General features: G+C 39.0%; 2 protein-coding genes across 2 annotated transcripts; both read left to right on the top strand.

Annotated features, from left to right (window-relative positions):
• The first annotated feature begins 16,325 nt into the window (after positions 1 to 16,325).
• LOC136875537 (26S proteasome non-ATPase regulatory subunit 10) lies at positions 16,326 to 76,877 on the top strand. The gene is made up of 5 exons (XM_067149085.2): positions 16,326 to 16,526; positions 16,609 to 16,707; positions 36,102 to 36,248; positions 58,784 to 58,956; positions 76,580 to 76,877. Exons 1-5 carry the CDS (start codon positions 16,329 to 16,331, stop codon positions 76,731 to 76,733), a joined length of 771 nt encoding a protein of 256 aa, XP_067005186.1. The 5' UTR covers positions 16,326 to 16,328; the 3' UTR covers positions 76,734 to 76,877.
• A 9,243-nt stretch (positions 76,878 to 86,120) lies between these two features.
• On the top strand, positions 86,121 to 120,283 carry ECSIT (evolutionarily conserved signaling intermediate in Toll pathway, mitochondrial). The gene is made up of 4 exons (XM_067149086.2): positions 86,121 to 86,863; positions 106,816 to 107,042; positions 117,214 to 117,424; positions 119,728 to 120,283. Exons 1-4 carry the CDS (start codon positions 86,368 to 86,370, stop codon positions 120,015 to 120,017), a joined length of 1,224 nt encoding a protein of 407 aa, XP_067005187.2. The 5' UTR covers positions 86,121 to 86,367; the 3' UTR covers positions 120,018 to 120,283.
• The last annotated feature ends 12,097 nt before the right edge of the window (positions 120,284 to 132,380 follow it).

Raw genomic sequence — 132,380 nt, forward strand, 5'->3', positions numbered from 1 at the left:
TCACTTTAAGAGGCTACTCCTCTTGATGAGTTATACAGCGTTCATATTTTAATTCAGAAGCTGCTTACTTAAGCGTAATGTTTGTGTGAGCCCATCCTGCTGAAATGTCGGGCGTGTACGTTCTGCGAGAGCTACTGCGTGACAGTGAAACTTTGTAGGAAGGTCCGAGTCGTTTCCTAGCTGTCCCGTTTGTACGACAATTAATAATGGATGTTTTCCACCGAGCGGAGTGCCCGCGCGTATTAAACTGCTACGGCTATGGAGCCAAGCTCCGCTTTGGGGAGACGAGTGGGTTCGAACTCCAACCTCGGCTGCCGGCTGTGGTAAGAATGGTTTTCTGTGGTTTCCCATTTTCACCTCCGGGCACATTCCGAGATAGTTCCTATCCATAGGATTCCTTCCACAACCTTACCCACCGGGTGAGTTGGCCGTGCGGTCAGAGCCACGCGGCTGTGGGCTTGCATCCGGGAGATAGTGGGTTCGAATCCCACCGTCGGCAGCTCTGAAGATGGTTTCCTGTGGTTTCCCATTTTCACACCAGGCAAATGTTAGGGCTGTACCTTAATGAAGGCCACGGCTGCTTTCTTCCAACTCCTAGTTCTTTCCTATCCCTTCGTCGCCATAAGACCTATCTGTGTCGGTGCGACGTAAACCAACTAGCAAAAAAAAAAAAAAAAAAAAAAAAAAAAGTACATTCACCATCATTTAATTCATCTTCATTACCTCCTCATCTCAGGTTGGTAAGAGGAAGGGCATCCGGCCGTAAAAACGTGTCATATCTCATCTCGTCCCCGAGCCCGCATCATGAAAGGGGACTAAGGAGTAGACATACAGTAATGGACGACTTCCAATGTACTGTACAGTACTGACATAGTAGGCAATATGCTCTCCAATATTTCGAAATGACCAACTAGTTTCTCATCTTTCCACAAGACAACTCAGTTCGATTCCATGAAAGATGTTAGGATAAATTTAATAAATAATAATAATAATAATAATAATAATAATAATAATAATAATAATAATAATGTGGGCTATTGTGCTTTACATCCCTTCAATTTTATAGACTTTTAAGAGATAACAGAGTGTCGGAATATTGCAGTGTTGTGGTGGTGGTGATTATTGTTTTAAGAGGAAATACAACTAGGCAACCATCCTCTACATAACACTAATCAGAGAGAAAACTGGAAGGGATCCGACACTTCGAAAAACGAAGATATCGGCCAAAGGAAGATAAGGGCCACGAAAGGCGTGAAAATGAAGGGCTCCCTAGCCCTCGAATGCTCTAATAGTGTCGGAAAAGAACAAGAGTTGACCAAGGGAGGTCGGATAGGATAGATGAAAGTGAGGAGCGTGGCACAAGTAAGTGGAAGCAACGACACTCAGCTCAGGGCCCGCGGTCGCCAACCCACGCAACCCACGCTCCCAAGTTGACAGACCACGGGGCCCCTTTTTTCGCCTCTTACGACAGGCAAGGGATACCGTGGGTGTAATTCTACAGCCCCTACCCACAGGGTTTGGAATATTACACTGATAAAGGAGATCTTTGACGTAATTTACCAGTAAATCTACTCTTACGATTTGTTCACATTTAAGCACTCTTAACCACCGATCGACTACAACGGATTCGACCCACAATCTTGAGCATAGAAGGCGAGCTATGCTACACAGTCATTCTCTCAGTATTGCAGTATTAGAATTAACAAACAATTGGTACAGACCCAGTTATGATTTGGAATCCTACGGTACTATAACAGTTTTTTATTTTTATTTTTATGTTTAATATAAGCAAAATGAACCTGTGCTTCGCTACGGTATTCTACAATGTATACGGATATCGAAGTAAATTACTGTACATGCGGAGAATAGGATGTTTTAAATTGCATGTACACTGACTGACAGAGCAAATGCAACACCAAGAAGGAGTGATTCGAAAGGGATGAAAGTTGGGGAAAAAACAGAGACGGCACGGACGAATAATTGATGTTTATTTCAAACCGATATGCAGGTTACACAATGCGCACGGCATCGACTCAGTAGGATGTAGGACCACCGCGAGCGGCGATGCACGCAGAAACACGTCGAGGTACAGAGTCAATAAGAGTGCGGATGGTGTTCTGAGGGATGGTTCTCCATTCTCTGTCAACCATTTGCCACAGTTGGTCGTCCGTACGAGGCTGGGGCAGAGTTTGCAAACGGCGTCCAATGAGATCCCACACGTGTTCGATTGGTGAGAGACCCGGAGAGTACGCTGGCCACGGAAGCATCTGTACACCTCGTAGAGCCTGTTGGGAGATGCGAGCAGTGTGTGGGCGGGCATTATCCTGCTGAAACAGAGCATTGGGCAGCCCCTGAAGGTACGGGAGTGCCACCGGCCGCAGCACATGCTGCACGTAGCGTTGGGCATTTAACGTGCCTTGAATACGCACTAGAGGTGACGTGGAATCATACGCAATAGCGCCCAAAACCATGATGCCGCGTTGTCTAGCGGTAGGGCGCTCCACAGTTACTGCCGGATTTGACCTTTCTCCACGCCGACGCCACACTCGTCTGCGGTGACTATCACTGACAGAACAGAAGCGTGACTCATCGGAGAACACGACGTTCCGCCATTCCCTCATCCAAGTCGCTCTAGCTCGGCACCATGCCAGGCGTGCACGTCTATGCTGTGGAGTCAATGGTAGTCTTCTGAGCGGACGCCGGGAGTGCAGGCCTCCTTCAACCAATCGACGGGAAATTGTTCTGGTCGATATTGGAACAGCCAGGGTGTCTTGCACATGCTGAAGAATGGCGGTTGACGTGGCGTGCGGGGCTGCCACCGCTTGGCGGCGGATGCGCCGATCCTCGCGTGCTGACGTCACTCGGGCTGCGCCTGGACCCCTCGCACGTGCCACATGTCCCTGCGCCAACCATCTTCGCCACAGGCGCTGCACCGTGGACACATCCCTATGGGTATCGGCTGCGATTTGACGAAGCGACCAACCTGCCCTTCTCAGCCCGATCACCATACCCCTCGTAAAGTCGTCTGTCTGCTGGAAATGCCTCCGTTGACGGCGGCCTGGCATTCTTAGCTATACACGTGTCCTGTGGCACACGACAACACGTTCTACAATGACTGTCGGCTGAGAAATCACTGTACGAAGTGGGCCATTCGCTAACGCCGTGTCCCATTTATCGTTCGCTACGTGCGCAGCACGGCGGCGCATTTCACATCATGAGCATACCTCAGTGACGTCAGTCTACCCTGCAATTGGCATAAAGTTCTGACCACTCCTTCTTGGTGTTGCATTTGCTCTGTCAGTCAGTGTATTTTAGCGTTATCCAGAAACAGCAGGGTGAGGTTCCCATACGTTGTTTCGAATGTAAAGTGCGAGTTGCGGAGTTGTGATTATAACGGCATGCTCACTTGCCTACTGCCATTTACAATCGATTAGGGAAGTTTTCATTATAATGGGAGGCCCCATTACCTACTGCGCGGTCACAATCGATATGGGGAGTTTTCGCTACAATGGTAGGCACCCTTTCCTTCTTCCAGACAGATTACAGTTAAGGAGTTTTTATTATAATAGCAGGCACCTTCCCCACTGGCAGTCAAAATTGAGTTGTGCCATTATCATTATAATGATAGGCCCCTTTTCATAATGACAGTCAAACCGAGTTGGTGAGTTTCCATTATAATAGCATGGCCACTATGCCTAATACCAGTCACATTTTAGATGGGTAAGTTTGTTTATAATGACGGACACACTTGCCTACTCCCAAACACAATCGGTTAGGGGAGTTTTGAACAAAATTTACTTCTGCCATTCAAATCGAGAAGGAAATTATGAATTACAATGGTAGTCCCTCCTTACTAATGCTAGTTACAAAGGAGTTGGTGAAGGATCCCATTATTACTGCCAGTCAAAGTCGATGTGGAGAATAATGATTACGATAGGAGACGCCCTCCTGAAAACACACCCTTTCTATATCGCTACAAATCGACTTCAGTGAATATATATATATCGACATACGAAATATATGCATGTTTACAATATTGCAAACCTTCATTTACATATTAACTGCTGCTAAACGATACATAATATCGACAAACGGATTTTACCATAAGACGCCTCACTTAGCGGTCAAAATGGCTGATCTTAAGATATTTTCTCCTGTCTCATCTATTTATGGGTAAAATTGAGATAGAAACGTTGAATAGGGCGAAATTTGGGTAGGTTTTCTCACAGTGCATTATTTTTGGGTACTAATGTGACAGCTACAAACATAGAATTTGACACACGTCTGGATACTGGGTGGGCCAATGTTCATGTAGAATTAGATTATTCTGTCTTTCGTATAAGCGATTCGAACTACGAATTATACGTGTACAAAGAGCAAAATGTAGGTATAATCGAGAAATAGAGACAAATCTAACACGTAGGTCCGAAGTTGTAGATCACTCCAAATTGAACTGAGATTGTGTCATCTGTTTTGTGATACGACTTACCGTTTAGCCGCGAACTACCTCGAAACGAAGATCTGCACCGTCATTAAAATTGCCTCCATACAGTATTTCGATATTTTTCGGAGATAAAGAGTGAAAAATTTAAAGATCTTGGAAGTTTTCCATCGGTTAGTGGTTAAAACGTATAATTTTGCCGAATTTCAATGTTCTAGTTCGTCAAGGCAAATGGTGCCGCATTCTTGAATTGGGGCGAAGGGCGAAAGGTGTAAAATTTAGGACTTTCAGGAAACTATAGGTAAAAAATATGCAGACAGTCATTATTACCCCTTAAAGGGATAGCTGTACGAAAATGTCACCAAAATAGTAAAAAATGTTTCAGAAATGGATTTCGATCAAGGTTGGTCGATTTCCAGTCAGGTTGGTCTTGTGTATATCGTGGGTGAGTAAAATCACTGTTTCTGTTCCCTATAAACCCCCAGCCCAAACCGGAAATTTCGAATGGTGAAAATGAAAATGAAAACCTACAACCTGCCTTCCAGTCATTGACCGGGTCAGGGATGCAATGAATGAAACATATATAGGCTGTTATTACAATGGGGTCGCCACTCCCAAGGTGATTTATTAATGAGTGATAAATGCTATGAAATGATAATGGAGAGTGTTGCTGGAATGAAAGATGACAGGGAAAACCGGAGTACCCGGAGAAAAACCTGTCCCGCCTCCGCTTTGTCCAGCACAAATCTCACATGGAGTCACCGGGATTTGAACCACGGTATCCAGCGGTGAGAGGCCGACGCGCTGCCGTCTGAGCCACGGAGGCTTTGAGTATTTTCGAATGGTATGGACCTTAAAACCTACCTTTGGACAGTCGGATGCTAAATATAAAGTTTGGTTGAAATATCTTCCGTAGTTTTCAAGTTATAATAAATACGCTTTACACGCACCCGCTCTTGAGTTTAAGTCCGGTACAAGTCCCGAAAAACGATCCGTTAATGATATCTCCCTTATAAATCCTCGTATCGAAATGATGCACATGAGCAAAAAGGTTTAGAAATTGATTTCCATTAGGGCAGGTAGATTTTCATTTTGATTCTATATATTCTGTGGGAGTGCAAAATCACGGTTTCGGTTTCGTATAAACCCCTGTCAGTTCTGGGATTTAGAAACAATATTGGCCCTAAAACCTACCCAAGGACAGATGGATTCTAAATATGAAATTTGGTGGAAATATATCCAGTAGTTTTCAAGTTGTCCGCCTCTGTGGTGTAGTGGTTAGTGTGATTAACTGCCACACCCGCAGGTCCGGGTTCGATTCCCGGCTCTGCCACGAAATTTGAAAAGTGGTACGAGGGCTGGAACGGGATCCACTCAGCCTCGGGAGGTCAACTGAGTAGAGGTGGGTTCGATTCCAACCTCAGCCATCCCGGACGTGGTTTTCCGTGGTTTCCCACTTCTCCTTCAGGCAAATGCCGGGATGGAATCTAACTTAAGGCCACGGCCGCTTCCTTCCCTCTTCCTTGTCTATCCTTTCCAATCTTCCCATGCCCCCGCAAGGCCCCTGTTCAGCATAGCAGGTGAGGCCACCTGGCGAGGTACTGGTCATTCTCCCCAGTTGTATCCCCCGACCCAGAGTCTGAAGCTCCAGGATACTGCCCTTGAGGCGGTAGAGGTGGGATCCCTCGATGAGTCCGAGGGAAAAGCCAACCCTGGAGGGTAAGCTGATTAAGAAAGAAAGAAAGTTTCCAAGTTATAGACAAACAAACAGACAAGCAAACAAACAGACAGACAGACAAACAGACACCAAAGCTAAAAAATATGCAGATGGTTATTATTACACCTGAAACGTATAACTGTAGAGAAATTTTGACAAAATAGTCAATCTACAGAAACACGGTCGTTACGATTTTATTTATATAGATTAGATGCTGGGTAAATAGGCACACAGCCAGCTAATTAATCGTTGCCGATTTCCATTTATTATTTTTACTGAAATAAGTAGCTATGTATGCATAATTTGAGTACCATTTCTATTATGCAGGAGTTTCAACATTACTACAGGCGTGTGGTGGTGGTGCTGGTGGTGGTGGTTGCTGTTTAAAGAGGAAATACAATTTGGTCTCTCGCAAGTCCAACCCCTCGCGCATGTCGTGGAAGATGGGCAACGTTTAGAAGTAGGTTTATGTCTGTACGGTGAAGTGCATCGGGAACTCGTGTGTCCCGAGACTTCTCCGGTAGCTGTAAAGTGTTTATAGTGACCCTAAAAAAGTGGCTAACGAGAATATTGTGAAGCTGTTGCCTTGTGGTGTACGGAGATGGTTTTCCAAAGGCTAAAGGAAGAAAACCTGGCAGAAAATCAGCACGCCTGGATGCTATAGGAGGCAGCCCTTCAATTGAGCTTTAGGTGATGTGGACTAATAACTTGCATTCTCGAATATAAAATATTACAGAAACACATACAAAAGTAAACCGGGCGTATATCTTGAAGAAAACTTTTGGAATGAAAGTACAGAATTCATTTTTAATGAATGGACAATGTGGGAAGAAAGAAAGTTGGAAATGATTTCGCAAAAAATAGAGTCCCCTTTAAGATGATGGTTCTCGGACTGAGTGAAACAGGACTGAGTGGATTTGGAGAGCACCAGCTGAAAGATGGTAAACAATATCATATTCAGGAAAGGAATATGGTGACGACTATCAAAGTAGAGTGGGAATGTTACTGACAAGAGAAGCGCGAAAATGCTTTCTAGACTGGAACCCCTTGTCAGACCGCATAATTACACCACGGTTCAAGACTAGCAGTAACGGCGATTAGGAATTAAAAGTGCGGGGGGGAAATATACAGATGGCAAACAGTACCCGGGTTTGTGGGATATAGCCACCGGGGTTGGGAGGGGGTATGTACATCAAAACTGAAAGGAAATAGGCGCTACAAAATGGTAAGTTTTGGATGCTCTCTGAGCGAATTTGCACAGAGATGTAAAGGTTGACAGTTTACCAACTTAAGTGCGGCAATAACGGTTGATTTTTGATGTTTTGATTCAATGCTATACAATAAAACGTTCACCAAAGGAACTATATTACACAATATGTATTACGATTAAATAGAAGTACGGCATAAATATACAATTAAAATCATTTAGTATTTGACTACACACTAAGAAACTAACAGACACCAAAGAGACTAACAGACTGACGACTGCGTGTGGCAAGCGGGTGAAACACATGTGTCCATGACCTTGGCAAAAAATATACCCCTGCTACCCTTCCTCACAGCACATGAAAAGTCTCCACTACTTGCTGTGGCGCTATACAAATCGGTTAGCTACGACGAAGGACATGTTGTGCGTATTTCCGCTAATAATTTCGGTAATAATTAAAGAAAATAAAGGAAAGCATTGGCTGATAAGACAACAGGGCTTGTACAAATTGCTTAAGTGTTATAGTGCTTCATGAACTGCAACTGGTGAAAAATGTATAAGTTTACATCACTTATTGTTTTCCTGTGCATTGCTCTTAAAGTGATCGGCTGATGATGACCTGGAACAGTGGTCGAAACCGGTATCGCTTGTAATCAACTAGGAATGTAACATTACATTTCTAATTCTACTTGTATTGAAAAGATTGAACCATTATACATCTTTTTCAAATAAATTTTATACAAAGTAAAGGTTTCCTCCTTTTTTTCAGAATCATATTGAATCGACTGAAAGAGCCATTGGAGGCAAAGATCCGGAAAGAGCAAGCAGGTTTCAAAGGACGGTGATCCAGTACAGACCAAATCAATGGCCTAGGATCATAGTAGAGCAGTCCATGGAATATCAGTCTTCACTGTACCTGACATTTGTTGACTTTGAAAGGGCCTTTTGTTAGTGTGTGGCATCAAGCAATCTGGAGAGCGATGCAGGATTATAGGGTTCCGGTGAAAATAATTAACATAGTAAAAATGTTATACAGAGTTTATACTTGTCAAGTGGAACACCGTAGAGACTTTCAGAGCCCTTTGAAATAGAATAAGGTGTGAGACAATGATGCCTGCTTTCACCTATTCTATTCCTGTTTACATTCATTCAAGCGTATGTCCGAAAAGATGAAAGAACTTGAAATGGAAACACGTAGGTAAGGATTCAAAATAGATATTGCCAAGACAAAGAAGCTAAGGATAAATGCAAGAAACATGAACGCACTGGTACTAGAAAAAGATATAGAGCGAGCTGACTTCTTCTGTTACCTAGGGGGCATTATTTCTAGGAGCGGAGGAGCAAATTAAGACGTCCCAAACAAGGTCAGCAAGGTCAAAGGGGCCTTCCCATGTCCGACCAGTGTGAAAGTCTCGAAAACTTAGGACAAAGACAAAATTGAAGATCTTTGAGTCGAACATGAAATCGGTACCCTTCTACGGCTGTAAGACTGGAAGTTACTGAATGTTTGACACGTAAAGTCCAGAATTTCATCAACAAACGTTGGAGAACCATCCTTGCGGGCACTATATCGAATCGAGAATTGTGGGAGCGCACACAACACCATTTTATGATCATTATCTGTTTGTTCTTTTATGAGTTCTTTTATTTTTATTTGAAGTCCATATAAAAGAACGTAAATGGAAATGGATAGCTCACAACCTGCGCCAAGGTTCTGACAGCATACCAAAACAAACTCTTGAATGGAATCCCGAGGGAGCAAGAAGGAGGTGTAGACCGAGGGTAACGTAGCGTCGAACAGTGGAAGCAGAAGCGGCGACAGTTAAGAAGCCCTGGAAGAACATCAAGACAATTGCAGCAGTTCGATTCAAATGGCGAACTCTGTCATGTAGCCTATGCTACACCCACGAATGGCAGGAATTGTGTCAACTTGGCAACGATCCTCAATGCAGGAGTGTATTCAGGGTAATGAAAGAAGGAGGAAATTGCCAATAAAAATAGGTTCATAAACCAACTTTGTTCATGCTTTACGATATATTCTAACCTTCAGGATTCAAACTGGATATTAGGTATTGGACATCGCACAAGTTGTAGTGACATTTAAAACAGTTGCCATGCCAGCTCATACGCTGGCACGCCCTTTCATGGAATGGTTGTCGGCCATCTCTTCGTTAGAAAACGTGAATCCAGTCCCTCAAGTTCCTCAGCCGCGAGTATCTTCATAGACCTCGACTTCGTCGTCCATCATTTTTTCCTTACAAGATCATCTTTAGGAAATAGTATTCTTCGTTTCTGAATATAGGTCCTAATTAAACCGTTTTTATTTTCTTCATTGTACTGATTGGCTCTCGATCCTTCTTCATGAGCTTCATTACCTCTGCACTGGAAACAAGTTCGATCCACGAAATCCGCAGCATCTTTCGAAAAATCAACATTTCGAAGGCTTTCAGTCCCTTTATGGTGTTGTTTTTGAGTGCCCATATCTCACCGTCGTACATGAGCAGCCAAAAACGTCATATATTTTATGGCCACCAGTATTTCCCGTTTCGCCCAAGTTTTTTTGTGTGTACTTAACCCGTAACATCTGACAAAAGTTGTATCCTACATCCGGACTGATGTTTATATCGCACAGTATTTTCCTCATTCTCTCAAACCTGCGCGAGCCGCTTCTATTCGCACTCGGATCTCTATGTCTAGATATGGATCTTCAGTGACCCAGCTTCCTAGGTACCGAAAATTGCATACCTCTTCAACTTATCTGTCATAGGCGTTCAAATAGATCTGTGTGCCTCGAGTTAAACTGATGGCGACTACTTTTGTCTTTTCGGTGTTATATTGGACATCAGACATTGTAGACCCTCAGGACTGTCAGCAAAGATGGCAGTGTCATCTGCGTATCTTAAATTATTAATGAGCCGAACGTCAACCTTCTGCCTCCTTCACTGCAATTTAGAAGATCTACGGTAGCCTAGTCAAAATATAAGTCAATAGCGGGAACAACACACAACCCTGTCTCACTCCCTGTTTTATTCGATTTACCCGTATCTCACAGTGCTCATTCCTTACTGAAGCCTTTTGCTGTTGTTAAAGATTGCCGATCAAAGTCAGGTCTTCATTGCCTATTTCTTTGGTGTATAAAATGTGCATCTGATCAGAATGTTTGACACAATCGAAAAAACACGAGCATACTTTATAAAGCAAATTAATGTTAACATGTTTCGTCTGGTCTCCGTAATTTTGAAAAAGCGCCAATAAACTGAATAAGGCCTCTCGTGTACCAAAACCCTTACGGCACATCGTCTAGGTCAAAATGCAAATAAAAAAGGAAACTGTGAAGGGCTACAGAGAGCAAGAAATCGAGTACGTCACGACAAGCCGCTGACAGGGAAACAGAGGCATGCTTCTCTCTGATTAGTGTTAATAGAGGATGGTTGCCTAGTTGTACTTCCTCTTAAAACAGTAATCACCACCACCACATGTCCACTTATATGCTTCAGAATCTGGGGAACAATATGAGGGGTGGATAAAAATGTTATCATGCACGTGCTACATGATTGTCCAGTCAATGACGGGTAGGCTACTACAGATAGTCATATCATTTAGAGTTACTCACAATGTTAATAACAGTATTATGACCGTCAGATGTTTTAATATTGGTAAAATATGAATGCGAAATGTACAGGCAATAGCCCATGTTGGGTACTTCGTGTACATAAAACAGTTTTGTCCTGCAAACGTCAAGTAATATAACTGAAACAATAACGTCACGTCACAAAAGTATTCGTACATAGCTCTGAAACATCGGTTTGGTTTTGTCCTGAATGGAAATGAAGCCGAGGATGCACTCAAGATAGCAGTTGTGATACAGACAAAGACCTCAACAGTCTACTGCGCCTACAAACAGTACAATGACGCGTAAAAGTAAAAACACAACCGTTGAATTAAGTCAGCTGTTAGTTGATCATTTCAAGAAAGTTAAAACATACCGACATATTAAAGAAATCACGGGAAAGTCTGTTTCGACAATCCAGTCAATCGTCAAGAAATTCAAGAAAGGAAACGGGCTTCAAGATAAACCAAAATCAGGACGTCCTAGACTGCTGATTCCAAGTGGTGACCGATTTATTGTAAATAAAATAAAATCCAAAAATGAGTGCTCCCATGGTTGCTTCTAGCTGTGAAAACTATATTGGTGTAAAAGTAAGTTTCAGAAACTGTAAGGAGAGTGTTAAGGAGGAACAATTATAATGGGAGAGTAGCTAGAAAAAAAAACTTATATCAGTCAAATAAATCGCAAAAATACAGTAGATTGGCGTGTGCTGTGGAACATGCAATGAAAACAGAGGACTTTTGGAAGCACGTCATAGTTAGGCCCTCTACACACGGAGCTACTCATTATAAACGTGACTGGTTTGTAACCGGGGTCACAAACTGGTTAGTAACTGAATAATGACTCGGCTCCACACACGAAGCTACTATACGGTGACGGATTCTTCCTGATTAGCCATTTGTCAAGTTTGGTGTGGACTCGCTAGATCGCTTCTTAACTTTGCTAGAATGTCAACCACTGAATCAAGTGACGAAGAAGACATGATTGTATTTCATTATTTCAAGAGAAAAAATAGAAGAAGGTATTGGGTTCACCCATATTTTGAAAAGAACATCCACTGCAGATTATTTATAGCAGTAAAGGTGTTCGAAAAAAGGGATGCTAAATTTATTTATCTTTATCGTATGACCAAACACAGTCATATGGACTTGGTGCAGCTTATTGCGCCTGCAATTCGACAGCGAAATACAATTATGAGGGAATGTCTGAGTGCCGAGGAAAGAGTGCTAATAACTGTCAGGTAAGAAAAGTGAACATTATTTTTATAAAAAAATTTAAAAGCTTAGGAAATCATTCCATGCTTTCTTCGTAATGTCCTTTCTTGCTAATCCTTCAGCGTACAATTGTACAGTACGGGGTGTTTTTCAATTTCTCCCACTAACTTTATGTTCAAAACTTGTTCGTTCACCATCGTAAAAAGGCACTTGATCACTGGGAACTGAGAAACTAAACTCGCTGGTGACTGGCTCCCCGAGTCACCTGAAACTGATTACAAACTAGTTAATAACAGATTACTAACTGGTAGTGCCGTATGTGGCTTTCCATTGAAATACACAGGAAGTGACACTCAAGTAATCGGCCGGAAACTTCAGTTACTAATCAATTACTAATGAGTAGCTCCGTATGTAGATGGCCTTACTGATGAAAGTAAATTTAACATTTTTGGGTCAGATGGTAGGCAAATAGCATGGAGAAAGGCAAATGAACTAAATATCAAAAATCTTAGTTCCACTATTAAGTACGAGGGCGGTTCAGTACTATTTCGGAGCTGTATATCTTCCAATGGTGTCGGAAATCTAGCCTTCATTGAAGGCACGATGGACCAACACATGTACGTAGACATACTGAAGAATAATTTAAAAGAGGGTGCTATAAAAATGGGTATAGAGAATAGTTTCAAATTCCACCAAGCCAATGACCCGAAGCACAAGTCATTACTTGTACGTAGTTGGTTGTTATATGATTGCCCTAAAGTACTGGAAACACCTCCCCAATCGCCGGATATCAGTCCGATAGAAAATTTGTGGTCTCTTCTTGGAAAACGACTTAAAAAACATGACATTCGAAATGCTACAGGTCTTAAAGAATATCTTCAAGAAGAATAGCAGGCTATTTCACCATCAATAACAAGCAATTTGGTAAAATCAATGCCTAAACGGCTACGAAGTGTAATACAACAGAAAAGTTATCCTACCAAGTACTAATTTTTAGAACATTCGTGTTTTAAGCTACTTTTGTACTGCGCAAGAATACGTTTGTGGCACTCTATAGTTGTGATTTTGTGATATTACTTACCATTGTCCTATGTAAAAGTCAGAAATGATTTTAGTTCATATGTACAGTCGGTATTAACTTTCATTTTCATAAATAATATCACAATTCAAACATTAAATCTCTTTCATTTATAACTTAAATACCTCTAGTGTACGAATACTTTTGTGAGTAACTGTATGGGCTCTCTCTCTCTCTCTCTCTCTCTATATATATATATATAAGAAAACATCAAGGTCAAATAATTTTTCCCTGAGGGACCGCCCTCTTAATCGTTACAGGATCAGACTGAGAAGGTAAATACCGGCATACGGTATCTACTACGTTTCCTTTTCTAGAATAGAATAGAATACTCCCATCCCCTAGTTCCGGATCGTCAGGAACTGGGGAGAGAATAACCATTTATTGCAATCCAAATTATTTTGATACATGCATGGTTTTGTTACAATTAATTTATCTATTACTAGCTAAAAATTACAATTACGCCTGCTCACTTATACCCGATCTCTAAATTATAGTTTCTAAGACTTTTTTTATTTTTGGAAACAAGGGTCTCTCTCTCTCCCAGTCACGGATGTTTACTTTTCTACATGTTTGTACTATTTTGTAACAGCACCTTGAAAGTGAGACCTACGACCTTAGATTCAACTGGAAATTAAATAAGTGACTTATAGAAGTACCTACTTACCTACCGTAATATACCGTAATGCATTTCGTGATCGTACCGTACTGAGTTAGAAATACTTTTAATATTTAGCACAAATTATGAAACATTGGTAAATACGGTACTATTCAGAGATTTTAGTAGTGGTGATTATGTTGACTTAAATGGCAAATCAGTGAGGTTATCATATTCTTGTAATATTAACTAAACAAGCCTGCGAATGAACTTGATTCATAGATAAGAAAATTGGGAAAATGAAATAATCCCTAAGCCCTGCAATCAAGTTAGAGAATACAATGGGAGTATTAATGGACCTTTATGTTTTCATATATATATATATATCAATGATATGTGTAAAGAAGTGGAATCAGAGATAAGGCTTTTCGCAGATGATGTTATTCTGTACAGAGTAATAAATAAGTTACAAGATTATGAGCAACTGCAAAATGACCTCGATAATGTGAGATGGACAGTAGGCAATGGTATGATGATAAACGGGGATAAAAGTCAGGTTGTGAGTTTCACAAATAGGAGAAATCTTCTCAGTTTTAATTACTACGTGATGGGGTGAAAGTTCCCTTTGGGGATCATTGCTTGCTTGCTTGTTGTTTTAAACGGCCTAACATCGAAGGTCATCGGCCCTTGGGGATCATTGTAAATACCTAGGTATTAATATAAGGAAAGATCTTCATTGGGGTAATCACATAAATATGATTGTAAATTAAAGGTACAGATCTCTGCACATGGTTATGAGAGTATGTAGGGCTTGTAGTAAGGATGTAAAGGAGAGAGCATATTTGTCTCTGGTGAGACCCCAACTAAAGTATGGTTCCAGTGTATGGAACCTTGTTGTTTGTTGCTTGTTGTTTAAAGGGGCCTAACATCGATGTATGGAACCCTTACCAGTATTACTTGATTCAGGAACTGGAAAAAAAAATCCAAAAGCAGCTCGATTTGTTCTAGGCGATTTCCGACAAAAGAGTAGCGTTACAAAAATGTTGCTAAGTTTTGGGCTGGGAAGAATTGGGAGAAAGGAGACGAGCTGCTCGACTAAGTGGTATGTTCCGAGCTGTCAGTGGAGAGATGGCGTGGGAGGACATCAGTAGACGAATAAGTTTGGATGGTGTCTTTAAAAGTAGGAAAGATCACAATATGAAGATAAAGTTGGAATTCAAGAGGACAAATTGGAGCAAATATTCGTTTATAGGAAGGGGAGTTAGGGATTGGAATAACTTACCAAGGGAGATGTTCAATAAATTCCCAATTTCTTTGCAATCATTTAAGAAAAGGCTAGGAAAACAACAGATAGGGAATCTGCCACCTGGGCGACTGCCCTAAATGCAGATCAGTAGTGATTGATTGATTAACTGATTGATTGATTGATTGATTGATTGATTGATTGATTGATTGATTGATTGATTGATTGATTGATTGATAGGCATAAAATAAGATATTTTAAAAAAGTGCTATGTACTTTCAACTAAAACCGGTCGTAACAAGATCCAGAGTATTGGCTATTTTGAAAGGGAGTTCTGTTGAGTTGCCAATAAACCAATTGATACGGTTCTCCCAATTTGAGCACCCTTAATTGCCAACCGACTGTACCGTGAAACGATTTCACAATTCTGAGCGAGTGCATAACCAATTACGGGGTACCGGTACGCTTCAAAGCCGAGGGAAAAAAATGGCGTATGGCGTTTAGTACCGGGAGTGTCCGACAAGTTCGGCTCGCCAGGTGCAGGTCGTGATGAGGATGAAATAATGATGATGAAGACAATACATACACCCAGCCCCAGTACCAACGGAATTAACCGATGATGGTTAAAATTCCCGACCCTGACGGAAATCGAACGCAGAACCCCTGTAACCAAAGGCCAGCACGATAACCATTTAGCCATGGAGCCGGACAAAGCTGAAGAGATAATGAACGGGATGAGCCTAATTCAAGTAAGTTGAAGCTATGCCAGAACTTAACAGGGCCTCAAGGTTGTAACTCACGTACCGGTATCACAAATTGTTGGGGACATCGTGATATTAATATCACAGCAAATATTTAAAAATAGCAAAATCTTATGAAGCGAGAAACTTGCGAATTTATATTTACAACCCCATCATAGTTTCTTTATTCCGGACACTGCTTACATCGGAGAGTGAAACTGGGAATAACTCCTGTTATTGGGAATAATGGAGTAATGTTGGACCCAGTTATTGATCAACGAAGAATGACGAAGGTTACCTGATCGAACTGGAGTATTTTACAAAATCGTTTACAAAATCATTGATCAAATTCCCAGACGCTGTAAATTAAAATACCACAGATGCCAATACCATGACCTTCGAAGAAGGTCCTGACGTGCTAGACTTGATTATTATTGCCACAGGAGCAGCACATTCGCCGATCAGCTCAGTAGCGTTTCAATGGCTACGAGAGCACTATCTTTGCAATATTTCATTGACCACCTCTATAGTGACGGGCTAGTTTTAAATGTCTCCGGCGTCTGCGGTAGTTCAAAAATGGCTGAGAATACTGTTTTTGAATTAGCGTACAAGGGCAACTTTGAAGGATTAAAATTGAAAATCGCAGATGATGATAAAATACTGACTCTATTGGACGATGTAAGTTCGCTACCTTGTTTACGGTTTATGATTGGAGACAAGTTGTATGAAATATTCTATTCTGCGAATTTTAATGTTGCAGAATGGACGAATGTTGATACATTGGGCTGCTCTTGGTGGACATAAAGATATAGTGAAATATTTACTTGATCGTTCCGGACCTGTAGATCCTAGAGATGACGTAAGTTGTTTATATTTTACTGTCTGTTTGAAACCATTCTGACAGTTTGCCTATAACTGGACTTGTTATGTATCGGTGAACTTTGTATAATTTGAGTTTGTTACACGGCAATTCATTTTTAAAGACCACACAATAGGATTTTAGCCTCATATGGAGGATTATATCGCAAGAGGTAACAAATACTACTCCTCTCAAGAAATGAATAGGACTATTAAACTTCAATCAGTCATTATTGATCAGCATTTAGGACTGTCGCCTATGAGTCAGATTCCCTTTCAGTTGTTTATATAGTCTTTATTAAAATGATTCTAACGAAGTTTGAAGTGTATCGAGCGTTTCCTTTATAAATAGGTAATTCCAATCCCTAGTCCTTTCTAACATTTCCCACTTTATCTTCATATTATGATCTTTACTACCATTGAAAGCTCCGCTCTAGCTTATTTGTCTACTGATGTCATTCCCCACCATCGTTCCTCTGACAGCTTGGATGGTTTGTAACATACCGCGTAGTCGAGCAGCTCGTCTGTTAGAATTCTAGGAGAGGTACTCCAGAATATAATAGGGGCCTACATAAACTTCTCAAGTTATTACTCCAGCCTGGCTGACAGCATATCTCTAGGGTTATAAGTAAGTGGAAATTAATCTCTCAGAGGAGAGATGTGTTCATTGCTATGTCCAGGAACCCACCATCCTGCCTCAAGAAGTACATTTACTTTTATAACCTAATAAAGAGTATTACACACCATTTTCATTTTTGAAGTAGCTACTTGCATTCCTATTGGCCAATGTAAAGTGGCACATGATCTCGTTCCCATCAATAATGCTAATTATAATCCATTACCGACCCCAGCACACTGTCGTCTTTATATCGCAGGTCTTGTCCAGATCCTATCCTAATGTCCGCACAGCAAGAACCATTCCAGACCAGTGATCTTGTCCAGGGGCCTGTTCCACAAAAGTATGGTCTTGTACATTACAAGTAAATTCTCTAGTAACTTGTACAAATACCAGAGTTTCTGTTCCACAAAAGAATTTTCTACAGTTGTACTTTACTACTCCATACTTACAAATTACTAGTGAATTTTTATAGGCGTGTTCCACAAAAGTACTAGTACTTGTAACTTACTAGCGAATTGAGAAGAATTCTCTACCAGTGAAAGGACAATAATATATAAATGTACTAGTGCTATTTAAATACGCTTATTTTGGATACATTTTGATAAATATGTGGTCTAGCAGTAGTGATAGTGATGGTGATGAAAATGAAAACTGTCGTCTGTACAGGGAAAGAATAAACTTCCAGTTTATGTATTTGAATAAAATGAACGTTTTAGGTTAAGCACAGTACAAGTGGAAGAACTTTTGATAGATATTGGCTATAGCTTAAAATATCCTACAAACAGAAATAAATCTCTCTCTGCTAAACAACATTTACTAACAACATTACATTGGCTTGAGATGGCAAAATCTTCGGTCTGTGGTAGCTGCAATAAATGATATAAAATTTCCTCAAATTGTTTGTTGGCCTGAAAATACTGAAAAAAACATATTCCAAGAAGGACATTCCTGGAATCATTAATGAGCAGAATATCTCTTACATACGTCCAACTTTTCCCCTCAAAAGCTCAATGAGCTTTTCCCAAGTCAAATATTTCCATTCCATCCAACCATTTATTTTGTCTTGTTTTTTCAGACTCTCGCTGAATCCACCGAAACAAATATCTTTCCTACCTTCTATTTCCTTCAAAATGAATAACTTTGTGTCTCTTGACATCATTTTAACAATTCATGCAGAGTTTGCAATTTCGTAACAATTAAGTTTGGCGGCCGAATATCGGTATTAGCGGCATCTGATTCCTAATGACAGACCAAGGTAGGTATGTTATAAATAGACTCTCGTAGAACATACGCGAGGATCGCGGAAGAACAGAATGGGTGATAATAACGGAGTAATTTCCTATCATCAAAGAAATAAACTGATAAATAACATCGTAGCATTAAAAAATTCACAGGAATATTAGTTCTTTCAATCTTTGCTGCATAAGTTACAGTAAAATACGATATTACGATAAATGAGGCAAGCATAACCTAATTCAACGAATGGAATACGAAGATAAACAGCTGATTCATGCTATGACGTAGTATGTTTATTGATATGTCGTCACTTGTAAAACTTGTAACAATTCACTGGTAATATACAAGAGACTATCAATCTTTTGTGGAACAGAAATGTACAACTCCATACATTACAAGAACCCACACTAGTAACTTGTAATGTACAAGACCATACTTTTGTGGAATAGGCCCCAGGTCCTATCCTAACATCCGCATGGCAAGAACCACTCCAGACCAATGGTCTTGTCCAGGTCCTATACTAACATTCGCACGGCAAGAACCAATCCAGACCAATTGTGTTTCTACAGGAAACTAGAGGCCTAAGGCCACTTCGCAGCTTGTAACCTGGGGGCGTAAGACTGTCATCAGGTTCAGGAGTACAGTAATTGTCTAGCAAAATAACGAGAATTCCAACATGATGTATAAGGGAAAGGAACTTACCACAACTTCCGGGTGAATGAAACAAATGCGAACATGAAGGGCTTAAAGTTTTAGCGGGATAATAACCACAATGTTTGATGTAATTGTTACTATAGTACCGGTATTCTTAAGACCAATGGTCTTGTCCAGGTCCTATACTGAAACGGAAATTGGCCTGGATGTGCAAAGACAAATCATTGGCCTTGTCCAGGTCCTATCCTAACGTCCGCACGGCAAGAACAACTCATCAATCGTGTAACAATAATCACCACCACCAGCTATCGAAGCACCACTCGCTCATTATTTCCCAAGTACAGAGGTTGGCAGCACTAAGCACCACTTAACAACATCCTTCCCGAGAAGGCCGCAAGCGTGTAAACAAACGACAGTCGTTCCGCGGGTGTGAAAATCTTGTCAGCCGGGCTGGAATAATGATAAGTTCATATATAAACGTTACCTTAAAATGCTTGTAGAGAAGAGCTGTGTTCATTATGAATGCCAGGGTTCCACCAACCCATCCCAAAAGGTATGTTCACTTTTATAAGCTAATATTTCACATGCCATTGCCCATTAGTCGAGCAGCTGATATGACGTCATTCCCAGAAATCGAAACTTACAGCTTTCGTTACCAACCTGTGCAGAATAGAAACATAAGTAAAGGCTCTATTATATAGCTGTAGTGCATATTGTCTTTAGAGCAAACAAAAGGGTTTTTAGTAGCTTTTACTTATCTTTGCACATCCAGGCCAATTTCTGTCACAAAAACGGTGGTCCCTTTGGGGCCACACTCCCATCAAGAGGCTCTTTTCTACGGCCTCAGCACTTACTGTCCACACGGCTGCTTGGATCTTTCCACTGAAGTACTTACAGTGTCCCACACAAGGTATTATTTATATATTCTGGTTCCACCTTATTGACCAATTATTTATATATGACAGAAATAATCACCTTTTGTCTTTTAATATTTACTTCATCGCATGAGTGGGTCATTCAGTTTGGGTTGTATAGATGTGAGCTTACACTTGCATTCAATAGATGGTAGGTTCGAAACTCTCTGTCAGCAGCCCTGAAGACAGTTTTCCATGGTTTCTCATTTTCACACAAGGCAAATGCTTGGGTTGTGCCTTAATTAAGGCCATGGCCGCTACCTTCCTAATCCTAGCCCTTTCCCATCGATATGCCACCAGAAACCTTCTGTGTGTTATTGCGACATTAAATGCTTGAGAAAAAAATTACTTTACGGACTATGAATCTCATGTTACCGGGCGAGTTGGCTATGCGGTTAGGAGCGCGCAGCTGTGAGCTTGCATCCGGCAGATAGTGTGCTCAAATCCCACTGTAGGCAGCCCTAAAACGTGGTTTCCCATTTTCACACCAGGCAAATGCCCCACTCCTAGCCATTTCCTATCCCATTGTCACCATAAGACCTATCTGTGTCGGTGGAATGTAAGGCAACTAGCAAAAAAAAAAAAAAAGAAAGAAAGAAACAAATTTCATGTTAAATCCATATTGACGGTTGACCCAATGGCGGATTGAAAATGTCTATTTATGTGTGAAGTTTAGTCTTAATGGGACATAAAATATATAGTGTTGACTAGGAGGATTAAAATAGTTTTGTACAATTGTAAGAAGAAAAAAATTACTTCCGAAACATGAACTCAGGCTGCATTTAGGTACCCTGGGATGAAAAATTTGAGCTGTCCCAGAAGATGACTTTGTTTCAAAAGCCTCTTGTTTGAAATAGGATGAACATATTGTGCAGGTAGTAGGATTCCAAGTATCATCTCTTCGGTACCAGCTATACACAGTTTATGAATATCCTCTTATTTAAAAAAAAAAAAATATTAAATTAAATTATTTCTTTGCTGGACAATTTTTGCAGTTTTTATAAATCTCATATTTGCTGTTCCATATTGACACCGGTATCATATGATGACTTCAAAATAAAATGATTCTCGTTCCACCTTATTGGCCAATGTTTGTGCAGTTGAGTACACATATCACTGCTCTTCAGGGCAGTTCTACAGGAAATCGCTGTCCTGCCTCCATGCTTTCCATCCAACCTGTTGAAACGGTTAGGTCATGTTGATTTTGACAACGGAGGATGGAATGTTAGTACTTAACCAGGATTCAGTAATGGCAAGGATATGTCATGTATTTTTGTTTAGTAGTGCCAGAAGAGAAATGCATTTACATGACAGCTGTGAGGAGAGGACGACAATGTTTGTTGGGGAGGGAGAGCCATGACGGGAGGGATTATTGATACTGAAATCAGGTTGAGGAGTACAGTAATTGTCTAGCAAAATAACGAGAATTCCAACATGATGATATAAGGGAAGGGAACTTGCCACACCTTTCTGGTGAATGAAAGAGCTGACTTGCTCGTTGGCACTTGCACATATATTCTTAAGAATACTGGTACTATAGTAACAATTACAACAAACATTGTGGTTATTGTTTATCTCGCTAAAACTTTAAGCCCTTCATGTTTGCATTTGTTGTAATAATCTTTTTAGTGCCATCTGAAAGCAGAACCACGGTATGTCCGTCTTGTGCCCGTGCATTTTCCATGCCAAATCGGTCCGATGCACAGTTTAGAATGTCTTTACTTGTTCTTGTCAGTGATTCGGTGATCAGCATTTTTATGCCTTTCAGCTTGCGTTTAGCACTCCATACGCATGACGTTCCCAGTAGCGAGCAATCTTTACAATAATCGTCTGTTTTTCCATTGTTAACTCCCTCTGAGGTTTTCCAACAGGGTAGATTCTGTCAAGCGCTTCCAGGGGCATTTCTACCTCTAGATGTTACGAAAACACATCCTTCACTTTTCCATAAATGTCATCATTTGGCTCCTCAATTATACTGCGAATCAGCAAGCTATTTCATGTACTGTACTACTCGGGTTCATCCAGTAGTTTATCATGTTTCTCCAGTTTATGTTCAAGACTATTTATCTCATCTTTAAGCAACTTGAGCTCACTGCAGACCTGAACCATGAACTCCTGCCCCAAAGAAGGTAGAGACTTATCTGCAGGGTTGGTTGTGCTGGAGGCTTGGGAGCCACCAACAAGCTGGGGGTGGTTTTGTTTTTTGCTTTACGTCGCACCGACACAGATATGTCTTACGGCGACGATGGGATAGGAAAGGCCTAGGAATTGGAAGGAAGCAGCCGTGGCCTTAATTAAAGTACAGCCCGGCATTTGCCTGGTGTGAAAATGGGAAACAGGGCTGTCGACAGTGGGGCTCGAACCCACTATTTCCCGATTACTGGATACTGGCCGCACTTAAGCGACTGCAGCTATCGAGCTCGGTCCAACAAGCTGTAAGTGTGCCTCGAACCTGTTCATAACCACTTGAGTTTTGTCCAACCCTTTCATGTGCATCACTGACTGAAGGCATTTTCCAGTGTACACTTGTTATAGGATACTTAACACAGCTTTACATACAACTTACAGTGTGTACGGTATATGCTGTTATTAATGCAGGTAGCACTGAATAAACCCAGAGCACTCTCATATTGTCACCTTGATATCTGCAATACCTATTTGTAGAAGAATCCAGTAGTTTTGTTACCTCTGTGAGGAGTCATATACATCGATCAAGGAGGAGTAAGCAGTGTGCGGCATCTTGGGTGTATGTCTAGTAACACAACATGTAATTTTTCGCCACACATGCAATTTATATGCAGCGTTAATTCCCCTGCGTCATAGCTTCTCTCTAGAATTTCAGCTCTTGTGTGTCAAAGCAAAGCCAGCACTTGAGATTTCCATCAGTTTCTTTTATAAAACATTGCAGATAAGAGGACGAAAGAAGGACAAACAACTGTCCTAATTTTGTTGCATTGCTCATCCACACAGTGCACTGTTGCAGTTATACTGCAATAGTTACACATGTCACCTAGTGGAGTTATGTCAATTAATATCCATCAATGAGGCTACCATTGTCTGTCTATAGGAATCTCGTCTGAGACCTGGGCATGACACAACTATGTGAGAATTTCATGTGTTTCCCAAAGACCAAGTACCTGTGGATGGCTTGGCGACTGGGAGCGTCTGTACCCTAGTCCGTTCTGACATCTGCCACTGTTAACTCAGTTGGATGCTGTTCCAATTTGCGCTCTGTTACCTGTAATGACAACGGTGTGCAACATGTACTTTCCACCGGACTACAATCCTAACATGCATGAATTCCAAGACTTCATCGTTGTGATTTTTTAAAATGAGTGTATCTATATCTCAAAACTGTTAAAGTTTATAGATGTAATAATTGGTATTTAGAATCTCCTTTAAAAGTAAAGAAACACGTATTCTTTTGTTTTTGGAAAATCCCAATAGGAAGGGTGAATAATGGGTTGAATGCTTTTAATGAGGCTACTTATATTTCAGAACCTGAAGATATTACAGACCTGAAAATTTATATTTGGGATCTACTTTAAATGTAAAGAAACACGTATTTTTTCGTTTTTGGAAAATCCAAATATTGGGGGGTGAAAAGGGGGGTGAAATTTTTAAAAAGAATGTGTCTACATCTTAAAACTTTAAAATTTACGGATGTAAAAATTGGTAGTTAGAATTGCTACGTCTGTTGTGCTTCGCTACAGCAACAGTGTGTCCACACTCTTCTCTCTCATACCCACCATCCTCCCTCTGTCACTCCTAGTGACGAAACTAGCGCTTACAACGCTCACATTCCAGGGTCTTACTTCAACTTGTCGTGCTATACCCGCAATTAACACATATTTTCAGTCTTCGTATTAACTAACTTCAGTCTTGTTCAGTTTGTTGGCGAGTGCATATTCCTATAAGATGCCTCCAAAACCTTCGTTCACTGAATTTGAGCTTCATATACTAGTGAGTGCTGTGTGGTTTTTTTACTCTAGATTGGCAAGAAGCTAGGAGAAAAGCGGTTTCCTCTTCATCAAAATGAACAGCTGACTGCCTCAGAATACACTTTGGTCCGTCAAATATGCACCAAGGAAGAATAAAGAAAATGACGGCAAGGTAAACCGCATAGGGTGTTACGGGTGTTCACGTCTCCAAGCAAGAGGAAGGGAGGAGGTAATTGAACGATGGTACATTGAAGGTACTCCCAAGCCCATTAAGAAGAAATGACTGTTAGCAGGACGACCGCGCATTGTAATAGATCAGTTCACAATTGGAATTATCAGGCGGTTCTCCGTCTTCGTGCGCTAGGGGGAGGCCTGTTGAGGAAATGATCAACTACTTTGTTGTTTGTGTGCTCAACAAGAGGAACCTACTCACTTCAGTAGCGTATATATCACATTCTGATCAGACTGGAGAGCGCCATCAGGATGCCTTTCTCCGGAAGGATCTCTTAGTAAAAACGCCATGTTTTTTGAGATGGAAAAAGCTTACGACAATACCTGGCGTTATGGGATAATCTCCACACTATACCAGTGGGGATTTCAGGGCAATGCACTTACATTTATTGAGAACTTTGTTTCTCTGGCTCTTTCGAGTCCAAGTAGTGAATGCTTTTTCTCAATATTACGTTAAAGAAAATGGCGTACCACAGGGACCTGTACTGAGTGTCATTCTGTTCAAAATCGCTATCAACGGCATTCGCATAGTTTGCATACAAATTTATTTATTTTTCTTTTCTATTCCACCTATTCAATACAATTGATTTTGTATTAGAAATTCATTTTACTACAACACTACATTAAAAGGGGCATGTTTCGCTCGGTTTACGAGCATCCTCAGTCTTTGTAACTAATCACTTTAAGAATTAGAACTTTCAAGACTGACTACAAGTGGCTGTATTTGAATCTCGTCAGGAAGGTGGTCTTTTTCCCAATAATATTTTTCTATTTGTATGGCATGTTGTATACATTTTTTCCAGAGCTTAGGCGTTGTGGAACGTAAGGATTTTTGGCATAGGTTTCTTGTCACATTTATGCTTCATCCCTTCTCTTCAGCATTCGCAACATTTATTTTTGCAATTTTGTTCTTCACAAAGGCTCAAATCAATTCTATAGCGTTCATTTCACAGTGAGCTACTGGCAGCCAGATAAGTTCAACATCTTTTCTTAATTCTTTAATGATCTGTTCAATTTTCTTTTGAGGCGTTCTGAAGTAGGGTTGGGCATGATGGAGTAGTACTGCTTTTGTTAAGTAATTGAAATCAGTTGCGTCAGGTGGGAGTGGGATCTTTCTTTTCTCAATCCACGCAATAGTGTCGGCTTTTAACCATGACTTGTTAGGGTTCTTAGTTTCTGGGTGCAGCATTGTGTGGTAAGGTGCGTGGTCTATCACTGCAGCAGATTTTGGAGGGAGTAGGCTTAGAACCTTCCTGAACCATTCTTCAAAGTGGAGTGAATTCATTTCCTGGTGATAATCACCTGTTCCTTTCTTTCCCACGAAGCAGACCTCGGTTACTTGAAGAAATCCCTCTTCACTGCCAATGTGTAGTACAGTATTATGACACGCTGTCCAGCTCCTGACAGAGTTTTAAAACCTCCCCTCCATCCGCATACTTCTTGCAGGTGACGTCGGTATTGGTAATCATTAGCCTGTCCATTCGGAGCTTCAGTAACTTTTTCTTGCCACGTGTACGTCATCGTGTGGTTTTGGGCACACCATGTTTCATCTGTAGAAAATCTTGTAGCCTTCTTCCTGAAGTTGGCAAATTATTCTTAAAACACGTGTTTGGAGGCTGCGACTGATAACGATTCCATAAGAACAGGCTTTTTGTTCAGTTTTTTAAAGCTAAATCCAATACTGTGAACAATTTGCCTAAGTTTTTCTAGGGAAATTTCTGGAAAGTCTGTCACTGAATGTTGAAGCCTCTCTTTTAATTTTAAAGTTGTCGAGAAAGTCTTCTAAAAAAAAAAAGCTGTGAATAGAATCTCCTCTAACAATAAAGGAACACGTATTTTTTTGTTTCCTGTAAATCCCAATAGGAGGGGTGTAAAAGGGTGAAAAATGGGTTGAATGCCTTTAATGAGGATACATATATCTCAGAAACGGAAGATATTACAGAACTAAAAATTTGTATATGGGATCTCCTTTAAAAATAAAGAAACACGTATTTTTTTAGGTTTTGGAAAATCCTATTAATGGCGGTAAAACAGAAGTGACAAATTGGGGTGAAATTTTTGAAAGAATATCTTGGAAACGTAAAATATTACAGACGTAAAAAGTGGGTGTTTTGAATCTCCTGTAAATGTAAAGAAACATAGGTGATTTGTTTTTGGAAACTCCACTTAAGGGGAACCCAAAAGGGTTGAAATTTTAAAATGAGAATTTTTACAGTATAACTAAAAAAACTTAACACATTACAGAAGTGAAAAATGGTATTTTTATCTCTATTAAACATAAAGAAACGTGTATTTTTAATTTTCGGAAATACCACTTGGGTGGAGGGTGGGGTGAAAGTTACTGAAAATGTTGAATTATTTTAATTAGGCTACTGATATCTTAAAAATGAAGATGTTACAGACATGAAATTTGATATTTGCAATCTGCTTTAAAAGTAAAGAAATACGTATTCTCGGAAAATCCAATGAAGGGGGGAAGGGAGGGGGTGAAAGAATTGAAAAAATAATTGACTTTAATTGTATGAGAATATATACATCTAATAAAAACTAAAGTTGTTACAGACGTGAAAATTCATATTTGGATCTCCTTTAAAAACAAAGAAAAACGTGTTTTTGGGGGGAAACCATCTTGGGGGGGGGGGGGAGTGTAAAGGAGTTGAATTCCTTTCATGAGGACACATAAATCAAAAAGTGAAGAAGTTAGAGTCGTGATAATTGGTATTTAGAAGATTCTTTACTATTAAAGAAACAAGTATTTTAGCGGGAAATTTCACTTGGGGGGGAGTAGTTTGAAATGAAGTGACAAAAGTAAATTATATTTATGGGGATACTTATATCTCAAAACTGAAGGTAATAGACGTGAACATTGGTGTTTGGAATCTCCCTTAAACATAAAGAAACACGCCTTCTTTTAATTTGCGGGGGGGGGGGGGGGGTTGGCAGTAAAAACTAACGGCGGTGGGGTGTAAAAGGAGGTGAGACCAATTGATTTTAGTGTTCTTAATGTACTTATAAGGATCCTCCGTTGCTCAGGCGGCAGCGCGCCGGCCTCTCACAGCTGGGTTCCGTGGTTCAAATCCCGGTCACTCCATGTGACATTCGTGCTGGACAAAACGGAGGCGGGACAGGTTTTTCTCCGGATACTCCGGTTTTCCCTGTCATCATTCATCCCAGCAACACATAATGATAATAATAATAATCATAATAATCATAATGTTCCGGACCGTCGTCAAATGTGCGGACCGCGCTGGAAACGGCTCCTGGACGGATAATGACTAAGAATGTAGTCCGGCCGCGGGTTCAGTGCCGCCAAGGCACCCAATATGACACCACGCCGGATCTCCTGAAGGATTTTATCCAGATTAAAAATGATTATAGGAAAATACGGTATGGCAAAGATTTACGGACCCAACTGACCGGGAAGAATATCTGAGCCTAGCCCGGGAAGTACGAAATCGATTGCTGGAAAGGAAGATTGAAAAATGGGAGAAAACGTGCCGTAATCTAATAGAAAACGAGTCAGATCGGGAATTTTGGTGGATTCTCGCTGAAAACGAGTCAGATCGCGAATTTCGGCGGATTATATATCTAAAACAATAAGCATTCAATTATAAATTTCAGTATAATACCGTAGCGAAGCACGGGTACCTTGCTAGTATGAAAATAAAATAAAAACGGTTATTTTATCTTACCATATTAATTAAGGAATATCCATTTCAGTGTTGAGGTGCCTGCAGAGTAGCATGTAGGTTTATATTCTTAAGTTAATCCCTCTATTCCTGATATTCCACTGTGAACTGAACCGTCACTTTCAGGGTTGGAATTGATGTCACTGTCATTGCCACTTTCACTGCCGCTATCACCTCCCTTCTGATTTTCTTAATAAATGTCTCGGATTTTCCTGTTGCCGCTGAAGCTCGTTTAGTTGCTTGACATAAAGGCAAACTAAAGCATTGTGTAGACTTTTCTAAATCACAGAAAACAATTACTTTGCGTACTATCTCTCTTCCTTCGCTATGAACAACTTTGTTTTTAGTACTTGCCATAATTTAACACACGGATATAATAACTTATTTATACTTCCGATAAGGCAAATATCACATTCCATGAAAGACATCAGGGAAAATCTCTCACTCAGTATAGTGCAACACTCAGCATACGAAACCCGGCAGCACTGCCTGTTTAGGCCTAGTTCACGCTCGGTGTTGCCAAGCCGTGGGCAGTGATAGACAAAGCACAGAGCTAGAGCACTTCAATGCTGACTTAGCGGAAATGTCTCCCTTGAGAGCTAGGCAAGCACTGAATTGCAGTCGCTAATTGGCAACATTGGGCGATGTTCACTTCTATTGGCTCGTGAGGAGACACGCCCTTGTACACTATTGGTCATGCATGACTAGGGACAGAAGGGTAGGAGGGAGTTATTCCAAGCTCGCATTCCTTGCGGGGTCTCAGTTGGAGTTGCCGAGCTCTAGAAAACCTCAGCACAGGAATTCCATAGGAGGAAAGGCCAGGTAGCAGCGGAGAAGACAGGCTGGTGCGTAAATACCAAATACTTTAAAAATTAATAAATGTAAAAAGCAAAACCAGCATAAAAACAAAAATAATATATGTTTAAAGTTGCCATTGGAGGTCCAATGTCCTTACGAGAAAAGCTGTCCGCCAAACGAGTTGGCTGTGCGACTAGGGTCGTGCAGCTGTGAGCTTGCATTTGAAAGATAGTGGGTTCGAACACCACTGTCGGCAGCCCTGAAGATGGTTTTCCATGGTTTCGCATTTTCACACCTGGCAGATGGCGGGGTACCTTAATTAAGGCCACGGTCGCTCCTACCTCTTTCCTATCCTCTCATCGCCATAAGACCTATCTGTGTCGGTGCGACATAAAGCAAATTGTAAAACTGTAAACATAAAAGCTGTCCGCTTCCGTAGCATAACGGTGTTACTTGCTGCCGTCCTTCGGGTACCTGAACTCGATTACCGGTAATACCAGAGATTTAAGAATGGTAGGAAGGGTGTTATAGAATGGTACATGCAGCTCACCTCCTTTGGGGGTGTGCCTGAAAAGAGCTGCACCACCTCGGGACGAGGACGTGAGCTTACTATTCCTTATGAGAAAAGTTGATGGAAAATGTTTTTCATTACCTCATAATGCCATTTGCTTCAGTGCTGATTCCAGGTATTTATTAAATACCGGAGGAACGTTTTAAGTATTCGGCGAAGCAGTTGCCACTGTACATGCAACTGTAATCAGTAGACTTAACTTCCAGTGTGGCGTGGCATGGTGCGGTGTCTGGCGCTATATAACGGTAACGTCGCACGGTCTTCCCAGCCCAAACCAGCTACGCATCCATGTCGTCCTACCCACTACAAATACAAACAGATACAAAAAATTGAAATCATTTACGTATTGTACAGTCATACAGCATATCTATTGGATACGTAAAGATTACAACGCGACCAAGAACACAATTTTTCAACCAGCCCAAGCTGAGAACAAGTTACTTTACGAAATTGATAAATGTTTTTCTTGGAAACAAAATTCTGAAATTTCTGAACTATATTTAAAACATTCCAGTGTATATTGGGTTAAAGTTTTGATTTGATCAGATGACTGGTTTTGAGAAACTATGTTAAAGTTGACGCATGGTTGAAACACGCTTAAAAACGGGCACTTCTTGCACTCCACTTGCGATAAAAAAAAATATTACAGTATAAATTAAAAATTCAAAGCCTACATGACCTAACGTGAAATGAAACAAGGAAAATGATGGTTTTATTGGATTTTCAGCGGGCCTATTGATTATTTCATAAACAACCTCCAAACTTGAGTGCACATAATATTTTGATCGACAGTAGTTTTTCTTTCATCTTTTACTGGAAGTGGACAGCATACTACCCTCGCCACTTTCAGCTAATTCCCTCATTTTCTTCCGTAAAATTTTTAATAAAAGATTCGGACACTCCAGCATAGGGAGCAGCTTTTTGTGTTGCCTGGTTTACTGTGAAAGAAAGACATTTGTTTTTCAGCCTCTACATCGTATTTTACAGTAATGTTATTTATGATACCACGACCCTCGGAATGCACAACTGCATTTCTCTTTCGCACCAATGTAACAGTAAGAGAACCATGCACTCAAGATCTATGTCTCCATTGAGGTAGTATAAGCATAAACACGATCCAGAATTCCCTTGCTTACTCATCGTTTCCACTCCCCTTACCTCGTACCCCATGTCCTCAGAGCTGGCACAAGGGCAGTGGTTGTAATTCCTCTTAAAACAACAATCACTACCACCACCACTACTTTCTCACGTTCCTTTATCACGATATTGGATGTTTAAATCTTTTTCATCTGCTTTGAGAAATTGGATTCACAAATTCCTGTATCTTCATTGTGATTTTTACCATTTGCTGGATCTGTTCAAGGCTCACTCTCATCACTTTTGTTAGCTACCGCTGCTACTACAGCCAGCTGAAGAAAGCTATGTAGTATGCACAATAGGTATCGTCTGCACTCCCCACCAGTAGAATGTCAAGCACTTTGAAGCAAGAGAGGTGCAGATCCTGGAGGTGTATCCTTCTTGCACCAAAGACACAAATTTTTCCCTAAATACTATATACGATACAGTAGAACCTCCTTCATCTGTCGCCTTCGGGACTGAAGGCATTGTCAGAACACAAGAAAGGTCTGATAACCAGAAGAGCAATATTATTTACTCTAATACTGTGTACACATTAATAAAAGTACAATAAGTACATACCTTAAGCACTTAAGAATGAAAAAAGTCTGTAATGCTTGTTTATCTGGCAGTTGACATTTGAGATTTTGCAAATCTTGTATGGTTTCCTCTGTATCTTCATCATTTTGATAGCCATTTTGCTAAATGTCAACTGCCATTGTCGGCCGAAGTATACACCAGGGTTTTTTGAGTATTGATGCTTTCGTTTCTTTCCAAGTCTCAGCAGTTGTGAAGATAGTGTTCTTTATATTAAAGGATTTGTTGCTTCAAACAGCTGCCTCCTTCTGTCTTCTCTAAAATGGATGCAACATATTTCTGGAGATGTCTCCTCTTTAGCCATTTAATTAGCCCTTGATCCATGGGGAGTTGTACTTTTAAAACAGTAATCACCACCACCACCACCCGATCGATTGGATGGATGAGAAAAGTGACGTTGGTAAAGAATACAGCTTGTATTTTCTCTTTATAGTGTCTGTTCACGACACCTGGGAAACTGGAACTGGAAAATGATGATGATGATGATGAGTGCCTGTTTGGAAGGATGCGATGGCATGTTAACCAACACCAAAAGGACACGTACAGAGAGTTGTTTTGCCTTCAAATGTTGTTCAGTTGCAGGCACAAACTGTTCAAGAAACCATGCTTCAAATGGCCACTGTTCATTTAGGCTGATTTTGGATGGCTCATAGGGATGACAAATTAATATTCTTGAAAGCTCCTTGGTGTTTTCGATTTACCAATTGTGAAGAGCGGTCATTTATGACTACTGTCAGCATTGTTGCAAGCAGTAAAATTTGCTGTCTCCTTTGCAAGTTTTGTCCCTTTCACTGTATTGTTTTGTGTGGCAGGAGTTCTTTGCGGAAATATCTTACAGGCACGACCATGCTTATGCTTATACTACCTCAGTAGAGACATAGATCTTGAGTGTGTGGTTCTCATACTGTTATGTCGGTGCACAATTCATCAGGCACGTCCATGCTTATGCTTATACTGCCTCAGTAGAGACATAGATTTTGAGTTTGTGGTTCTCATACTATTATGTCAGCGCATGATTCATCAATGTTATAACACTTGATCTGGTGATATATCGTATTTGTCACCAACTATTTCAAATTGTGAACTGTATGTAACCAGCCTTCACTCAAAATAATACGAGGGGCGTTCAATATATAATGCAACACATTTTATTTCTCGGCCAGTTTCTGTTTTAAATTGAATTTTGTTTGGGACATCTTCGAATATTCATGCTTTGTCTCATAGAGTTCCATTAATTTCCAATAGGTGGCAGCGCTATAACTAGCCTTCAAAATGGCATCTGTAATGGAGGTGCTTATCAAACAGAGAGCAGTTATTGAGTTTCTTTCGGCAGAAAACTGTGTTATTTGAGAGCGGCATCGACTTAGGACACTCGCCAAACTTTTCTCCTTGCATGATCGTGCAGATCTTCACAGCTGCAGGAAGTAGTGATTTCTCACCAGTGATATGTGGTGATTTGGATTTTGCAATTAAATAAGACTAGGGGATCCGTGTGAGAAATCTCTCATGTTCATGGAGTAGCCCCCTGGTGAACTAAGGAATGCACAAATCAGTACAATATTAGACAGTCTTACTTACCATATAATGTAATCTTTTATTTTTTAACATTTATGGTATCCACTTTAATGGAAGCAAATGCAAGTGCATTATTATACTAACGAATGTTCCAGAAGTAGGTAATTTTTGGTTTTACTATAATTCTTTTCTTAACTGATAATTGCAGCATGTTATAATGACATAAAACAGGCATCCCAGCAGCCAAAATGTGAAGTGGACAGCAATGATGACGCGTTTTTTTCTACAGCAACAGTATTTACAAATCGCACACTTCATACAACTTTTTAAAACTCATTTTTTAAAGAAATTATCGTTATTTATGAAATGAGAGTGCAATTCGTCAGTTCTAATATCTATCTCTTTCTTTTGAATGCTCATTTGTCACGACTGGTTACTTGTGAGCATCGCAAAAGGGATCTATACTACTGAAATAATATATATGATACCTCGAAGGATGCTCTTAGTGCTTTTTTAGGAACTTTTACATGCTTTTCAAGGTATCTGACGTTTCCTTTTAGATGTTGCTCATGACACTTAAAAAATCTCTATAGGTTTACTTACTCATTCTGGATGTTTTGTCTGCATATGTCTCTTAAGTTTCACAGGCTTCAAACTGTCGTTAGCTAAAATCTCCAAAGAACGTATTGAGGTCGTTTGTGATTATTCAGAATAATACTGGTAAAGCCTAATGTCAGATAATTGTCTTGATATTTACACACTTTGCATTTGGGTGTAGAATTAATTATGCTGTTGGGAGCAGAAGTAGAAGCAGAAGCGAAAGAACAATGTACTTCGATTATATTCAAATCTTGTTCTTTATTAGGACTGAATATTTTCGAAGGAGGGCAAGCACTCTATAAATCACTTCCATGGGGTCTCCTTTTACCACTGCTAATAAGCCACTTATCCATGGGCATGGCGATACTTGTAACAAGCTAATCACTTGCACTAAACACGCACTATAATTTACCTGTTCACTCACTGTCTTTGAACTGACTGCAAAGGCCTGGCTGAAATAGAGTCAACAATGGCAGAAATAGAAGAATCTATTTTTGTAAGGAAGTGGCAGTCACATTGTCAAGCAGCTTATTGTCATTAACCCTTTGACCGCCAACGTCCGATTGATCGGACGTTCGAGGTTCAGTCTAAAAGCGCCAAAAAGTACTTTCTAAGTTATTTATTCGTTTTAATAATGTATAATACATGTTTTGGACTAGTTTTGGATTAAATAAGACTATATACAACAAGTTTAGTTGAGGAACTTGCTGCCGAGTAGCTTGGTGGCCAAGCGGCAATTCAGCTCCCGCGGGCGGGTAACAACCCCCTTACTATTTTACCGGAAAAAAAAAAAGGAACGTAACTGTTCCGTATTCAGAAAGAGTAGTACTAGTCAAGGTGGTAAATGGAATAAAGACCAGATACATTAGTAGACAGTGTAAGAAGAGTTTACACCCTTTGAGCCTCCCTAAGCACATTTGGTAGAGCATGTCATAAACATGTGTAAATATTAGTAAATAATTTCTTATAATATATATTTTTAAGGGAAAAAGTGAATTTTTGAGCGTTACGTATGTGTGAAATATACATTAGTAGTAATTTTTTACTTAAAACGAACCAGGAACTGCAGCATTTGCATGTAATGTAAGATTAGAAAATTTCACGTTTATGTAATAATAATAATATTGTAACTGTAATATTGTACATAAGGATCTGTCATTTTATATATAGCATAGGAAACACCACCTCTCTAAAATAATGCAGCTTTTGATAGTGAAAATATTTTTTCTTACCGGTTTTTGATCATGAAATAATTTTTTTTGCAAAGAAAGGAAATATTTATTTGAATTATCACTTCATAAAATAAAAGTTTTAAAAATAAAGGTGCATTAATTTACATCAATAAAATGTCCGAAGCATTACCTTCGAAACAAAAAAATGCCCATCCAATTTACATGAATTGAACAGAAGTTATTACGAATAATTTACTGCAAGGTAAAAAGTGCTCATTAGGCCTTGGCGGTATAGGACATGGACACCACGTATGAGGCTGGGGGTCAAAGGGTTAATGGTGGTTAAGTATTTGGTAAGGTGATACCACTGTGGGTGGCGGGTGAAAGGGTGTTGTGTGGGACGTGTTACTCGCACCTTTTCTAAGAATACATGCTGGCAGAATCTACTGGTCAGTTCTTGTGAAATAAGACAGCAAAAGTACAAGTTTATTAGTCTTGAATGGTGATGGAAGAGCTTCCTGCCTAGATTAATGGATGTGAGAATCTGAGGATACCAATATTAGTTAAAGAATATTAAATATTTCAGTCAAAGCCGGTGCCCCCACTTATCACTCTCTGCTTCTTCCTAAGGGAGCACACTCCCCACTTTGAGGACCACTGCTTTAAATGACGTAAACATTAGGCCGGAAAAGTAAGAAATTGAAGCATAAAAAGAACGAAAAGTGAAGGTAGCACGGAATAAACAAAACCTTCAACAATGAGATTCTATAAACCAAGAGCGCTAGCTAGTCTCAGAAGTTCCATCTGATGTCACCGAATGTACAAGTCTCGTGAACACGAGTTAACTGGGGACCCGTCAGCAACGTTCGGGCAGCCAAACGTGAGTAGACTGGTCCCGTCCACAATATGTTAACAATGAATACTCATTAAGCAAAGCATCAGAATACGCTGGCTGGTCAAGTGCCGACATGCCTACAATGTATAGAATAGAATATATTTTTTTATCACCTACAGGATGTCCCAATTACAGATGATGTAATAGAAAATTAAATAAAAATTTAAATTAAATAAAAAATAAATTAAATAATATACATACAAATATACATATATACAAATAGATATAAATCTTCACATGTTTTCTACAGATTATTTACATACATAGTTATGCACGTACGTACATTTATGTCTGGCCTTGCTTCATGATCGAATTATGTGGAGAGTTGAACCATCAGAGGTCAGGTTAACAGTATTGTAAATGGGATTTTTTTTAAATTTGTACCAAACCTTTCAATTATGAATTTGTCAGATTTCAGCAACTAGGAAAGAATTACAAAATGTATAGCGGCTAATGTTATTTTCTTTTTACTGGGTATGATCAAAACCACTACCCATTTGGAAGCTACCGTAGTGTTGTTCTCATCTACGTAATACTGTTTGTCCCAGTGTTGATAAATATTGTAAATGGAAAGTTTTGGAAAGGAACATACAAGCGTAAAATAAAGTTATATAGAGGAAGAGATGGGAATATGAAAAGGAATACATGATAGGAAGAACACACTGACAGGTCAGTGTGTCCTTATCTCTTTCTATTGCTCTTACTTGACACACTGATCTGTCATTGTGTTCATCATATTGTGTGTTCCTTTTCATGGTCCTATCACTCCATGCACATATGATCAGAAAAAAAGAAATCGTGCAATCTTACAAGTTTACTAAGCTTGATTTTGTTTTCTTGCTTTCAGACTGACATGACTCCTCTAATTTTGGCATCATCTGCTGGAAGGGAGAAGGTAGTGCATTTACTCATAGGACGTGGTGCTAATGTAAATGCAAAGAATGAGGGAGGACATTCAGCTCTGCAATATGCTGCTTCTAAAGGATGGAAAAGTGTAAGTTATCTTCTAAAAGCATTTATCTGTTTGTTTTTTTTTTAATTTTATAATGGGCTAAAGTGTGGTTTGTTGTGTGGATTACTGGAGTCATGTACTAGTCCGTGAACCATGGGAAATGGTTGAGTGGCCTAGGAAGTGGTCCTTAGAGTTGGTGTACCAGTTGCTTTGGAATGGGAGTGGGCAGCATCTCGGACACATTCTTAATCATGACCCTCCTTTTGTTCAGGCAGCTAGGACTAAACAGTCCACCTTTGGTCCCTAATCCCTAGAGGAGAGGAGGAGAGAGCCTCACTAGGACTGTGTTTAAGTAGGGTAACATCTTTCTTAAACAGAATTTACCGAGCTCAGAACATTTCAAAGAATTTTTTTTTTAACTTGTTTAATGTCACACTAACACATCAAAGGTTTTCGGCGACGGAAGGATAGGAAAGACCTAGGATTGGGAAGGTAGTGGTCATGGCGTTAACCTCTTCAGCGCTGACCTGTATATGTGGTATAGACCCTCTTTTCTTCCGTGACCGCTGACCTCTATACGTGGTATAGACCCATACATAACTTGACTTACGTTTGTAGTGTAAAGAATTTTGGAGTCATTAAAATGCAAATGATTTTAATTCCAAGAAGAAATTTTGGGATTTATCACTGTTGAAAAATAAGAATTGTACTTCGTTAATACACTAGAGTCCCGTTAATCCGAAAGTCCGGTTAATCCGAACTGAAATATTACATTTTTTAAAAGAATCTCCTTATTGAAATGAAAGAACATATTATAGAATGAATATTTACTTGCATTTTATTAGTCATATTTTACTAGAATAACTTGATGCTTGTTGTTTTAAGGGGCCTAACATCGAAGGTCATCGGCCCCTAGAATAACTTAATGTAAACATAATTACACATCATAAACGATTAATCACTGGTCGTTTATCTTTACGAAGTCTGCTAGTTTATTTTGCCGTTGTGATTGGAACCTACTTGAAGATGCAGTGTTAAACCAGCGTCTCATAAACATCACAATCAGTAGGCGTAGCGGAGTGTTGCTCGACATAGCGTACGGCAAGTTCTAAGGCGGCCGCGGCATCTGAATGTGACACTAGTTGTTCATTGTGGTCCTCTTCGTCGACACTCTGTTCCACATCAACTCCAGATTCTTTCTCCACCATACCTACAATTTCTTGGTCTGTTTGTAATTGATGACAGTCAGCTTCCATCCACTAGCTAAAGTAATTTTATTTGTTGTTTTCTCCTCTACGGGTTCTTAACTACCCTACTGTAATTTTATACAGTATTTTATTAATGTAACTGCTAAAGAATGGACATTTAAGATTACAGTATGTACTGTACTGTATAGTAGAAACTATTTTCCTCAGTCCGGTGGTATTTGAAGGTGCTCAAATACGTTAGCCTCGTGGAAGTAGATTTACTCGCACGTAAAATAAATCCTGCAGGAGAAAATCCTGGCCCCTAGGCGTCTCCGGAAACCGTAAAAAGTACTTAGCGGGACGTAAAAATAATAACATTATCATTAGAAAATATTTTCCGGTTAATCCGAACATTTAATAATCCGAACAGACTCCGGTCCCAATTAGTTCAGATCAACGAGACTCTACTGTATATAGTTGTTTGTGCAAGGAAAATTTTTTGTCAAGCTAGTCTCAGGAATAATCTCTTTTTTTTTAAGTCTCTTTGCTTCATTCTTTCCCACTGAATGAAATAAAGAAATCAAGACCTGAGAAGTTTGTCTTTTCGCATGATTATCTTTGCTCTATTTGTGTGGTTTATTTATAGTATTGTATTTACACGAATAATACCTGCATATTTTTTAAAAAGAATTGAGGCACGAAATTGGGCTGCGGGTTTTATTTGAGTCAACGTCTTTTTTTTCTTGGCGTGAAATATTTTCGTAACTCTTCCACCAGCATTCTCTGTAGGTATCAGTTGGTGCTGCTTTCTGTCGTTTAATATAAGAACCAGTTGTGCATGGTATTTTTATATATATATATCGTTTGAAAGACGTTGTGTCTACCTTGTATCTGAAATATGTATCGTGTTGGTTTGTTTCGTTATAAATGTTATTCCCCTCAATCAGGTTCATCCTGTTGCTTTGGGTCTCACTGCAGTTGCATCAGTCCGCTTGACGCACCGCACACAAGGACAAGCTCCAGCCATTGTTTGAATGACACTAACGTGCTTGAAATATTGTATAATTCAGGTGAAAGTTTAGTCGGAAGTAATAGTGATAGTATTAGCAGCACTGATAATGAAATACGTGATATGGCTGTGGTGGATGCAGTGATAAATGATGAGTGTGCCGATGAGGAGGAACCAGTACAGTATATACAGCTGTTCAAAAGACTTGAATGCAACCATCCTAAATTCTCTAATAACATTTAGAAGAGTGACAGGGACGAACATTGAGCAGTTATCTTATCAGGTTTCTGAAGATGGTTTTCCTTGGTTTCCCATTTTCACACCAGGCAAATGCTGAGGCTGTACCGTAATTAATTCCACGGCTGCTTCCTTCCTGTCCCATCGTCACCATAAGACCTATCAGTGTCAGTGCGACGTAAAGCAACTTGTAAAAAAAATCTTGTGGAAGGTTTGTTTACGAAGTACGATCGCTCTCGCTCGGACGGGGAACAAAATATTCAAGGCCAGCGCGCATCAGATAATACAGTTTCAGGGTTGCAGGAAAGACATTTTATCAGGAAGTTAGCACTCAATACTGAGAAATCTAAACCTCGGAGACTTATCATGTGTTCGAAGCATGGCAAAATGAAGACTGGTTTACTGCTGCTAGGAATGTGAGATGTATCTCTTTTTGAAGAGTGCTTCGAACTCCTAACATACCAAACTAAATTACTATGGTAATGTGAAACAATTATCTGCATGTACATAGTTTTGTCATATGGAATCCAAATTTCATGAATATCAGGCTACTCATATACTTGTAGTAACATTTTAAGTGAATCAGTATATTTAATTCGCACATAGTTGAAATCGCCTCTGGCCGCGGAGTTGGAAGCCCTTTAAATGGCTGCGATGCTGAGGGGTTAATTAAGCTACAGCCCCAGCATTTGCCAGGTGTGAAAATGGTAAACCACAGAAAACCATCTTCAGGGCTGCTGACGGTGGGATTCAAACCCTCTATCTCCTGAATGCAACCTCACAGCTGTGCGACCCTAACTGCATGACCAACTCCCTTGGTGCTCAGAACATTTTAAACAAGCCTCAGATCTATAGGAGTAACGGAGTCCCACTTCCATTTGACAGGTGAAGAACTCTTTGGAAAAAAAAATCGAATTCGATGGGGAGCTATCAGTTTTAATGGGGGCATGATGAGGTGGGCGAGTAGTTAAGGCGTTGCACTGTTACTGTTAATAGGGCTTACAGAAGAAAGAAGAACTGGCAGAGTCAGCAAAGAGGATGCATCTGTGACCAAAGGCCAGTGCGCTATTTAGCCATAGAGCCAGACAGAAGATCCATAATAGAGTTTATTTTAACCAACTTTGAATTCAGGAAATCTGTCAGGAACGTGCAGGTTTTCAAGGGATTTTTTGATGATACGGACCACTATCCAAACTGTAGTGGACTAAGTATCTCTTAGGCCTAGGATAGTGAAAGTTAAAATCTGTCTGCAGACAAGTGAGGGTAGAAAATCTCCAAGACAAGGAAATTGGACAGAAGTACATGGATAAGATTAGTGAAAAGTTCCCAATGATAGAAAGTAATTATGTTCAGGATATGCAGTAGAAAGAGAATGGGTGGCATACAGGTATGAATAGTGGAAACAGCAAGGGAATGCTTAGAAACAGCTGTGTGCAAAGATGGGAGAGAGCAAACATCATAGCGGAATGATGGAGTGAGAAAACGAAAATCCACAGTCTATTTCCAGTTTCAACTGGGTCAGGAATGGAACGAATAAAGCCCTCTTTCTAGCGGCGAGGATTGCAACTGCACCAGCTGCCAAAGCCTGTTGCACTCCTCTGGGGCAATGATTAATGGCAGACATGAAATGAAATTATATTGGAGGGTGTTGCTGTAATGAAAGATGACGGGAAAAACCAGAGTACTCGGAGAAAAACCTGTCCTGTCTCCGTCCAGCACAGAGCTTGTAAATTCAAATAGGTGAATCAGAAATGGCTCCAAACAAGGACTGATACAGTCAGGGTATTGCATATAGATGAAAGAGATAAGAGCAAAACAAGTCATTGTAAAATAGAAAAAGAAGAATAACCTGGAATGTGGAAAGGCTAGGTCAAGCGGCAGAGAAAACTTTGTAGACACTAATAAAAGGAGGCAATGAATAGTGTTTTGGGTAAATCAAGTGAACTCATAATAGATCACAGGGAATTACTAGACAGGAGGAAGGGATATTTTGAAAATTTTCTCAACGTAAAAGGAAATCTTTCTGGTGATGTCACGAACAACTGAGCTCTTTGGGAGGGGGAAGGACAATGAAGGTGAAATTACGCTTGAGGATGTTGAAAGGATGGTACATAAACTCCATTGTAATAAAGCAGCAGGAATGGCTGGAATCAGATCTGAAATGGTGACATTTTGGGAAGGCAGGTTGAAATAGCTTCATAGAGTAATAAGATTAGCATAGAATGTTGGTAAGGTACCTTCTGACTGGACAAAAGCAGTAATTGCACTTATCTGTAAGCAAGGGAATGGGAAGAATTGCAACAGCTATTGAGGTATTTCTTTGATCAGTACACCAGGCATGGTATTTACTCGCATTTGGAAGGGAGGGTGCGATCAGTGATTGAGAGTAAATTGGATGAAAAGCGGTGTGGTTTCAGACCACAGAGGAGCAGTTAGGATCATACAGTCATGTTCATAAAAAACAGAACACCTTGAAAGACTAGAGGTAGGAAGTTCACAGGACATGTTCATTATATGTTCTGCAAAAGCAATTAGCATTTCAGTCACCTAGGTTCAGCATGTGTCCTATTGCCTAGTAGGTACTGGGTCCTCCATGGGCATTGATAACTTGTTCCATGCGTGATGACATTAACGTGTATAAGGCATGAATGGCGTCCTGGAGTATAGCCATCCATGCTGCATTCATCTGGTTCCACAGTTCATCTTTGGTGGTTGGCATTGGGTCACAGCGCCGCACCCGTCGTTTCACCATATCCCACACATTTTTTATTGGCGACAAGTCCGGTGATCGGGCGGGCCAGTGCAACAGTCTGACATCCTGTGACAACAAGAAGGCATGTGTTCGTGTAGCAACATGTGGTCGCGCATTGCCCTGCTGAAATATGGCGTCTGGGGTGTCGTGCAGAAAGGGTATGGCTGCAGGTCGCAGGACGTCATTCACGTAGGTCAAACTTGTCACAGTGCCTTGGACATGCACCAACCTTACTGTGATTTGTGGTTGTACCCAATAGCACCCCACACCATAAGGCCTTGAGTAGGCTCTGTATGTCTTATACGAATGCAGTCAATGTGATGCCTCTCCCCCTGTCTGCGGTGAACCAAAATGCGGCCATCATTTTCAAACAAACAGAACCTGGATTCGTCCGAAAACACTACCTGCTGCCATTCCTGTCCCCAGTGACGTCATTCCATACATCATTGCAGTGTAGCATGTTTATGCACATTAGTCAAAGGTAGGCGGAGGAGTGGACGTCGCACCGGTAATCCGGACCGTAATAAACGGCGGTGGACTGTCACTCCTGATAGTGTATGATGTGTTGCACTGTTCCACTGTTGCGCCATAGCCGAGGAGGACAGAGATTTGTCCTGCAATGCCATTCGGATGAGGCGTCGATCTTCTCGGGGGATGGTTTGGGTAGTGTGACCAGACCTATCTCGTCATGTTCTATGCCCTTCTGGGAACCATTCTGTGCACACCTGTTGCACTGCCGACACACTTCGTCCCACACGAGCAGCAATTTCCCGGATGAATGCATCACGTTCTATCATGCCAATAATGTGCCCTTTTTCAAACGCACTAATTTGACGGTATGGTTCTTGCATACGTCTGTGAGGCATCGTGCATGTCTGCTCAAGTCACACTGATCCATTACCTTCGGTTTATAGCGACAAGAGCCGCAGGCACATTTTACCAGTCGGTGGTGGTGCGCAGAGATATCAATGTGGACCTTGAACCTGAGGGCCGACATGCTTCAAAGGCTAATCATTTCTTCAGAACTTACTAATGCACATGTCCTGTGAACATGAACTTCCTATCTGTAGTTTTTCAAGGTGTTCTGGTTTTTATGAACATGAGTATATTATCAGTATGCACCAGGTAATTGAAATATGCTATGAGATGAATAGACAGTTATGTTTCATAGATCTAGAGAAGGCTTACAACAGAGTACTGAGGGGAAAATTATTTTGCTGTACTGGGGACTATAGGATTAAGGGTAGATTATAATATTAAAAGCAATCATATCTGTATATCGCATTCTTGGCTGACCTCTTGGTCTTGAATATTTTAACTGCAGATCATACATTTTTCTGGGTATGCGATCAGGATCTACCCTTCGCATGTGACCATACTATTTGAGTCTACGCAGAGTTATGTTATCCTGCATTCTGCCAACTGGAGCCATGTCCCTGATGTTCTCATTACCAATTTTATCTCGTCTTATTTTGCCAACCATTGCTCGGACGAATCTCATTTCAGCTGCCTGACTCCTTGTTTCATCTTTTTTCCTCATGGTCCAGGTCTCACTCCCATATGTCAAAATTGGCATGTAATAAGTCAGATAAATTGCTCGCTGGCATTTCAATGGTAACTTTGTATTCCATATTAGGTCTCAGACAACTCTATAGAATGTTCCTCCAGCTTGAATCCTGCTGGTATGTTCCTCTTCAGTGGAGCCTGTTGCTGATATCATGCTTCCGAGATATTTGAATTTGTTGGACATATTGAGTTGTTTGCCCTCTATTTCAATGTAACCTTCAGGTTGACCATTTTTCTGCATAACCAACACTTCACTTTTTTTCTGACTAAATCTTAGGCCGCACCCTTTAGCTGTTTAGCTGTTACTGTCCATGCATTGATCAGGTCCTGAAGTTCCTCCTTGGAATCTCCCCATATACAGATGTCAATCAGCAAATAGCATGACTTTCATTTGTTGTCACCAACGTTTTGGCATACTTGTTATTCTAAAGGGTTCCATCATTCCTAATGGTGTTTTGACACGACTACTAATGTCTTCATATAAATTCTCAATTCGTTTTATTATGTTATTATTGATTCCACTGGTTCTCAGCACCAGACTTTGTCCCTGCTTACAACATCAAAGGCCTTTTTGATATCCAGGAAAACCAGCCAAAGGACCTTATTATGTTCATAATACTTCTCCATTAGCTGACACAGACCAAATATTAGATCAACTGTTGATCTGCCTTTCCGGAATCCGTATTGTTCCTCTGATAACTTTAATTCTATCAATGGTCTTATATTTCTTTCTAAAATCCTTTCATACAGCTTGGGAAGTTAATATAATTCCTCTGTAATTGGAACATTTCTTCCTGTCACCTTTCTTAAAGAGTGGAATGATGATACCCTTTTTCCAGTCTTCCATATCTTGTAAAAAAGTCTATACATCCACTGCTTTCCTGCATCACCCATAGATCTAATCACTCCACCACACACTTCATCAGTGCCAGGAGATTTTCCTGTTTTGATGTATTTCCATGCATATTCTATATCATTCCATGTCAGATCTGTTGTATTGTCTTCCAGCATTAACTAATCTATCTAATGGAATGTTTGTGATATCATTCACATTTAACAGCTTATCAAAATCATTCTTCCATTCTTCTTTGATCTCTCTGTCATCTGTAATGAGATACCCACTATCACTAGTCAGATAATCAGTCTGTTCTTTGTCCCTCTTATTCTTCATCATTCCATACAACATTTTTCTGTTGCCATCTACATCTTCATTTAGTTTATCACTCCATTCTTTCTGCTCTGATAACCTGTTTAGATTCTTTTTTCACCAACTTATAGAGTTCTTTGTCCTTATCTGTTCGACTTTTGAAATATTTTCTGTAGGCATTGTTCTTTTTAAGGACTGTGTCTCTTGTTTTATCATTCCACCATGGTGTCTCTTTCCATTTCCTTTTGCCATCTGTTCTTCCACATGTTTCCTCTGTTGTATTGACCAAGCATACCTTGAAATTTTTCTATTCTTCAACTGTTCCAGTGTCTGTTTTTGGTATTCACTGCTGGATTTTTCTTGATATTCTGTGGCCTTCTCTTTATCCTTCAATTTGCATACCTTTAATTTCTTGTCCTGGATGGTTCTTATTTCCTTCAACTTTTTAAACCTGAAACAACTAACAAGGAGCCTATGATCACTATCAGGAGACATACTTGGGAACACTCACATCCAGCAACATTTCTTGTACATGTATATGTACCATAATACAATCAAGGATGGACTCCTGTTGCCCATTCCATCCATATCTGGTGATTTTGTGACTTTTCTGTTTGTGATACCAGCTATTACAAAAAAACCTATGTTATTTCTCAGACAGAAATCGAGGAGTCTGCTTCCCTCACTGTCCCGTGGTCCCCATCCATGTGTGCACATGATGCTCTCATAACCTTGCCTATCAGACCCTACTTGGGCATTCATGTCACCAATAACAATGGTTCCTTCAGCTCTAACTTGCTCTTTGAAGGATTCTTCAAATAGGTCTTTCTGTGAACTGTCACAACCTACTTGTTAGGCATGGCACTGAATGATACTAATGTTCTGGGTAGGGTTTAATTTTAGATTGACTTGGATAATTCTGTCAGATTTGAAGTTTATGTCTATGCTGTTTCATTGAATGGCCCAATATAACACTCACTCCATCATACAGCTGAACTTCCTCCCGACCAATACAGATGGTTACAAGTAACTATTCTCATTTTGGTTCCGTATTGAAGTTGACGTATGTCTCAAGTATTATTACAATATTATAAGTCCACCTGTTCAATACAATACAATATGATCCACTATTTCATATGGTCAAATATTTTTTATACATAATACATTTTTATGTACTATGTATAAAAAATATTTGACCATATGAAATAGTGGATCATATTGTATTGTATTGAACAGGTGGACTTATAATATTGTAATAATACTTGAGACAATACAGATGGTAACGTTCTCTGAGTTCTTTTGACCCTTTTCCCTTCCACTTGGTTTCGCTCAGTCCTAGTACATTAATATTCCTCATTTTCACCAAATCAACACAATCTTCTATTTTCCCTGTCAAAGTAATGATATTCAGAGTTGCTACTCTGATTATGGTCGTTGTCTTGTAGATTTTAGTTCTCTTGCTGGAGCTTGATGGAACATCGAACGTTGAGCTGTCATTAATATCAATACCAGGAGAACTTGCGTCCTTACTGGGTTTGTTTAACACTCCGAGGCTTCTATTGGTTTTGAAAACAATTAAAAATTTCTCCCTTCCACTGACTTGCTAGGCCTTAAGGTTTGAGAGGATTTTCTGTCAGGGGTTGTCTCCCTTAGCCTTTGGCAGTCCTCTGCCTCACTGCAAGGCAACAGCTGATGAGTTTATGTGTCATTTCCTACACAAGGGTCTCATCTAGGTGTCTAGGTGTTGCTTTCTCCAATCGTCTGAACATGAATGTCAGAGGTTTATGATCTTTGTAGATAGAAAATTGTCTTCCTTCTAGCATATACTGGAAATGCTTAATGGCGGTATACATAGCAAGTAATTCTCTATCATTTGTAGAATAGTTCTTTTGAGAGCTGCTAAGCTTTTTTGAAAAGAATGCTAGTAGTTCTATAGAATCCTGTCGAACTTAATGAAGCGTGGCTCCTAGACCAAAATTGGATTCATCTACCATTAAAACCAGGGGTAAATCCTGAGATGGATGTGCTAGGCTAGTCTGTAGGTCGTTGAATGTCTTTTGAATATCGTCATTCCAATTTATTTGCGTTTTGTTCTTTTTGGCACCTTTAGTGAGATTAAAGAGCTTGGCTTGCATTGCTCAGACTGCATTCAGAATAGTACGTCTATAGAAATTGATGAGACTGAGAAAGTGTTGTAAATCTTGGATTGTTTCTGGTAGTAGGTAGTCTAAGATGGTTTGCACTCTGTCTGGAAGTGGACGTATACCTTTTTCGGATATAAGGGACTTAAGAAAGGGTACTTCTGACACCCCGAAGAGGAACTTGCTTATGTTGATACTGAATTGGTTGAGGCACTCAAAGAGTAGATACAGGTGACAATCGTGTTCCTTCTCATCTGCAGAAGCAGTTAAAATGTCGTCAATGTAGCAATAGAAAAAGGGAATATCCTGAAGCATGGAATCAATAAATCTCTGAAACAACTGTGCTGCATTCCTTAATCCGAATGGGAGATGTAAAAATTTGTACAGACCAAAAGATGTAATCGTAGCTGTTTTAGGCACAACATCTGGATGAACATGTATGTGATGGTATGCGGTAATAAGATCAATTTACCATCCAGTTGACTGTTGAAATCTTATATGGTATTGGATTTTTCTCGGATTGGGTTATGATGTTCAAAGCTGATAGATTAGTTGTACAGTCTAGGCGGCTGTTAGTCAAGTTAATCAAGAGGTTGAAATAGTGGATGAAATCTGCTCCTATGATTGGTGCTTGAATATCCCTTGATGAAATTCCAACAGAATTCTCTACGTAAACCTAGATTGAGTTGTAGAATCCATTTGCCATAGGTGTTAATAGTAGTGCCATTTGCTGCGTACAGTTGCCTTTTCTCCACTTGCCTTTGCTCCTTCAGAGGAGGGGGAATAACTGATATGTCAGCCCCTGAATCCATAAAGAATCTATGGCCTGTTGCCTTATCAATGATAAACAATCAGCACGACTTAATGCTTGTATCACTTGCCGCATCCATTGAAGAGTGAACTAGTTTTCCTGGTTGCTAGTATTATTGTTGTTGGAAGGGAGATATGAAAAAGGTTCAGTGTACTTTTGAGCTCTATCTCTGAATTTAAAGTGATAGCAACAGAATGATCCCTTAGTTGTATGTCTTTGTGGTATTTGGGAACGTGACCTAGAATTTTTTGTTCTGGAATGTGTTCTTCCTTGAAGTTCATTGACAGACAAACTTAACTGAGCTGTCTGAGTTTCCAAGTGAGCTAATCGGTCCGTTGCAGGAACTGCGGGTGTCGGATCATTAATAAACATAGGCTGGTTTGTTTGTTTGAGTGCTATACACACTTGAGTTGGGGTTGAAAACTCTAATATTTTGTCAGCCATGGTGGCCAAATTTTCTGAATTGTCACTGCTAGAGGCTAAAATTGAAAGTACCTGCATTGGCAGACGTTGGATAAAAATGGACCATAAAAAAATCATATTGCACTTCGGTTTCTGCAAGGTTATGTATTTTGCGTAGAAGTTATTATTATTATTAACAAATACATCACAGTTGGGAAATATCCCGGTTGCAGTGATCACCTACAATAGTGTGATAATAAAGTTAAAACATATTTACCCAACAACAACAACAACAACAAAGTGTTTTTGTAAGTGTAATATGTGTGTGTCTGTGTGTGTGTTAGTGGTAGTCAGTGTAAGCATTTATCAGGATGTTGAGGTGAGTTGCATGCTATTTCTGTCATACTATTTCGTTAACATTCCGTTATTCAGCTGATCCAGAGCTCTGTACCTGACACTGGCCTTGGCAACATTCCCCCTCTCACCCTGTCACCTCCCACCACTGGCTTGCTCCTCAAACAGGCATTATCTCCCTCTACCAACTGTTTACAGTGCTGCCATGTCAACGCACTCTCCTTGGTAGCGCACTTCGACGAAATTCAAGCCATAATGAGAGAAAATAATATCCATATTTTTGCTATTAGCGAAAGCTGGCTTACACCGAGCATACCCTCTGGTATGGTACAACTTGACCGGTATTCCCTCTTACGTTATGATAGATCCAATGGCAGAAGAGGAGGTGGGGTGGCCTTGTACTGCAGAAACAACTTAAAAAGCCGGGTGATATGTGTATCATCTAACAATGCACAGCTAGGGCCAGAATTCATGTTTGTTGAAGTCATTATTAACCAACAGAAACTCCTTATAGTTATTGTATATAAGCCGCCCAAAATAACAAATATGACTGAATTCGAATTTCGCTTACTTGACCTACTGCCTAGTTACGAGCATATTATTGCCATAGGTGACTTCAACACTAACCTACTTACTAAAACGCATGAAACTAAACAATTTATCGACATGTTTTCTTCCTGTGATATGACCATCCTCCGTTTAGAGCCTACTAATCACACTTACACAGAAAACTACGAAACACACACACGCTCATTGACCACATTGTGACAAATAACCCAAACAAAGTTATAACTCACGGCCAGATTCCAGTCCCAGCCATCTCCACTCATAACCTTATCTACCTATCCTACTCCCTCCAAATGCCAAAACATAAACCTAAGTATGTTATTTCCAGAAACACAAAAGACATGGATATGGACGAGTTAAGACATGACGCTTATAATCTACCCTGGAATGACATACTCCTATTCGATGATATAGACGCGAAAGTAGACAAGTTTAACTCCCTTGTAATCACTCTGTACGATAAACACGCCCCTAAGAGACAGATAAAAGTTACTCGCCCATCTTGTCCCTGGCTAAATAATGAAATTAAAAACATTATAGCCCACCGCGATGCACTTTACCGACGCTTTAAACGATTGAACATTAAAACAAGAATAATAGTTAACACCACCTTTCCAATACCTATCTTTCTTTATATATTGAGGAAATAAACATTACAACGTTATTCCTGTTTTAATGTTCAATTCTGATGTCCAATACGGTCTACAATGAGATTTATTGCTTTAAACGAACTCGTGACCAAAGTGACTTCGAAAATTCTCGGGTCCTTAGAAATAGAGTTAAACAGTTCGTTAGAAACCGTAAATTTACTTACTTGCGAAACATGACTGCAAACATGAATTCTAGCAGTGCTTGGAACACGCTTCGTTCCTTAGGCATACGGAAACCTCAGCAACAACCCCATGTGTCAGACAGACATACCACTCGATAAGTTAAATGAGTTTTTCACTGAAGAAAGAACACCCCCTAATGTACTAAATTCCCCAAACTCAGTACCCAATTCCGTTATGAACCCTTTACCTGACCAACAACATTTTACATTCCACCCTGTTACTGCTAATAAAGTTAAAGTATTATATTCTATCAAATCAAAAGCCAGGGGAGTGGATGATATCCCTATAACTTTCTTACACAACGTAATTGGTGCTATTTTACCAATTATTACCCACATTTTCAACTACTGCCTTAAAAACGGAATCTTTCCTTCACTATGGAAACTAGCCAATGTTATCCCTGTGCCTAAGAAACCTGACCCCTCCCTACCATCCGACTACAGACTAATTTCTATCTTACCAGCGATTTCCAAAGCACTTGAGCGTCTGGTTCATGAGCAGGTGTTGGAATACTTAAACAACCATTCTCTCCTAGACCCATTGCAATCTGGGTTCAAGAAGGGACACAACACAGCAACTGCCCTGCTGAAAGTGACTGATGACATATGGCACGCAATGGACCAAAGACTGGTGACAATACTTACTCTCCTCTATTTCAGTAGCGCATTTGACACTATAAACATGCAGACTCTATTAAACAAGATGCAATCTTACTACTTCGATCAACAAACTATTAATTTCTTTTCATTGTACCTCAAAAATCGCGCAACGAATTACAACCCTTGATCAAACCTCTCACTGGCTAACCAGGAAGGAAGGCACGTCGCAGGGTAGTGTTTTAGGCCCATTGCTCTTTATTCTGTACATAAACGACATTTCATCTAATTTAAAGAATTACAAATTTACTGTCACTGTAAGACCTCTGATTTGCCTCATGCCATAACAGGCATCAGTGCTGACCTTCAGCGACTTAATGCTTACTCCTTGAAAAATTCCCTCCTTCTTAACCCCTCCAAGACACAAGCAATCATTATTGGCTCTCAAAAATTGTTGGCCACACTAAGATACGAAACTATTCCTCCAGTTATACTGAATGGTAGAGTTATTCCATTCAGCCAAACTGTGAGAAATCTTGGAGTGACAATGAACAAAACTTTAAATTGGTCTGAATATATTAAGAATGTGTGTAAAAAAATATTTTCGATACTTCATTCGGTTAAAAGAAACAGCGATATTTTACCTTGCAGTGTGAGAATCAAACTCATACAAACACTAGTGCTTCCCGTCCTCGACTACTGTGACGTCATTCTGGTAAACGCAACAAAAGAGCAGACTTCAAAACTTCAGCGAGCGCTTAATTGTTGCCTCAGATTTATTTACAGTCTGAGTTGTGATACACGTCACCCCATACTATCACACTAGTTCATGGCTGAAACCTGACAAACGACGAACGTATCACATACTGATACAGATATACAGACTGCTCTCTGAAGACAGACCACTATACATTTCATCCCAGCTTAAGTATTTTTCCTCCTTTCACAGCAGTAATACCCGCTCTGGTTCCTCCCTTTCTATTCCTGTTCACCGATCCTCTATGTACAACAATTCCTTTGTTGTGGTGGGTTCTAGACTTTGGAATTCCCTGCCTGTCAGTGTCAGAAATTCCACTTCATTACTTAAATTTAAGACTGCTTGCCAAGACTACCTGCTGAATGCAGCTGACTAACTTGTATGATTGGAAGATCGAATGAATGTGAGTTAGAAAAGTGTAATGTATTTTTGTGTAGATTATTATTTACTATATAATATTATGTACTCAAACTCTGCTCTCAATGATGTATCACTACAGTGGTTAAGTGTAAGAGCGGGCCAAGAGCCCTAATTTCACCACCTACAAAGGCATAATAAATAAATACAACAAAAGTACAACAAACAATTCCATGGAAAAAATATTACAAGAAATACTACTTGTTTAACATTCTAAATCCAGCATCATATACGAATTCACTCACAGCTTAAGCATCTCCAGTGCTTAACACTATGGCTTACTATACTATAGGTTCAACTTACTACTAGCCTGAGATTACAACACATCATATACAAATTCACAAAAACCTTAAGTATTTCAAAATTTTACACTGTGACTGACAACAACAACAATAACAACAACAACAAGAGTATAACAAGCAATTCCATGGAAAAAATATTACAAGAAGTACTACTTGTTCAACATTCTAAATTCAGCATTATATACAAATGCATAAGTATTTCCAGTGCTTAATACTACAGCTTACAATACTATAGGTTGAGCTTACTACTAGTTTAATCCCTCAAGCTGGCAATTTAATCTAGAGCTGTTCACTTCTCAGGTGGTATTTAAATTGAAGCTCAGCAGAGGTTTAACCATCATGTTAAAGAATTAATAATGTTAAATCTACGAAATATATCGTAATGAAAATTTTAAAACTACTTACCGAGATCAAATCCAATGTTTCTCAGCAATATATGTGACTGCTGCTTTTCAGGGTTGTCCATAATTACACGCAGTATTTAAAAAAGTATATAAGGGAATATAAATTTTTATTTCAAGTCTGTCTTTCCAGAATGTAAGGGACTCATCCACAGAAATATTTTTGGTGGGGATGTAGGCCGTCTGAAAATTTCAGTTTATAATTTCCAGGAAAGGCTGAATTTTGAAAAGCTTTTAGGTCCCATATATGTATCCCATGTAGAATTATCAACAAAATGTAAATATTGCAAGATGAGTTCAAACCTGCCCCTTGCCATTGTTTGAGGTAATGTAGGAGTTTCTAGAAATCCATCCCTCATGAAATAGCTCTTCATGGTGGGTTTTTGTCCACATGAACATTACAAGTACCAAGAACGCACAAATTTCCTCCCCTGTCTCTGGCTTCTACTTCCGGGCGCACAACCTTATTTCCAAAGGCACGCCATGTATACACTGCCATGTACCTATTTGTTTCTCGAACAATTAAGTCAATCACTTTTGTTTTCGAAAAATAGCAAAATCTTCTAGAATAGACGCAAAATGCCTTCTTGTACTTGGCACACCCATGAAGGCGATCTTTTGTGTGCTCGTGACGATATCTACCTCTCGCCACGACCACTGAACAGCGGACAAAGTTATTACGGCTGAAGCTATTTCTTCTTCATCTGCACTGTCTACCACTTCTCCAACAACCTTTTGCTATGCATGGTCACTGTCCATATCACTAGCAAAAATATCGCTTCCCGATACGTCTCTTCCACTACTGTCATCTATCAAACCCAAACCAGTAATCTCCGTGCCCGTAAGAGAATGAGTCGGTCCAGCTGATCCTCTGCGACTGAGTAGCCACTAGTCTGCGAAGCAAAAAAATATCTGCGCAGTATTTGCTTTTGGTGCTTCCCCTTCATAAGTGGCAAGAATTTTCAAGTAGAGTTCACAAAATATTCTCAAGATGGCAGGAAAGAACGTGATACCTTTTTAATCAAATACCTAGAAACAAAATAGAGCACGTCTCATGTTCTGTCCCTTATCAATATGATTCAAAAGCAACAGATATCAATCAGTTTCGTATTCTAATTATGAAACAGAGATGACATGAAAGTACGTAACTTCTCAATTCATAAGGTGAAAACAAATTCCGCAAATCAGCAGTGTTACACGAGTAATAGGCATTCGAACTTCCGCCTGCGCCGGTCGTTTATGGTACAGAGACTTACAAAAATAGGATTTGTGAGTAGGATTTGATACAGAAAATGAAGCTGATTTCTTGCAATCGTTTGTAGTACGTCGAATAGGCTAAACGAGTGGAGTCCCCGGGGACGTGATATGTACGTCGAACTGGCCTGAGTGGTTAACATTACAACACTCATATGCAATAGTAAATTGTATTTCCAAATAGCGTCTAATAGCCCTGCCTCCCTGTTTCAGAACCTCCCGAGCAATATCATCAGGCCCTGTCGACTTATTCTTCCTTAAGTTCTTAATTTTTCCTGAATTTTTCTACGGCTAATTTGGAAGAGAGATCAATCAGTGTTATCAATAATGCCTATCGTCAGGCTATTCTGCTCATTAAATACGTTCCCATACCAATGATTCAATTCATTAGCTATTAGTAGATCATCAGTAATGACCAGCACCTTCTGTGGACATTATCATTGACACATCATGGTTGGCTCCTTTCCTTTTCCTAAGATACTACTTATAGAGATTTTTCCATCCATTTTGCCTGGAAGAAAGTATACCTTTTATATATTTGTCATGAGCATCTTTCTTTCCAGAAGCAAGTTCTTTGGACAGCTTGTGAAACCTATTCCTATGCTCCGAATTAAACTGCCTTTTGTTGTACGCTTTCCTTACTTTTCCTTTAGCCCTTTGCAATCCAATTTTCTGTCACATGTTCCACATGGTAACCAGTTATATCAGGCCACGCTTCTTTCAGGTTCTTGTAGAGACGAAGCACAATTCTAGAGGTAAAGAGGAGGTCAGGTTTGATAAGGCTTTCAGTTGTCAATTTTCCATAGTAAGGCACAAAGGATACAATGTATCCACAAAGAGTCCGCCAAAACATACACACAGAGCCCCCACTTAGTTGGTTTCTTGGGGTTGTAGGTTATAAAGGATATTCTTCCCTTGAAACCAGCAACAGACAACTGACAAGTTTGGCCCAGGTATGAAATATTCCCTACATTTACTGTCAACATATTTTAGAAAATTACTGACTTTCTGAGTTCTGGTTCTAAGGCTGGTACCTTGATTTTGAGTGTTTTCTAAATAGAGCATCCAAAATATTTGAAAAAATGTTTCCTAGTGAAAATTTCATTGAAGAAAGGCACACGAGAAACAAATTCTTTGGACTAGTAATCTTTCATATCTGGCAAATGAACAATTCCTATATTGATTATTAGGCCTAAGAATGCCCACATTTCTTGTTCGATTACATCCACCCAGTCATGCCAAATAGAGGATTTAGACAAGTTTTTCTTACAAATTTCCTTTCTTGCATAGGAATTAGTTTCCGTTAATAATTTTTATCGTCAGTGCAGGAGTGAAAAATAACATAAAAACCTGAAGTGGAGGGATGCAGCTAGGAGGGACCTGCGGTCCACTAGTTTTCTGACGTAATGTGAATAACAGTCTAGGAGGCTCACTATCATGAAATGTTACATTCCGGTAAACGCTATTGTCATTTTCATTCCGATTTGTATGTGCGGAAGTATTCTCAGCATCACTGTTACTCAAATTATCAACACTGACCTGAGAAGAGTGATCATTGCTGTATGCCGTATCCCCTTCTCCGCCCCAGCCCATTACCTTTGCATGTCTTCTTGCTTTTCTAGCAGTCACTGGAACTTCCTCTTCTGAATCATCAGAAACAGCATATGGTCCAGGATCATTCCATGCTTCACACACAGCTCCAGTCGCTGAAGTTTCACTTGCAATGCTGGGGTTCACTACAATATCTTCACTTGTTAGTTTTCTAAACTCTTTGTCTAATTCAAAGAAATAATCGTCACTGCTGTCTAAATAAACATGCATATGTATTTCTTCTTCATTTATATTTGCCGCTTTTTTATCGCAAATTCAACTGAGACAATTCGCATTCACAGATAAACACTCCTAGTACAACACGTGCAGCACTACTCAATGTAAACACAGCTGACAGGCCGCGGGTAACCATGACGATACACGGCTATGTATATCTCGTATTATTTCCATGGAGATAACAGAATGGCTTCCTTTGTGCACAAAAATTTGCTCTGGAAACTCCAGGGATCTCAGTCAGGTCAAAGAACTTCAATAAATAACTTCTCAAGTAGAACGAAACATGTTGAGGTAACCTCGGGACCTCGACGTTGGGCCGGAAAAGGTTAAGGCTCCTAATTTTACTATTGTAGTATTTGGGATCTGGGTTCCGTTTTAGTGGAGCACAAACTGCTCAATAGTTGTATTAATAATATCAACAAAATTATCCCACATTACGTTTATGTGCCCACCTTGTGATGCCCAGCTGGGAATTATTTGCCATAAAAACTCTTGGAATTTAAAGGGGTCAGCTTTACTATACTGGTATACTTTTACTCTCTCCTCATTATCTAGTTTAGTGTTTAAAGAATATCTAATATTTAATTCTGCATCAGAGTGGTCGCTAATTCCTGGTACTGCCATACAACTAATGTGTAAGTCATCGGGTCTTACAAGATAAACATCTAAAGTGTTGTTTCCTCCTGTAGGAAAGTCTACTACTTGGGTAAATCCACCATCCCTAATTAGCTTGTTTACCGCGACCTGGCTGTAGCCTCTTCCCGTAGCCTCGCCAGACCAGTTTGTGCCCGGAAGATTGAGGTCACCTGCAATTATAAAACTTTCCTGGTCATTCTTGGCTGCACACATAACATCGTACGGCCTATCGAGTACCAAGAAGTTGTTACCAGGCACACTATATATTCCTATTATTTAGATGGGGGTTGGCATTCCCTTGATCCATGATTTGCGCACACAGCATTTTGTGATCCTCATCAACCCATTTTAAACAACTGCCTATGTTCTTACGCATACAGATAAATACTCCACCACCTCTAGACTCTCTGTCCCTTCTATATATAATGAAATCACCCTGATTTATTTCACTACTATTTACATTCCCATTCAGCCATGACTCTGTACAAATGACAATATCCACATGGTATGACTCAGTAAGATTCCAAAATTCAATAATTTTATTTTGCACGCTTTGACTATTCACCTGCAGTAGTCTTACAAGGGGACATTCCATACTCATCATCACCAATTTCGCTCAAATTTATAAAACATGCAGGGCTTGGCTAGAAATGAAAGTACCCAAAGTGGGAACTCCAGATGGCCAAGCGTATAGAAAATAAAAATATTGACGCGGCTCTCGCACTGTATAAGCCACTTACGTTAGCCCGCGCGCCGAGCAGTAGTTGGCGTAGCGGTAAGAGCTTGGACTAGTAATTCGACGGTTGTAGGTTCGACTCACCGTGTGGAGAACATTTTTCTCAATCTTTATATTATTCATTTATTTTAATTGATTTTATTTATTTATTTATTTATTTATTTATATGCAAAAGGAATATAGGACGTCATTTTTTTAATGAGCGCACAATTGTAGAAAATTTGGAGTTGTGAACTTTCCTGATATGTTCAAACAGAATTTATTCTTTTTTCTCCTTTATTGACTCACTTCCTTGGGGAATGTGCCATAAACGTGAATAATCGTTTCGCTGTAAGATTAGTTTTCACCTGACAAGTGAAGGTTGCTCCTGGCGCCTGTACACAAACAATATATTCTTGGCGCAGGTAGAAAAAAGTCTGACAATGAAATCCCAATTTTTTTACCTTTTCTATGTCTTTTGCGTATAAATAAATAAAATGAATTATTCACCTATTTGCTTAATTGGAAAATTAATAATATAAAAGTTGGCAGAAAAAACCAGTATCCACACAGGGAGGTGAACACACGACCATCGAACTACCAGTCCGAGCTCTTACCGCTACGCCAACAACTGCTCGGCGTGCGCACTAACGTAAGTGGCTTATATGGTGCAAGAACCGCGTCAACATTTTTATTTTTTATTTCTATACGCTTGGCCATCTGGAGTTCCCACTTCGGGTACTTTCATTTCTAGCTAAGCCCTGCATGTTCTATAAATTTGAGCGAAATCGGTGGTGACGAGTAGGGAATGCCCCCCTTGTTAGGGTGTTACCTCCTTAGTCTATAATCCATGGCTGCCCATTGCCCGTCATCAGCTTCAGTTGGCAGCTCTCCTCCGACTCCAGTCTTCTCATCCTTGCCGGCGCGACTCAATGACTCTCTCATGTAGGTTTCATAACTCGTAGGAGCCTCGCCTGTTCAGGTGCAGTCCGTTCCGCGCGAAGTCCCGGTCTCCTATCCAGCAATCAGTCTCCACATACACCAAGTCGCTGCTGACACATCCAGTCCACCCAGTCGTTCAAAGTCTTCACCCACCGTAGAGGTACGTCTTCCCTTCGCACTGCACCACTAAATATGATCTTACCGAGCTCGATAGCTGCAGTCGCTTAAGTGCGGCCAGTATCCAGCCCTGAAAATGGTTTTACGTGGTTTCCCATTTTCACACCAGGCTAATGCTTGTACCTTAATTAAGGCCCGGCCGCTTCCTTCCCATTCCCAGCCCTTCCCTGTCCCATTGTCGCCATAAGACCTATCTGTGTCGGCGCGACGTAAAGCAACTAGCAAAAAAATATATATATATGATCTTCTCATTCTTGAACTTATTCTTAGCTGCACTCGCCAGTTCATGCACCTCTCCCATTAAATAGTCTACTGACCCCTTTCTTCTAAGATCATTGGTCCGTACATTCAGCACTAACACTTCCACATCATCGCTGTCTTTCATTCTTTCAACCTGCTGAGACAGCTGTTCAATTTTTATTCCTGGATAACACTGTACCTTTTTACCAGTCCAGTGTATCATCGAGTCACCCATGATGAGTACGTCATGTGAACTTTTTGTGATTGAATCACTTTCCTGCCCTGGTTCAACTGTAGGAATATAATCAGTTTCTGCTTCCTTGTTCCTTTTTTGTGATATTTTCTATCTGTGCTTTCACTGTTTCTTTGAATTCTGCAAACTTCCGCTCTAGATTCTGTATTTTCAAGTCTCTCGCCTTGATTGCTTCCTTCATATTTTCCACAGTGTCAGATTTTACAAAACCAAAGGGTGTCCCGACAATCTTCTTTCTTCACCTTAGCACAGCCGAAGTGGAACCACTTTAAGCACATCGCACACTTGATTCAATTAAGTTCTTGCTACACGTTGAACACTTAATTGCCATCACTTCTGTTGGGGCTTGAACATCACACTCCACTGCAGGTCCTGGGTTCAACTCAACACCACCAATAACCAATAAGGCCACTATAACAACTGCCAGGAACCACAAGTTACTAGGTCCGGAAAGACCACACTGTCGCGGCCAGGAAGGCCTCGCCCACCCGTACCACATTCCTATCCTCGCCCGGTAAATTTCCAACGTACAACCCATGGTAAACAATTTCACCTCAGAGCGCTGGGAAAACACGTCCGTCATTTCAACAGCTCACCCTTGAGACAAGTATGCTCGTAATTAATGAACTTAATATCATCAAAGCAATCGGTTGTGTGGATGTTAAATATTGAATTTTTGTTTTGTTTTTAGATTGATTGGTTCTAATTTTACATCACCAGTGCAAAGGAGATACATTTTTTTTTTCCAATTAAGTTTCTTGCCTTGGTTTTTGGTTTAAGAAAAGCTCAATTCTCTTCTCTATTTCAATGTTCATTCTTTATTACTAGGCGATAAATTTGATTTCCCGCTCTTCTGTCTTTGATTGTTATTTACCCCATTTTGTTGCATGAAAGTATGTTCATCCTTCAGACTGTGAATGACATGAAATAGGCATGTATTCCAGTACATGAAGAGACTGAATTGTCTTGTGCTTGCCGCTCACGTGTATACTGGAACAGTAGTGTCTGATAATTATAGGAAATAAATTAATGGCTTGTATTATTACTGTTTCAGATTGTAGAAATGTTACTTGCAAACCATGCTGATATAAATATAGCTGATAAAATAGGAGCTACAGCACTTCACCGAGCAGCTTCCAAAGGCAATACAGAAATTGTCAAACATCTTCTGAATTATGGCAGTCAATTAAATATTAATGCTACCGACAATTATGGAAATACAGCCTTGTAAGTATGTTTTTACAATTCTTTCTTTGGATCCCTAATGATGATGATTATAGTATATAGATTATAGTAATAATTTGCTGGTTATGGAAGTACAGTCTTGATAAATGTTAAGCAAATAAATCAACCTAGTTTCTTATATTAAGGGGAGGTGGTACACCTTTTAATGTCCAAAAAACACTTTTTTTTTTGTTCATATTTTTTGATAGTTTAGACCTTATTTGATAATATACTGCTTGTTTATTTTGTACAAGTCATCCCGTAAGGGCTCGTGCCATTTAAATGTCACTCTGACAGCTGTGGACACGCCCACTTTTTGTATAACAGATATATTTTTGCTGCATTTTAAAAAAAAATTGAATTTCGCTGCATGTACTCTCGTTATAGGGTTGGTACAAGTGTTGCGGCTTGGCGGGTGACGCTTGTCTTTTGTTTTGTGTAATGGCTATTGTTTTGAACACATCCTGTTGTGGAATGTAAGCACAAAGTAAAGAAGTATTTTTGTGGGATGCCTAGCTCAAGTAGATTGTTCAAGAAGCGCCGTGGAGGCCCTGGAAGGACAGTGTTTGTTGGCTATAATACCTTATGTATGGGATTGTATGATGCGGTGCTGATCTATAATGAGGGCTGTGTGGGTCGAATTATAGTGCTGGAAAATTTAGGAATTTATCCTGGCAGAAACATGCGACAAATTTGTAGTGAAAGTGATGCAGAGCGAGTGAGAAAGGCTGACCTACAGGCTGATATGGTGATCAAGAGGAACAGGGTAATGAGCAGAAACAGGAAGAGAGCAAGGGAAGATGACTGTGATGATCCAGATGATCCAGAATATGCACCAGGGATGCACTAGGCAGTGTGTAACTTTAATTCAGTTTTTCCAAAGGTATAATTTTTAAAGATATTCAGGTATTTTTCTCAGTATATATTTAAGCCAGTTAAATGAAATTTTTACCAGCTATTTTACTGTGTTTGATGAACATACTGACATTAATTTATGCCTCTAACTCAAATAGTTCCAAAGTTATTGAGTATAACACTTCATATAAAGCAATTATTTTTAGCAGTAAAGTAAAAAAATGTTTCTGCTATGTGTGAGGTTAGGTGAAGTTATAAAATTGTCAGTATATACAGTAAACATTCCTTTTGAGCCATACCAAATTTCATCATTCTAAGCTTCATAGTTTTGTAGGAAAATACTTTTAAATACGGACAATTTAGCATTGCCAAGATAGGGTGTATTGAAATCAAATGTACTACCATTCATTTCATCACACTGCATTTGCCTCATAGCAAATCTGGTTAAGATTGTCAAAAGGGCATAGAATGCAATGCGTATGATAGTTCCGTATCAGTGGATCTGGTCTCTCGCATCTGCTTAGTGTGTTATTGCTGTTGAAACACTCTATACCAACCCACACCCCTGCGGTCTCCTTTCAGTCACCTCTTACGACAGGCACAAGAAACAAGGGATATATTCAGCCATTCCCACCCACAGAGGGGAAAAAAACTGTCTGTCTGTGGGTACTGCGATAAGTCTCCTGCCCCTGCCTCAGATACTATGAAAATTTTATCTGCTTCTAATTTAGTGCAGATTCCCTTTAATCTTATTAATTCTGAGTACTGAGCCGTCTCATCTGCCACGTACTCTGCACTGATGTCTGCTTTCTTTACTGTAGTTGCTGTTGAGGACTTAACTCATTACCCTGAGCTGTCTATACTTACGATCACTGGCAAGAGGGTGCCCCAACTTTATAAGGCCTGCAGAAATTGGGCTGTTTGTTGGCCTTGAATTTGGCCAAGCCTTCCAAGACTGTAAGGCCCCTTATAAGCCACCTGGGGATGCGGGGTCATGCTCATCAGAGAGATACTGAATACAGTAAAACCTCGTTAATTAGAAGTCGTTGGGAAAGGAATGAAGAAACTGAGAAAGGGGTACACCTTGTACTGGATGGGTAACAGTAAAGAGAAAAGAAATGGAGTGGGATTTGTAGTGAATCAGAATGTCGAACCAATAGCTGAAGTTGAGTATATAAATGAAAGAATTATAATAATGCACATATATGTAAACAAGGAACTACTGAAGATGCTCCAGAGACAGGATGTAGCATGGAAGAAAAAGTTTTCCTCAATGAGCTGGAAACACATATTGTTGAAGATGGGATCATGATAATGAAAGATCTGAATGCTCATGTGGCAACTGATAGAATGGGATATGAGAATGTTCTAGGCCCACATGGGTATGGCAATAGAAATTAAGATGGAGAGAAACTGTTGGGCTTTTGTATCAGAAATAACCTGATAATAAAGTACACATGGTTTATGAAGAGGAATAGCCATAAGATCAGCTGATATAGTTGGGATGGACAGTATGGAACACTCATCGATTTTATAACAACAGACCGAGAATGGGGAAGATACGTCCTGAATATGAAGATAATCCCCAGTGAAAGTATGGAATGTGATCATAGATTATTGATTGTATTGAAGAAGAAACAAAAGATCACGATTTGGGAATTGGAGGAGAGGGATAAAAGAATGGCATTCCAAGATTGTATAAAAAGGAAGTTGCCTAACACAGAAATATGAAGTGGAGAAGAAGAGTGGGACAATTCAAGATAGACATTTGTGGAAGCAGCAGTTGAGGTATGCAGGAAAACAATAGCAAAGATTAAGGGAAAGGAGACATCATGGTGGACAGACAAAATTTTAAAAAATATAAGAAAAGAAAGGAACAAGGTAAAGAAAGAAATGGATAAGGTAAAGCAAAAAACGTAACAGAGGGATGAGAATAAGATAGATAGGTTACAGAAATGTTACATGTGGAATACAAAATATTTTAAAAATACAAGTAAAGAGGAGTATCAAGGAAGAAAGGAGAAATGTTGGGGAGAGTTTACCGACAAAATTGAGCAGGATAGTCGAGGAAATCAGAAACAATTATACAGAGTAATAAAATCGAAAAGAATAAATCAAGAAGAAATCAAGGCATTAGAGGGAAAAGATGGGTCCATATTACATGACGAAAAGGGTCTTCAGAAGGTGGTGGCAAAGTATTTTGAAAAACTACAAGGAGGATGACTGCTCGGAGAAAGGAGATATGAAAATGGAAATAGATGAAGAAAAAGAAGAGAACCCGATAACATGGTTGGAACTTGAAAGGGCAATAAAAGCAATGACCAAAGGTCAAGCAAGTGAAAAAGACGAATTCAATGCTGATATGATTAAGGCAGCAGGAAGTTGCAATACCAATGTAATCATTTCCAGCATATTAACTTAATAGAGGCAAGAACACTGTTTAATCATTTGTCTACTATGTTACTGCCCTAGTTCATTACTGTCTTAAAAGTGGGTATTTTAAAAATTTGGTTTTAATGCTGTAATTCAGGAAACGATAAGATATTGTTCTCTGAGTGTTAAGAAACTGTAATTCAAGATATCTTACTATAGAACCAGATAGAGTAAGAACTATGCTAAGATGCCTTAGTTTGAGCTAATCTTTGTTCAGTGTTTGTTCCATTAAAAAATATGAAATTTCATCTTCTACAAACCTTAACGCATGCCAGTTGCAGTAGCTGAGAAAATTCTGATTCATTTGACTTGTAAGATAATTGGCCTAAAGTGAATGACATTAAATTCTACTAGTGGCCTGTCACAGCAATAGCTGCAGATTTATTTCTTGTCTCATTGCTTTGCCAGCATTATGAAATCATGTAGCATATGGGTTATTTAGCAAAATATTGGATAGTCTTTAAATTGTCTGTGGATTAAGAGAGGAATTTATAGAATTTTCACAACAAATTCTGTTCGTAAGACTTGAATCTATCACATAAAGCTGGCCATATAATGCTCGGCAATTTTCAGTAGGCAGTAAATCCTGGGATGTGGGTACGGTTAGCAGAGAAAGATCCAAAGGACATTGTACTATTATACTATGGTGTTACAGAAGAATGCTAAGGTGAGATGGATAGATCGAATCACGAATGAAGTTACACTGAATCGAATTGATGAGAGGAGATCGATTTGGCTAAATTTGACGAGAAGAACAGATAGTAGAATAATAGGACACATCTTAAGACACCCAGGACTTAAGTTGGTTTTTGAAGGAAGTGTTGGCGGTAAGAATGGTAGCGGTAGACCAAGGTATGAATATGACGAGCAGATTAGAGTAGATGTAGGATGCAGTAGTTATGTAGAAATGAAAAGGTTAGCACAGGATAGGCTGGCGTGGATGGCTGCATCAAACTCAAACAACTCAACACTGCTTCATATAGTTCATGAAAACATCATCATGTAGTATCATACCTTAAAGTACATTGTTTACTTGAGATTGTGGAAAATAAACCAAACCCTTGTGGCAACACGAATTAAAATGTCCCTTCTCTGCATAATTCAATGGGGGGTTCTTCGTGAATAGTGTTCCGAGCCAGTGGACTTCTTTCCCTGTTGCGGAAGTTATTAACTTGATCCTTAGTTCGAGCTCTGACATCTGCAGTGCTTCGTAAAACAGCACACCTTCTTGGGGGGGGGGGGGGGGCTTTCTGCTATGTAGCAGGATATTCAGTCAAGAAATAAGTAACCATGAAAATAAAATAAAAATGGGGAGAGTCTTAGTTATGACATCCTGATTCTGCTCCATCATCCTGTTTGCTGGCCAAATGGATTTAATCAGGTCCTGTATTCAGTCATGCTACCTTGTGTGCTCATGAGAGCTTCAGTCCTGATGCAGGACATCTCGACTTCATATTGGCCTCCTCTAGTCTGTCTCCCTGTTCTGTCACTTACGTGAACATTTCGGACATTTGCGAGGCAATTTTTGGCCTGAACCACATTGAACTAAGATTACAACTTTTATTATAATTTGGATCCACCTTATTCAATACATAAAAACTGTTGTTTAGATGAAATTACAACATGTATTTCAATCAGAACTAGTTTCGACGCCCATTTGCGTCATCAGCTGATATGGGTTCTTGGGAAAATTGGCAATCACATAAGTTTATCTACGTCAAATTGAACACAATTTAAAACCATATTAACAAGCTAAAACTGTGTTACGATTATACTGTCTCAAAGTCCATATTTTCTACAAGTCCGAGACTTGCGAGTCATAAATCTTAACATATGCAAACCGGTTTGCTCACTAATAAAATAACATGGATTTAAAAGAACAACAACTTAAAAATAAAATAGTCTTGAAGAAACATTAGCTTAATTTATCACACTTCTTAAAACATGACGTAGAATCATATTAAAATACTTCAATAAAATCTTTAAGAGTCGCTTTAATGGAGCTATCCTAGTGAGGTGGAAATGAGCAATCGGTCCTTTAAGATGTTAACAAGTACAACGTTCCCAGTTCAATGCGGACCTGAAATAATAGGAATGTAATAAACTATCACTTAACTGAAGAGGCAATATATAAAATTACGTCTTATAACGTAAACGTTTTTACGTGACTCACCTCAAAAGATCGCTGTCCATGCGAAGCACAATGAAGCCTAGTGAGCAGTGTTGTGATAGTAATCAAGTGTCCAAGGTTGGTCGGGACCGAAAGGGGGAAATAGGGGAAAGTGGGAGGAGCAACTGATTATTGAAGATTTATGACTCGCAAGTCTTGGACATGTAGAAAATATGGACTTTGAGACAGTATAATCGTAACACAGTTTTAACTTGTTAATATGGTTTTAAATTGTGTTCAATTTGACGTAGATAAACATATGTGATTGCCAATTTTTCCAAGAACCTAATATCAGCTGATGATGACAAAAATGGGCGTCAAAACTAGTTCTGATTGAAATATATGCTGTAATTTCATCTAAACAGCAGTTTTTATGTATTGAATAAGGTGGATCCAAATTATAATAAAAGTTGTATTCACAGAACTTGTTAAAAAGCTGTCATAAAATTCATAAGAGTGTATTGGTATTCATTGATGATAATTGCTGACTGGAATAATTGAAACCATCAAGTCGTGTTTTATTGTTGTATTGGCTCGCCTTATTCAAGCTTATTGCAGCCATAAAACCCTTCAACATAAATACCTTCAACAGAGCAGCTGCACACAACTTGCAGAGAAGGTTCTGTGGCTCTCCTACTGAAGAAATTCTTACCATACTTTCATTATGCAGAAAACGGAAGTAATTGTTGGATTAATGCCCGAATGTACCAAGCTCTGTAAATATCAGTCTTTATGAAACTGTGGTAAAACTTTTACCCTTGTAAAACCTGTGCACCATTGCTATTGCATAGTTTCAATACCGCACTTCTTGACACTTGTTTTTCCTCAATATTATTCCTCTCGGAAGCAGTTCAAATTAGTATTCAGAAGGCAGTGATAATTTAGACAGTCGTTTGTTGTGTAACGCCAAACTTCTGTGCCAGGCAGCATTATACCGTATAATCCCGAATACCCCCCCACACTTTTTTCTTCAAAATATTGGTTCTAAATCTTGGGTGCGAGTCGTATTCAAGCCGTTCATTCTCGTAAATATTTACTACATTTACATGGGGTATTGAAATAGATTTGAATATGGTTACCGTACTCAATATACCACATGTAAACGGGCATTCAGGTCTTATTGTGTTTTAGTTGCGTTCTACAAAACAAGATCGATTTTGTTTCTCGATACGGTTACAGTAGCATGTAAACGCGAAATGTAAGGTAATGAAATTGACATGCCCCACAACGGGCGACTTAAACGCACTCTACATTGTGCTAGCAGCAGTGCCAGACCTGTAGCTCAGATCCTTTCAAACAGAACAAAGATGGCCTAGGCTACCATAGCTCAGTTGGTAGAGCAACCGACGCGAAATCGGGAGGTTGTGGGTTCGGATCCCACTGGTGTCCGGCTGGCCATTTTTGTTCTGTACTTAACATTTCTTCAACACGTACTACATGTATGTAACACGACCTAATACGTTGAAAGTCTGTTTCGATTACAATGCGGTCGTGAAAATTCAATATTCATTGACATGCCCCACAACGGGCGACTTAAACGCACTCTACAGTGTGCTAGCAGCAGTGCCAGACCTGTAGCTCAGATCCTTTCAAACAGAACAAAGATGGCCTAGGCTACCATTGCTCAATTGGTAGAGCAACCGACGCGAAGTCGGGAGGTTGTGGGTTCGGATCCCACTGGTGTCCGGCTGGCCATTTTTGTTCTGTACTTAACATTTCTTCAACACATACTACATGTACGTAACACGACCTAATATGTTGAAAGTCTGTTTCGATTACAATGTGGTCGTGAAAATTCAATATTCAATATGGGTAAATATACGGTGAATATGAAAACTGCTGCTGTGGATGCTCGATCGTCATTTGTTTCACAAGTGTTGCTGGCATGCTGAGTGCGCGAATAGCTGATCTCGCGGGATATCGTACTTTGCGAGAGTTGAGACTGTTGGTTACGGAAGTCTACCTCGCTCACATTCGAGTTCCGCATCTGTCCTGTGAAAGTGCACAGTAGTAAGCGTCTGCGGTCATTTACTGTGCGTGAGAAACTTTAAAGTTGTAAGCGAAGCTGAAATATACAGAAATTGTGCCGTTGGCAGAAAGTACGATATTGATGAATTGTGTATTCGTGATTGGCAGAAGAAGAAGGAAAATCTTTTAAAAAGTAACAGCGATCGTAGAGCGTTCCGCGGGTGGAGTGCAGTGTTTCCAGAAATTGAAGAACGACTCCACAAATTTGTGATAGAAAAAAGTGAGTTAGGATATGATGTTCCTAGTGAAATGTGTAAATTGAAAGCACTAGAGATATCAAAAGAACTAAAAACACAGGGCTTTACTGCAAGTTGTGGATGGATCCGAAACTTTTATTAGAGAAAGACATACATCTATTTTATGTCTCCCTGGGGCGTTTGAAGAAAAATCAACGGCCTGTCAGCGTCACATTATTCATTTGAGGAAGCAAAATTCTTATTTTCTGTCGCAAATTGGGAATGCAGACCAGACACCTGTCTATTTTGAAATGCCGTTGGAAAATACAGTGGATACAAAGGGTTCTAAAAGTGTAACCATCAGAATAGGTGGTAACAAAAAGCAACGATACACGGTAATGTTGTGCGTATTAGCGGATGGAACCAAACTCTCTCCACATGTGGTTCTGAAAAGGAAAACGCTTCCGAAAGGAAACTTGCCGTCCGGTGTTATTGTTAGAGCAAATGAGTACGGCCATGACCACCGATAGAGAAGGCCTCCGCATACGAGCGTGACGTCATCACAGGTGGTTACACGGAGACCGGAGACCATTCTCCCGTTAAGCAACATGAAGTTGCTATATAGCTATTAATAACAAGCGTTGCACTTGCACACGTTCTTAATTATGTTATGTATTAATTTAGAATGTAGCAGCTAAATAAACCTAACAAAGTATTTTCGAAATATCGTCTGCAAAGAACATAAATAAAAAACATGATTTCAAGTATATATTCAAATCAAGATTTCTTAAGCAAAATAATGTAGGCTAAACATAAGCAGTGTGTCCACAATAAATAAATAAATAAATAAATAAATGATAACTGAAAATAAAACATGTTCTCTTGACTCTCTAATACATTCATAAGAGTTGTTAGATATTGTTAATCTGCCATAACTGAAGAAAGTATTGAATATTGATTAATCAAACAGTATTCAGTTCACATACGAGTAATTTATGGTTTACTTATCACTACAGATCACTTAAGTAGAAGGTCCATTGTACGTCCCAAAAATTTGGATACATACAGTACTGTACCTATGGGAATATTTACCCTGCGAGGAATTTACATACTGTACATAGTTTTATTGCAGAAGAATGTCAACAAAGAGAGACATTCTGTACATTATGATATCTATAGAATATGTTGTGTATTTAATACTCGTATAAACCGATTATCCTAAGTACAGCATTGTAAACACGGTACTTCAACAAATTCCTGCAAGACTCGCTTCTTCAAGGATTACTGAATTTGGGAAGATGGGTCTTGTAGATGGTCATAAGTAAGTACACTGAATAACAGTTTATAATAAATACTGTCACCTTATTACAGGGAAATTATACAATTATGTCAACCAAATTGTTATTTTCTCAAAATAAATTTTACATAATGATCATAAAGAATTCAACCTAAGACTTCCAAGCGCCTGTTTCTTCGTCATACACACCTGTTTCCTGATAATGTCATGGGATGTAAAATGAAGCTCAGAGACCTGAAAGTGGTAAAAAATAAAATAAAATGGAGATAATCTACATACTTCTTTTCCAATACGAATAGATACAAATATAACATGTATGTAACTCTTTCTTGACTATCAGGACTTAACTAAGCTGTGGTATATAGCTGACTATGGATAAAGTGTAACCAATTCTAAATTTTTTATTAGCTTCTGTGGGAGTATAAAGAATCATATGAAATTATATTTTGGAAACAAGCATATTTTGGAATATATTTCTATTACCGGACAGGACTTAGAAATGGTGAATATTTATGAAATTATGAATTATAAGTGGGACAAGTCCTGGTGGGCAGCTAGTGACACTAGTGTCAAATTCCATGTATTAGTATTATTGAAGGGCATTAATAATTATGCACGTTGTGCTAGTTGCAATTCGTGTGCAATATTGAAAATGTTTAGGCCCAAGACAAGAGGATTAACTGAAGCTATCTGAGTAGGTGAAGGTAATGTAATGGATTTAGAAGACCGTGACGATGAAGAAACAGCTGATAATTTTACCAGAGTATTTGATACAGAATTGTAAGCTGCTGACTGCAAGTACTTTTTTATTTCTCCATCAATAGCCTAATATTTTTGCTGTAATACAAATATACAATAATACTGGAACAGACTCTTGCTCAGGTATAGTTTTCATTAATTTTGTGTTAGTCTCATAATATGTTACAGAACAGCTACTAGTATTTGTCTATTTATTTATTTTCCCTATTATTTAGGTTAATAGGCAAATACACAGTGGTGTCTGAATGGTCCTATTCCTGAGTAGGCCTACTCTTCAGTTTTGGTGTTGGGCTAACCATCATAAAATATTACAGCTACTGCAATAGTTCGAAGGCTATTATAAACAGAATACCCTATTTGTTTAATTTTTAGGTATTCATCCTGATAATGGTGATGACTAGTCCTAATCATCATAAAATATTGCAGCTACTAGAATAGTTTGAAGGCTATTATAAACAGAATATTTGTTTAAGTTTAGGTGCTAAACCTGATAATGGTGATGGCTATGAACATGATGATTAACTGTGCAATGATTTTGAAACAAATGCTCTAATGACAAGAAAAACTGCTTTACCTGGTCCCATGAAATAGACTTAAGTTAGCATGACAGGCCACATATTTTGACATGTATTTCAACTTTTTATACTTCTCAGGTATAAATATGCCCTGTGACATGAAGTAGCCAAAAGTTAGCATGTCAGGGCACATATTTTAACAGGTATTTCAACTTTTAAAACTTTTTTGCTGTAAATGTGCCCTGTGACATGAAGTAGACAAAAGTTAGCATGTCAAGGCACATATTTTAACAAGTATTTCAACTTTTTATACTTCTCAGCTATAAATATGCCCTGTGACATGAAGTAGACAAAAGTTAGCATGACAGCGCGCATATTTTGACAGGTATTTCAACTTTTTATACTTCTCAGATATAAATATGCCCTGTGACATGAAGTAGACAAAAGTTAGCATGACAGGGCACATATTTTAACAGGTATTTCAACTTTTTATACTTCTCAGCTATAAATATGCCGTGCGACATGAAGTAGACAAAACTTAGCATGTCAGGGCACATATTTTGACAGGTATTTCAACTTTTTATACTTCTCAGATATAAATATGCCCTGTGACATGAAGTAGACAAAAGTTAGCATGACAGGGCACATATTTTAACAGGTATTTCAACTTTTTATACTTCTCAGCTATAAATATGCCGTGCGACATGAAGTAGACAAAACTTAGCATGACAGGGCACATATTTTGACATGTATTTCAACTTTTTATACTTCTCAGGTATAAATATGCCCTGTGACATGAAGTAGACAAAAGTTAGAATGTCAGGGCACATATTTTAACAGGTACGGTATTTCAACTTTTTTAAACTTTTGTGCTGTAAATATGCCCTGTGACATGAAGTAGACAAAAGTTAGTATGTCAGGGCACATATTTTGACAGGTATTTCAACTTTTTATACTTCTCAGCTATAAATATGCCCTGTGACATGAAGTAGACAAAAGTTAGCATGACAGGGCACATATTTTGACATGTATTTCAACTTTTTAAACTTTTTGCTGTAAATATGCCCTGTGACATGAAGTAGACAAAATTTAGCACGACAGGGCACATATTTCAACAGGTATTTCAACTTCTTGTATTTTTCAGTTATAAATATTTGGTAACTTAATTCATTATTTTATAGTTAATTTATAGTCACCACAATGAATATTTGTTTCCTTATTTGAATAACTAATGTAAATCACATCTCAACATGCGCTTCTAAGTTTTAGTCAATACTGTGTTATGAAGAGCATTGACTGCCCAACAGGACTCATGACTCCACTGCTGTTTTTGTTACCATATATTCTTTTCTTTCTGTAAATTACTTAGTGTATTAACATTACATTTAACATTATTCAACATTGGTCAAGAAAGGCTTAGTTGAGTTTCCAATATATATAAAGCCATACTGAAGGCCAAGTTTTTCTTTAAACGAAGGTCCATTAGATGAGTTTGTTATGTACTGGTATCAATTTTGTACACATCATAGGCCTATATGTAAGGGGGTATTGGAAAAATTATATGGATTTGTATTAAGTTAATATCCTGATGAACAATTACTGCAAAATAGGGACAGTGAAAGGTCTTTCAGAACAAGAAATAAGAGAAAATTGAGTACTCTTCCATCAAAATAAGCTCATGTGACATCAGAAAAAAATCCATATTGTCACTTGAAGTTCAATAAAGCACAGTAAATGAAATGCTTGTAGTGGTACAGGTAGATATTATTTTGTTATGAAATCACCAAATTTTGTACATCCCACAGTGGCCTAATTAACTACATGAACTACCGGTATTACATCTTTCGAAGGGTCAATGACAATCACACTCTAATAGGTCATAATGTAAAATAGGCCTACCATAACCTATCAGAATCCAATTTAGCAATACCGTAAGTTTATTAGGTTTGTTTCATAATGGTACACTTGTTGCTAGCCCTATGGCCATGCTTATCTTATGTAACCAGAAACAAGGCTAACACATTTGGGTAAGTTAAATTTATTTTATAATCACTTTTCTAACTAGAGAAGTGCCAAAGTAATAACAGGCCTGGTTACGATTACAGTAAATCTACAGATATGAGGGATAGGCCAACAAAATAATATGATTTTATAATAGCTTTAGAAGTGCCGGTGCTGTGCGTAAACATTTTTTCAGGAATCTGGCGAATAAAGATTTAGGTAAGAACTCAGAATGTTAAACTTTTTTTTTGCTAGGGGCTTTACGTCGCACCGACACAGATAGGTCTTATGGCGACGATGGGACAGGAAAGGCCTAGGAGTTGGAAGGAAGCGGCCGTGGCCTTAATTAAGGTACAGCCCCAGCATTTGCCTGGTGTGAAAATGGGAAACCACGGAAAACCATTTTCAGGGCTGCCGATAGTGGGATTCGAACCTACTATCTCCCGGATGCAAGCTCACAGCCGCGTGCCTCTACGCGCACGGCCAACTCGCCCGGTGAATGTTAAACTAAGATGTTCTCTACCGGTAGTTGTTTCAAGGTTAGAGGGCAGAGAAAGTGATGATTTCCATCGTACATTTCTAAAGCATAGAAATATTACTCAACAAGTTGGTCCAATTTGTACAATGTTTCTTTAAACTTACCTTGCTGTATGAAGCTGGCAGAAAATCTCCTTTAATTGCACCTATCCACTTCTGTAGTAACTCTGGTTCCTTTGGGAAGTTGTAGACCGTTACTTTCTGCTCATTTCTGTAATTTCCATCACATCTGGACACCTAGCAGCAGTGTGGCACGCTTGAGTTGATTTATATTACGCAACTCGTTTACAGAACTGACAAAAAACGCAAATATCACTCATGTAAATGCAATGTAACTCAACACGACTTTCTCACCACCATTACATTCCGTACATACAGAAAACCCAAGATTCCTCGCGCACGGTGGTGATAGTGTCACCACTTATGATGTCACTCATAGCTCGCCAGGCAATGCTGAGGCTTTCTCTATCGGTGGTCACGGTACGGCTGGGTGAAGTACGTTTGGCAACATCGCCCGGGAGCTTTGTTACAAAAGTGAAACATGCTTGTGTTGGACAGTTACCGAGGACATACAACTGACACTATAAAAGATATGATGAGGAAAGGAAAACCCGATCTTGCGATAATTCCCGGAGGACTCGCTTCTATTCTACAGCCGCTCGATGTGTGCGTGAACCGGCCTTTCAAAACTGCAATGAAACAGTTATACACCAAATGAATATCTGATGGTGATCATGCGTTAACATCAACTGGGTGAGTGAAGAGGCCTGAAGTGGGACTAATGTGCAGCTGGATCAAGACCGCATGGGCGCGCATTCCCAACGATCTAGTATCCAAAAGCTTTAAGAAATGTGGAATTTCAAATTCAGTGGACAGTAGTGAGGACGACTAAGATGCCAGCGCCGAAAGTTCCTATGGTGAAACTTCAGATGACGGTGAATTGTGAATAATCTGAGAATTGGACCGATTTTATTTACGATTTTCGTGATGATTTTATTAATATTGTAAGCTGTTTGAATTTATTTTTGTGGTATATTTTAAGAAAATTAAATAGGTATGCAAGTTATTTCACTTTTTATTTTTTTCCGTATTTTGCCGTCTCAAATTTATTCGGTGGCAGGTGATATTCGGGATTATACGGTATGTATTAGCTTATATGCACTTTCAATTTCTAATTTGTTTCGCATGTTATTTATATGGAATATTCAGAATTTGAGGTTAACAAACCAAAACATTAATTTTTATTCATAGACAACGGGGTTGTCATCTTGCTACTGATGCTGTGAAAGAGAATAGGTATAATGTAGATGTGATACTATCGCTGATTTGAAAACAGAATAGGAGAAAAATAGATGGGGTGGGGGAAGCAGAAAGAAGCAAGACTTGATATATATGAAGTATAAAATATAGCATCCCTCTTTTTGTGATTTTGTTCAACGGTGAATTCTGTTAGCGCAAATAGGCTTTTTAAAAACATGTCTGAATTTTATTGTTTCTCTTTCTTAGGCTAGAACCTTACATAAAGAAAGGTGTTTTTTTTTTCTTCTTCTTCTAGTTGTTTTACGTTGCACAGACACAGATACGTCTTATGGCGATGATGGGACAGGAAAGGGCTAGGAGTGGGAAGGAAGCGGCCGTGCTCTTAGATAGGTACAGCCCCAGCATTTGCCTGGTGTGAAAATGGGAAACCACGGGAAACCATTTTCAGGGCTGCCGACAGTGGGGTTCGAACCTACTATCTCCCGAATACTGGATACTGGCCGCACTTAAGCGATTGCAGCTATTGAGCTTGGTGAAGAAAGTTTAAGACTGGTAGGACTGCAGTAACGATGATTACTACTAGTCCATCTGAATGAGATTTTCCTTCAGCTCTTTATGAGTTTCAGCAAGGGAATAGTTCAAATTGGAATACATTAGTTCTTTTGTTTTTAAGAAGTCTGAAATTGAAGATGTTCCAGTTTCAAAGTAAGACTACTATGTGATTTGGGATTGAGAGGTTTATCTAGTTTGTGAAGCGTTCAGTACAATCCAGTGCAGTACAGGTTCAAGCAGACCTTGATATTGCTGGCCTCACTATTTTTTAAAGTTCTTCCTGTGAATCATGCTGGTGGTATGAATAGGCTACAGTTGATGCTTACTTTGATACATTGGAACTCGGCGATAGTTAAGCATTGCAGTTTTTCTCTTCTTTGTAACTTATTTGATAACGTTAGGGTAAACTTGGCAAATATGGGCACCATAAGGTATATCTGAAGAAAAGGAGCACTAAAACAACTTCCATTTTCCTGGTAAAAAAATCCTTGAAAACTTACAACCATTTCCATTCGAATAAAGCTTGAACTAGCCTCTATCCCATAGTGATTGACATACTGTGCAGCTCCACAGCAAACCCTGCAACTGCCCATATTTGCCAAACTCTTAAGGTAATATGGGCACATTTTCTGGTAATATGGGCACAATTGTAGCCACTGATATGGTTATATTCATTTTGTATTGTAACAAGGTGGTTGTATTGAACATACATATATGAAATAAAGGTAAATATATATTATAATTAAACACTGATTATGAACAAATGTTACCAAGGAAGTAGAACTAATACCATTATTAAGTTATCAACTCGGAATCACTTGAATTGAATTAGAGAATGTAAGTAACATAGAACTGGCCAAAACTGTGTGTAATATGAAAAGTAAAAGGATTAATCTAACAGAAACAGTCACATGAGAGCACTCTGAGTCATAAATACTGACAAGGTTTTTAACTGCCCTCATCACAATAGAAAGAATCACCTTCCATCTCTACGCACTCCTCATGGAACCACTTAGCACATGAACCACAACACTTAGCCCACTTCTGCCCTTCATTCTCATCATAATAATTCCCCTTACACACAGGACAAATACAGGAAACTTTGTTGCTCCGTCTGGCTTTACGCTTTGCGGCTAAACCTCCTCTACTGACTCCTGCGATAGGCCTAGCCCTTTTCTGCGCTGAAGCCAGATTTTCTTCACTTGCAAGTTCTCTTGCAGAACACTTACGTCTTCCCCGGTTACTAGTCGTCATCTTCAGTTTTGGAACTGGACTAATTTTTTCCTTTTTCACATACAACATGGCCACCCCTCGTGTTCATTTGGAGTCCTGACTCGTCGGCATTAAATATTCTGGCCGGCTTGTTTATCAGATTCAAATCCTTCATCTTTTTTATCAAGAATTTTGAGTTTGTCTAGGCACATTATAAGTTCTAGATGCTTGTAAATGATTACAATAGCCATTTCTTACTGTTATTACAACACGCGACATATCCTCTTTATCCCATTTCTGGCGGATACCCGCTCGTTCATTCCCATTTTGCATCATAATCCGGAAAAAAAGGAAAAATTATTTATTTTTTGCGAAATAGCTACATGCTATATTAATCGATTAACATGAAAACTTACAGATTGCCGTAGAAATAAAAAAGAATAAGTCTATCTCAGATGCCCGTCACGTAAATACAATGTAATTTGATGATGCCCATATTACCTGCAATGTCACTGCCCATTTTTGCCTTAGTGCCACATTTCAGAAGTTGGCATTAATGGGAAAGGACTAACTCCCAAGCGCGTATCCTCTCGCTACAACATACCCTACACTAACCCTGCAAGCTACCCCTAGTAATATTTCTTGAAAAATAAACTTATTTAGCGTGTAGTGCCTTAAGTAAATTAACCGAGTTATTATAACGCCTCGATTTTGGAAGAGTAGACTGGTCTACTTACCTCAAACCATGTTCTTTTTAGCTTCCGTTAGCACAGTAGAAGACAACCTTTAACATACTGAGCAGGCATGACACTTCACGATCACCAACCTAGCAGAGCGCATGCTTCTACTCGCTACGATTGTGTGAAAAATGAAAAATATCTTAAATCTGCCCACATTACCTTAGTGCCTATATTTGCCAAGTTTACCCTATATAAAACATGCACCCATGGGGGGGGGGGGGATTCAAACGCTAATAGTTTCCTTGGTTTACGTCCAGTCTCAACGGAACGAATGGTATTCTTCACAGCAAATAAAGAGTATTAGGACACTGTTTAATTACAGTTTCTTTTTTGCTATTTGCTTTACGTCGCACCAACACAGATAGGTCTTACGGCGACGATGTCATAGGAAAGGCCTAGGAATTGGAAGGAAGCGGCCGTGGCCTTAATTAAGGTAAAGCCCCGGCATTTGCCTGGTGCGAAAATGGGAAACCACGGAATCACTTTCTTCCCTAGTCCAGGATTCACTCTTACTAATGCTATATACTGTATATTTGAAATGATAAATTCACTAGCAGAAAAGTATGGTACAGGCTCAGTTACAGTGTCAAAATAAGAAGGCAAATTGAAACTTTCATTTATTTTGTAAATGGGGGTTGTTTCTGGTCCTGGATCCTGATTTGTTGCCTCATACTATTCTGTGCTGTGGACATCACTTTTACTTTCACCCTCGCTTTCTTTCAAATTGCACTGATATTATGCAATTCCTCATTGTATGAATTCACTCTGTCATTTATGTTTCGCACTCACATCAGTTTTGGTTTCCTCGCTCCCCCCTAGGTTCCTCTCTTGATCAACTCTAATTATTTTACGAACCTGGTGGTATTAATATTTATGGAGTCTAGGAAGTCTTTAACTTTCCACCTTTCTTCCCCTTCCATTTATATCACATATTCCTATTTTTGAAAAGAAATATTCTCCTCTTTATAAATGGCTGATATCCTTAACTCTAATGCCCTTCTATTAAATGAAGTTATTTTACAGAGAGACAGGTTGGGTTTATTTCTAATCATTGTAAAGCAACTATCTTATTATCTATGTTTGTGTTTCAGGCATTTAGCATGTGAAGAAAACAGAGAGGAGGAGGCCAGATTACTGGTTTCCCACGGTGCACGGCTGGATATAAAAAATAAAGAAGGAAAGACACCTCTTGACCTAGCGTCATCATCATTATGCAGACAGTTGATGTCCTTGCATGAGCTTTGAAATCCATTTATGAAGTCCTCAAACTCACCAGAGATTACTTTGTAAGATTTTTATATGTGTATTTCTCATTCAGAACTAAAATGTAAAATGTGCATTCAGTGTAAATAAATTTTTATATTTATGAATTTATTATTATAACTAGAATATGCATTTTCTTTTAAAGATTAAGGGCCAAATTCATAGACAGCACTTATTATAAGTGCCCCTTATAAGCCAGGTTTCATTTCATATTACCTACTTAAGTGTCTCATTTATTGCTATAAGTGGACCTCCTACACACACTTAAGTGACTCACTTATGTTGCAGCAAGATGGAGGATATTGATTTTGCTGAATCCTGTCCAAATGTATTGTGATCAACAATTTAAAGGTTTTGTTTTAGTAACATGAGTGTTACAAGTTATCAATACTGTAGGCCTATAGACTAGTAAAGAACAACTAGCAGTTTCCCGCTGGCTCCGCCCACAATGTACAAAGTATGGTATTTTTATTCGGCTGATGATGACCCAGATTGGGTCGAAACCGGTACCGCATCCACTTATAATTATAATTGGAAGGTGTGAATGCATTGAGTGCATCAGAAACATTGTTCAAGTCGCTTGTAAATATCTTAGTGCCCTCACTGCCTACAAATCGTGTCAGTCCCATTTCTTGATAAAATTTTCCTTGGCGACACTATCGCTAAATAGTTTGAATACTAGCCTGGCATTCATTCTTTGAAAGAAGGAAGGATCTAAATGATCTCTTGTCAGCTTGGGGCAAGCTCTAGGTCCTACATACTCAGAGATGTCTTCCATAAACAGTTCCCTATAAAATTCAAAATTGATATTTTTGCTATTGTAAGATAGTCATACTTTATCCTGCAAAAAGTTTCTTATACAATTCAATATATGCCCAAAATCTGAAAAAGCCCAGTTTCTGATGCACTCAGAGCATTCATACCTTCCAAGGCTCTGTATAAAAACTCATTATCTCACAGAACTGTCTGCACTTTTTCAAGCACTAATGGATTGTGCTTTATTTTTCTTCCCACTAATTCCTACATACTCCAGGCTTTCTTATTTGGCTGACTACCATCACACGTGAAACCTACCACACTTGCCCCAGCCTTCTCGAGTTGCAGTATAACTTGAATTAGAATTTTGGAAAGGATCTCCTGGAGTAGCACTTCTGCTTGCATAATTGGCAATAGGTTGCATCAAGTTCTGCAAAAGAGGTGCAAATATAAAAACTAATGCATGATTTGGATTGACAATTTGACAATCTGGCGTTAGTTCATGTAAGTCGACCAAGCCATCTAATTTAATTGAAGAACCATTAAATTGAATCTCTTCTTTTAGTTTAACCTCATCAAATATAACTACCTATTTATTCTCATCCCTTTCATCCTCAAAATACAGTAATCTGATATAGCACTTATACAGTGAGGATTTACACCATAGGGGCATTTAAGTCCTCTGCAGAGTTTCTTCAAATAGCTTTGTGAGGGAAGAGGTAACATTATGCCGTGGAAAGTGCCTCTATTCTGTAGGTGATTTTATTCCAAATAATAAACTCTAAAATAACTTCACCATTGTACCTCATACCATTGAGAGATTTTCTTTGTCATTTCTTTAACATAGTGTCTATAATAATTTTCTGCTTCTTATTAAGAAATTTGCAATCTTTATATTGAAATTCCGTGTTCTTAATCTGCCCCTGTAAGAAATTAATTGTAGCTTTGGCTGAGGAAAGACTGCATTTAGCTCGCATTAAACTGAGTTATGTTCTTCAGTCGGTTTTTGAGAGACAATATTGTATTTTTGTCATTGTCGAGAGAACTAGACTGGGCCTGAATTTAACAACTACTAGGCTGACCTTGAACTCGAACTTCACCACTTACTCTTGCCATTACTGCTTCACTCACACCATGATTCTCATCTCTTGCCCTCTTTGTACTGTTTTCATTCCTTTCCTACTGGGTGCCGTACACAATTTTACCTCAGTGGATACATATTTTGGTAAATCTGGAAAAATGAGGTACCGCTCCTGGCTTTAATATGCACCTCACACAAGGAAGATCTGTATTTTCAGCATTCGCTATGAAACAGTTGACCTTTCTAATTTAATCTGCCAAAAAATGCCGATTACTTATTCTGCTTTTGGCCGACAATTGCTTATATTTTCCGTGGAATAACTCTCGCCCACTTCACAAACATTGTTTTCATTTGGTTGCGTAAAAAATCGTCTTACAATCACGCTTCCTTCCGTAACCCGATTTACAACTAGGAACGAAACAGTATGGCATTTTCTCGAAATAATAGAAAACTAGTTGATTGCACGCACACACACACACACACACACACACACACACAAAACACAGATACTAACACTGACTTTCAAAAAGTATTAAAATAAACAAATTCCCTCGACAGGCGTTAAAACTATCAGCATGACTTCATACATGCACGCACATTTTTACGTTCGTCGACAATTTTGCACGCGTGCTGTTGCAGCTGGTGCCTCGCCACATTCCAGCAGGGCCACCAGTGACAGTACGGAGAGAGCAGAGTGATCACATTAGATATTCTATTCATTATGATGGTACTATTCAATTATATTTTTCAACATAAACCTACCTAATCCATAACTTGCTATTTAAAAATTCCATATTTCTCTATAGTCCAGTCAGAAGGTAATTTTTGAGTGTAAAAGTAAGGTAATTTGTTTTGAAAATTTGGGAAAATTGTACATTTGAAGGACTCAAGAAGATATACTAAATTTGCTACCTTGTAAAATTTCTGCTGGTGCGGCCGTCTTGGTAAAATGGCGCTGGAAATCGGCTTTTTCCAAATATCGAGACTCCTTTGCAGTTTAGCACAAAAGTAATTATTATCAAAAAGATAAGCATTTCTAAAAGTTCTGTATTTTTTAAAAAATCTCTACGAGACAGTCCACAAACGTGAGATAAATTCTCTAATACTAGGAAATTTTATAATTCAGTTTTGTTTTCTAGTTATTTTATTAAGTGGTACTGTTTTTATTTTCTGCATATCATTAACCCTCCAGTAATCCCAGCCTATTTGCCAAATAACCAGGGAATATTGGGAGATGCTGGCATTATATCAGGAGCTGTATTTGTTTCTTTTAAATTGGCCATCACAATCTTCTTTAATCCATTCCTGGCACTGCTCAAATATTTTTAACTGAACAGATCCAAATAGCCCTACTAATCGTAGATGGCATTTTCCAAAGTTCAGTTCTTTGATCCGGGGAATTAGCCTTGCTTGGGGTTTTACAATAAGTCTCGCCTATACTATGGAAGGATTGTAACTATTTAAAGCATTATCATTAAAATCCACATGTTCAGAAATGAACTGTGAGAATGAATCATCCTTAATTAAAACTGATGGATGCATAATTCTAGGTATTTCAAGCAGTTGAGCCTTGTAGGATGCAGAGAATCACATAGGGGAGAGAACATTTATTCAATTTTTAGACCCATATTTTAAAAATAGAAATGTAGTGAGACTTTCTTAGAATCTTCTTAAACCAGTTTTTGAAAACAGTGCACTTTCTGAACATAAAAAGACTTAACACAAATGAGAAATAGAAAAGGATAAACTATATTATATGGTTATAATAAATCATAGATATCATCAAGGTCATTAGAATTAAAGTACAGTGCCATTCCTAGCTTTTAGTTTGAATAATCTTATCTGGAATGGAATTTTCGGAAGCACAGACTAACATCACACATCTTACACATACATATGCTCTATTTTTTCTACCCTAAGACTGGTTTTCTTCTCTGTCCTTGGTATCTTGGATAAGAAGTGCTTCATTGTTACCCTTGTGATAAAAGAGGATTGTTGCATTCTCTTATTCTGCTGCAGCACTATCAACAAAACTTAACACCTGCTGTATGGAATTCTGCACATACCTGCATTCCATTTTAAAATATAGTTTTCTGCTTCTGAATTTAACAGAAAACAGGTGTTGACAAGTGTGACTATCGCACCATTAGTTTAGTATCTTACACTTGCAAAATTTTAATAAGTATTATTTACAGAAGAATGGAAAGACATATTGAAGCTGAGTTTGGTTTCAGAAGAATTGTAGAAATATATGAAGCAGTCTTGCCTTTACGTCTGATCTTAGAGGATTGAATATAGAAGGACAAGCCCATATACATGGTATTCAAAGATCTAGAAAAGGCATTCAATGATGATTGGACCTAGCTATTTGCAATCCTGAAGGTGATCGGGATCAGATACCAAGAAAGAAGGATTATTTACTATCTGCACAAAAATCAGTCTGCAGTGATGAGAACTGAGGGCTATGAAAAAGAAGCAATCTAAAAAGGAGTGAGGCAAGGCTGCAGTTTGTTCCCTCTCTTTTTCAATGTTTATATAGTACGGCAGTAAAGGAAATCAAAGTGGAATTTGGAAAGGGAATCACAATCCAAGTGGAAATCAAAGCTCTGAGATTTGTCACTGTATTGTTATTTTATCCAAGTGTACAGAAAAATGGGAGAATAACTGAATAGTATGGGCACAGTCTTGGAGAAGGAGTACGTAAATGCAAAACAAAGTAATGGAGTTCAGCTGAACAAAGTCAAGTTATACAGGAAATATTACAAAGACATAGTCACCTCCATACAGGCCATGAAGACCCTTGGAGGAGTGGAAGATAAAGGTTTCCACCATTGTTAACTGCAGCACGTGATGGGGTAGAGTGGTTAGCTCTACGCCCGGCTGCCTTTGCCCCCAGGAATTAACCTGGTACTCATTTTTGGTGTAGGCTGAGTGAACCTCAGGGCCATATGCACCTCCGGAAGTGGAAATCTCATTTCTTAAATTTTAACGACTTCCTGACGGGGATTCGAACCCACGTCCTTACGGGCGAACCGAGCATGCCTTTACCGCCTCGGCCAGGCACCCCCTACAGGAAATATTAGATTAGGAAATTAAGCCTTAAAGGAAGTAGATGAATATTGTTACTTGAGTAGTAGAATAACTAATGATGGCAGAAGTAAGGAAGGGGGAAAAGCAGACTAGCACAATCATGGAAGGCCTTTCGTAAGAAAAGAAATTTGCTCATTACAAACATTGATATAGGAATTAAAGGATATTTTTGAAGGCTTTTGTCTAGAGCATGGCATTGTACGGAAGTGAAAAGCAGACAAAAATTAGTTCAGAAAGGAAGAGAACAGAAGTTCTTGAAATGTGGTGTTGCAGAAGTATTCTGAAGGTGAAACGAGTAGATCAAATTATGAATGAAGAGAGAACTGAATCAGACTGTTAAGAGGAGAAAGATTTGGCAAAATTTGACCAAAAGAAGAGTAAAAGTAAACTCATATCCTCGTCCTGACGTGATAACAGGAATCGAACCCGGGACCCCGAGGATGGCCGTAATACTGCTAGCCGGTATGCTATGAAAGTGGACAGAAGAGAGAATGATAGGCCACATCTTAAGTCACCTAGGACTTGTTCAGTTTTTGAGGGAAGTGTAGGCATTAAGAACAGTAGGTGTAGACAGGCATGTATGTGACAAAGAAAATAGAGTACGGTATGTGTAGTGGTTATGTTGAAATGTTGAAAAGGTTAGCACATTATAGGGTGCCATGGAAGCTCTGTGACAAGTCAGTCTATAGACTGATGAGGCAAACATCATCTTTCCTTACCTATAAATACAAAAGCTTGTGACATAATATGTCTCTTCTCAATTGTGAGAGTGACTGTAAAATTCTTTTGTATTTGGACATCTTTGATATAGCAGTCTGTTGTCTGAGGAACGTTCATTGTTTCTACAGTACCGTTTACACTAGAGGACGCCTGCAAAAGAGTTTTTACTGCAACCATGACGAATAGAAATGAATAGTGTGATGACTCTCTCTGAATCACATGTTAACAGACACGATGTACATGTTCTCTGCCGCCTGCAGTGCTACTGTCGATGTATAAAGGCCAAGTAGGTGCGCTTCTTGTTGGCTTAAAGCGGAAGTGTGTAAACAGTTTTTGGTCTTTTTCAGTAGTTTTATACATGCAAAATATATGTTGTTAACTTTCCGTTGAACTGAAACAAATTATCCTTCTGTTTTCATCGTATATCCTTTTCACTGCCCGTACGTATTTTTCTCAGATTAGTTACAAAACATGAAACACTATTTCATAATTTGCATCAAACATATATAGCACATAAACACAGTCATCAGTCAGTAAACACACTGCACAATCCTGAAGCACCACAGTAATGAATACACAGTTTCAAATCATTTATTTAAACTATAAATTCCGAATTAAATCAAATCAATTCCCACTTAGAAACACATGTTCAGAGACAGCTGATGCCTATCTACACCAGCGCTGCGTAGTGAAGGAACATATCAACTAGCAGAACTCATCACACTATACATTTCTATTCATCCTGCTACAACTTAGTTTCTGTTCATAGAACTGCACCTATAGCATTACCATCATAAGCGTCAACACAGGAGGAAATCGCTCATTGGAAAGCATTAACAATATTTTCATCAGCTCTCTCAAATTTGTCGTATGTTTTGCCAGTATTACAGAGCAAGTGGCCGCGCAGTTTGGGTCACTTAGCTATCAGCTTGTATTCGGAAGATAGTGTGTTCGAACCACACTGTTGGCAGTCCTGAAGATGGTTTTCTGTGGTTTCCCATTTTCACAGCAGGCAAATGCTGGAGCGAGACCTTAATTAAGGCCTCGGTCACTTTATTCACACTGATAGCAATTTCCTATCACATCGTTGCCATACAACCTATCTGTGTCAGTGTGACGTAAAGCAAAATTGTATTGCCAATATCGTAAGACAGTATATCGAACATAATTATATAATATTATAATTATATATATAATTATCATTCATGTTGGCATCCCTGATGGGCAAAGATATAGCCAAGAACGGTCTGCAACACAGGCATCTAGATTTAGACTGGCAATGAACGTCAGGATTCTGAAGCCGGAAGCATGCAGCCACTGCCATCTTACGTCACTACACTACATCGATGCATTAATGTAAAATAGCCGAAACAGGAATATTGCACAGGAGATCATTTTAAAAATTAAAAGTACTTCGAAATAATAATATCATTGATTAATTAGACCTATTAGGTCCTTTATTTTACTGTTAAAAAAAGAAATACTAGTATATCAATTTACAATGCTTAAAAATAACCAATCTGTTTTAGACCAATCTTTGATCAAATCTGTTTCCATTGCACTCTCTTACAGCATGATTCACACGTATTTTCATGTTTGTTTGTTTGTTTGTTTGTCCAATCCTCGCCCCGCTTCTTTATGGGGTCGGGTATGAGGTGAGATGAATCTCCTGTAGCGAGTTTTTATGACCAGATGCCCTTCCTGACGTCAGCCTCATCAGAGGACTTAATGAGATGAAATGAATGACATGATGTATGATACTAGGAAGGGAGAGGGTGAAACCCGGTGCTGGAACATAGCCTACTCCTGTCGAATAGCACAAAGGGTCTGCTCATGGCTTAACGTCCCCATCTGAGGGACAAATCACCATCAACAGCGTCATATGCCATCACACCGTATGAGTACTGTGGAGAGGATGGAATTTAGTCCAAACTTTTGGCACGCAATCTAGTGATTAAAAATTGTATACCACGACCTCCCCTACCCGGCGAACATTCTGATGGTGAAAATGTTTTCGACCAACGGGACTCGAACCGGCTAACCAGTGTTAGACCATTTAGACTTCAACGCCTTAACGATCATGGCCACATGGCGGGCTCTCCCACGTATTATCAGGTACAGTGATTAAAATATTACATACAACTGAACTGTGACTTCATTAGGTACGTTCCCTTTCATGACTGAGCTTAAACCATTACATGTATTCTCTCCGAAATACATCTAAGTTTGCACACATGAACATATTTCGTAGGAACATACAGATTACCTCTATTCTGGAAAGAAATGAATGGATAAGGATTTTCCAATAATAGTGTTCAATGTTATTTATTTTTAACTACTAACCCCATGGCACTACAGCCCTGAAGGGCCTTGGCGTATCAAGTGACCGCTGTTCAGCCCGAAGGCCTGCAGATTACGAGGTGTCCTGTGGTCAGCACGACAAATCCTCTCGGTCGTTGTTCTTGGCTCTCTAGACCCGGGCCGCTATCTCACCGTAAGATAGCTCCTCGATTCTAATCACGTAGGCTGAGTGGACTTCGAACCAACCCTCAGATCCAGCTAAAAATCCCTGACCTGTCCGGGAATCGAACCCGGGACCTCCGGTTAAGAGGTAGGAACACTATCCCTACACCACGGGGCCGGCGCTGTTATTTATTTTCTGACGCACTATTTTTACGGTTTTTGGAGATGTCGAGGTGCTGCAGGAGTTTTACGTGTCAGTATATCTACCGACATGAGGCTGTCTTATTTGAATACAGTACCTTCGATACCACCGGAATGAGCCTGGATCGAACCTGCCAAGATAGGGTCAAAAGGCTAGTGCTTCAACCGTCTGAGCCACTCAGCCCGGCTAAGGATTTCCTTTTTTTTTTACACCAGCTTCCTTACAAGCAGTCACATTGTAGAGAATTGACTTTACATCTTTACCACAAATCCTGAAATGTATTCAATAATATGCTGTGATAATAAACCTAACACCTATTTCAATTGATACAAGCTTATCAACCCTTCCACTCTAATTTTAACAGTAATTTTGACAAACTTACAATATATTCTTAAAGATTAGAAGAGATCGAGACCACTGTTATTCAACAACTACGTACTAAAACCAGCAAGAAAAGACCTGATGTTAATTATTATTAATAATAATAATAGGAGAAACCACACCCACACACTACATGGATGTTTGTAATTCTGACACACAGCAGTTTTCCGAAAAATGAATGTGAAATGTGCATAAAACCAAACTACACAGTAACATGAATGTTTACAGCGAATCTGTAGTGTCGTAAGATGGCGGCGGCCGCAAGCTTCCGGCTTCAATAGTACCAGCCTTATGAGATGTGGCGCTGCCTGCCTATTTATTAATTGTGGTTTGCAATATTATATATATAGTCGGCCTTGATCATGAACACCGTGGTCTTGATGCAGCGTTACCATAGCAACACGCCCACGAATGGGGAAATTCAGTGTGTCTGGAGCACCAGGTTGGGCAGTCCCTTTTCGAAGAGATATATTGGTAGAAATTTACGTAATTACTTCAATACGTGTACGAATTGAGAACCTTGCTATTATTTACGTCTCAATCCTGTGACATCATCTATAGTAGAAATGATCTATGTTTTATACATATTTATAAGAGAATGTACTCTTACTGTATGGCGAAATATATATTATACACAAATTTGCCAACCAAACTTGCAGACATTGGCAACCCTGATTATATAATGGCGCCCTTAGAGTGCTGTTATAATGTTTTTAGTTAGTGAAATTTACATTAAGTTATATCTAAATATGAAATCATCACCACCAACTGAGGATAAATGAGTTTTATGTGACATATATACACCAGTCCAATGTATAATTCATTAATGTGCTCCGGTAAAGCATATCGATAAATGTAGTTTCGGTGTTTGAGGTTATAGTCGTCATAAGTCCGTCAACATTGGACGTGATATTATTTCTACAATGCTTAGAAGATTATCTCAAAATTCCTTTTTAAAATGTCTCAGGTTATCCAGGACGTACAGTCAATGCTCACTGTGTTCAACAATGTTCATCGGTTCAATGCTCAGGCCTGTTTTTAAAAAACGAATAGGTTACTTTCATACGAACACCCAGTTGAATAAGAATGAAAAGGAAGATCCTAAACGAGATCAAGCATTGGTTACCCAAGACTTTTTTTCCAATGTTAAGGATAAAAGCAAAGAGACTTACCTTTCCATGATAAACATATTTATAGAAAGAGACGTTCATCGGAGAGGCCACGTCGAGTTCATATATGCAGCGCTTCGTCATATGAAGGAGTTTAATGTTCACAAAGATTTGGAAGCTTACAAATCTCTCATTGATATCCTTCCTAAGGGAAAATTCATTCCAACGAACATTTTTCAAGCTGAATTCATGCATTATCCCAAACAGCAGCAGTGTATCATTGATCTCTTGGAGCAGATGGAGGATAATGGTACTGTTCGTGATACAATTTATCTGTCAAAAATTTGTAATTTATATGGTGATGAATTCAGTTTCGACTCTCATGTGCTGCATGCCTCATGTTGTCTTGTGTTTTCTTTATTTGCAGAGAGAGCACCAATTTATTTATTTTTTCTTCAGGGTCAATTGTAGACCAAATCAAAATTTGATGTGCATGCTGCTTGGGGAGGGGTGTCTTACGTGTGCGATTATGTTCAAAAGCCCAGACTGTATCCCCAGTACAGTCGGATGGGAGCGCCATGTACTCAGCGGTAGTATCCGCCTGACAACGCAGGTCCCCGTACAGCCGAATGCCAGAAGTACATATTATTATTATTATTTTTAAAATCTGTATTTATCACTCTGTATACTCTATGAGGTACATGCTATTGTGAGTGATTTGAGGAAGGGAGTCCCTAATACTCATTGCCTCATTCAGCAATTAGGCATCGTCCAGCATCAGACCCTGGGGAGTACCTGCTATGACCAGGAGGTTATTTCCTTGGGTTCTTGGTTTGGCTACAGAGGCCTCTGATCGGAGTGGGTGGCATTCAGGGTGGATGATTTCAGCATAGCTGAGAATAAACGTTCTATACCTATTCAGGGTGATCCCCCACCTAAGTTTTAAACTTTCGATTCCCTCTGGGAACTTGTGCAGAGTTTGAGTTTGGATTCCAGCTTCCCTAGGATCCTGGTTGCTACCAGAACCGATGGGCAAGATTTCAGGCTAGTTAAATAGATTCTCTTCAGTCGACACAACAAAGGTGTATATAGTGAAACTGAGGATCCGAAGAAAATGCACAATGGTAGTTTGCTTCTCAAGATGAGCATTGTGCTCCAAGCCGATCGGTTGCTCAAGTGTGAACATTGTCAAAATTGTCAAAATTCCCATCAAAGTGGAAGAGCACAAAACCTTGAATCTGGTTTACAGTGTCATGTTCCACTGTGACTTATTCCTTAACACTGATGGTGAGCTGATGGAAGACATGAAGAACAGTGGCATGACACACATCCAGTGCATAACGTACAAAGTACACGGTGAAGACGCTGCCACCGGTGCTTTCATCATCTCCTTCAAGCTGTCAGTGTTACCAGAGAAAGTCAAGGTAACAACCTATCATTGCGATGTGAGGCTGTACATCCCATCTCCAACACAGTGCTATCAGTGTCGAAGGTTCGGACACATGGTATCTCATTGTTCGAATCAATCTTTGTGTGGTATATGTGGAAAAGAAGCTCATGGTGCGGAACAGTGAACATGTCCTATCAGGTGCACTACCTCCAGATATTGTCCAGTCTATCGCAATGAGAAGAAGATCCAGGAGATGAAGACAATGGATGGTCTTTCATACCAGGAAGCATACCGTAAGTTTTATTCCATGAATGCACCTGCCAAGACATATTACAGTGTGATACTACAGATCTTACCAGGTTTGTCTCCATCTAGCGACACCAAGGCGGCAGTTGCTCATGTGAGCAACACCGCAAAAAGTAAAAGTTCCAGGAGGGCATCATTCCAGCCTTCAACTACAAAAAAGCCTGTGCCAGCTGGGAAACCTAAGCTGGCACAGCAAGGGGGGGCAAGGCCAAGTCTCCCTCCCTCGAGAGGTCGGTGAAAGCTGGCAGAGGCGGCATCGTCGACCGGAACTGGAAATCCATCTCCCAGCCCATCTAAACAAGAAAAGGATGATGCTCCACCCATCCTGCGAATGGGGACACATGATCCCCCTCCGGCGGGTTTGTGCAAGTGCCACTTTGCACTTCCCTCGGAGGAGGAAACCCCATCCCTGGAAAAAGTCGAAGAAGCTCAAGACGTACATCACCTCGTCCTATGACAAGGTTATACACGTCGAGCATCTATCTCCATCTTCAGTTTGGGATGTCATTGTAGGTTAAGTAGCATTCAAATATATAAACTTCATTTTTGTTTCCATATTGAACTGAAATCACAAAGATAAGTTTTTAAGGTTCAAGCTTTTCAATACAAATTACGAGTTGTATAAGATATTATTTACAACATTTATTTAATAATGGTACCGGTTTTGACATTTCACTAAAGATCCAAATGCAACTGTAAATATGACAAGTGATGATTCGAGTATTAGCACATAAACAAATCAACAAAAACAGAGGATTCCAAAAAGTTTATATGTTGATAATATATCAAAATTTTAATTAACCTTTTATTGGTAAAAAAACTATGTATGTATTAATGTGTCACAACGTCAATTTAAATTGTTTTGTCCTTTCTCAGTTGTGTGATTAATGTGTTTTATGGCTGATGATGACATTTAAATGTCAAAAACTACCGAGCTTGATAGCTGCAGTCGCTTAAGTGCGGCCAGTATCCAGTATTCGGGAGATAGTAGGTTCGATTTTCCGTGGTTTCCCATTTTCACACCAGGCAAATGCTGGGGCTGTACCTTAATTAAGGCCACGGCCAATTCCTTCCCACTCCTAGCCCTTCCCTGTCCCATCGTCGCCATAAGACCTATCTGTGTCGGTGCGACGTAAAGCAACTAGCAAAAGAAAATAATAATAAATGTCAAAACCGGTACCATTATTAAATAAATGTTGTAAATAATATCTTATACAACTCGTAATTTGTATTGAAAAGATTGAACCTTAAAAAACTTACCTCTGTGGTTAAGTAGCATCTCACTGCTTAAAACCTAACACTTTTTTAAGAAGTCCACACTATGGCACTGTTACATTGGAAAGAATGGGATTATGCTAGGCTTCTGGTGATGTTGGTATTTTTACTCGTTCTAATACCTACAGCAATGAGGTTCCAGTAAGTAGCGGTACGTGTTTCGTTGCTATCTTAACTAAACAAAACAAAACCCACGGTCCAACAGCCCCAAGGGCCCATGGCCTACAAAGCGCCAGAGGAAGGGAGTTTGAACAGTTAATAAGAGAGCTGGATTTATGCATTTTGAATACAGAGGAACTAACCCATTTCAGCATAGTGTGCGCACCTTCTCCCACATTGACATCAGTGCTACATTAGTGCTCGTTCCCCTGCTTTGGTGGGCTGTGTACGACGACCTCTGTGACAGTGACCATTTCCCCATTATTCTTACTTTGTTGAAACAGAAATCCATCAAGGTTTCTTAAACGTGCTGATTGGCCAAAGTTCACATAACTAGCTGTCTTTAACGATGCTAATAGCTGGAGCATAGATAATATAACTTATGCAAGTTATTCTTGCTGCTGCTGAGGGATCCATTCCATCTTCTTCTGGGACTCCTCAATGAAAACTCGTTCCTTGTTAGAACGAAGAAATTGCAGTAGCTGTAAAGGAACGGCGTTGCACTCATAAACACTATAGTAGGCAGCCTACTGTGGCCAACTTGGTAACATTTTAAAAACTTTGGGATAAGGCTCTGGTTCTTACTCGACAGAATAAGAAAGCTTCGTGGGACAGACGTCACATACATCATCATCTCAAGTGTGGTCTAAACTTCGATGTAGTTCGGGAGTACAAGCAGTACCCTTCTTAGAACTGGGAATTTCCATTGCAGGCAGTATCATCACTGATCCACCCACAGTTCCTAACCTTCTAGTAAGTCATTTTGCAGGTGTGTCTGGTTCCAGGAATTACCATAGTGATTTCTTAGCTCTAAAGCGGGAGGGAGAACGTCATCATCTTAGCCTTGCCACTCAAGCTCCATATGGCTATAGCGTGCCCTTTACAGAGTGTGAACTCCAAAGCATCTTGGCACTTTGCAAGGATACGGCTCCCGGACCAGATAATGTCCACAACCCGATGTTGAAACACCTTAGCAAGGATAGCCTCGTATATCTTCTTGGGGAGTTCAACCAAATCAGGATAGAGGGTGAGTTTCTGCAACAGTGGAAAGAGGGAATTGTAATTCTTCTCCTCAAGCCTGACTAAGATCCTAAGTATGCAGGAAGTTACAGACCTATTTGTCGCACTGTCTGGGTAAACGTTTTGAAAGGATTATGAATCGCCAACTTGTGTGATACTTGGAGAAAAGAGGACTTTTGTTCAAGTACCAGTGTGGTTTTTGAGCTGCCCGCTCCACCACTGACCGCTTGGTATACCTGGAGAGTTCTATCCAGGACGCATTTCTCTGAAAACAACATTTGGTGACAGTCTTTTCATTTTATTTTAGAAAAGGCCTTCGATATCACATGGCGATGTGACACCTTTTCAGTGCTACATCAATAGAAATTCTGAAGTAACTTGCCAGTTTTTATTGCAATTTTTTTGTCCCTCCATCTATTCAGTGTCCAAGTAGGGAGGGCATATTCCCAATATGTTCAGGAAAATAGAGTCCCACAGGGATCAGTTCTCAGTGTCATTCTGTTGGCGATTGCTATAAACGGTATTGTCACTGCTGCTGGGTCAGCTGTAATACCGTCGCTATATGTAGATTATTTTGCTCTGCATTATACACTCATGTTCATAAGAAAAAGAACACCTTGAAAGACTACAGATAGGAAGTTCATATTCACAGGGCATGTTCATTAGTATGTTCTGCAGAAACGATTAGCATTTCAGTCACCTGGGTTCAGCATGTGTCCTGTTACCTAGTAGGCACTGTATCCTCCATGGGTACTGGATATTCTTGTTCCATGGGTGATGGCATTCACGCGTGTAAGGCGCGAATGGCGTCCTGGGATATAACCATCCATGCTGCATTCACCTGGTTCCACAGTTCATCTTTGGTGGTTAGCTTTGGGTCACAGCGCCGCACCCGTTGTTTCACCATATTCCACGCATTTTCGATTGGCGACAAGTCCGGTAATTGGGCGGGCCAGGGCAACAGTCTGACATCCTGTGAGCAACAACATGTGGTCGCGCATTGTCCTGCTGAAATATGGCGTCTGGGGTGTCGTGCAGAAAGGATATGGCAACAGGTCGCAGGATGACATTCACATAGGTCAGACTGGTCACATTGCCCTGGACATGCACCAACTGTGATTTGTGGTTGTCCCCAATAGCACCCCACATCATAAGGCCTCGAGTTGGCGCTGTATGTCTTGTGTGAATGCGGTCATTGTGATGCTTCTCCCCCTGTCTGCGGCAAACCGAAATGTGGCCATCATTTTCAAACAAACAGAACCTGGATTTGTCCGAAAACACTGTCTGCTGTCATTCCTGTCCCCAGTGATGTTCCATACACCATTGCGGTCTAACATGTTTATGGACATTAGTCAAAAGTAGACAGAGAAATAGACGACGCGCCGGTAACCCAGACTGTAATAAGTAGCAACGGACTTGTTACACTGTTCCACTGTTGCGCCAGAGCCAAGGAGGATGCAGATCTGTCCTGCATTGCTATTTGGGATGAGGTGTCAATCTTCTTGGGAGGTGGTCTGGGTGGTGCGACCAGACCCATCTCATGTTCTATGGCCTTCTGTGAACCTTTATGTACACACCCGTTGCACTGCCGACACACTTCGTCCCACACGAGCAGCAATTTCCTGGATGGAAGCATCACTTTCTCATGCCTGTAATGGACCCTCTTTCAAACTCACTCATTTGACGGTACGGTTCTCGTATACGTCTGCGAGGCATCCTACATGTCTGCTGAAGTTACACTGACCTGTTACCTTCGGTTTATAGAGACAACGAGAGCCGCAGGCACACTTCACCAGTCAGTGGTGGTGTGGTGAGATTTCGATGTGGACCTTGAACCTGAGGGCCAGCATGGTTCAAATGCCAATCATTTCTTCAGAACATAGTAATGCACATGTACTGGGAATATGAACTTCTTATCTATAGTCTTTCAAGGTGTTCTTGTTTTTATGAACATGAGTGTAGATCACAAAGTATGGCAATAAAGTATTACAGCAAGCTATTAGGAGAGTGGAACAATGGACCTTAGAATATGGCTTTTGCTTTTCAACTACAAAGACCCCTGTTATTCACTTACGCCGGAAGCACACTCTTCACCCCCATTCTGAGCTTTATTTAGGGAAGGGTCACTCTTCCTGTAGTTGACAAATACCAATTTCCTGGGCTCCTTTACAATAGTAAATTATTGTGGTAGCAACATGTGAATCAGTTACAAGTGAAATGAGCCAAGAAATTGAACAAAGTTTCACAGCAGCTCTACATGGAGGGCAGATCGTACACTGCTCCTGCGATTTTCTGGGGAACATATTTTATCCAGGTTAGACTACAACAGTGCAGTGTGTGGATCAGCAAGGCAAAGCATCTTCTTGAAATTGAATAGCATCTGCCACAGCGGAGTTAGGTTGACAATGGGAGCCTTCCATACAAGCCCCATTGCTAGCCTGCTCACTGAATGTGATGTGCTGCCTCTACACCTGAGGTGCAAACAAATGCTATTGTCCTGTGCGGCAAATTTGCGACACATATTAGTTCATGTTACTTCATCCGGACTATCCCTGCGTATTTCATAATGGAAGCGTTCGGCTGTTCGCTACTTATCCGTGAGTGACACACTTGGATAGTAGTCACAGATTGTCAGACAACCAACGTGAAATAATCCTGGATCTGCACACCAGCCCAAAAGAGAACACGAACCCCTCCATTTATTGGAGACTCTCCCTGTCTAATCTTGACTGGTATCCAGATTCAGTAGTTGTTTATGCAAATGGTTTAAATGCAGAAGTGAAGGCAGGCTGTGCGTTTGTTGTCGATAATAAAAGGTTTCTTTTTTCCTCTGCTGGAAACCTGTAGTGTGTACACAGCAGAGCTCTAAGCTATCCTTGAAGCTCTGCGGTACACGCTGTTCTATGAATGCCGGCACATTCTGCTTTGTACTGACTCTTTGAGCTCGTTACAGTCTGTTGATGCATGCTTTCCTCTGCACCCTCTGGTGCAGCGGATCCAGGACCTTCTGGTCGGGTGTTGGGATGCTAGCACCAAAAACATGTTCTTGTGGCTCCCGAGCCACATGGGTGTAGCAGGAAATGAGTTAGCTGACAGGGCTGCCAAGGAGGCAATCACATTACCCCCGTTGCCTTACAAGGCTCCAACCAGTGATATTCATTCTCAGCTGAGACATATGGTGATGACCCATTGGGAAATGGAGTGGCTGGCCATCCCTTTTTCAAATAAGCTGAGAACGATTAAAGGAACTATGAAGGTATGGAAGACTTCCCTTCGGCTTTCACGGAGAGAAGCAGTTGTATTATGTCGTCTTCGGATTGGCCATGGCATAGCAAAGCACACCTACTTACTGAAGAGAGAATTCCCCCCCCCCCAGTGTGTACTTGAGGCGGTCATCTGACCATAATACACATCCTTACAGAGTGCACTGATCTGGCTGATCTGCACCTTAGTCTAAAACTACAGAGTGCCATCTTCCTTATTCTCCGAGATGAAGAGCAGTCAGCAGACCTTGTCATCCGTTTATGAGGGATAGTGGCTTGTTTTACCGTGTTTAAAAGTGAATTCTGTACTGTTTTTAATTCTTATTTTATTGGTAACTACATATTTGTTCTATTGACTGTTTTAGTCTGTCTTTGTGTATTTTAATGTGTTTTTTAAACCTTTTAATTTGATGAAATATACGATTTCATTTCAAAGACGTGCCTTATTCCATTTTGATACATTCAAATCATTTGATAAGAAAATAAGGCATTGTGAATTAGATGTACTGATTATTTTACATTCATAATAATTTTCTTCACCACCATCTTTTAAATTCTAGTCAGTGGGTAAATTTTAATTATCATTTCATCTAGGTTCATCTCACACCATTAGGGGTCGATAACTTAGATGTTAGGCCCCTTTAAACAACATGCATCATCATCATCATCATCATCATTAAATTTTAATAAAATAGTCTGATTGAATTTAAGCTTTCCTTTTCTTTGTTCCATTATTATATTTGCTTTATCAGAGTTGCTGTATCTTGGGTGTTGAACCACTGTTGGAGGTTCCACATCCAGGTTAATTTTCTCCACTTGTCCTTTGTTTCCCTTTTATAGGTGGAGTACCACAGTGTTCACCAATCTTCCTGCATGCTGCATGTCTCCTAAACAAGAGTGCAGTCGCTGTCACACTGTTACGGTACACCCGTGGAAAACCCACCAAGTTTGATGAATGGATAATTAACAAAACAATAAAACTTATTCCATTACAGTAAATGTTGAAAATGCTCTCCCTTGGTGTGTAGACAGGCGTTGTAGCTTGTAATGATATTCCAGTTTACTCTTCGCAATTCAGTCTCATGAACCCTCAACATTTTGGTGCAGTTTTGAATTTATTTACAATTTTCTTAATACTGTAACATATTGGCACTCTTGTTCCTGATAATTGTTCATGGAATTCTCTTCTCACTCTCCCAGCAGATTCGTGCTTTAAGAATCTATAGCATGTGAAAATACGCTGTTCAGAACTTAATTCAGAAGCCATGAAATGCACTGAACCAATCAGTTACTACTTATAAGAAGCAATCAGGCTGTACACTTTATACAGAAGCTTATCGCAGACTTGCTGAGACCATGATATCACTGGGCAAGCTACATGTGTCAAGCAACTATTGCATTTTCCACTCGCTCAGACTCGACACAGGGAATAACTGGCAAGTGAGGCTTGCCTTCTAATCAGGCTGTACCGTATTTCTTATTTCGGAACATGCGACTAAAATAGCCTGCTTTCCTGTGTTTTACAAGGGACAAGACTTCACACGATTTTTTGGCTCGATGTTCCCTTCAGCTCCGTGTCCAAATATTTTTCCTTTGTTTCTTTTACAGTTTCGTCCATAACTAGTGGTGATAACACACTTCCTTATTGTAATCTATTTTTATTCCAAAACCACTGTCCTCCCCACATGTATCCAAACACTACTGTAACAATTTATGTACATTGCTTGCACATATTCTATCATTTGTTTCCCACCATGAACCTACTACGCTGGCGTAGCAGGGTGAGAGGTGATACTCCCATGTGGCGCATCCCAGGTGGCGGATAGGGGAGGTCCTAACTGGCTCGCCGGTGGACTTGAATGAAATAAAATAGCCCTTATGGACCAAACACAAAACCCCCTGTGGATGGGGGGCGCAGACAAAGATAACAGCCATGGTATCCCCTGCCTGTCATAAGAGGAGACTAAAAAGGGCGACGAAGGGATGATCGAATTAGGACCATATGACTACTTGTAATTAGTACCATCACACAGGTAACACCATGGGTCGCCTTTACTTGCCAGTAGTACCACTATATTAGGTACACAATGGGTTTGTGATTAGTAGCAACTGTGTGTGAATCAGGATGGGTTTGACAGTACCTGTGATTAGTACCACTATATGCGGAACACCACGGGCTTGCATTGGCTGTAATTAATACTATTATGTGAGAAACATCACAGGTCTGGACGTTGCCTGTGATTAGTATCACTATATGAACGACACCGTGGGTCTGCAATGCCTATGATTAGTACCCATTATGTGGGGAACACCACGGGATACTACAAGTCCCTGTGATTAGTACACCTTCCGGGCGAGTTGGCCGTGCGGTCAGGGGCACGCGCCTGTGAGCTTGCATCCGGGAGATCGTAGGTTCTCATCCCACTGTCGGCAGCCCTGAAGATGGTTTTCCGTGGTTTCCCATTTTCACACCAGGCAAATGCTGGGGCTGTACCTTAATTAAGGCCACGGCCGCTTCCTTCCAACTCCTAGGCCTTTTCCTATCCCGTCGTCGCCATAAGACCTATCTGTGTCGGTGCGACGTAAAGCAACTAGCAAAAAAAAAAAAATTAGTACATCTATGTGAGGAACACCATAGGTCTGCGTTACATATGCGTATTACATTACCTGTGAGTAGTACCATAATGTGTGGAATACCGCGAGTCTACGCTATTTTTTATTAGTACCACAACACGATAGTTACCATGGTTCTACTTTACTAGCGATAAGAACCATTATGAGAGGCCAATGACCTGGATTTTGGACCCCTTTAGACAACAGGCATCATCGAATCAGGATTGTGCTTTAGAAGCAGTCCCTTGGTCAGTAATACTATTGCTTTATGGTACTTTCTGGGAATGTGTGGCATTGCAGGTCGGATCCACTGATTGTTTTAAATTCATATTCATCCATTCATTCTTCGCCATCATGTTTTGAATTCTGGTCAGTGGATGATTTTGGACTTTTAAATTGTCATTATATTTCTTCTCATTTCGTACCATTAGGGGTCGATGACGTAGATGTTAGGCCCTTTTAAACAGCAAGCATCATCATCATCACTATCATCGTTTCTTTTCCAAATCCTTTACATTATTTCCCATACTTTTGCTCTAGGAACACTACTGTAAGCCTTATTTTCTTCTCTCTAGGAACGTGATCACCATATTTCGTCTGTATTCCCAATGTTTTTCCAGTAATTGCCTCATACTGAAAATGGGCTCTAGTCTTGATCTTCCATTTTGGAAGCCATATTGCTCATCTTGTAATAATTGTCTTTCCACCTTTCTTCTCTTCTCCTTTTTTGTACCCTTTAAAATACTTTTGCTGTTTGAGATATGAGTATATTTCCTTGTTAATTATTGCAAATCTTCCAATCTCTCTTCTTAAATATAGATATCACTACTTCTTTATTACACTCGTTTGGTATTCCTTGATAGTTATTGCACATACTCCTGTCTCTCTTCTTCAATATACATATAGTAGAGTCCCACAAACTCGACCTAATGTGGACAGAGAGGATGCTGTGTTTCCAAAATGTTGAGTTTTGCGGTATATTGTTTACAACACATATTTTTGTACTGCATATTATTCTAATGAAATACAGGACACAGAAAAGTACTTAACATCATACAAATAATCTTCATTCTTTTTCGCTATTGCAACTATTTCACTGTCTAAATGTTCACAGATTTCATCCTCTTCCATCCATTCTACATCATCAGCATCAGTAACATCTTCGCACCCTTGAATATTCTTCAGTAAGTCTACTACTTCATAATATTCTGTCTCTTCCTTGCTTTCTTCAAACTATTTTCTTGAATGGTTCAGCAACTTTCCCCAGGAACAACAAAGTTCATATGCTCAATTTCATTCCAAGATTCAGATATCCACCCCCACTAACATGTATATTTTCTTAGTTTATCAATCATGTCACCTTTCCTCCATGGTTAAGACAAGAGAAGAAAGAAGTTTACGCCTGTATCTCTTCTTCAATGCTTCCAAAATATCCTGGTCCATTGGTTGACACACCAAAGTCACGTTAGGAGGGAGAAACACAGTTCTTATATCTTAGTCTCATGTTCTGCATTAGGATGGGACAAGGTGTTGTCTAGAATGAGAAGTGCCTTCCTTGGCAAGTTTTTCGATTTTACAAACTTTTCTATCAAAGGAACAAACTCCTTATAAAACCAGTCCTTAAAATGACTCCATTCATCCATGCATTTGACAGATTCATGTACCATACAGGCAGATCATAGAAGGTGTCTGTCCCATTAGGGACTTATCTTACTTGTTATACACCCGAGGATTTTTTGATTTGACAATGAGCACTGGTTTGAGCTTATGGCTGACTGTTGTATTGCTGCATGCCAAGATTGTAACCCTCTCCTTACTTATTTTATAGACTGGGGATGATTTTTTTTCCCCCTTGGATGCAAGCATTTCTGAAGGCAGCATAACAAATCTCTGAATAGAACATGAAAATATGTGGATATTCAGATGGATAAATAGGCTATGTACAAATTGTTTGTTAATAATAATGTTACTGGTTTTATGTCCCACTAAAATTTGTAGTATATACAGTACTGTAATAAAATGTACCTATACTGTTTGTACTGTTTAGGTAATGTTAGAAATTACAGTTTACCTGTTGCTTCAGACCAGTCTCGTCACAGTTGTAAATTTTATCCCCAGATAGACCCTTTTTTTTAAAATTAGTCTGTGGAAATTTTCCTTGAAATCATTAACATTTTCCAAGTCGGCAGCTAGGTTTTCACTGTAGTGATGGGACATTCGATTCATTTTACTGAATCGATTTATTTGATTCCGTTCACGTTACTGAATCGATACAGTGATCCGATTCGCGGCTCATTGGTCACCGCTCCTACTGCATCTGTGTAGTATGTGCTGGTAAGACAGCAGCAACAGCATTCAGTGCTCGTAGCTGCCATCTGGTCTTCATACTATGAACTCCTTTCTTAGAAAAAATGCTAGTTCCTCTAATACATCGAAGGTTTCCGGTGAGGTGGGAAAGGTTAGGATTAGGAAGGTGACAGCCATGGCCTGAATTAAGGTACAGTCCCAGCATTTCCCGGTGTGAAAATAGGAAACTACGGAAAACCATCTTAACGGCTGCTGACTGTGGGATTCGAACCCACCATCCCCCGAATGCAAGCGCATAGCCACGCGATATTAACCGCACGACAACTTGCTCAGTCATTTTTTAAAATATGTATTTTTCTATCAGCTGAGGATTTTTTTTTAATCGTCATATTTTGTATAGGCTACCCGAGATGTACAGTAGCCCGCTGGTTTTTTGATTCAACATACTGTTACTACGTATTGCGTCTGTCCACATATGATTGAAGTCTTGTGCAACGATGTGACATATGAACTGAGAGAATACTGAGCCGTTCTTCCCAATATAAAGCAGGTACTTTTGAGTGGTCATGAGCATGACACATAGTCATAGGGCAGGCTAGAGTCGGGTTTAATTGTCAAATGTCCACTAAGTTATAATACTAAGATTCATTAAACTAATAAATAGTATAACCTAATAGCCTACCTACTTACTAGCTACTTCAGAATTATGTTGTGACTACCTCTTTAACACTGCAAATAAATCCATCTATTATTTAAACCTCCCTGGAAGAAGAGGACAGTGAATGCAAATGGGTATTATTTTCAAATGAGCTGAGCTCAAGAGTCCATTATAGCATACGATTCTTTCAGTGTAGCATGGCTCACTGTATGTCTCGCTGCAGTGAGCCGATAAGGAGCCGTGTGTATCTTGTGTCTCACTGAGCCGGCTCGTTCACGATTCTTTCGATGTGCCATGATTCACTGTCTCGCTGCAGCGGAAGCTCGGCTCCCCGGCAACGTCCAGTGAGTGCGCACTCAGCACTGTCCACTGGGAGTAAGCTGAATCGTGTGCCGTGAGCTCGCCGTTCCTGTGAATTGATTCACTTGGACACTTGAATGAATCGATACACTGCTTCGAATCATGCATTCAGTAGCCAACACTATTTCACTGCAGACATTTAGCTGTCTGATGCTGTAGCTTTTCCACCTGTCAAGCCAGCCAATACTAGCAGTAAATCTAGGCTCTCCTTCTTGAACGTCCTCATTGAAATCGAGGGCTTTCTCTTGCAAAACAGGTCCTGTAATGGGTGTTCCTTTTTTCCCCTTGCTATCTAAACCACAAATAAAGCACCTCACTCACTTTCACATATGTGCCATGTTTCTAATTTCTCCTTTCGTTTAAACTATCAGTACATGCTCTTTTCACATACCAAGACTCTGTTTCGGACCTTTTCTTTTTCCATCATATTTTAGTAGATCATCCAACACATAAATCCATTGCAATGTTATTAACGTGTTCGTTCCCCTTTGTTCAGTTTCTGTAAAGCATCCAATTTAATTTCCATTGTCATGTTAATTTGTTCTATTTTAACATTTTCAATTGCACAGACAACACAACACAACACTTGTAAGCCTGGATGTAAACTGAGAAACTGTACTGTTAATGAACACAAAGTTTAGCGTACAATAGGGAACAGTCTTCAGTTAGCTAATGGCTAACAAGAACGGAATGTGAGTGTTGATTAACAGGGGCTACCTGCCTTTCACCAGCAACTTCTGAAAGGGGGAATGGGGTGGATTGCAATTTCCACAATAAAATAGAACCTGTCATTTTGTTACACAGTGTCACAAAAGGTATATGACACAATTAATGTCAGAAGGAAATGAATGCAAATTGAAGAACAAATCTCTGAACAGAACATGAAAACGTGGATATACAGATGGATAAATAGGCTATGTACAGAATTTTTTGTTAATAATAATAATAATAATAATAATAATGTTACTGGTTTTATGTCCCACTAAAATTTGTACCTATAGTAATACAGCACAGTAATTAAAATGTAGGCCTACATATACTGTTTGTACTGTTTAGGCAATGTTAGAAATCACAGTATTACAGTTTAGCTGTTGATAGACCACATTATTTCAAAGATAATGTCTTCTTGACCAACAAAAATCATTTACCAATTAAAGAAATTTTAAAAATAGTGCTAGTCAAGTTGTCGAATTAACAGGAGTTGAGTTAGTGGGTTTCTATTGTATTATTGCTCCTTTACTCCAGTTATTTGGTACAGATTTTTTTAATTTTCCAAATACATCTAAATAGCCTATACAGCCAATAAAGACTGAGGGGTCCTTCTGCTTTTATCATTTATGCACACACTTCATCCATTCCTGATGCTTTTTCCACTTTCCTTTGTTTAACAACAGTTTCCGCCTGTTCCTTTGCGATTTCACTTTCAAATTCTATCTCCTCAGACTCTACCTCTTATCATCTCATCTGTACCCCTTCTCTCATTCAGAGTTCATGTAATAACCCCTTCCATCTTCTTTCCAGCTTTTCTTCACTTAATACTTTCTTGCACCTTCTTTTCATTTTCTGATATTTTCTTTTTCCACTTTATCCCAGTTCCATGATTACCGTGCTTTTTATTTTCCACTGCTTCCCTTACCCTCTCATTCCACCGTAGGTATCTTCCACTCTTTCAGCTATTCTGCCACATCCAGTCACTGCACAATTTACTAATGCCTTCTTGAATATGTCCCATTCCACTTCCACACACTTCACCACAGCTCTGGGTGAGTGTTATTTCAATGTATATATTGGAATGTTTCTCTTACTTCAATATCTTTTAATTTCCATACTTTTATTTTCTCACTTATTTCTTTCAGTTCCACTATATTTCATACTTTCAATTTTGCTACTACTACTCCATAGCTAATTTTGGCAAGGTTGTTACATCTAACAACTGTCATCAATTCGCTCTTTCCGATTACTGTCTTGATTACAAATACAAATAAAAAGTAAATGAATACCATCCTACCATCTGCCCTCATTCTTCTTCCCAAACCACGTATTGCCCTCGCTTAACCCATTTCTCACACAAAAATTGTCCAACTTCTTTGCCTCTTCATTCTCCTTTCCATATCCAGAAGGTCCAATTACTTCTTCCATTCCTTTTCTGTCACATCCCATCATTTCACTGAAGTCTCCCATGATGGTCACTTCCACACCCAGTGTTCTCCGTAGGATGTAGGACCACCCTGCCATTTTTGCAGACCATCTGGCTAACATACCCTACATATGTGCTAGTTACATAATATTAATACATATTTGAGTCATTGGGTGCTCCAAATTAAAATGTAACTACTGTAAAACTGATTATTTAAATGATAATTCTTCATTGTCAGCATAATTGCATCAGTTACATCGGAGTTTAAATGTTTAGCTTAACGATCACGTAGAATCGTGCTCGAGCCAGTGTCTCGATTGGCGTGGAATTGCATGCGAGCACTTCATTCCGTATGATGTCGCAAACCCATAGGGCTCTGCATAGTAACCGAGTGGTAAGCCCTGGTGTTACATGATTATGAACAAGCAGAACACTAGAAGTTCAAAGTACTCTGTTATGTCTTTTTTGTGATAATAACACTAAAATAGTTCAGTTTTGCAGTTAATGCTTACCAGTCTGATATTGTTAATGCCCTGAGAGGAATAAATTCAAATTTTATCATATAAATTTTTTACATAGTATTCCCTGCCCAGCTACTCATTCCTGCCACCCAGTTGACAAAAATTTCTGGGGAGAACACTGCACATCCTTTATCTGTGTCTCCGGTATTTCCACAAATTTGTCCATATCACCATCTTTGCATCCAGTCTGGGTTGCATGCACTTGGATGAAATCCTTTATTCTACCTTAATCGTGCCAATCTTTAAATTGGTAGGGAGGCACATCATAAATTACATTCTTTTGAAAGGTAAATCGTTTATGTCTACCTTGTATTACTTGTAGGAGAGTGATTGGTTCATTGGCAAGGACAGGGACCTACCAACGCACTTATAGAAATATATTTCCTTGCATAAGTAAATACAATAAATTGTGTGATATTTTCCATACCACTCACATCAACAGCCTCTGCCATCACTGGATGAAACAGATGAAATATGGTGTGACTTCCAGATTTTGACACAGATTGATGTGATTACCAACTGTAGCACAATAAACAATCCTAAGCAGGGAATATGAATGAATGTCATTCAGATATTTTCAACTTACAACCTCTGCACAGAGTAGTAGCCATCACCTAACCATGGTTACATTGTTGAAATTGCATTATGCCGTTGCCAGCAATGCTCTTTGGTCTTTGCTGTTACTCAGTTTTTCATTTATTCATTCACTAATGATCTACTGTCATCCAGGTGGCAGACTCCCTATCAATTGTTTATCTGGTCTTTTCTTAACTGATGATTTAGACCTATGGAGTTCTCTACAAGCCAGATATGACCAAACTAATCAGGTAGACATGTCGTCAACTGTTGGTATCATGACTCTTAATTGTAAGCAACTAAGCTACTAACAACAAAACATCAGGCTGCAGGAGTCTTGCTTGGGCCACCCTATTATACACTGCTATGCCAAAAGTCATGGGATAGCAGTATTTAAAACTAATAGTCCGTGGCACCACTGTACCTTAACATCTTGGAATTGTGACATCTTGAGAACGCTGATTGTGGCAAGACAATGTGAATTATCATCTTTCGAATGGAGCATGATAGTGGGGCCAGATGGATGGAATGTTCCACTATCAAAGCTATGCGATTATTGTAACATTCCTTAATTGACGGTGACCTCGCGAAAGGCATTGTCACCCACAGTGAACAGAGCAGTGGACGACCATGGATGCAATTAGTGGCATCTGGCTTGAATTGTTTGTCATAACAGACAGGCCACTCTGGTTCAAACTGCATCCACATTCAATGCAGGAGGTACCAGAAGTATATCCAGCTGGTCAGTGCAACGTTCTTTAACGTCAGTGGGATATGGGAGCAGAAGACCTACATGAGTGCCATAGTTAACACCACAACACCAGGCACAGCGTTTCACCTGGGCACGTGACATTGCTAATTGGACCCTGGAGGACTGGCGACATGTAGCTTAGTCCAATGAGTCACTGTTCCAGTTGTTTCAAGCTGATAGTAGGGTTTGGATATGGCATGGACCCAGATTGCCAACAAGGGCCGGGCTGAGTAGCTCGAACGGTAGAGCGCTGGCCTTTTGAGCCCAACTCGGCACGTTCGATCCTGGCTCAGTCTGGTGATATTTGAAGGCGCTCAAATACATCAAGTCTCATGTCAGTAGATTTACTGGCACGTAAAAGAACTCCTGCGGCACAAAATTCCGACACCTCTGCATCTCCAAAAACCATAGAAATTTACTTAGTGGGACATAAAAACAACATTATATGTCATAAGGCACCATACAGGCTGGTGGTAGCTTCATAATGGTGTGGGGTGTGTTCACACGGTATGGGCTGGATCCACTGATCCACCTGAACAGGTCTTTGATGAATGACTGCTACAGTGAACTGGTTGGTGACCACTTGCAGCCCTTCATGTACTTCTCATACCTCTAAAATGATGAGATATTCCAGCAAGATAACACACCACATCATCAGACGAAGTTGTCCAAAATTGGTTTGAGTAGCATTGTGATGAATTTCAACGACTACTGTAGCCACCTCATTTGCCGGATATGACCCCTGTCAAGTATTTATGGGATGTGGTGGTAAGGCCCATTCACACTACACCTACAAGTAGCAGAAAGTTGTGGGTAGCTATTCAAACGACATAGGTGAGAATATCTCCACAGGTGTTCCTTCCACTTGTGGAATAAATGCCATGACGAGTTGCTACACTTGGCCACGGTAGAGGAGGGCGTATTCAGCAGACCTACTAAACCACTGTTCCATAACTTTTGACATGTTGGTGTACAGTTCTACCCATAGATTACATAGAGCTTCTACTGAAGGTAGAAAATGGCTTGTAAGATTGAATAGGGTGTAAATGAGTACTATTTTGCATATGTCGATGACTTACCAGGAAACATAGCAAGCTATTGTTGCTGGTATGCTATAATGAGCTAAAAATGAAAATCATCATCATCAGCATTTGTCCTGCCTAGTAGCAAGGTGTGCTATATAGCCATCTCCATTCAGTCTATAATTTTGGCCCATGTTGGAGTGTAGGTTTACGCTCTTCTTACTGTTTTGTAATACATCTGCCCATTGTTGCTTATGTAGTCCCTGGTATATTTTTTCAACAACCATTCTAACTTTAGACTGCTTCTGCACGCAGCACATGTTCAAACCATTATTGTTGACTTTCGCTCTTTTTCTCCTGAATCAGAGCTGTACTAAATCTTCATATATCTACATTGAAAACGTGGTCCAGTATAGTGGTGGTGCCTGATCATTGTGGCATCTTTGCCTCCATGATGTTTAGTCAATGTTCTGCTTCTTTCATAGTCACCTAACATACTGTACTATACAGTGCAGCAGAATGGATGTTCTTACAGAATATCTTCAAATTTGGGTAATTTTTCCTCTGCTGATTGCAGGTAATGTGTGTCATCATCTGCCTCTAAATCCAGGCTGTGTTAATCCTCATGTTTACCTCTTTGATAAGTTGGCCATTTTCAAGAATTGTAGAATCAAGATATTTAAACTTGGTTACGTACCATAGGGGGCATTTTTTTAAGATCATCAGATACTCATGTGTATCCATCAACTATCCATCTTTAACTCATTACTTAACTTCACAAAGCATTCTTATTTCCAGTTCACTTACAGTACTGTGTGCAGTATACTTCCATCGTTTCATACGGTCTCAGAAGCAAATGAAACGTGGAACATGGCCATCGCCAGTCATTAGATAGAAAAGACCAATGGAGGTTACAATATGATGTATTACCGCTAGAAAACTTACTGGAGATTCTTCAGGTTGAAATTAAATTTCTTCTAACAGTATGACAACGGCAACCTGATAATTATAGGTCGTCAAAAGCACACACATGTAAGTAAATATTTATTTTTAGTGGCACAGTCCGGGGATAGTGACTGATCTCACCTCAGACTTTCAAGAAGTTCAGTGGAGGTACAAAGTTAAAATCGTATAAGTTTTTAGCAAAACAGGACGAGTATTTCTGGTGAAGTAATCAATATTTATTTACTCAAGTCAGAAGCTATACAATTTTTAACGTAATTTGCAAAGCCAAAAAGTGATAGTTCATTCTGCGGTAAAATGAAGATCAGGGTCTTATGAGTGAAAAACAGAAGACAGAACACAATGATGAGTGGTAATTGCAGAAAAGACGGGCAGAAAAAGTATTGCTGAGTTACGAAGTAACACCGAGCTGACAAAGGAGGGCCACTGGTTCGTACGTCATGGAACGATGAATAGACTCTTTTTCTGCACTTCAGAAATGTGACTGCCTATGCCAGGTTTGGACCCATCTTATGATCTGAAGGCCAACACACTATGTCTGATCCTCAGAGGGAGCTCTCTCATCATTAAACATCACTTCTCCACTAAAGGACCTGCATTGTTTTGACAGTGACAGTACTTGATCCTGTTAACATGATTTGATTTCTTTCTTTTTTCTTTTGTAATGTCTTAAGCCATCTCTTTTCAGTTTCGATTCAGTTAATTTATAACCAACTTAATTAATTGTTTCTTTTTTCAGGTATAATATTGTTACCATATGTTTTCTTTTCAGATAGTTTACTAATTTATCAACCCAACAGTTATAAAGAAATGTTACTCACTGCTGATTAAATCCCATTGCTTTGAGTTAATTTATTCAGATAACCATATCAGCAGGGAAAATGTCCATCCAAATTAAAGACAAGTTTATGCAATATGTATTGAATGATTTAATGTTTCAGGTGTATGTCCTGATTTTGAAATGGAAGATCTATTGGTCAATATATTTGGTCGCCGAGGTCACCCTGTTCGTAAATATTGGCGGATGATGTACTGGATGCCTAAATTCAAAAACTTGTCACCTTGGCCTTTACCTAATCCAGTTCCAGCAGATGCATTCGAACTTGCAAAGCTAGCATTAGAACGCATGAGTAGTGTGGATCTGCAAAGCAAAGTCACTGTGTATCAGGTAGGTGAGTACAGTACTTTACATATAAACTAAGGGCATAAAATATTCATGCGTGTTATATCAAACTTTTATATTTGTATTATTTACTTGCTCTGTGGCTCTATAACCCTCTGAGAGCCAGTCTCCTTTACACATTGATAACCAGATGGCTCATTGGTCGTACTTATGGTGCGGACCGGTTGAGGTGAGTACATAGCAGAAGACGTAGGTTTAAGCAAAATGTCACATAACATTTGTATTACTTGAGACGAATTAATTAAACTTGCCGAAAGATCTTACTTTTGATACTGGTATTTCTTGGCAGTGTGGCACATACTGATTTGATTGCTCTGCAAGAATCTGAGGAAGAAAAATAATAATAATTGTCACCAAAGAAACGGTCTACTACCTCAGAATACTTGTGCTGTTATTAGCCTTAAGTTACTAAGGCCAGTATTACCTAGGAAATGTTTCAGGGTTCTGTTGTCATCTTTGTCCACCACCAGTCCCATTGCTCTCATTGGCATCTGAAATATTGTCATTTTCTGAATCCCACACTTACCACTGGTAGTAAATGCTCTACAGCTGGGACTGCTATCATCAGAATCACAACTGCCTGCATTTACAATCACTCCAAACATCAGATAAACTGTCAGCAAGCAGCTCACAAAATGTGTTGTTATTCTGCAAGCATTACTTTCTACAGTGTTCCATGCTGACATTGGCTGTTTACACTTACAACACCTGATATTGAATGATAACATCACAAAACTGCATTATTTTTAAAAGTTAATTTACATAGCTTGCCATCCATGTATCATGTATGAACTACAGTATGTACATTCATGTAGACTCAGATTGTCCTATTTCTCATTTGTAGATATCATATTTTCCTTTTGGTGACATCCTCCAAATATTCTCTTTTAACTATTTTGTTTGCCCTTGGTTCAGAAAGTCTTAGAGTTTCTGGTATTCTTTCGCTGTGGACTTTAGGAGGTCTTGTCTTTGTGATATCTGTAATTAACAGCCTGTGGTCTCCAACCAGGTTTTCACTAAGGATTACTTTGACATCACTTACAACCTTCCAAACTTCTTGGTTGGGAATATGTTGTCAATCACCATTCCATATTTTTTGTCCCAACTTCTTTTGGTATAACTTTGTGCGCCTCCTGCATTGCTGGTCTGGCTGACTGTAAGAGAGAGAATTAGTGAGCTTGGCGAAAGGTGAGAGAGCACGATTACTGACACATGAAAGATTCCCTCCAGGTCAAAATTCTGACAGCCTGCCATCTCTAAAAGTCACAGAAGTTGACAGGAAAGTTAAAGGAATTACTTAATTAAATTTTATTTCAGTATAATATAGCGGATAAAAATGATAACACAATTTTTCAATGAACCGCTATTGTTTCAACAATTCAAGGTACGGCAACATCTATCATGGGTCAATAAAAGCTTAAAGGTAAAACATTGAATGTACTCCATTTTGTCTTCTTTTGATGAAGAGCACGATGGTTAATGTCGCCCTGTATTTTCATCACTTTCATCAGAATCTGAAGTCTGATATTATACCTTTTCAACAGTCATCATCATCATCTTGAACCAGCTCCAGTTTCCTGGATGCGGTGAATGAGCACTTTCCATTTACTTCTGTTCATGTAGGTGTCTTCTTCCATAACCCACTGCAAATCCAAACTCATCCAGCTAGATCAGTTCTAATTTGATTGATCCATTTCTTCTTTGGACAACCTCTTGATGTTTTGCCTTCGAGTCCTTTCTTAAACCATTGTCCTTTGTGGGTCCATTCTTTTGAGATGACCAAACCCTTTAAGTCTGGCTTTGACACTGATCTCACTAAGGGGTCGTTTCACTTGGACAAGATGACATATCTCATCATTTCTTATTTTGTGTGAATCATAGTTCTTAAGAACTTCATTTCCACTGCTTATAGTTTGCTGATATTTCTGTTGGATTGGATGGAGGTTTCTAGACTGTATGTAGTAACTGGTATAAAGAAGCTCCTGTAGAATATTAATTTTGATCTTAATGGAACTTGTTTATGCCAAAGAAGTTTACTCACGAGATGATAAAACTGTGCTCCATTCTGTACTCTACTAATGATTTCTGTGGATGGTCGGTTATCTGTTGTTACTACATTGCCGAGATAAGGGATCTGATGTACTTGTCCCAACTTTGATCCATTTAGAGTGATGTTAGTACAGATGTTCTGTCGACTAACAGGCAACACTGACGTTTTGGACTTGCTTATCTTAGAGACCAAATTGCTTGAATATAGCATTCATTCAGCTTCTGTTGAACTTCGGCCTCACTATCACCCCAAATCACATCATATCTGCAAAGGCTTTAAACTCAGAGTTGTTATCGAGTCTCTTAACTCTTTTCATTTATTTATCTATTTATTTCATTATTTCAACAGTATTGTCCATTAATTTACTACTTTTCCAATAGAATTCTTCCACTTCAAAGGCACGATGACAAGTATTTTTCCCGTTTTAAGAAGTTACTTCGGCTACTGCTTTGTGAAGCAGATATTCAACGCCACTGATTTTAAAAGTTGGGTTGTATTTTGCTACATAACCCTTTGCTTGTGGCCATGTAAGTTCAATACAATCCATATTGCAGTGAGGGAGGGGGGGTTTAACACTAGATTTCTTCCATTCGATTCAGGTGTATACATAATACATTTTTGTTTATTTTGTTTGATTAAGTTGTGAAGTTTAGGTTTGATCATGTCTTTCCCAAATAAAATATTATGTATAGTTAACCAATCTTGAATATCACACTTTCTAGAATTAGATGTCAGATACTTGTCAGTTTGTTTTGAATGATAAGAAGTATTGTCCATGATAATAACAGTTTTCAGGAATATTCAGTAACAGATGTTCTCGAGACCACAGTTCAAACTCATCTCATTGTGATATTCTTTTGAGGATTTGGGGTGAAAAGTAAGCAGAGCATTCGGTATGAACTGCTGCTTGCTCCCCGAATGCATTACAATCATTTGCTGTCCTTTTCCTAATGAATTTGAGCCGAGTTCACTCACAAACCACTTCTTTTTCTTTGTGTGGTGAGCATTAACCTTATTCTCATCTAGAAAATGTAAGTTATGTCAACTTTTTCCATACTTTTTCATTTGGTGAAAGAAATTATTCCGCATACAAACAATGTCAGATCTTCCCCTTAAATATTTCCTTCTTCTTTCAGTCGTAGAGTATTGAAAACCAGTAGCTTTTACAACCTGCCTAAAAGCCTACAGAGATACCTTGAAATTTATAATGTATTTTTCCTGATTGAACATCTCTTTCATACTTTGTGTATGACCAGCCTTATACATTCCCAGAATTGTCCTGCAAATTAATTCACTATCAAAACTCTTAACATTTGTTTTTAATTGGCGGACTGTGTTCATCTGATAACTAGTTCTGATTTAGAATATTCAAAACACTTTGCTTCAGAAGACTGGTAAGCCGCACATGTTCTAGCCATCATGTGACTCATAACATTAAATTTTCTTATTATTTCTCACAGCATTAAATTCCTCCTTGAAGTAATTGTGAACCTTCCCGATAATTACCCTTGCATTGGAACGTTATACAACCTCAAGTCCATAAAATTCCATTTTTAGCTGCACCTCATAACACAACACATAGAACACTAAAAGAGGGAGATAAAGGAAATGTGTTGACACTGCACAGAAACTGCAGCTGTGATTTGTGGTCTCAAGGCCGTACCTTGTGTTCAAACCAGTGTAACGGTGAGAAGTACCCTAAGTTATACCTTCTAAACTATATATCCTGTGATCTTGTGCGACTCCTTTTACTTGAACGAAGTGTTTACTCACAACTGTATTATTTCTCATATAGAGATCTAAGAAGGAAACCATACTTTTTAGTGTCTACTCAGTTAATATAACTTTAAAGTTTTTCAGTCTGTCAAACACTACTTATAATAGCTATAACACTATAACATACCTGTTTAACAAAAGTTATAATTAACTACAACCTAATATACTTATTTGAGAGCTCCTTGGTTTCATTCGTGCTAGAACCCTAGGAGTAAAATAAGTAAGAAGAACTTCTAATAATTGTTCATAATATAATATTTGATTTGGGTTTTGTAGCTGGTGAAGCTTTCGGCTGTAAACTGTCATACTCACCCTAGCTGTTGTCATCATCTTGAGTTCTTCAGTCTTCCTTCCTTGCTTAATAGTGTGTTTTTTTATTACAGGTATGTTATAAGTAGTATTCGACAGGCTGAAAAACTTTAAAGTTACATGATTTAAAAGATATTCACCCTCTGTCATCCTGTTTGTCATTTCATGGGGACCCAGGAAGAATTCATAGCCCATTTGTCTGATCCAACCTGATGAATTTCTTGTCAGATACGTATTGATGTTGAATGATCACTCTTTCAGAGATGTATAATTCCACCTTTTCAATACAAATTATAATTTATCAAATCTCTAAAAATTAGATCAGTTCAGAATTTTGATTGGTTAACTGAATGCCTTTAATCAGTTGATAAATCAAATTTTAATCGGGTTCACACAGGATAAGTAAGACATTTTATTTTAAATTTTGATTTCTGAAAGAAAGACATTAAAGATTTTAATGACCTGACAATCATACAGTAACTGAGGCTAGTACTCCAAACGACAATTTATAATACAATACACAGGTTTTGTGCCACCTAAAACAGTTATTTTTCCTTCATCCCACTATATTTTCAATCTGTTTGGTTAAACAGACTTTTAGATTAATCCATTAATCAGTTTGATTAATGCATTAAACCAACAGCTCTACTAAAAATACACAACCATATTTCAATTACAATTAAAAAGCAGTTAATATTTTTAATATACAAGGACAGATCAGATATAAACAGGAATTATTTTTTTAAAATTTATTGTATCAACCAAGAAAACAAAATTACACATATAGAGATCACTTTTCTACATAGTGTCCTGCCTTCGATACACATTTCCTTCGTCGATTGGTAAGTGTTTGATGCTGTCCTGATAAAAAGAAGAGGGACGTGTGGGGAGCCAGTTGAGCACAAACTCTTCTACACTTACATCATCATTGAACCGCTGTCCTCCTAGGTCTTGTTTGAGTGGTCCAAACAAATGGTAGCGGCAGGGCGATAAATCCAGAGGTGTCCAGTGAATTTCCTCCAGTTTTTTCCGCGTTAAAGTGGCAGTATGCGGCCTTGCGTTGTCACGGAGAAGTATGATGTTTCGGATTGGTTGCCGGCATCGCTTGTTGCAATATTCAGCTTTTGCTTCATCCAAAAGGCAATAGTAATAGGCTGCATTAAGTGTCCTTTGTTCGTGAAGAAAATCCAACAGCAAAACAACCTCGAAGTCCCAGAAAAATGTTGCAAGCACCTTTCCAGCAGATGGGCGTGTTTTGGCCTTGACCAAACCTGCTTTGTCTTCGCTGCCACTCCATGCTTCCTTGCTTTGACTCTGGGGTGTAATGATGCACACAAGTTTCTTCACAAGTCGCAATACGACACAAGAAATCCTCTCCTTCCTCCTCGTAGCGACGCAAGAGTCTCTGACAAACTTCCTGGCATAAAGTTTTCTGTTTCTGGTTGAGGAGACGAGGAACCCACCTGGCAGACAATTTTCTGAAATAGAGTTCATCTCAGATGATGGTTCGAACACTTCTGTAATTTATTCCTATGACTAAAACAATTTGCAAAATTTTTATTCATCGATATTCACCAATAATGTCACGAATGGCAACAGTGTTATCTTTATTGATGCTTGTCCGCGGTCTCCTTTTATGAGGTTCATTTTTCGCAGCTTCTCTTCCTGCCACAAATTTTTTAGCCCACTCATACACTTGAGTCTTTGATAATGCTTCTTCCTCAAACTGTGCGCAGAGCGTCTCAAAATTTCAGAAGATTTGGTGCCCTCTTTTGCGAGTAATTTGACAGTGATATGTTGTGCAACAGACATGTGCACCTCTTGCTCATTCATAGCGTACTGAAGCAGCTCAGCTCTCCACCGTTGTTCGGGTGCGCAAACCCCTCCTCCAGACACCCCCACTAACATCCTGGCAAAGCCCTGCCTCTGAATTATTACTAACAGCAGTGGTATATTCAAATTTCCGTTTATATTTGATCCGCCTTCGTATTTCAGTGTTGATGATTTAATGATACATAAGTTTAAACTTATGAAGTTGACAGTTACTTACAGACACACCTCTTTGCTCCAGGACTTTAGACATGTTCAGAACTAAGAGCTGCCCTTCTCTTAGTAACAATATTTCCAGCATCACTGAACACTCTTTCATAGGGAACTGAAGAAAATGGAATGCAAAGTAATTTTTACACTATCCGTGCGAGATGTGGAAGCTGTACTGAATGTATTTTTCAGCATTTCAGAAGGTCTGTGAATTCATCTTCTAGTTTCACCAATGACTTGTAGACTGCAATCTCCATAACAAGTAGTGTCAAACTTGAAACAGAAATGGCATGACCAAAATTCTGTTTGTATTCATTGGTTTCAAAATTCATTTTCCTCTTACTGCATGATTTTACTGGAACTTGTCCACATCTCCCTCAGAAAGTCTTTTCCATACGGATTCCCAGTCCATTTTTTTTTTTCAATACATCTAAATCTAAATCAGCCATTTAGTTTAAATCCAAAACTTTACCAAGTTTTACTTGCATCGGTTCATAAACCATATCTGTAACTGAAGTTCACAAACACTGAATGTGAATACATACTGTCTCCTCAAAAACAACTGCACACAAACTGAGGTGTAAGTTGGCATTTTTTCTACTGTCTTTCTAGCAATTGGTATCTGTCCATTTACACATTACCTGAAATTTAAATGTTTAAACCGAGCTCGATAGCTGCAGTTGCTTAAGTGCGGCCAGTATCCAGTATTCGGGAGATAGTAGGTTCGAACCCCACTATCGGCAGCCCTGAAAATGGTTTTCCATGGTTTCCCATTTTCACACCAGGCAAATGCTGGGGCTGTACCTTAATTAAGGCCACGGCTGCTTCCTTCCCACTCCCAGCCCTTCCCTGTCCCATCGTCGCCATAAGACCTATCTTTGTCGGCGCGACTTAAAGCAACTAGCAAAAAAAAAATTAAATGTTAATGACAGTCCCTTCAAGTACCTTCCCCACGCCTACCCATTATGCCACCTGACTATGTTTTGTAAAGATTCACAAATATAAGACAATAGGCTCTCCAGTATTTTCTTTCCAATAGTTTGTAAAAGCAATAGTCATAACCCTCATTTTAGAAGAAAACAGTTAAGGTCGTATTTTCGCGTATTTTCGCTTTTACGTAGGTGGTTTGAAAAGTTCTCGGAATGTACTAGAATTAAGTATCTTACCTCGGTGGAACTGCTTTTATTTTTCAACATAGTCTCACTGTAGACTAATGCATTTGGTCCAGCAATGTTCCAATGCCTTGATCCCATCTCGAAAATGAGATTCCTCCAGGTCTGCAAAATACCTCTCCAATTCGGCTGTCATTTCTTCCCTTGTAAAAAATCTCCATCCACCGAGGAAAATTTTCAGCTTGGGGAATAGATGAAAGTCTGATGGAGCCCAATCAGGTGAATGAGGTGGATGTGGCAACAATTCGTACCCCAGTTCATGAAGTTTTGCCATGGCAATAATACTTGTGTGCGGCGGAGCGTTGTCCTGATGAAAGATGAACTTTTTCCTCGCCAAACCAGGCCTTGTTTCGCGTATCTTTTCCTGTAGTTGGTCTAGGAGGTTTGCATAGTATTGCCCTGTAATTGTTTGGCCAGTAGGAAGATAATCTATCAGCAGAATGCCTTTTGCATCCCAGAAAACTGAGGCCACGACCTTTCCGGCCGAACGCACTGCCTTTGCTTTCTCTGGTGGTGGTGAATCAGCATGTTTCCACTGCTTTGACTGCTGTTTTGTCTCTGGGGTATAGTAGTGGACCCAAGTTTCATCTGTAGTCATAAACCGGCGCAAAAAATCTTGTTGGTTGCACTGAAAACGGGCCAGACTTTGTTCGGACATTTCCAATCTGGTGCGTTTATTATCCAATGTCAAGAGCCGCAACACCCATCTTGCGGATAATTTTTTCATACCCAATTCTTCGGTTAAAATATAATATACCCATTCAGAAGACATCCCTACAGCTTCAGCAATCTCCCGCACTTTCAGTCGACAATCCTCCATGGCCATTTTACGCACTTTTGCGATAAATTCTGGGGTCGTAACACTTTTTGGCCGTCCACTATGCGGATCATCATCCAAGCTCTCCCGACCAAATTTAAACTCGCTGGTCCACTTGGCAACAGTTGAAAATGAAGGAGCAGAGTCCCCCAGTGTGTTCTGAAAGTCGGCATGAATTTCCTTTGCTTTCATACCTTTCTTTACAAAGTATTTAATCACTGCTCGAATCTCAGTTTTTTCCATTGTCACAAATCACTACGCGGGAACAACAACAAAGAGTCATCACTACCACACTCCTGCAGCTAGAGCATTGACGCGCCACGTGTTCACTCATAAAGGTTGTGTGATGATTGCGCGGGAACCTCGTTGCTCTAGCACTGACATCTAGCGGTGATTCTGAGAACTTTTCAAACCGTCCTCGTATCATTCTGAAAGAAAGACATGAACATCAGCATACTTTAATGACCTGCCAATCATACAGTAGCTGAGGCTAGCACTCCAAACGACAGATAATAATGCAATACACAGGTTTTATGCCACACAAAACAGTTATTTTTTCATGCCACTACACTTTTAATCGGTTTGATTAATCAGACTTTTAGATTAATCCATTGATCAGTTTGATTAATCGATTAAACCATCAGCTCCACTAAAAATACACCCAATCGTATTTAAAAGTAATTTGTAAGGCATGTTTCATTCCTATTTGGGACATCTTCCGCCACACTGAATTTGCTATGTAAATTCTAATGATAAAATTGTACATATAAATAAGTACGTTTTAATGCAACATAGTGTACTTTTTATCATTGGAATTTACACAGCAAATTCAGTGTAGCTGAAGGTCCCAATTAGCAACCAAACATGTCGTACATACATTTTTAATATTATTGTGCATTTTTAATTGTTTATATTGTGAAGGTATACATCTCTGAAAGAGTAATGATCCAACCTGAGCATTAAAATCTCCCATTACTATCAAATTTTGAAAGTCCATATGTTCATCCAGGTGAATCAGGAAGAGGCTACGTTTTCTTCATCTGAACATTCAGATTTTGGAACATAAACATGAATTATATATTTGTCTTCATTCCAATCTACTGACACTTTAATTATTGAATGACAGATTCAATTTACAAACATCTATAGCCTTATGATTGAACTATAAAACCCATTCCATTTCCTGACTTCAAGTTCGAGAGCAGTATAGTTTATAGTCTAATCGGAAGTGTCTTATTCCTGTCGCCTTCCATTTTGTTTCACTGATCTCCATGATGAGAATTATCCTTGTTTTCATCAGATCAAATATCTCTTCATTTTATGTGTCAGTTTTAGAACATTCAAGGTTCCAATCTGGCAACGAAGTCTTGATTTGGGTTTCATAGCTGGTGTAGCTTTGGGATGCAAGTTGTCATACGCACATAACTATTATCATAGTCTTGAGTTCTTCAATGCAAGGCACGTATTCGTTGTGAAATTACACTTAATCCACCATTGGCCAGCTACACCTTTCCAAGATCCTGATGGCTTATTCGCTGTTGAGGCACCACTGCAAGCTAGTCTTGTTCTTATTTAGAGAGTGAGTTCCTTTTATTTTAATGTCACTCAAAGCTGTCCTGCATTCACTAATTTGCACTTTACGTTCTTATAGATGATTCTTCATAACAGAGTTAGTGACCTGATCTTTGTAAATTTAGAAGGACCTGATGGTACCGTATGTTTGTACATGATAACATGAACAAGAAGTGGAACAGCTGTGCTGCTTATCTTTGTTGTTAACTACAGCAAGGTTTTGAAATTTAGCATTGGTAAACATGAAACCTTCTTGGAAATATGTTCTTCTGTCATTGTGTTTATCTTTGATGTATGTGTACCCGTGTTCTTATCCTCCTCCCTTGCATCCTGTCTTTGAGGAATATCCATACATCTAACTGTTCCCTTCCCATTATCAATATTCTTAAAGAATACATAGCATTTATGCATCATTTACAGACTGCAGACATTGCTGATTCTCTTGATAAGACATGGATTGTGAGTGCTCAGAGTCCTGTTCAGCAGAATTTACTGGAAACTCATCCCCGAGATGCTCCCCTTTATGTTGAAGGTGCATTTAGGATCTGGCTGAGAAATGAATCAGTACATTACTTTATACTGAGGGCTGATCCCAGACCTCGGCCACAACCTCCTCCTGTTGACATAGATGGTAAGGTTATTTGTGATTTTGTTCCTTTCAAACTTACTGATATGTATACTCCCCTGTCAGTGGTATTTCACCCTGGTGGTTCATTAGAAATATATCTACTGGTGACTAAACCATCTCACGCTGGGTCACTTCATTTTTAAATGTTACTTTGAGATTCTAATTGAATACCACATTGCCTTGCCATCATATTAAATTTCAGATAGAATAAACAGGCTACAAACTTGTCATCACATATGGCGATAAGTTTAAAAAAAATACAGTGAAACATGTATAGAATGGGAGATAAATAGTTCAGCTGCATTGCTTTCTGAAATGCTAGTATTATTCATTTGCTTGGCTACAACTTGTTATTACTTTCTCTTGGCTCTAATTATATGTTCAGTACATATTGACTGTTGCAGATATATACTGTTCAGTCAAAAAAAAAGGCTACCAGTCTTTGCGAATCTTAGATGTTATAACTGTTGGTACAAACTACACATATACCGCATTTGGTAATTGAGACGTAATTTTGAAAATTCTCGACATACCAAACTTCTAACATCGTGGAATGGTATCCTCAAATTAAACTGCAGCAACAACCCAAATGATATACCGTATATCCGCAAATAATCCCCACATTTATTTATTAATTTATTTTATTTTTCAAAATTTGGCGGCAGAATGAAGGGGTGCAGATATTATTTGAGTCAAGGTTGTTGTAGTGCTCCTGACACACAGAATCCTAGAAGCTGGCATTTTTATGCCCATTCTGTTCGCCCAAAATGCTCATACAATGACCAGTGATGAGTTAAGTCACTTCTAAAAGTCTGTTATAGGAAAAACTGTAAATATAAATAGGTTAACTAAACAGAAACATTTTTATATGAAAAAAATTTGCTAAAAATAAATTGTACTTAAAATATTCACACAAAGCTGTAGGAATGTTTCTGTTGAATACTCACTGTTCATAACTGCACAAATATCATGATAATACACTGACTGGCAAAGAAAGTGGAACACTTTAACGTATGTCTATAAAATCAAAAGTAAGTTTGTTTGTTTGTTTGTTTGTTTGTTATGCCTCCACTGATAAGTACGAGAATTTACACCAAGGCACATGAGGCACTCGGAAAGATCGTAGAGATACTTATGTTGTCAAATTCATGTTGTAAACAAACAAAAGCATAAAATAGGCAAAATACCGAAGTAGTTGTAGAAGGATTGGACACATTGTCCCTCATTGTGAGCACAAGATGTCCCATTCATCTTTCCCTCTGGCTCTGTAAGAGGCAGTACCCAAAAAATGGCAGGGCTGACTTCAATGATTGTGTAGTTTGTGATGCCAGCTCTTGACGTCCTTAAAAAAAACAAAAAACTTATAAGTTGGCGATTACATCCACCATTTCACATCTTTTGTTTACTTCTTGCTCCATAATCAACATAAAAAATTAAAGCTGTTGTAACAGATATTTTAATGTGTGCTGATATATGTTTTAATTTTAATAAGTGTACTTCTTGTTTCATGGATTCTCCTGAAACACTTCATTGCATATTGCTCTGACTGTGAACTTCTTTCGGTATAAGTATCCAGACTTAAAGTCCAAAGAAATATTAAGTGAAACTTCTGTATATCTGAGGAAAGTAACAAAAGTTTTCCAGAACATAGTTAGCTTTATTATAACATATATTTTTGGTTGAACAGCACAGTTGGCTGTGTGGTTCAAGCTGTGTAGTTGTTCAGTTGCATTGGGGAGATAGTGGGTCTGAACCCCACTGTGAACAACCCTGAAGATGGTTTTCTGTGTTTGCCCATTTTCACAACAGGCAAATGCTGAGGTGGTATAGTACGGTAATTAAAGCCATGGTCACTTCATACCCAGTCGTTGCCCATTCCTATCCAGTCTGTGTCAGTGCGATGTTAAATCAATGCATTAGAAATGTGTGGGACATGTTGATATAATGGTCTGTCAACTCAACTCTCAACCAGTGTGTCCCAGGTTTAAATCCTGGTGACTTTCACTTTGTACTAGTGTGTGGCATCAGAAAGGCAGTCAGTTCACCTTAAATCCCAGACCTAGACCCAAGTTGAATCTTGTCCTTTGTTGAAACACTGGAAAATGACATTTGGGGGGGGGGAATATTATGTTTCATCATTTAAGCCAATGTTAATAATAATAAAATAAAAAGCAGTGTTAAGAAATGGTATTTATTTTTGTTTCCTTTGTTATAGCAGTTATTGATTCCATCCTACTATTAATTTTAATACTTAGAGGAATTCACTGAAACCAAATGATCAGCACTGTGTTTTCTATTTCTTTCAGATGTCAGCAATATAAAGATACCTCTGCAGAATGAACCAGAATCAGAGATGGCCTTGCCTCCATCCGTTCATGAACAAGATGATGGAATAATTGTGGCTATGTGTGCTACAGGAACGTCCAGTAGAGATTCTTTGCTCTCGTGGATAAGACTGCTAGAACGTAATGATAACCCTTCTTTGGCTCAAATACCAGTCTTATTTACTCTTAAATCTCCTCTAGGTGAAGTAATACCTATAGATGAGAGCTCTACACAAACCAATGAAGAAACAGTAAAGAATATAACTGATTGAAATATTTAAAGGTTATTTTATAAATTTAGCTCATTACATAATTTAAAAAACCAAATACAATCTCTAGTTATTTACAAATCCTATTGAACCTTGTATCTCGGAAAAAGAAAATTGAACTGACAATGAGTGAACACTTCTCTAGCATTGAGAACGCAGGGTGGCCAGCAAGTTTGAAAACAAGGAATATAAAATATCAGGGAGAAACCTTGAATTTGCATTGAAAACCAGCAATTCTGTCAATAAATGTGTAATGTTTTTGTTTTGAGATTGCCATATATTTATTTAAAAGATGACACAAACTTATTTTTGTTTTCTCTAATATGGTGATACAAAACAGTACAAGGTGTTCAGCAATAATTATCAAATATTATGCATAAGAAAGTAGAAGTCCGCTACAGAAAGTATGGCATATAACAAGAAACCTGGTATAACAACAGTTTTTGTCTGTCCCTTCAAAATTCCTATAGTAAATGTGTATTATCCTTCGCTTACAATGAGAGCCGTATCACTGACACATCCGTTATTACAAGCAATAAAGCATGCACGATTTTTTGAGTTACCGATATTTATGCACCCAGCGATTATATTGCATGCGATCAATCACCTTCGGTATCGTTTCCTCGCTATGTCCACTAGTGAGCTCTCTCATTGATATTCGAAGGTGATGTCTGAGTCGATTAGTAATAACCGTTTCTGCTGTTCCATAAAGAAAAATGGAAATGAAAGAGGAGAACATGTTTCCGTAATAAATACGTAAATAACGTGTCTGATAGCAGTTGTTAACTCGTTAAAAATAAAGGTTGAAGTAAACGATCACTTAATTTTAATTATAAATTCTGCAATTAAGTAAGAATGGGTTACATCTCAAGATATGGCAGAGTGAATCATTGATTTCAGAGGTTAGTTTATATTTTCTCGCGTCTGGTTGAATTTCGTAAAGGCTATTATCGTGTAAATTTATAGGGAGGTTATCATTTTTCTCTACTGGCACTTGAAATATATTTTCGTGAAACATGAAGTATGGTTAACTTAGGTTAGGTGACACTGTTTGAATAAGAAAAGTTTGGTACAAAATGTGATCGATCATCTTCGGTACCATATAGTTTTCTCACTATGTGCACTTGCGAGCTACCTTGTTGACATTCGAAGGCGATGTTGGAGTCGATTAGTAATACCCGTCAACTGCTGTTCCGCAAAGAAAATTAGAAATGAAAGAGGAGAAAAAGTTTTTGTAACAAGTACATAAATAACGTGGTCAGTAGCAGTTGTTAGCTCATTAGAAATAAAGGCTAAGTATTTTTATTATTATAATCTTTTTTGCTAGTTGCTTTACGTTAAGACCAATATCATGTATATGTATTAAAAACCAAAAACCTGTCATCTGATAAAATCTAAATTTGAACACAATATACAGTACATTGGATGTGTTGTTTATAAATTTCAGAATTAGGCTATATATTTGCAAGGAAAAAAGCTATCAATTTTGCAAGGTAGCTTTTTCTGGTTATCAGTTTTCTACAATTCTGTTCTTGGTCGTGTTGTGATCTTTACAGATACAATGGTTATGCTGTATAACTGAAATATGTAAATGAATTCACTTTTTTAATGTCAGTTTGTGTTTGTATTGGGTAGAATGATATGAATCAGTAGCTGGCTGGTGCAGGGGAAGTCCTGCAATATTGCCACGATAGAACGGGTCACCATGCCAGACCGCGCCTCGCTCGGAGTTAAATCTATTGATTACAAATTGCATGTGCAGTAACATTTGCTATGCCGTTTGTTTAAAACTTTCCTCTGGTATTTGATAATTTCTTGTGATTTAATAATTACCCACCAGTTTTTCTCATGAGGGTTTTAGTTTTTGCATATTTAAAAAAAAATTAATGTTTTTATTTGCGTATATCAAACTATTTACAATATACTGAAAACATCGGTTTGAGTCAGCTTATAGTTCATCACTAGAAATATCATCATCACTTTCCAATTCATGCCAGTTGCTTTCAGAATTAGAACTGTCAAAACTTGACTACAACTGGCTGTACTTGAATCTCTTGAGGATGATTGTCTTTTACCCAATATTCTTCAATTTCTATGGCATGTTTTATACATTATTTTCCAGAGGTCAGGTGTCACAGAACATATGGTTTCTTGGCATAGGTCTGTCATATTTATGCTTCTTCCCGTTAGCGTTTGCGTGGTTTATTTTTGTAGTTTTGTTCTTCACAAAGACCCAAATCAGTCCTATAGCATTTCATTTTACACTGAGCTACAGGCAACCTGGCTATGCCTGTGCCTTATTATTTTACACTTGTTAATAATAATAAAGGCGTGGAGCCTCCAAAGAGGCCTCGCGCAGGTCTTTCGAGTTGACGCCGTACAGGCGACGTGCGTGTCTGTGAGTATGGGGCCCTACCTATGATGAATTCTAATGATGAAGGTCAGCACACACACACAATCCCCGAACTATCAGAATTAACCAATGAAGGTAATTGTTCTTTGCACGATGATATGCCTTTGATGTTAATAGATATAGTGAGGGTTGGCTCTGGCCATTGATTTGATTTCATTCTGGTGTCAGAGAATCAACCGTCTAGGAAATGCCCTAGTCCTTTGCCTAGGAGACACCCGATGTACTATCTCAAAGTGATATACAACCCCCATGGAGGCTTTTCTTGTGGACTCTGGTTTGTGTGGCTATTGTGAAGTGCAGACTACGGCCCATCTGCTAGAATGTCATCTTCGTCCTGCCACGTGTACTGAGAAAGAGCTGCTTAAAGCAACAAGGAACACATCAACGTTGGTAATTTGGACCATGTTATGCATCACTAGACCAAGTGCCAAAACACCATTCTCAGATAATTGAGCTCAAAGTTTCCAGTCGATTAAAAATCCATTTATTGTTAAATTTTCCCAATTTTTCTGCAGTAAGTAAGAATTATTACTTTTGAACTCCTTTGTAAAACCTCAACCTAATTACTTATCAAACAACGCTAAAAATAAATAAAATGGCAGTTAGTCTATTTACATTTGTTGTTTGATTGTGCATTTTTGTTTTACATCAACAGACTAAGTGACTTTTTAAGTCCTTTGGTCACGTTATGTGTAACTAAACAGTGCATTAGGACTAGTCTGTGATAAAGCATAAGTAAACTACACGACGTTTCTGAAATTTACAGTTCAAGAAATAATCTTTTCACTATATTGGACACATAATCGTAAATGAAGTTTTAAATTACGTTATCTAAGTTACAAAACATTTGTGAAATCTACGATTTAACGTTATGGAATTATGAAATAAGTCTGTTATTTTTGCTCTCAAGACTGTTTTGTAGATATTCCTTTTCTTACCAGTAGTGTGAGGGAATAGCAATAAGATGCACAATTTTTCAATAAAAAGTACTTTATTCTTTACCAGTTGGCACAAAACATAGTAAAGTAATATAAAACAATTGAATAAAACTGGAAATAATAAAGCTTACAAGACAACAACAAACCCAAAATGAACCCTGACATTATGTATTTTACACTTTAAAGCTTTTTATTACCTGGCTTGAATCACAATACTGTAAAAAATGAATTATAGTAAAAGATACTTGATGAATCTTATAAACAAAACCCCTAAAATTAAAAGGTGCCATTGGAAGTCTTTTTCACTAATTAGCATGAAATACAATACTGCACAGTAACTAAACAAAATTTAAGGAAGAAACATAAATGAATTCAAAATCTGTCATTATTCACTTTCTATTTCGAAGTCAAGTTGTCCATTGAACCCATCGATGTCGTCTTCCATACTATTATCGGTGAAAAAAAGACCGATACATTGGTCTGGCATCTTCTGGAAGCAGCAGAAGAGACTTCAAGTCTTCAAGTTTAGGTTTAGAAATTGGTTTACCTCCTGGCCACAGTTAAATTAAGTGTTCACTCAAATGGACTGATTGCGCAGAATATCTTCCTTTCCTTTCTTTTCTTTGAATACATAGTTCAACTCCAGTTCCTGGTCAGAGTCACTCTTCATGAAAATGCTTAGAGGTTTGTCTTTTCTGAATTCAAGTTCTCTCGTTTTCAGCCAGTTTATTTTGCGATTTTCCATGTCAACTTTACGGTTTGTTATTTGTTTTTCCAGCATTTGTGTTTCAAAAAAAATTCTTTCTGTTCCATTCTGTGAACAACCAAAGCATTCTTTCTATGACATACTTTCATCACATTCATATAGTCATTCACAGTATACAACCATTGTTGTAGCTTCAGCGCGCATTATATGTCTCCAAAATCACTGTCGTTAGGCAAAAAAATGTGCCCTGGGAGAACATAGTGCAAAGTAATCTTTTCTAGCATGGGGTGAGTTTCCAAAATAGTTCGTTCGTTCATTTTCTTACCCGTAAAACCTCATAGTTATTAGAAATCCTTTTGCATTTGTAACAATGCGTTTAGTTTTTGCTCTGATAGCCTCCATTACTGGTACCACAATGTAGGAAATACGACAGCACAATCGTTTACCATGTAAACATGCACAGTAACAACATACTAGGTTAGTAAACACTACACAGCTAATGTTGTCTGGTCTGTTGTGAACCATTGCAGCCACCTGTTTTGTTTAGCATCACTAGACCATAGACAGGTAAAAGGCGCTTGGTCTACTGTTGCATAACTAAACATTGGTTTATCGCTTTTGATTTCGTGATGCAAAACACAAAATCAACATAGGTAAATTGGCACTTAGATTTTTCATATATTTTAAGGCAACCTTTACTAGGACATGTACGGTGATTTTTGTCCATTTAAGTTACGTTGTTTCTCAACAGAATGCGCACATATACTGATTTTTACGAAATGGCGCTTGGTCTAGTGATGCATGACATGGTCCATTTGTGGTGCACCACAATATGAACCTTATGACATAACATGACATAAATAAATAACAAATGAGGATTAAAATCCCCGACTTGGCCGGGAATCGAACCCTGAACCCACTGGACCAAAGACTAGCACACTAACCATTTAGCTATGGAATCAGACATTTTACAATTGTGATGACACGTTAACATAATGAGAAATTTGCTCTCCTTGCTATTGACAAGTATTTTCAAAAATTATGCATACAGGAGTCAGTTTTATCACTCACTTTTCATGTTATACCATACGACACACTCATTTATACAGTTCTTTTGCCGAGGTATCTGCAAGAATTTCTTTGCACATCTTCCAGTTTTTCTTTAGCAGTGCAACTGGACTTGAAAAAGCCAACAGTCTAAAGTCCGTTATCCCCACAGGGTGCAGGTTAGATGCCAGTGCTATTTTTCCCAATGATGCGTTAAGGTGTGTGCAGAGTAGAGTAAATACTGAATGGGTGATGGGATCTTTACTGCTGCCACCATACTCACAGCATTGTCCATCAAAATGCTTTATAAGTGTCAAATCTAGTCATATAGAAATAGGAACATGAAAAGAAAATCATAATAGGATGAACAAAATAACATGTCAGCTGAGGAAGAGGGTGCAGTAGAAGACATGGACAAACATAAAAACACAAAAGGATAAGGACCATCTCTACATCTTCATACACTGCCACCTTTGAATAGATACCATATTTACTCGTGTATTAGACCCCCTCGCATATTAGACTTCCCTTGGCTTTTCGAGATGAAGAAAATGAAAAAATGAATCTTGCATACAAGACCCCTCCAATGTAATTCATCAGAGAAGAACAACAATTTTGCTTCGAAGCAGGTACAAGCCTTATGCAGCTCTGATGACATCACACAAATTTGTGAATAGTTCCGTCCGTACGACCCACGCAATGAAAACACGCATCAGAGTCATGCAGTACATCTGTGTTTCATAGTTAAGAAATGTCCGCCTCTGTAGCATAGGCCTACTGCAACTCTGATGACGTCGCACAAATAGGTGAATAGTTTCGTGTCCGACCTGCACAATGCAAGCACGCATCAGTCATGTATATATCTGTATTTTGTAGTTAAGTATGTTCACCAGCATAATGGTCAGCACAGTTAGCTGCTGTTCTTGGGAGCCTGCGTTCGATTCCCGGTACCATATTGCCAGAGATTTACGAATGGCAGGAAGGTTGATTTGTGGTAAAAATGGTACACAGTTTGGACTCTATAGTTGGGGGGGGGGAAATTTTAGGTTCAAAAAAGACGGGACCTCGAATGCTCTCGGTCTCATTTGCATTGCATGGCTGACGAGAATCGAGATGGCAGTGAAGATGACATCAGTTGGAATGACGACATGCCGTCAAGTTTGCTGTGTGGTAGGCCTACTGCTCAACTGTCAGAGACAGATGACTTGCTATTGAATTATTTTGTATCAATATTGCATAATATGATAATACGGTACCTTTATCCCTTTTCTCTACGGGGTCAAGTATAAAGTGAGACAAATCTTCGTAGCGAGTTTTTACTACCATATGCCCGCTCTGACGTAGACCTCATCAGAGGAATTAACGAGATGAAACGAATGACGTGATATGAGTGACTAAAACGGATTATATGTATGCCTAAAAGTCATGTTTACCATTTATTGACTTTTTACATTTAGGAATACTGCCTTCTAACGAAAATAACCAAAATAACTCAAATGCATTCATATGTTAAAGAACAGTGTAGAATTTTTGCATGTACAATTTAGAGCTCTTTAGGTCTAGAAGTCAGAGGGGGGAAAAAAGGGGTCTAACCGGGCGAGTTGGTCGTGCAGTTAGAGGTGCGCAGCTGTGAGCTTGCATCCGGGAGATAGTGGGTTCGAATCCCACTGTCAGCCATGAAGATGGTTTTCCATGGTTTCCCATTTTCACACCAGGCAAATGCTGGGGCTGTACCTTAATTAAGGCCACGGCCGCTTCCTTCTAACTCCTAGGCCTTTCCTATCCCATCATTGCCATAAGACCTATCTGACCGGGCGAGTTGGCCGTGCGCGTAGAGGCGCGCGGCTGTGAGATTGCATCCGGGAGATAGTAGGTTCGAATCCCACTATCGGCAGCCCTGAAGATGGTTTTCCGTGGTTTCCCATTTTCACACCAGGCAAATGCTGGGGCTGTACCTTAATTAAGGCCACGGCCGCTTCCTTCCAACTCCTAGGCCTTTCCTATCCCATCGTCGCCATAAGACTTATCTGTGTCGGTGCGACGTAAAGCCCCTAGCAAAAAAAAAAAAAAGACCTATCTGTGTCGGTGCGACGTAAAGCCACTAGCAAAACAAAAACAAAAAAAGGGGGGTCTAATATGCCAGTAAATACGGTAGGCTCTCTCCTAATCAATCACCATTCTTTTACATCCATCTCTTCTCAGCCCTTCATCAGAAGGGCAGTCATAAACATTGATAGGCTGTCTTGATAGATCTTCAGTCTTTATGCGAGAAGTGTAAGATGAGAAGGAAGCCAGATAAATACAGTACAGGAAATGGGAAGAAGCTTAAGTAAAGATGAATATAGGTAGTAAAAGATTGCTTCCTCTTCTTAAGGGCCCACAAACCCTTGAATATGTTCATTTTTAACACAGATTAACTTCCTAAAATGTGAATGAAATTGGTGATCCCCATAGCTGTGGCCTTCTCTTGTTAGTGATGATCACTCAATGTCTTTATACCAAAAGAACACTAAATGGAGTAATATACTGTTTCTTATTCCATTATTGTCATGTACAATATTTTCTTGAAAAAAAAAATGTGGTTTAATAATAAGAATTTCATTATGGTCCATATTGAATCGAGATTTACAATGCTTATTAAAGATAAAAGGTTTCCACCTGTTCATTACATTGGCATAGTGATTCAATTAAGACATCGCATATTTATTATAAACATTATGGTGTACATTATGGTGTACATTATGGTACCGGTTTTGGCTTGCGTGCCATCATCAGCCATTGAGAAAATGATTGCAAGATATATTGGATGAATACATAAACTATTAGTACACTATAAAATATATACAGCGAGTCTTACTTTTATATATATATATACATTAAAATATATTTGACTAAGTAGCAAAGACCAATTAATCTTTAGAAAGTTAAATACATCTTAAAATACAATATTATCTTGTATGTCAAAAAATTCTGTTGATAGTTAAAAATGTCTGTAATAGGCCTAGAAAAGTACAAGGAGTTCCTTATAAAATTTATCATTTATCAGATGGAATGGACATTGAAACAATTTCTCAAGATCTCAGCCATCAATATATGGCCTCAGCCATACAATTTTACTTTTTGAACAATATTATGAATGCAGAGTTCAAGCTTAAATCATATCAACAACTAGAGGTTTTATAATAGTCATACAAAGACTGTGGTATTTTAAATACAAAGGAAAATTTGTATACGATATTAATAAGAAACAGTATATTACTCCATTTAGTGTTCTTTTGGCATTAAGACTGTTTTACATAAAAACGTACAACTCATACCTTAACCAAAGAACAAAGTTCTAGAAATCATGTATTCAACACGTCAGATGTTACTGAAGGACTAATGATTCAAAGATCTCAGCTTTAAACCAGTAAAGGACAGTTGATAGAAAGTCCATTCAGCATTCTCTGTCATACAGTGTCTCTGGTTACCTATCTGGTGTTTTTGTGACAAAAGTAGGTAATTAAATCTCATCAATATGTTGCTCTGCCATCAAGTACAGTAAAATCAAAGTAAGAAAATTATACACTGGCAAACCAAATGGCATCAAAGAAAAATATCTGCATACGGTAGCTGAGCTGGTGGTTCTTCTTCTTCTTATCATCATCAGGAAGTTTACTTTAAAGGTGGTCTTCCATCACACACAGAGATGAAAACATGACAAGTCCGTATCAGCACACGCTGTTTTGATTTCATAGATTGTCTCTACCCTAACCAACCCCATTCCTTATGTTCAGTGATAGGAAAAGTACAAAACAAATGTAATTGGGCTGAGTTAATTACATTTCTTAAAGACGGGTGTTCTGTAATAACTTTTTTCCTCATATGGTGCTGGGAATGATACCAATGAAATATGAATGTACACTTTCTCATAGATTTCTTGCTGCTGAAGATGACTCAAGGAGTTGAAACATCGGTTTCTTGTGTTTTCTTATACTTTATTAACTTGTGATAATGTTAAAGAACTTCAAGTTGCAAAACTTGAATAAGTGCAAAATACATGGTACTGAATAAATGGTAAATATATGGACCAATTGCAGAAATGGTATTTAGACTATGTTCATGGTTAAATAATGTCCGAGTATGGCTGCTGCATTGCAAAGACGTTATTTATCACGTAGACACTGTCCAAACCCGATGTTCAACTGGCCATGTTTAAACATTGACGAGGACATTGTTTAACCTCAAATTTTAGGAGTGAATCACAATCAGAAGTTATGTACCATAAAACATAATATAATTTGTATTATCATGTTGAGACAATTCCGGGAAAAAAGGTTAGTCTAGTGGGTCATCTGCTGAAAAATTGCAGCAATTCTTTTGAAATGTACGGGGAGGTACAGTTTAAAATAGGATTTTGTTTTTTCAAGAGATAATAATATAAGGGACTTGTTTCTTGAGACTGACACAAGGGACAGTCTGGTAACTGTCAACTTGACTACAATATTCTTGGCAACCAATATATCTTATTATATTTGGGATAATTTTCTTGGAATAATAGGTCATATTGACTACATCCATATCAGAATAACTTGTCGCGTTCGTTAGAGGGCTGTCGTATACATCAACTGGAAGGAATTTTATGATATTTTATGTACTGCCAAGTAAACACACATAATATTGACACTACATAGTAGGTAGTGTGTGTGGATTTTGTTTCTTTTTTCTTTTTCTTTCTTTGTGGATATCGCCGTGCTAATTCAGAACAGTTATTGGCAAGGATGAGATAGGAAAAGGCAAGGATTGGGAAGGAAGAGCCATGGGCATTTTAACAGTCCCAGTATTTGCCTGGTGTAAAAATGGGGAAACTATGGAAAACAATCTTCAGGGCTGCTGATGGTGCGTTTCAAACCTACGATCTCCAGAATGCAAGCTACATCTATAAGACCCATACAACTCATTCGGTTACACCAAAGTACTATAGTTTCATCTTCCCTTCACCGATGCTATTTAAATTACTCTCACTATAACAACACTATAATCAAAGTCCCACTTCCTTGTACGGTGGCGCATCACTTTAGTCTCAATGACATTATGAGATTTCATTTTCACCGGAAGCAATATTGTAATCTGTGTCCAAGTCATGCTCATGCTTAGCCATATTTGTGTAATGTGTAGGAAGATACAGCTGACTAATCTTTGGCGTGCACACCGATGAATTTCATTGGTTGCAAACAAGCAAAGAGTTGCATGAAAGATACTATTTCCATTTTCAAACCAATATTGAAACTTTAAACGATGTCTACCTAAACATCGGCTGAACATTGTTTATGCAATGGAACATCACACGCAAAACTTAGACATTGTCTAAGGCTTAAAACTAGTCATTGTTCCTGCAATCGGTCCACATTTTTTGCAATGCTTATTAAAGATAAAAGGTTTCCACCTATTCAATACATTGACATAGTGATTCAATTAAGACATCACTTATTTATTATAAACATTATGGTACCGGTTTCGGCATCTCGCGTGCCATCATCAGCCATTGAGAAAATTATTGCAAGATATATTGGATGAATACATAAACTATTAGTACACTATAAAATATATACAGAGCATACTATTCTGATTAGCAAGTCTTACTTTTATATACATACATTAAAATATATTTGACTAAGTAGCAGGGAGCTACTGGTATGTCTATTTGTGCTGGACCCCTCTACCAAAACAGTCCTATAAGTCAATCCTGCTGATACCACATGTTCCTCCCATTCTGCTGTGGAAGTTGATCTGTTAGGAGGTTGTGATACTTTTGATAATCGAGTGTTCTTTCTATGAAAAAAATGGCTCACTATTCCACACCACACATTTAAACTTCACAAATGCTGAAGTTCCCCCTGATGAAGCCAATGGAGACTGTTTACAGACCAACAGTGCATGTTTGAGAGGTTTACTTGGCCCTGATTTGTAAACGTTGGTCATCACTACATGATACACATAATAAATCTGGTGTATCTTGTCTTCATCCTCCTGTACAAAATCATTTCCATGCAGCTCTTGATGAAGTGACTTGATACAGATGGCACTTACGACAGTGGAGAACGCATAGTACACTTGCCTGACTCATGCCACTTCCTCGTGCAATTACATGGGAACTGTTAATAAACTTAACCATAATAGGTATTTGTATTTGTTCCTGTACTGACTTGTCTAAAACTATTAAAAACTATTTAAAATAGTATGCGCTTGGTCAACCTTGTCAATACACTTTTATAATTGAAAATTATTTATTCATAAATGTTTCAGAAATATGTTGAAGTCACTGATGGGGTGAATGTACTGTGTTTGTGAAACATGTATGGTCACAATTATAAGGCTGGTTTTCCACGTAATCAATATTTATATTAAAGTACTTAAAACATTTGCCAGTTTCGGCCTTTATAATAGGCCATCTTCAGCTACTGAAGAACCTTAATTTTTGTTAAAATAACATACAATGTTAAATACTAAATTTAGAATAAGTAGTATTATAAAGGCTGAAACCGGTAAATGTCTTAAGTACTTTAATATTTAAAAAAAGTATTGATTAGGTGGAAAACCAGTCTTATAATTGTGATCATTGGAATCATCAATACGGGACATGAAGCTAATAAAATATGAAACTTGTATGAATAAATAATTTTCAGTTATAAAATTGTACCGACAAGGTGGACGAAGCATATACTATTTTAAATAGTTTTTAATAGCTTTACATGGAAACTAACATGCCGATCTACAGCAAGAGCAGCTAGAATATTAATTTCATCCTCTTCTTCAGTCACTCATTTGTTTATATTCAAATTTTGAGTTTTCAATGTTTGGAGTCAGGTTCTGAACGCTGGTTAGTCTCTGACAGTTTTTGTGGCAAGTATCTGACATAGAAGAATGAGTCTGGCTTTTACACAATTTAATTCTAAAATCGGCTGTTCACACAGGTATGTAGTACCAGACATACCAAAGATTTTGGCAGTCAGTCTATGTAAGCGTGGAAACCTTCATCCTAGAAAAGTTCTAGTAGATCTCGCATTCAGTCAGTGGAGAGGAAGGGGCTGCCAACTGATGTGAGGAAGGCAATGACGTAGCCGCAGAGGCAGATGTACAGTGAGAAGGAAATTGTCTTGAACTTGCCCTGTCAATGCCAGGGCCAGTTGTGCAGCCCTGAATTAGGATCATACCCAGTGACAATAAAACATTCTAACTTTGTGGGAGGGTTGTTACTGGTCTATTTTATTATCTCAATTTTA

This window comes from Anabrus simplex, chromosome 6 (genome assembly GCF_040414725.1).
Source record: "Anabrus simplex isolate iqAnaSimp1 chromosome 6, ASM4041472v1, whole genome shotgun sequence".
Lineage (NCBI taxonomy): Eukaryota > Metazoa > Arthropoda > Insecta > Orthoptera > Tettigoniidae > Anabrus > Anabrus simplex.

Bases quoted from the DNA above. Each gene is read 5' to 3' on its own strand.
- LOC136875537 (XM_067149085.2), top strand. From the start codon at position 16,329: ATGGCTACGAGAGCACTATCTTTGCAATATTTCATTGACCACCTCTAT. The intron at 36,249-58,783 runs GTAAGTTATCTT...TTACTGTTTCAG, and splicing joins CTTCTAAAGGATGGAAAAGT to ATTGTAGAAATGTTACTTGC. The intron at 58,957-76,579 runs GTAAGTATGTTT...TTTGTGTTTCAG, and splicing joins AATTATGGAAATACAGCCTT to GCATTTAGCATGTGAAGAAA.
- ECSIT (XM_067149086.2), top strand. From the start codon at position 86,368: ATGCTTAGAAGATTATCTCAAAATTCCTTTTTAAAATGTCTCAGGTTA. The intron at 107,043-117,213 runs GTAGGTGAGTAC...CATCATTTACAG, and splicing joins GCAAAGTCACTGTGTATCAG to ACTGCAGACATTGCTGATTC. The intron at 117,425-119,727 runs GTAAGGTTATTT...TATTTCTTTCAG, and splicing joins TCCTCCTGTTGACATAGATG to ATGTCAGCAATATAAAGATA.